The 144,179-nt window shown below is 38.1% G+C and overlaps 16 protein-coding genes across 16 annotated transcripts; 8 read left to right on the top strand and 8 right to left on the bottom strand.

Annotated features, from left to right (window-relative positions):
* Positions 1–24,073: 24,073 nt before the first annotated feature.
* Positions 24,074–25,091, bottom strand: L3040_004082 (uncharacterized protein; the record flags this gene model as incomplete). The annotated part of the gene is made up of 3 exons (XM_007297127.1): positions 24,074–24,627; positions 24,747–24,932; positions 25,001–25,091. The coding sequence occupies 3 exons, from the start codon at positions 25,089–25,091 to the stop codon at positions 24,074–24,076; spliced, it is 831 nt and encodes a 276-aa protein (XP_007297189.1).
* Positions 25,092–27,932: 2,841 nt separating this feature from the next.
* Positions 27,933–28,562, bottom strand: L3040_004081 (uncharacterized protein; the record flags this gene model as incomplete). Its single annotated transcript, XM_007297128.2, has 1 exon — positions 27,933–28,562. One exon carries the CDS (start codon positions 28,560–28,562, stop codon positions 27,933–27,935), a length of 630 nt encoding a protein of 209 aa, XP_007297190.2.
* An 8,870-nt stretch (positions 28,563–37,432) lies between these two features.
* L3040_004080 (uncharacterized protein) lies at positions 37,433–38,843 on the bottom strand (the record flags this gene model as incomplete). Its single annotated transcript, XM_066154108.1, has 4 exons — positions 37,433–37,690; positions 37,745–38,067; positions 38,139–38,529; positions 38,619–38,843. 4 exons carry the CDS (start codon positions 38,841–38,843, stop codon positions 37,433–37,435), a joined length of 1,197 nt encoding a protein of 398 aa, XP_066011852.1.
* Positions 38,844–40,974: 2,131 nt separating this feature from the next.
* L3040_004079 (uncharacterized protein) lies at positions 40,975–41,631 on the top strand (the record flags this gene model as incomplete). Its single annotated transcript, XM_007297131.1, has 1 exon — positions 40,975–41,631. The coding sequence occupies one exon, from the start codon at positions 40,975–40,977 to the stop codon at positions 41,629–41,631; it is 657 nt and encodes a 218-aa protein (XP_007297193.1).
* Positions 41,632–43,260: 1,629 nt separating this feature from the next.
* L3040_004078 (uncharacterized protein) lies at positions 43,261–44,359 on the top strand (the record flags this gene model as incomplete). Its single annotated transcript, XM_007297132.1, has 3 exons — positions 43,261–43,351; positions 43,474–43,888; positions 43,942–44,359. 3 exons carry the CDS (start codon positions 43,261–43,263, stop codon positions 44,357–44,359), a joined length of 924 nt encoding a protein of 307 aa, XP_007297194.1.
* A 4,817-nt stretch (positions 44,360–49,176) lies between these two features.
* On the bottom strand, positions 49,177–50,363 carry L3040_004077 (uncharacterized protein; the record flags this gene model as incomplete). The annotated part of the gene is made up of 3 exons (XM_066153969.1): positions 49,177–49,221; positions 49,276–49,907; positions 50,237–50,363. The coding sequence occupies 3 exons, from the start codon at positions 50,361–50,363 to the stop codon at positions 49,177–49,179; spliced, it is 804 nt and encodes a 267-aa protein (XP_066011851.1).
* A 3,647-nt stretch (positions 50,364–54,010) lies between these two features.
* On the top strand, positions 54,011–55,828 carry L3040_004076 (uncharacterized protein; the record flags this gene model as incomplete). Its single annotated transcript, XM_007297134.2, has 1 exon — positions 54,011–55,828. One exon carries the CDS (start codon positions 54,011–54,013, stop codon positions 55,826–55,828), a length of 1,818 nt encoding a protein of 605 aa, XP_007297196.2.
* Positions 55,829–57,088: 1,260 nt separating this feature from the next.
* L3040_004075 (uncharacterized protein) lies at positions 57,089–63,364 on the bottom strand (the record flags this gene model as incomplete). Its single annotated transcript, XM_007297135.2, has 2 exons — positions 57,089–59,562; positions 59,671–63,364. The coding sequence occupies 2 exons, from the start codon at positions 63,362–63,364 to the stop codon at positions 57,089–57,091; spliced, it is 6,168 nt and encodes a 2,055-aa protein (XP_007297197.1).
* A 3,257-nt stretch (positions 63,365–66,621) lies between these two features.
* L3040_004074 (uncharacterized protein) lies at positions 66,622–67,044 on the top strand (the record flags this gene model as incomplete). The annotated part of the gene is made up of 2 exons (XM_007297137.1): positions 66,622–66,725; positions 66,849–67,044. The coding sequence occupies 2 exons, from the start codon at positions 66,622–66,624 to the stop codon at positions 67,042–67,044; spliced, it is 300 nt and encodes a 99-aa protein (XP_007297199.1).
* A 1,796-nt stretch (positions 67,045–68,840) lies between these two features.
* On the top strand, positions 68,841–69,353 carry L3040_004073 (uncharacterized protein; the record flags this gene model as incomplete). The annotated part of the gene is made up of 1 exon (XM_007297138.1): positions 68,841–69,353. One exon carries the CDS (start codon positions 68,841–68,843, stop codon positions 69,351–69,353), a length of 513 nt encoding a protein of 170 aa, XP_007297200.1.
* Positions 69,354–70,336: 983 nt separating this feature from the next.
* L3040_004072 (uncharacterized protein) lies at positions 70,337–72,220 on the bottom strand (the record flags this gene model as incomplete). The annotated part of the gene is made up of 1 exon (XM_007297139.1): positions 70,337–72,220. One exon carries the CDS (start codon positions 72,218–72,220, stop codon positions 70,337–70,339), a length of 1,884 nt encoding a protein of 627 aa, XP_007297201.1.
* A 485-nt stretch (positions 72,221–72,705) lies between these two features.
* On the bottom strand, positions 72,706–73,325 carry L3040_004071 (uncharacterized protein; the record flags this gene model as incomplete). Its single annotated transcript, XM_007297140.1, has 2 exons — positions 72,706–73,134; positions 73,188–73,325. The coding sequence occupies 2 exons, from the start codon at positions 73,323–73,325 to the stop codon at positions 72,706–72,708; spliced, it is 567 nt and encodes a 188-aa protein (XP_007297202.1).
* Positions 73,326–73,528: 203 nt separating this feature from the next.
* On the top strand, positions 73,529–75,541 carry L3040_004070 (uncharacterized protein; the record flags this gene model as incomplete). The annotated part of the gene is made up of 1 exon (XM_007297141.1): positions 73,529–75,541. The coding sequence occupies one exon, from the start codon at positions 73,529–73,531 to the stop codon at positions 75,539–75,541; it is 2,013 nt and encodes a 670-aa protein (XP_007297203.1).
* Positions 75,542–76,665: 1,124 nt separating this feature from the next.
* On the top strand, positions 76,666–78,014 carry L3040_004069 (uncharacterized protein; the record flags this gene model as incomplete). The annotated part of the gene is made up of 3 exons (XM_007297142.2): positions 76,666–77,398; positions 77,460–77,602; positions 77,652–78,014. The coding sequence occupies 3 exons, from the start codon at positions 76,666–76,668 to the stop codon at positions 78,012–78,014; spliced, it is 1,239 nt and encodes a 412-aa protein (XP_007297204.2).
* A 267-nt stretch (positions 78,015–78,281) lies between these two features.
* Positions 78,282–79,596, bottom strand: L3040_004068 (uncharacterized protein; the record flags this gene model as incomplete). The annotated part of the gene is made up of 3 exons (XM_007297143.1): positions 78,282–79,142; positions 79,197–79,292; positions 79,357–79,596. 3 exons carry the CDS (start codon positions 79,594–79,596, stop codon positions 78,282–78,284), a joined length of 1,197 nt encoding a protein of 398 aa, XP_007297205.1.
* Positions 79,597–80,385: 789 nt separating this feature from the next.
* On the top strand, positions 80,386–83,097 carry L3040_004067 (uncharacterized protein; the record flags this gene model as incomplete). Its single annotated transcript, XM_066153916.1, has 6 exons — positions 80,386–80,667; positions 80,720–81,468; positions 81,584–82,127; positions 82,177–82,211; positions 82,268–82,863; positions 82,925–83,097. The coding sequence occupies 6 exons, from the start codon at positions 80,386–80,388 to the stop codon at positions 83,095–83,097; spliced, it is 2,379 nt and encodes a 792-aa protein (XP_066011850.1).
* Positions 83,098–144,179: the final 61,082 nt, after the last annotated feature.

The raw sequence follows: 144,179 nt of genomic DNA, 5'->3' as shown, positions 1-144,179 counted from the left end.
CTCTTATTCTCCGCTTTTGACTTATGAACTATAGTTTACGAGTCTTTAGCGCTCTTACTTTCGTATATATAGACCTTAACTACTTTCGACCTTTATACTCGGTAGTTGTTGATTTTAAGTCATTACTTTAAGATTCTTTTAAGCTCTTATGTAAACCTTTGCGCTCTTATGAGTTTTTTTAAGTAATCGCTTAAGGTCGTTATATTATTAACAACTATTTTACTCCGCCGAGAACGGCTTTAATAATATTCTTCTTCTTTAGAATTCCTTAATAGTTAAACGTTAAAAAACACTCAGACGACTTTAACGGTTACGAGAAAGCTTATTTTAAGTATAACTTAAAGGATAGCACTTATACAATACAACAACCTTCGCTCCGCGAGTAAAATCCTTCGCACACTTCTTAAAGCTGCTTTAGTAGCTCTTTCTTTTTCTTTTACGGTTTAACTAGCAGTTCCTTTTACTTAAAAAGAAGCTATTAATAAGCAAGACGATAAAGATGATCCTTCGGCTTTTATTAACCTCGAGGAAGCTTTAGCCTAATATTAAGCTTTCTTTTAGTCTTAACGAGAAGCCGCTAAGCTTAAGAAGCTTTTCGCAAACATGAAAACCCGTAACGAAGAGCTCGATAAAAGCGCTAACGAATAAAAAACCTTCGTTGAAAAGGCTGAAAAAGAGGCTCGTCGAGCTCGAAAAGAACTAGACCAGCTCTAAGCGGTCTTGCTAATTACGGAACGCTCGTTAGAGCTTCTTTAAATGTCTTTCGAAGATAACTTTAAAAGCAAAGAGCTATACAAGCTCTCGGTCTCTTAAACTACTCTTTCTACTTATAAAACCGTTAACTTTCGCCGCTTTTTCGCCGACGACGATAAACCACTTTCTTTTTATAAGCTAACCAACTTTCGCACTTTAGCTAAGTTCAATACTTTTAAAGCCTTTTCTTTAGCTTTTTAAGGTCGAGCTCGTATCAAGCGAATCCTTAACCTTAAACAAAAGCTCTTAAACGGTATAAGCTATTGAGCACGCTACTAGCAAGCTTGCGTTTTCGATAACTTAAAAGCTTTCGATAAATACTTTTTTACAAAACGCTAGCGTAAAAACTACGTTTTTAACTAAACCGAAAGAATAGCTCACTTGTTTTTAGCCTTTTTAATTATAGATCGTAATAACCTCGTAACCGCCTCGGAACTCGTCTAGATCGCTTTCGAGTTTTTAAACGACTTCGTTAAAAAAGCTAAAGCGTTAATTAAGTTCGAAAAACTTTATATAAAACTTAATTAGCAATTCTAAAACTTTTATTTTGTTTTCTTAGAGCTTGCCGCTACCGCCGAAATCAAAGACGAAGACCGATTACGTAAAGCCTTACGTTTTAAGATTATTAAAACGCTGCGCGACTAGCTCTATTTAAAATTTGTTAAGACTACAACTTTCAAAGACTTTTAAACCGCTGTCTAATAATTAGCTACTAGTTAATACGCGTTTGCAAAGCTTTACGACGCTTTACAAGTTAAGTATAACATTTAATTCGCGAAGAGCTCTTATAATAGAGCTCGTAACGAATCCCGCTTAGCTTAAAGAGCAGCGGTTAAGCAAATCACTTATTACGAAAACCGTTAAAGTAGCTTAGCTTTCGTCTCTTTCTTTACTTTTTAGCGCTAAACTTTTAATAGCTTTAGCGCTAATGCAAATCGATCTAATCGATTTAATAAATTCTCTTTTTTCAGAAACGCTTTTAAGTTAGCGATTAAGACTTTTAAATCGTTTCGCAAAGACTCGAATACGCTGAAGCTCTTTCGCTATTACTTAATCAACGAGATAAAATATAGCGCTAGATTCGAATACGGCTTTTATTCGGATAACTCGGACGATAAGCTTTACTCCGACGCTCTTAAAGATCATTAAAAGCTTCTTTTTGCTAATTCCGACGCTCTCGATAATAAAAGAAACGTCGAAGCTTAAATAAAGCTTCTTTCTTAAGCTAGCTTCGAAATATACGATACTTCGACCTTACGAAGCTCTTTAGCGGTAAAGCTATAATTATACCTGTTACTTTTATTAAGAATAGCTTTTCGTACAAAGTATCTGCTTTGCTCGACTTAAGAGCTAATAAGTACGCGCTAATTAACTTAACGTTATTTAAATCACTTTTTTTTTTTTTAAACCTTTGATTTAACTCTTCTCGGCTTTATTTTTTATTAAATTATATAATAAAGCTCGTAAAGCTATTATCTTATATTTTGCACTTCTTAACTTTACGATTGATAAGCGCGTTTAATCTTTTACTTTTTTTATTATTATTAACTTTAAAAATTATAGCGTGATCTTCGGATAAGCATAACTAGTTAAGCATTAGATTCTCTTTGATTACGCTTGCTGCAAGCTCTATTAGCTTTATTTTAACTTTTCGACCGCTATTTACGTTAAACTTATTAAGATTATATACTTTAATTAACGTAAAGTAAACGCTCGTTATTAACACGACGCTAACAAGCGTGATCGAGCTTTAAACCGCTTTTAAAAAGCTTATAACGTTAATTCACTTATGAATTATAATTCACGAGTAGATTAAGCAGTAACGATAATCGCAAAAATTTTTTTTTTTTTTTAGAATCGTCTTCCTTTCGCTTCTTCTTTTAAGATCGTTGAACCCTTTTCTTTTATTTACTTTCTCGTAAAGCCGTCACTCTTTCGCTTTACGAAAAACACTTTTTTTAAAGACTATGTTAAATCAATATCTTAAATAAACCGTAAGCTTATGTTAACCGATATCGCTTTCGTAAAACTTCTTTTACTCGTTAAACGCTTTTGCTAAACATTTAAATACAAAATTAATAAAAATCTTAAAATCAACGGCGTTTTCGAATACTGTCGGTATCTCTATATCGACCTTAGCTAGCTAGTAGTAGTAGTTGGGGAACTCACCCGTGAACCATAGTTCACGGGCCACTTGGCATGTCTCGCTTAGCATGTCAGCAGTCAAGGGACCCTTAACTTGACAAGTAAACCTATTAGTTAGCTAGTGCACGTGATTCTTTCTAATCGTATAGAAGGAGTCAGCTCCCTTGAGCCTTGGAGAGCAGACAGAATTCAGATACCTTATCAACCGAGTGTTTTGCAATTGCAAGTACTTTGACGACCGTTACGACCTTACGAATATATTCCCAATCGCTTGGAAGCAATCCAACAAATACGCTTTTTATATAATCGCTCGCTAAAAAAACGTAAAACTGTTTTTTACGTCTTTTTATAAGCTCGATTGCTTAATCTCCGAGCGTTAAACGATTGCTTTTATTCAAGCTAACTATTAAGCAGCGTTAACACGCTTTATTAACGGCTTTATCTTTGCTATTGATTTTGTAACGGAACTGTTAAAGCTTATTAACGACTTTTTTATTTTTCTCGAATACTCCGATTACGTATACGTGTTTTTTAAAGCCGCTAGCAACGTGCTAATATTATATAAGCTTTACGATCACAAAATCGAGCTTCTTAAAAGAAAAGAAAAAGCGCTTCGATACTTATTATTATATAAGATATCGATCTTTAAGCTAAAGCTTATTAAAGCTTACTTTATCGACAATCTTAATAAAGTTTTTATCGAACTTTTAATAGCGCTATTTGCAGCTTTAGTCTTGTTTGCTAAGAAGCAAGACGGTTTTTTCCGCTTTTATATTAATTTCCGCGCGCTAAACAATTTTATTCGTAAAGATCGATACTTTTTTTTTTTAATCGATAAGACTTTCGTACGTCTCTTAAGAGCTAAAATCTTTACGAAACTCGATATTCGGCAAGCTTTTTATAAAATACGGATAGACTTAGCTTTAAAAGAGCTTATAATATTTAAAACACGCTACGATGCTTATAAGTGCAAGGTCTTTTTATTCGAACTGATTAATAGACCTGCTATTTATTAACGCTATATAAATGACTTTTTCTTCGACTTTTTAAATATTTTTTGCACGGTATATTTAAACGATATTTTAATTTACTCTTCCGACCTTTTAAAGCACGCTTATTACGTTCGCTAAGTTCTTTAACGACTCGACGACGCTAGCTTTTAAGTTGATATTAAAAAATACGAATTTAATACTATTAAAGTGAAATACTTAAGCTTTATTATTTTTATCGAAAGCTTAAAAATAGATTCGAACAAAACGTCGATAATAAAGCATTAAGCGCTTTTTACAACCGTTAAAAGCGTTTAAAGCTTTTTTAGATTTTATAACTTTTACCGCCGATTCATTCGAGATTACAGCGTGATCGCAAAGCTTTTAATGCACTTGATTAAGGCTAACGTTCTTTTTTTATTCAATTCTTAATATTAAAAGAGCTTCGACCTTTTAAAGCTCGCTTTGATTATTACGCTAATCTTATAGCATTACAACTAAAACCTTTTTTATATGCTAAAGATTAACGCTTTAAACGGCGTAATCGCTTCGGTCTTTTTTTAAAAGCATAATTCCGATTAGCTACTAATCGCTTATTATTTTAAAACTATAGCTTTCGCTAAGCTTAATTACGTCGTTTATAATAAAGAGATGCTAATTATTATACGCTTTTTTAATAACTTCCGCGCTAAACTCGCCGGTTTTTTTTATTAAGTTTAAGTAATCACCGATTATAAAGCTTTAAAGTACTTTATGACTTTTAAGACCTTCAACGCTCGTTAAGCACGCTAAGTAAAGCTTTTCTTCGATTATAACTTTATTATTACGTATAGACCAAGTAAAGACAACTTTTTAGCTAACGCGCTAATACGTCGCATCGAAGAGCTTTTTTTTTAAAATAGCTTTAAGCGCACTTAGCGCTTGCAAACGCTGCTTTGCGCCGATAACGTTGACTTACGACTCTTAATCGAAAAGTTACGCTAACTTATACTTTCGAAAACCGCCGTTACTATCGAAAAGATCGTAAAGCTCTTATTAATATTCCGGATTATTAATTAAGTCTTAAAAGCTAATCGGACCGCTTTTAGTTTCATAGCACTTCGAATTTAAGCTTTTAAAGCTAAGTCTTTATTCGTAAACTACGGTTTACGAGCTAAACTTATTATAAAAGACGACTTGCTGCTTTATAACGGCCGCTTATTAGTTCTTAACGTTTAAAACTTACGCTCGTTATTCGTTCGAGAAGTCTACGACTAAGTATTTACAATATACTTTAGCTCTCGCAAAACTTATAAGCTTTTTACAACATAGTACTATTAGCATAGTATAGCTAGATTCGTTAATTAGTACTATCGCAATTGCTACGCTTGCAAACGAGCTTTAATGCTTCGCGATAAAAAACTTAATTTGCTTTAACTTTTCCCGATCTTTTCGCGTTTTTAAAAGCACGTTACTATAAACTTTTGTAGCTTTAATAAAGATAAACACAGCTATAATAACGTCTTTATAATAATCGACCGCTTTTTTAAGCAAGCAATCTCGATCTTTTATTATAAGTTTATCGATGCTAAAAGCTTCGCTAAGCTTTATATTTACTATATCTATAAGTATTTTAAAGCTCTTTTAATATTAACTTTTAATAAAAGACCTTAATACTAGTCCGAGTTTTAAAAAGAATTTAATAAGATCTTCGGCATTAAACTGACTTTTAATACCGCCGCACACTTTAAAATTAATAATCAAATCGAAATTTATAACTAGTACTTGCAAAAGCGCTTTCGTCCTTTCGTAAGCTACTATTAAGACGATTAGAATGAGTTCCTTTTTATAATAGACTTCGCTTAATTAACGCTTTTTTACGACTCTTTTAGCGATCTTTTCTTTTTTAAAGTAATTTACGGCTACGCTCTCCGGACTATTTAAAATTAAAGCTTAAAACGATTTAACGATTAAACCTTTTCTCGCAAGCTTAACTAAGACTAAGCTCGCGCTTACGCTAACCGCTACTTCGAAGCTTAAAACTTTGTTAAAGAGCACTTCTAGCGCGCTTAAGACCGTATAGCTAAACAAGCTAATAAATTAAAGCGCTCGGTTAACTTCGACGTTAATAATAAAGTTTGATTAAACATGCGCTCGTTCTTTACTTTTCGACTGTTAAAGAAGCTCGATAACTCGACGAACAGACCGTTCGAGGTTATCGATAACGTTTATAACAGCTTTAAATTTAAGCTCTTCGAGTTAATGAAAGTTCATTTAGTCTTTTATTTTAAACGGCTACGAAAAGCTCTTAATGACTTTACTTTCGAGCAAATCATTCTTAAACTTAACTCGATTAATATTATTAACGAACTTAAGTACGAAGTGAAAAACATTTTAGCTATACGCTAAACTAAAAAGCACTTTAAGTACTGCGCTTCTTAGCTCGGCTGCGATATTGACTTTACTTAGTACTTCGCTTCCGATTTTATGTACGCTCTTTTTAAAATACGTGACTTTTGTTTAAAACACAAAGAGCTCTTCGGCCTTTTCGCAAAGCTTTTCGAATAGATCAAAGCTTATTCAAACGGTATTGATGATTACGATTACTTAAGTAGTGATAAAGCAATAGATAAACGCTCGAGAACGAGCTTTTTTCGGACGAGAAGGTAGTGTAACGATACGCTAAGTCTTTTAGACGCACTTTACATGCGCTAAGCTACTTCCTTTTTTTTTTCTTTCGTATTCTTTTATTCTCCGCTTTTGACTTATAAACTATAGTTCACGAGTCTTTAGCGCTTTTACTTTCGTATATATAAACCTTAGCTACCTTCGACTTTTATACTCGGTAATTATTGATTCTAAGTTATTACTTTAAGATTCTCTTAAGCTTTCATATAAACCTTTGCGCTCCCGTGAGTTCCTTTAAGTAATCGCTTAAGGTCGTCACATATTGCGCTTCGAGTACGTTAACGATATCTGCTTGTATCGCGTTAATCGCACTTTCGACCGGAATATCGTTATGCTTTAAAACGATATCAATTTTATTATTAAATAAAGTAATATTTATAAGATCGCTTTCGCTTTAAAAAAGATCGAGATAATACACTTTTTTCGTAAGAAAAGTACGTATGCTTTTTCTTTTATAATCGATATTATAATTATTTCGTATATTATTACGAGTTTAAAAGACGAAGATATATTTGCGATACGATAGCTTAAAGTTTAGTTTAATCGTAAGCTAAAGTTCCGCCGATACGTTTAAAAACGAGCGGCTAAAGCTAAAAAAGTCGCTTAATATATTCGCAATCTCGTTAAAATAGTTTACGATTTATTTGCGGTTTTATTACGCAAAGCAATTATTATTTGCGTATTGCTTTTAATATTATACGATACGAAAGCGTAATACGTAAAGCGCTATCGCTTAATTTGCAAGTCCGAAAGATTAAAAGTTATTAGCGCTCGAATCGAAAAGATAATTGATTTTATTAATAAAACGATAATCTTCGCGGCGCGCGAAGTGCTCTCGATTTAAAAAACGATATTAACGGCAACGCTTTTTCGAGATGCCGAGCTTTCTTTCGGCGCTATAGCTTTAAAAAAAGCTAAAATTAAATTTGCAATAAAACTAAAAACGGTAGACGATAAGCACTTATTAGTTAACCGAATACTTTTACGAATCCGATAACGCAATCGCAGCGCAAAGACTATTAAGATCTTCGAGATTAAGATTTAAAGATTAAAAACTTTTTTTTTAAACGTTTTTCGCTTTCGCTTCGTTTTTTCGCATTTTATATCGAAAAGCAAACGGGATTCGGCGGATAGCAAAACGAAAAAGAAAGCTATTGCCGCGTTCGAAGCATAATAGCAATAGCTTTCGCTAAAAGATATTACGATCTTTTCGAACGGATCAAAACAATACGATTAAAGCAATCGATTAATAAGCTACGAGTACGTAATCTATTAAAGACGTTAAAAGACAAGCTACGAGTACGGCTTTATTAACGATTGCTTTTACGTTTTTAATACGAAAGCGATAAAAGTATAAAAAAGCTTCGAACGAGTAATATACGTTTATCCGACGGCGAAACGGATTTAGCTTTATATCGATAGCATATTAATTATTTGATATCTTCGTAAAAATGCTTTTTTATTATCGCAATAAGCGTTTTTAAACGTTTAAAAAGTAATAGAGATTCGAAACGTATAAATACGATAATCTTTAAAGCATATAAGCATTAAAAAGAACGAACGAGCGGATAAGCTTGCAAACTTAAAAGCAAAGAAACCGAATTAAAATATTAGTTTAATATCGCAACTTACGATTAGCGGCATTCGCATACTCTTTCGCGATATATAAAATAAAGCACGAAAAGCTTAATAAAGCGCAAGCTCTTTTAAGCTTTTACGCTCGTATCGAAAATAAAGCTTTTTATACTTAATTAAGCCTTTTTCGAAGCTAGAACTTTTACGATATATTTTATATAAATTACTTGCGATCCGAATTACGCACGAAGACTTTATTTAATATTATATTAAGTTTTAATATTACGATATTAACTTAAAGTATGCTTACGATAAACGCAAGTCTTTTTTGCATTTAACTTTTTGCTAATTTATATAATAACGCTTTTTTTCTTAGCTTTATAAAACTCGACCGCGGACTTTTTCGAGCACGATTTCGAAAGCTTACGACTTTTTTAAAAGTCTTTTTAATAATCCGGCCGATTTTCAAGCTTTTTTGATTATCACGGAGTTTTACTTTAAGTATTATACTTAATAAAAGTATTACTTTAGCTAATTAATATTGCTTCGATAAAAAGAACGGAATACGCTCCGCTTTACTTAAGCTGTAAAAGCTCGTTAGATTAACCGCGTTACGAGACTAAGACTTTAAGATAGCGTAATACGCTTTCGAAAGAATTCTTTTTAATATTAATATATTATATTAAGTTTTCTTTTAAAGTTTAAGCTTTTATATTTACTTTTTCTTTTCTTTTTTTTTATACCCGGCTAACTTCGGTCCGGCTTTGATTTTTATCGCTACGCGACGTAAACAATTCGCTTTTAATTAACTATAGCAATCTATACTTGCTTAACTTTTTCTTTTATAGTTTTCTTTTAATAAAAGGTTTCTTTTTTATATAATTTATTTTATTTATAAAAGAAAGGCGCATGCGATAATAGCTTTCGCTATAGCACTTTAAATTACTTTCTAAGGCTTTCTTATATATAATTCTTTAGCTTAACACGTCGCCGTACCTTATAAGAGGTCCTAGGGCGGCAAGCTTCGCTTGCTACCCGCCCGACGTTAATAAATATAATAATAATAATAATTTTAAGTGCTTAATTAAAAAGGACTTTAACGTATAGCACGATATATTCGAATTAAAAGTTGAGCTTAAAAGCCGAAAAGAAAACCTTACGGCTTAGTCCAATGCTAATAAAATAAATTATATTAGATTTTCGAGCGACTTTATTTATAAAGTTAATTACGTTTTAAACTTAAATTTTTTAAATATCTTATTTGCTTAAATGATAATTCGCTTCGATCTTTATTCGAGCTTAAATTACGAGATTTAAATCACGATTATCTTTAGCCGAGAAATCGTTTTTTTAAAGCGCTTTTAATACTAAATATCGAATTAAAACTTCGAGAAATTCGCTTCGCTTATAACGTTAAGCGTAAATCAATTTTCCGATTCGTAAACGATACATTTTATTAAAGAATTCGATCAGCTTACGATTAACTTAGCTATTGCTTTTAATTTTATTTTAAAAGTTGCAAAACAATTTATTCGAAAAGGGCTAACGGCTATATTATAATAAACGGCAAATTGCTAGATAGCGTATAAGAAATACTTAATAGCGCGCTTTATAATATACGACGGAAAACCGATTTAAAAAACGCGAGATTAATTCGCTATAATTAAGAAAACTAAAAAAGCTTATTAAACTTACGTAATCGATAAAATGAAATCGGATTAAGATTTATATAAAGTTATAAGCTAACATAAGCTTATTTCGAACTTAAAATCGCCTTTTTTAATTATCAACGACGAAGCTATCGAAGATATTAAAAAAAAAGCGGACGCGCTACGAAAAAGCATTTTTAAACGATTTAGCGCCGCCGACGACCTCGATTACGATTTATTCGTTAATTAAAAAGGCATTAGCCGGCTCTTTTAAAATATTACGGTATTATTAAAAAAAGTAAAGTCTTATATAATCGAAGTAATAAGCATTTTACTTAAGATAAATAAGATTATCGTACGATTGCTTAAAGCATGCTAGCAATACGTTTATTATTTCTTTTATAGCTTTTTTAATAAATGCTTAGCTTTTTATTATTTTTCGAATGCGTAAAAGCTTGCTAAAGTTTTAATAATCTTTAAAGTAAAGAAAAAAAATAAAACTTTTATCCGCTTTTAACGATCGATTGCTTTGCTTTCGTGCATTTTTAAAAGATTAAAGCGCATCGTTACGAAAAGAATTGCGTAAATTGCTTTTATTAACGACGTTTTTAACTTATAATACGCGAAAGCTTTTTTACGGCGCTTTACATTAGACTTCGCTTCGTGTTTAATATACGATATCGAATTTGCATTTGCAATTAAATATTAAGTTATTATAATTATTATAAACGTTTAAAAAGCTTTCGATGCGATTTTAATTCGTCGCTTTTTTAAACGCATAATAAAGCAAAGCTAACCGTACTTATTACTTAAGTTAATAAAATCTTTTTTGATAAACCGTAAAATTAAAGTCCGATTAAAAAAAGAAATTACGAATATTTATAATATAAAATGCAGCATTTCGTAAAGATCTCCGTTATTATCGATGCTTTATATGCTTTACTTAACCGAGCTATTATGGAAAGGAAGAGCTTCGATATATACTTAACGTCAAATCAAAAGATATATATGAATATAGCTATAGTAGAATCGTAAATGAATAAAGAGGGAAAAGGAGGACGATCGAAGGACACTCGAATGTATACTATAAGTACGTGTATTATATTATGTAATGATGTAATGCTAATTTAAAAAAGAACCAACTACTCGTTTATATAAGAGCTTGCACGTAACTTAATTACGTGCTTAACAAAGCTAGAGCATGCAGCGCACTTACGTAACAAAAGTGCTTAGCATTAGTATTATATATATAAACAAAACAAATACAAAGCCGCAACTTTATTATATACGTCTTTTTTTCGAATTAAACTCGCTTTCGAATCACTTCTTATTAAAGTAATAAAGTTGTGCTTACAAGACGAGCATATAGCCGAATTGCACGATCGCAATATAATCTTAAAGTACTACTTAATAATGCATCGCCGGATCGGTGTTGATACAAAGCGTATATAATATAATAAAGAAAATAAAAATAGCAACGAAAATGCAAGATAATCTTTTAAGTCTAACTCTTTTTTATATCTTTTATAATACTTTTATTCAATTACAAGAATAATATCAATTCGAGCGTTAGTATTATCGTTAAGATAAGCGTGCGCCGGTTTAAGCGGTTAAGTAGTAACGCACTACTGAATCGATAATAACGCAGAGCTTAAAGCGATAACGTAATAAAGAAAACAAAAGCGGTATTATATACTTAAAGTCTTGCTATAAATAATCAATTTTCTTTTTATATTAATCTTATACTTTTTTATCTTTCTTTTAACATTACTACTTAACAACTTTATCTTTTATTATTATGTTTTCGATCTGCTTTCGATACGTAAGCTACGTAAGCAAAACTATCGATAATACCGCGAGTCGGTGCATCTTCTCTTTTAACAAATCTATTAAATGCAAGCGTTGCTATGCTATTAAGTCAACTTGCATCTTCGTAAGTTATTTTATCTTCCGTCTTACACTCGTTTTAACTCCGATTCGATAGCTTTTCGTAAAAGTCGTTAATACTAGTATAGTCTTGATAAATGCGATAACGGCTATAAATAATAGAATTAAAACGGCCGACGACGTTTTTCGTAAAAGCATAATTGCAAATAACTTTTTTATAAAAACTCGCCGTGCTCTTGCTTTTCGAGTTAATAATGCTTCTTTTTCTCTTCGAGCTCGTATCGCTATTGCTTCTTTTGCCGCCGCTAATGCTAAAGGTCTTTTAGCTAGCTTAAGTCTCGTCTTAGCGTTACGCTTATTTGCCGCCGCTGCTACCGTTAATCTAGCTTCGCTAGATCTATTGCGTTAAATCTTAGCTGCAATAAATCGAAACAATACTTTATTAAGTAACTTTTTTAGTTGCGTAAATATATATTGCGAACTTTTTATAATTCCTTTTCGATTTAATTAAAATAGATTGCCGAAAAGTCTTCGTTTTTTTTATCTTTATCTTTAGAATCGCTAGCACTTTTTATTGCGAAAAGGCTCCGCCGAAATGTTCGCTAAGCTTTTAATCGCGGTAATACCGATAGTTTTTCGAAAAGTTCGAGTCGTAGCAATATTAATAAGACTTCGAAAAATAAAAGCAATGCTTAAAGTGCTACGAAAAGCTCTCGCATTATTCTACTTAGTCTTAAGTTATAAAGTCGAAAAGGTTTTTATCGCGTATTAATAGCTTATTAAGTAATTAATGTAATAGATTTTTCGTATGCTTTTTTTAATCAGCTTCCGAGTAAAGTCCGCTTTGTATATATGACATGCTTATATATAATAAATCGAAAGCATATAAGTATAATAACGTAAAGCTTTTTAATATAAAGAAGAAAATAAAAAAAGTATAAAAAGAAAGAAAACAAGAAAAACTAAACTTAAATAAAGAAAAAATTAAAAATCAAATTTAAACTCGTCTTTTTTTTACGTATAATCATGCTTTTATAACTTAATCACTTTCTATTGCTTCTTTATCACTGCTTATAAAGACTCTTGCGTATTAGCTTCGTTGGTTTTTCGTAAAGCTAAATAATCGAATGACAAATCTATTTAAGCGCTTAATTTAAAAGCTGGACTCGGCTATTTCATTTAATAAAAGCTATTTTAAAGATCTTTTTATTTAAAACTTAAAGCGAAGTGATAACGCTTTGAAAGTATATCGTACGTAAAACTTCTTTAATCGATTGCCGGCAAATGTCTTATCTAGCAAAGCCTTATCTTCTTTTAGCTTTTTTAATTTATAATATCTTTTTGTATTTACCGACGAAATTTAATAAAAGCTAAGCTACCGAAAATCCAGCTTCTTAACGTTGAATATATTTATTTTACGTATCGAATCGTACTTAAAAACTAAGTCACTTACTTTTAAAAGTCTGATTCGAAAGTTCTTTTTACTATTAAAAGTATCTTTTCTTTTTTAATAGCAACGGGTTTTCTTAAGTGTAGCTTTCGTAGCATCTTCGTCTCGTATCCGGAACTAGCGTGCTCTTAACTCGATAAGCTTAGCACGATTAATTATTAGTTTTTAAAATAACGTAGCTTAAGACTAGATTCGAGTCTTAATCGAAAGCATTGCTTTTTTATTATATATTATATAAAAAAAAGTGAATCCGATAAGAGTATATATCGAAGTGCGGTCGGCGAATAAGACGGCTAGCAATTGCGCAATCTAGTCGATGCTTTTAAGCTTACTTAATGCGTTTTTAATTAACTCGTAGCCGCGTTTTATTATTCTATTCGCTTAAAAGTAATATACTAAGACTACGACTCGATTGATTTTTTAATTGTTAAATAAGTCGATTACTTTTTTTTTAAACTCCGAACCTCCGTCGATTATTAATTAAAAGAAAATCTTATAACAGCAGATAATGTCTTTTTAAATAAATTTAATTATCGAAAGCGAGTCTCGAGTCCGAATCGCTTTCGCTTCGACTTATTTACTTATATTATCTTTAATAATAATTAAATAGCTTTTGCTATTGCGCGCAAGTAGATAAATGATATCGATAGCTTAACGTTTTATTAAGCTATTAAATCGGGTAGAATGCAATAGCTTTTCGAGCTTATTAATTGTTCGATGCTAGCATTCTTTATAAGTCTTAACGAATTGTTTAACGTTCGTATAGCATTTATTTTAAAAGTAGCGTTAAGAAACACGATAATAAGTTAATTTACGGCTTTTATAATTATTTTTATCGTAACAAGCCGTAATAATATCCGTTTTAATCGAAAGCTTATTAATTATTAATCGAAAAGAAAGACCTTTCGTCGAGAGTCTTTAAAGTTTCTTATCGTTCACTTTGTATTTAATAGCTTCTTTTTTGAACTTATAGCATTTTACTTTATTTAAGTTTTTAAGTCTTCGCAAAATCGTTAAAAAAGTAGTTATTCGAATTAATTTCGAAAAGTATTTAATTAAGTTTAAAAGACTTTCGTTATCGTAATCGTCGTTAAACTCGTTTAAGTTTGCATTCTCCGCTTCTTTCGAGCGTTAAAACATGTCTTTGAAAATAGATTAGCGAATATTTATTAAAAGGTTTGTCGAAAGTTCTTTAAAGCCGTTTTAAGCTTTAATAAGTCTTAAGTCGGCTAGCAAGCTATTATCGAATTCATTTTTATTTTTTTCGCTTAAATCATCGGAGTGCCGTAGCCGTTTTGATAATGCATCGATAACGGTGTAATTTTTATCGAAAACATATCGGACTTTAAAGTCGAAAAGATTAATCTAAGCTAGCTAGCGTATAATTAAAGCCGAAAGTATATCGATAGCTTTTCGTCGAAACTAAATAACAAGCACTTTAGCATTAGTTTCGAAGATAAAGTGCACTTTAATAATTTATAGCTTAAGTTTTTTAAAAACCTTAAGTATTTCGCAGCATTTCCGTTTAATAGCGTCGTAGTTTTATTTTACTTCCGTTTAAGCTTCGGACTCGTACCGAGCCGGCTGCACTTTGCTAAAAGTAATCTCGCGTTAGCTAATATATCTTTTTTATCTTTTTAAGTTAGCGTCCGTTTTTATTACTATTTCTTTATTTTAATCTTTGTAATCGATTTTAATTAAAACTAAAGCCGTCGTTAAAGTATTTTATAATATTCGCATAGCTTTCGAATGCGCTTCGGTTTATTATTAATTTATATCTTTTTTTATAAAGTTGTAAAAAAGGTTAATAATATATACGAATCTTTTAATTTAAATGCGGAAGTAAAAGCAAAAGCTTAAAAATCTTTTAACTTTAATAACGTTTTTAAAAATTTTTTAATTATTAATTTTAATAACTTTATCCGTAGCGGGTTTTCGACCTTTCGAATTGCATATAAATCTTATTATATTTATTTTATCTCGGCAGAATTGTAATTTTTCTTCGATTATAGCACTAACGCGCTCAATCCGTTTTAAAGTCTTATCGATGTTTTAAATATATTCAAGCACGAATCGGCGTATACTCGAAAGTGCTTTTTCGTTAGAATAATCCGTTTGTAATCTTTTTATCTTAATATCGTCGATAAATAACATAAAGACTTTAAGTTGCAAAAGCTTTAAAATAAGATTAATTATTCGAACGAATTAAGCTATCGAGTTTATAATACTTTGCGAAAAAGTAATGCATCGGAAAAGACTTAATAGTGTAAAGAAAGCGGTAAAGTCTTTACTTGACTAATAAAGTGTTTATTAATTATAGCTCGAATAAAAGTCGATTAAGCTAGCTATTTAACAACTAAAAAACTTTTCGGCAAACTTATTTATAATTAAAGGTAGATTAGCGTCCTTCCGTATAATTGCATTGAATAGAATTGCTAAGTTGATGAGTCGGTATTAGCCCGGTTACTTTTTAGCTATTAAAAACTATTGATTTTAATACGGTCTTTCGCAATACTTTAAAACTCTTTTATTAAGCTTATCTTAAAGCATTTTAATAATAATAAGCTATAAGGTTTTCGGACACGAGTAATTAAGAGCTTGTTAAGCTATATATAAGATAGTTTTAAGCTTAATCGGTAGTGATACGTCGTTATAAAACTTACCGCATTTTTATTAAGCGAATGCGATTGATTTTTCTTTGCTTAATATCATCTCTTTAAACAAATCTTTTTTTTTAAGCCGTAGTATATTACCGATATTTAAGTTCGTTATGCGTTTAAGTATGATTCGAAAGCTTTTCGATATATCGGCAATGCGCAAAAAAAAGTATTGCTTATATTCTTTTACTTGTTCTTATAGCGTATCTTTAGCTTTCGATAGCTCGTACTAATTAACTTTGCTATTTAATACTGCTTTTACGCCGTTTGCTTCGTTAATTAGCTTGATTTTTTTATTTTTAATTTTATATATATCGAATACTTTAGCCGAATCCGAAAAGATTTTTTTTCGAGTCCGATAAAGTGTCGAATTCTAATAGTCGATATGATCGTAGCAGCGAGTTATAAAGTTATCGGTGCTAACGGCATTTATTTAATAAGTTATTAAAAAATCGTATTTCGTAAAAGCAAAAACATCGATAAACTGCTTTTAAATAATAAAGTCGTTTTTTTTTCGATGCTATAACGTTTCGCTTTCGAAACTAAGCGAAAAGCAAAAAGCTTTTAATATACCGACTTCGGCGCTTTTAACGAAGCCGATTATTAGTTTTTCGAATCGCTACCGCTGCTATTCGAAGATTCATCGTAATAAATAAAGCTTATACTTTGCTTTTTTAAGCGATCGATAGCTTCGTCGTATTAATTCGTTTTATCGCTTACTTTAATTTAAGTAACTTAGCTCGTAAACGAATTAATAACTATTGTAATAATAAAGCTACTTTTATAATCCGAAAAGTATCGAAGACCGATTCTTGCTTTGCGTATAAAAAAGTAGCCGAGTATAAGTCGAAACCTTAGCGAATCTATAACGTAGAATCGAGTACGGATCGTAGCACTCTCGATATTAACAAACATATTATCAGCGTATTCGATAAAGCGCGATAATAAACCGATAATTATTCGAAAGCTTATCTTTTAATCGTAAGCTATAAAGACTTCGAATTTAATTGCGGCGTCGTAAGTGATAACGCGAATTTTCGCACTTGTATCGAGTATAGCTCGCGTATTAATAATTAAAAATTAGCTGAGTATATTAATAATAACTTTAAGAGTTAGCGAATAATAATAAAAGTATTTAAAGAATAATTAATTAAACGTCGAAGCAAAGCCGATTTCCGTTAAAAAAAATTTTGTATTATTTTCGATTGTAATCCGTAAAGTACGCTAATCTTTACGAATAAACTAATCGAAAAAGAGATATTAAAATTAAAAAACATTATAAAACACGATTATAAAAAGAATCGAAATAAAGCCGATAATAAAAATAAAGCAGAAACGTCTTTAAATCGAAAGCGCTTCGAATGCGAAAAGCGTATTGCGTCGGCGGTGCTTAATTTAATTGCTACGGATATTCTTTTGTAATTAAAGCTTAATTATTTAAAAGAATTCGAATAAGCGTTTAAGCTAAGACCGTTAAGCAATAGCATTTTTATATAAGATCCGTTTTAATCGAATAAAGACTTATATAAAGTCTGCTTTACCGATGATTCGGCTGTAAGTCGAAGTAGCAAAAGAAAAAAGAAAAAGTAAATTCTTGCGATAAAGCGTTTTACCGATAAAGCGACTTATTACTTTGCAAAATAAATCGCTATTAGATAAAAAGATATTACTTTTTTTTTAAATAAGTCGCTAAAGCTTTAAAGTAAGTCCGTCTTTTACCGGATTATCCGTCGCTTTCGGTATAAGCTTATTACTTATAATCAAGCAATCTTTTAAAGCTTTCGCAACGCTAATCGTAGCTTAAAAGCAATTAATAACGCTTTCGCTAGTAAAAGTTTATTAAATTATCTTATCGATTATACTTTCGGAAAAAGATTGTTTAAAAATAAAAAAAGCAGCGAAGAACGTAATAGTTTTATTAAAAGTTAAGTTCTTAAGCAAATCGCGCTTTTTTAAAAGCTTAATACGAGTCGCTTCGTAATCTATTCTTAAAAAAGAGATTACTTTGCTAAGCTTTTCGTATGATTTAATAGTTTTAAAAAGCTTAGCTTTAAGCTTAAGTGCAGCTTTAAAAGCTTTTAACAATATAACGAGCAGATTTCGTAAGTCTTTCGATCGTAAAGCGTTTCGATTAAGAATCGCGGTATAAGCGGGCTCGAGTTTATTTATTTCTATTAGTTTAACGAAAGTAATTTTAAATTAGCTATAAATAAACTAGACTTTTGCTTTTGCTAAAAGAGCGTCTTTTAACGAGTATAACGTAACTCGAGAAGTTGCGTTACGCGCTCGAGTCTTTACCGGTGCAATAATAGCTTTTGTATTAAACACTTAAGCATATAAATCCGCTAATATAATACATCGTTAGCGAATTATATCCGAAGTATTAAAGTCGTTAATACGAAAAGCTTTCGCATTGCCGCTGTTAGTTATTCGAATAAGCGCTTTAATACGTTCTCGTACAGCTTCTTTAATAAATTTTCGTTATGCTTTTAAAGCTTTATAACGACGCTTAAGATTAAGATCATTTATTATCTTACGAACCTTTTTTAAAACTTGCTTATACTTAAAAGTATCGTTTCGAAATTAAAACGAAATCGATAGTATTTCTTTTCGATATAATCTTATATATATTAAGTCCGCTTCGTTAAAGTAAAAAGCAAGTCTATATTAAAGCATAAATAAATAATATTGATTTTAATATTTATAAAGCTTTTATTAATAGCTAAGTAGATTAAAAGTTTGCTAGCACTAATAGAAAATGCACGTAAAATCGTTTGAAGACCGTTTCTTTTTCGATATAACGTAACTTCGGTTCGAATAAGTGTCGGCCGTATTAATCTCGTAGACTCGGTGTAAAGCGATTTTTTAAGTCTTTTCGTATTAAGCTGCTTTTAATAAGTTTATATAAGCTTTTTTTAATACGAAAGCGAAGCTGTCGATAAGTTTTAAATAAATATTAACTTTCGCTAGCTATTTTATAAGAGCTTCGATCTTTAAGTCAAGATCGATAAACGAAATAATCGAATTTATAACGGTGATGCTTGCGCGATAAAAAAGAAAAATATAAGTACTATCGGAGTAAATGTTATAAAAGAGCGAAACGTATAAGTTTCGCTTGCTTTCGAAAATAACAAACGGTACTTAAAGACAAGAGTTTTCGTTTTAATAAAAGTTATAACGAGAAAAAGCTTTAAAGATTTCGGCGTAGCCGTATTTTTTAATCCGTTCCGTAATAATCTATTTTTACTTAATTAAATCGCTAATTATAATATATATTATATTATACGTTTACAAGTGATCTTCTTTAAGTTTAACGTTCTTTTAAGTCCGATTTTATATCGATAATAATAAGCAATCGAAGAACTTTTACTTTAATTGCTTATCGGTAATATCTTTATTAGCGAAGCAAATAAAGCTTGTAAGATTAAATTAACGAGTGAATTATAAAAGCTTTGCTTTAAAAGCTTTTTTTTTTACTATTTACTTATTGCTTAAGTCGTTTAAGAAGCTAATATTATCTTTTCATTTAGCTAAATCGAAAGCTTTATACTTTTCTTTAATTACTAATTTGAAGTCGTTTTAAGTTACTTTCGAGTCCGAAAAGCCGCCGAAGCTCTCGATATTATAACGTATATTATAATCGAAAAGGCTAAAGATATTATACTTAGCAAAGCATTGCTTTTTCTTCGAATCGATAACGATATCGTAATCTTTAAACGCTCGTTCGAGCTAGCGAATATAATCCGTAATATTAGCTTTGTCGAAAGCAAGCATTTTAAAAGCTTTAAGTTTAAAAAGAAGTTTACGAATACTTACGTAATTTAAAGCATTTACGAAAAGTAAAAAGGCTTAAATCTTCTTTACTTCGTCGTCGGTTAACTTGCGAGTAGCATTTTTATTAAGTCCGAAATCCTTTTAAATCGAAGAAGTTATAGTTTTTTTTAATTTCCGAAAGCTTTAACGTAAGCTCGCTAAGTTGAATTAATAAATATCGATTAAAGTGTAAAAGTGTTTCGAAACGGATGCGAAAAAAGAACGAGAATAATATAAATGTAAATATAAATGAATAATAAAAATAAAATAAGTACAATTTATAATAAATATTAAATACATAAAGAAATGTTATAAAAATATAAGATCTCGATGCGTCGAAAGTGATTTATTAAAAAGTCGAATATCGATCGCGTCGAGTTAAATAATCGAAATTAAATCGATATAATAAATGATATTAATAATACATTTAACTTTTAAACGTAAGATCCGAATAAACGGAAAAGTAATTATTAAGATTAAGTGTATCGAAATAAAAACGAAGTCGAGTAATAGCCGAGCTTTTATATAAGCATATAGCTTGCTTTTAATATAATGCGATATCGAAACGGTTTTGAATTGCATAACACTTATTTCCGCTCGCTATATTTTTTATTTATTAAAGCGAAAGATATTCGAAAGCAATTCGAAGTCTTTATGCGTAATCTTTATTGCGAAGTAAGTGTTGAATTTTCAACTTTTTAAGCTTAACGTAGTATTTTCGATACTTAGCTATTACTTATCTTTTTAAAAAAAGAAAAGCAGCAAACTCGTATTAAAAGCGATATTGAATCGAAAGAAATAAAGTATATTAAACGAATAATATTTCGAGCGTATCGCCGTACAAAGTAGCTTAAATGAATAGAACTTTATAAATACCGAATTGAACTTTAGCTAGCTCGATCTTCGAATTAAAGTAACGACTTTTTAAATAGTATCTATCGAGTATATCGAATAGCATGCTCGACGGATATAAATCGAAGAAAGATCGCTTTTAAAACAATAGCTTCGAAGCTTATATGCAAAAGCACTTGATTATTAGCTTAGCGTATATCGAATACTTTTCGAAAGAGTACCGCAAAAGCATATAGTTAATAGCTTAGCGTATGACGTAAACTCCGAATATATAGCTTCTCGCAAAAGAAGCAAGTTTAAAGAAGGTATAAAAACTAACTTTTAATTCGATTCTTTACGTAAGTTATTAAATATATATAAAGAAAAAGAGCTCCGACATATACTTAACGTTAAATCAAGAGATATATATGAATATAGTTATAATAAAATCGTAAGTGAATAAAAAGAGAAAAGGAAGACGATCGAAAGACACTCGAATGTGTGTTGTGAGTACGTGTATTATATTATATAATAATATGATGCTAGTTTAAAGAAGAACCAATTACTCGTCTATATAAGAGCCTGCACGTGACTTAATTACGTGCTTAGTAGAGCTAAAGCATGCAGCGCACCTACGTGACAAAGGTGCTTAGCATCAGTATTATATACATGGACAAAACAAATATAAAGCCGCAACTCCACCACACTATTTAATTAAGATCGGATATTGCGCTTCGAGTACGCTAACGATATTTATTTATATCGCGTTAATTGTATTTTCGATCGGAATATCGTTATGCTTTAAAACGATATTAATTTTATTATTAAGTAAAATAATATTTATAAAATCGCTTTCGCTTTAAAAAAGATCAAGATAATGCATTTCTTTTATAAAAAAGGTACGTATGCTTTTTTTTTTTTGTAATTGATATTATAATTATTTCGTGCATTATTATAAGTTCGAAAAACAGAAATATATTTACGATACGATAGCTTAAAGTTTAGTTTAATCGCAAGCTAAAGTTTCGCCGATACGTTCGAAAACGAGCGGCTAAAATTAAAAAATTCGCTTAATATATTTGCAATCTTATTAAAATAATTTATAATTTATTTATAGTTTTATTGCGCAAAGCAATTATTACTTGCGTGCTGCTTTCGATACTATACGGCATAAAAGCGTAATACGTAAAGCGCTATCGCTTAATCTGCAAGTCCGAAAAATTAAAAATTATTAACGCTCGAGTCGAAAAGATAATTAACTTTATTAATAAAATGATAATTTTCGCGGCGAGCAAAATGCTTTCGATTTAAAAAACGATATTAACGGCAACGCTTTTTCGAAATGCCGAGCTTTTTTTCGGCGTTACGACTTTAAAAAAAGCTAAAGTTAAGTTTGCAATAAAATTAAAAACGGTAAACGATAAGCACTTATTAATTAGCCGGATACTTTTGCGAATCCGATAACGCGATCGCAGCGCGAAAATTATTAAAATCCTCGAAATTAAAATTTAAAAATTAAAAACTTTTTTTTTAAACGTTTTTCGCTTTCGCTTCGTCTCTTCGCACTTTATATTAAAGAGCAAACGGGACTTAGCGAATAATAAAACGAAGAAAAAAGCTATTGCTGCGTTCGAAATATAATAGCAATAGCTTTCGCTAAAAGATATTACGATTTTTTCGAACGAGTTAAAATAATACGATTAAAGCAATCGATTAATAAGCTACGAATACGTAATTTATTAAAAACGTTAAAAGATAAACTACGAATATAATTTTATTAATAATTGCTTTTACGTTTTTAATACGAAAGCGATAAAAGCATAAAAAAGCTTCGAACGAGTAGTACACGCTTATTTAATAGCAAAACGGATCTAGCTTTGCATCGATAGCATATTAATTATTTAATATTTTTACGAAAATGCTTTTTTATTATTATAATAAGCGTTTTTAAACGTTTAAAAAGTAATAAAGACTCGAGACGTACGAATACGATAATCTTTAAAGCATATAAATATTAAAAAAAACGAACGAGCGGATAAGCTTATAAATTTAAAAGCAAAGAAACCGAATTAAAATATTAATTTAGCATCGCAACTTACAATTAGCGGCATCCGTACACTTTTTTATAATATATAAAATAAAATACGAAAAGCTTAATAAAGCGCAAGTTTTCTTAAGCTTTTACGCTCGTATCGAAAATAAAGCTTTTTATATTTAATTAAGCTTTTTTCGAAGCTAAAACTTTTACGATATATTTTATATAAATTACTTGCGATCCGAATTACGCACGAAAACTTTACTTAATATTATATTAAGTTTTAATATTACGATGCTAACTTAAAGTATGCTTATAGCAAACGCAAGTCTTTTTTGCACTTAGCTTTTTGCCGATTTACGCAGCGACGCTTTTTTTTTTAATTTTATAAGACTCGATCGCGAACCTTTTCGAGCACGATTTCGAAAGCTTACGACTTTTTTAAAAGTCTTTTTAATAATTCGGCCGACTTTCAAGCTTTTTTAATTATTACGGAGTTCTACTTTAAGCATTGCATTTAATAAAAGTGCTATTTTAATTAATTGATATTGCTTCGTGATGTGCAAAAGCAGACCTGCAATGCACATTGCAGTAACCAGTCTTATAACCTTAATATTCCCGCACGACACTTCGGTAAAGAGAACAAAGTACGCTCCGCTTTATTTAAATTATAAAAGCTCGTTAAATTAATCGCGTTACGAGATTAAGACTTTAAAATAGCGTAATACGCTTTCGAAAGAATTCTTTTTAATATTAATATATTATATTAAGTTTTCTTTTAAAGTTTAAGCTTTTATATTCACTTTTTCTTTTCCTTTTCTTTTATATTCGGCTAACTTTAGTCCGGCTTTGATTCTTATCGCTACGCGACGTAAATAGCTCGCTTTTAGCTAGCTATAGCAGTTTATACTTGCTTAACTCTTTTTTTTATAATTTTCCTTTAATAAAAGGTTTCTTTTCTATATAATCCATCTTATTTATAAAAAAAGAGCGCATGCGATAATAGCCTTCGCTATAGCACTTTGAATTGCTTTCTAAGGCTTTCTTGTATATAACTCCTTAGCTTAATACGTCGCCGTACCTTATAAGAGGTCCCAGGGCGGCAAGCTTCGCCTGCTACCCGCCCGACGTTAATAAATACAACAACAATAACAAATTTACCTTCCCTCCCTTTGCCGTCATATTGAAAAATGGTAAACTACTAAGATATATATATATATTTGCGTTAAGTCTTAGTGCTAGTCGCCAATCTCGTACCATAAGTATTTTACCGTGTATACGTACATATATATAGAAAGAGAGAACACATTGTCCGTATTTCCAATAGACATCATATATGGTAAAGACAGAAAAGAGCTATTCATTACTATTTAAAGAACGGGGGGTGCGATCTCCAGAAATCCAACCCCCCCCCCCTCTCACTTTCACCTTCCCAGATCCTCCTTTCCTGCGATTAGATCGGGTTGCATGTATCTCCCGTGCCCCCTCTACCTCTCTCTCTCTCTCTCTCTCTCTCTTCTCTCTTCTCTACTCTATATATATTATATGTATACCTGCCAGATTGTAGCGAATGCAACATGTCACGCCCTACTCAACTCCGCTCCTCTCCACGCGACGCGACTCTACTCCTCCGAACGGCGCGCCAGCTGGGCACTGCGGCGCATCTTCATGTTGTACTCGATCGCGCGCTTCTTCGCCGCCGAGCTCTGCGTGAAGGCGATGCTCCCGCCGAAGAACTGGGGCGGGCCGTTGCTCATCTTCGCCACGCAGACATTGGTCGCGTCCCCGATCGTGCCGGAGCAGGTCATGCCGGCCGGCATCTGCATCTTGGCAGGGAAGTCCATGACGGCCGCGGTAGAGATACCGGCGATCCCGATACCGGGCACGTTCTGGGGCATGGTGGCGGGCTTGAAGGCCGCCGCGTCGGTGCCGCCCGAGGTGGGGTCGACCATGGCGGAGAAGGGCCCGGCCCCGTCTTGGTTGACTTGGTGGATGGTCATGGAGATCATGCCGTTGTCGTCGGTGGTGGGGAGACCCATCATGGCGCCCACGCCGGCCGCGGCGGCGACACCGCCCTCGACGGTGCCCTTGGGGGTGGCGACGCCCTTGGGGTTGGTGACGGCGGCGCGGCGGTAGAGGCTGCTCGCTTCGTGGATGGCGCGGGCGGTCACGTTGACTGGAGCAGAGGAAGACGAGATTAGCATTTTGCGTTCCCACCGGGGGAGATGGCAAATCCATCCATCAATCAATCGAGCAGAAAGGGAGATCGCAGTCGGAAAGAAGGAGAAAGCTCACCTGGTCCGCTCATGAAGGCAGCCATCACGTTCTTGGCATCGACGGCGCCCTTGGAGGTCTTTCCCAGAGGCATGGCAGCGGCCTGGGCAGGGTTGAGGATCGAAGTGTCGGCCTCGGCCCCGGAGAATGGACTCGGGGAGTCACGAGGAGTACCGTCAATCACGGACAGCGCGGGCATGTTGACATCTGTTTACTCAATGTTTAGCGAAGCGTTGAGGGGATGGAGGGGATGGACGGGATGGAAGGAGACTGACTGTTGGCTCCCTGCACCTCAGTAACGACACCGTGGGAGTAGACGGAAGTGACAGCGAAGGCCACGTAGAGAAGAGCGGAAGAGTATTGCATTTTGAAGGACCGGCCTACGATTTAAATGAAAACGGATAAACAAGATGGGTAATTATTAAAGAAGTAAGGATGTACGGAAGAAGTTAGGATGTACTGAAGGAAATGAAGTAGATTGCAATGAAATGAAGAACTGATGATTTCGAAAGAGGGAGGGCGCCGCCCGCAATATATATATCTTTCCAGTCCTACCAGCGGGTTTCAAGAGGCGGTGTCGAGGATAGCTCAAACGCCACCTGAAGACGCCGCCTTGAAGCCCACTGACTTGCTTCAAACGTGACACCCATCAGATGCCATGGTGAACGAGCCTCAAACCACTCGGAGCATGAGTGGCAAGCTAGGTCAGTGCTCTTGCTGCATCCAAATAGGGTTTCAAACGAACTAATGGCATTCTGATAGGGCAAAGATGAGGCTCCTCCTGGAAACACGTCCAGCAGCAGGGGGACTCGGCTTCCATGCTTAACGCACATCCCTAAGAAGAGACTTGTATGGAAGCTGGATGTGCAAGGCAACCCTGAGTTGTTACAGTAGCAGGCTGGAGTGTAAACTGAATGGCGCTCGGATATGGATGAACGAAATGTTAGCTCCGCACAGACGGGAGATCCCAAACGGGACCTGTAGACAAAGTACAGCTCGGTTTTGAAAGTCAGCCGCAGTCTGAAGCGTCTCAGCGGAGTCCCCGGTATCATCTCAAGATCAGAGTTTCCCAAACAGAGGCAGTATGATCAATGTATAATCTACAAAACACCAGTGACAACGACAACGCATTGCACCCAGCAGCATCATGCAGGGCTTAGCCACCAAAGGGAACTGTCCCAGGCTCAGGATTGTACTTATGCCCTACCCAAGCGCGTGAAAAGATCAGAGCAACGTACGGAGTCATGCAAAGCCGAGAATTCAAATAGTGCATAGATAATAGAGGAAGTGGACAGACGTGACGAAGGGACGTGTTTGTTGTGGTCAGAGCGCCGCACCAAGCCTTCTGTCACCTGTCTACCTCGTGATGCGAGATGTCTGCTCGAATACAGACACATAGGATTGAAAAGCGCGATGATGCGAGATGAACCTCGAAAATCTGCCAATTCGAAATGATGAGATGCCGAGGAGTGAAATGATGTATCCATGATCGAGGAAGTTGACAGACGTGACGGAAGGGCGCGTTTATGATCAGAGCGCAGCACTAAGCCTTCTATCACTTTTCTGCCTCCTGATGCGATATATCCTCTTGGAAACAAATATAAAAGAAATAGAATCGCTGGCATGAAACACGCCTTTGAATTTGGCCATTTCGAAATGGTGCGCAGCCTGCGGAGCATAGTGTTCGGCTGGACGGGAAGCACGAGTCACAATCATTCTTCCCGAAAAGAAGTAGGAGCAGAGATGATAGCTTCTTCCCAGAGGGAAGGAAAGAATACAAATTCCTCTGAGACTTGGTGCGTGCTAAGGCGCACTGCACTAACACGCCTTATTCCTTCCGTACATCGACTGACTGTCACCCTTTGCGTTCGGCTAGGCCTTGGCATGTAAACATCTAGATGAGAATGGAATATCCCAAGCTATGCTGAGACATGGTAAACCAGAGGAGAGAAGTAATCTAACCGCCGGCTGGCCATGAAAAAACTAAGAAAAGAAAAAGGTAGGGAGACGGTATTTGAGAAGCGGGAGCAAAGTCTCCAGACCGCGGTAGAACGAGGCAAGTTCAAGTGCCGAGTACAGTATATACTAGAGAATGACATCCCACGGCTGCGGGGATCTGATTTCAATGTAACAGATATGAAAAATAATATTAAGATGTAATGATACTTACGGAGTAGATGTTGCGCGGAATATCTATAAAGCAAATCCCGCTGTCCTCCCTCGGAATAAGCTTTGCGGGACTAGCGCGCGATCAACTTCAAGACCCTACACGCCAGGTGTCGCTCGGGTGCAGGAACTATGGACCAGAGAGCAAAACATAAATGAAATGCCGACTGGGATGAATAACAGGCTGGTGGATTTATACGAACGTAACATGGATACATCAATACCTCGGAAGACTTAATCCGGGACTCGCTATCACGTGAAAGATGGTTTGATTTGGTATCGCGAAGCAAGGCAGTGAGTGCCCCCTAGGGACTGAGGCTGAAGGTTTCAAGAGCACCGAAAAAGAAAAAAAAGTGGCTCTGAAAATCCTTCTTAGTTGATCGGATAGGGGATGTGATATTGTGGAGGGGAAGAGCTCCGACATATACCCAACGTCAAATCAAGAGATATATATATATATAATCATGGTAGAATCGTAGGTGAAAAGGAGGGGAGAAGAAGGACGTTCGAGGACACTCGATTGTGTTCTGTATGTATGTGTATTGTGTTGTATTGATGGTGGTTCAGGGAGGAACCAACTACTCGTCTATATAGGAGTATGCACGTGACCTAACCACGTGCCTGGCAGAGCAAGAGCATGCGATGCACCCACGTAACAAAGGTGCCTAGCATCAATACTATATACATGGACAAAACAGATACAGACCCCCAAATCCACCACAATATGCATGCGTTCAGTTCACAGTTAAGCAATTAAGTAGGAGAAGAAAGACTTATAAAAAGAGCGGCCTTGGGTTTCTAATGCAGACCAGACACTCCACTTCATGTCACTTGGGCCATGGAGAGCAGTGCAAAGGGAAGTGTCTCTTACGAATCCGCACCCGAGGAATGATCCAGAGATAACAACCATGAAAGTAGTTCGTCAAGGAGTTGGCTTTGTATTGAGGTACCAACTGCCACGTCTCCTGGAAGATGAGTTGCAAAGCTATGTACACCCTATGCACCCCTATCCCTTATCCAGCACCTAACAAAAACTCGCTATCACCTCTGATGTAGCAACGTCGTCTTCGCAGTATCCTTCATTGCAGTAGTATCCCTGGCTCGCTCTCCCGACCTGAATGGGCATTCCACACCCTCCCCATGTGCGTGAAACGTGCAGAACGGCATCTCCCGCGGATCCTGAGCAATGGCTCCTCGAGGCTGAGTCCGCAAAAACTCGACATATTCCAAGGTCAGAGCCGGGTCGTCGGACAGAATCTTGCCCATAGCAGCAGTCGGCCATTGTTCGATGGTTCTTTCAGAAAGTACGAGCCCATTCAAGAGGAAATGATAGGAATACAAGAAGCATTTGCGGAAGTTGCAATGCTCGGGTAGCTGCGACAATGCCGCGGTAAGATGCTCGAGACCAGGGAAGTGTTCCGACTTTATCCATGAGTACATGAGAACGCTGATCATTTCGTCACCGAGCTCTCTGATGCACAGTTTGTCGAGGAAGAGGTACATCAGAATGGTCTGGGAGGTTTTGAAATCGACATCATCTTCCCTCTCCTCATCCCACATCCGGAATTCGTCGGTATAGATCCATCGACAAAGAACGTCGAACATATCAGGATCGTCTTCTGGTAAGTGGGCTTTCCCCGAAGACGCTTCGGCGAACCCGCCGTTGAACATTTTGTCAAAGAACGGGATTTTGCTGCAGAGGAAGTCCTTGTGGATGTAGTAGCGTTTAGATGTGTGACCTTCGCCAACCTCGATCTTAATAATTGTTGTTCCCAGTTCCCTTCACCTAGTAAGTACAACAGACGAATAGACATCTTCGAACATCTTAATTATTTAATACGAAATTTTCAACTTGCTTACAACGACTTGATTTTCATTGTATTCGATTTTTAAGATACGGTTTCCTTAAGAATCCGCTAGAACCAAATCAATAGCTCGTTGCGCTCGCCGCATAGCTCGAGAAATAGTTCTTATCACTTTATCGCGGTCTTTCGCGGACAATAACAATATTAATAACGCCGATTATACACGGCCTTAAGACGTTGCATCGCCGTTTAACTTTACTTAGCACTTTAAGAAAAGAAAAAAGAACGCTGCTATTAATTTGCAGCCTTTTCTTTTCGTATTAAAACGAAGAGCACCGATTATTAATACAGCGACGAAAGCTATCGAAAGCTATTTCGACGATATCGACCGCGCGGCTGCTATTAAACGACGAGTTTAGCAATAATACGCTTCCGCTTCAAATTAAATTATAAACGACCAACCGGACTTCGAATTTCGATATTATACGTAAGAGTTCTTTAAAAGTCTTTTTACGTTTATACGTACTTATTTATACGCAATTACCGAAGCAGCTACTCTTCTTTTTCTTTCGACCTTTCTTTATAGCAGCGAGCAAACGGCTTTTTTTAAGTCTGTTTTATAAGCAGATTCCGCGAGGCTTTCGAAGATTTTAAAAAACTTAAAAGCTATCGCTTAATTAACAATCGTTAAGCTGTTTCGATCCTCTTCCGTTATAAAAATAAGACTTGCAAAGACCCGCAAACTTACGAGCTTTTAAGCTACTCGCAAGTCTTTTAGCGAACAACTTAAAATACGCTAAAACAAGCGAGTCTTGATTCAAGTACTTTCCGCCGCACTTTTAACTCGTTTCGATAGCTACGCCGCTCGTAAAGCTATTACCGATAAATTAAACGGCGTCGATATAATTATTATCTTTCGTTTTAAAGCTATTCGCATTAATTAAGCACTTACTTCGATCAACTTTAAAGCGAAAGACCTTTTTATTATAGATAAAGCTAAAAAAGTATATTAAAAGGTTCTTAAAGCTACGAAAGCGATTATTTCGATTAAATAATATACGTACGCTATTTAAAAGGTTTTTGCTAAAATCAAAAGCTTTTTTAACGAGATTTTTAAGACGGCGGAGTATATCGACGAAAAGATCTTAGCTTAAGTTAAAAGAACTCCGGTAAGCGTTCGCATTTTTTAGCACGGAGCTAACTTAGCGATCGGCTTAACTTGCTAGATAGTTTCTTTTTTAAAAGAAGTCCGCAACTTTAAATTGTTCGGTTGTAACAACTACTTTCGATTAATCGATAAAAAGCAACTTATTAAAAAGTACGACTTTAGTTGCTTCAGCTAATATAACTCGGCTAAATGCATTCGGTACGCACGTTGCTTTTATTATAGCGAGCGAAAAGATTAGCACGACGGGCTCGACGGCAAAGATTATATAGCACTTTTTCGTTATATAAACTATTACGGCTCGTACGAAGCTAATTATAAGAACTGCTTTACGGCTTTTAAGCGAATTAACGGCAAAGTAATCACTTTTATTAAAAAAGAGCTAAGCGCCGTTCGACGATTAAAAGCTTAAGCTTACGTTATTGCTATTGCTTTTATAACGAAAAAGAACGAACCGATTTCGACTTTTTAATTAAAGACTTTTGCTATCGGTATTAACGCGGCTCTTTTTCGAAAAAGACGCGCTTTTACGATGCAAAAGCACGAGCGAGCGACTTCTTTTTAAGCCGTTTTTTTATAATCTTCTTTTTAATCTTTTACGCAAGCTACGAGACTTTTACGTAATATAGCTACGCGCAAAAACCTTAACGAAAAGACTTTAATAAACAGCGCTTTCTTTATTATAAACGAAAAAAAAGACACGTTAATAACGATATCGGACTATTACGTAAACAATACTATTAGCTTATCCTTTTCGTTTATAAAAAGCTCGAGCATTACTATTAGCTAAAATGCTTAAAACAACTTTATATATTAAGTACGCCGATACGGCATTGCGGCACTCGTTATAATCGATAGCTTTTTAAAGAAATCTAAGTCTATTAAGCGAACGTAAGCAAAAGGCAGCTATATTATATTGCTTTATTTTACTTTTGTTATTCGGTAAACATTAACGTTATTTGTATTTAAAAGCTGTATACGCACTCGAGCATTAAAACTTAAAACTATTCGTTTTATAAATGTTATGCTTCGATAAAATCGTAAGATAATTAAAACGATGCTTAATACTTCGTTAAGCGATTACGAATAATAACTTACGTACGTAAAAGCGTAAGTCTTCGCATTTAATAACGCCGTTTTATTCGTAATAAAGATCTTTTATAAGTCGATATAAACGGCTTCGTTACTTTAAACGTTTATTAACAACTTTTAATAGATTCGATTATAAATTATATTATTTACTTCGTCTTTTTTTTTAAATGCTTAATTAAAAAAGACTTTAATATATAATACGATATATTCGAATTAAAAGTTAAGCTTAAAAGCCGAAGAAAAGACTTTGCGGCTTAATTTAATGCTAATAAAATAGATTATATTAAACTTTCGAGCGACTTTACTTATAAAGCTAATTACGTTTTAAACTTAACTTTTTTAAATATCTCGTTTGCTTAAACGATAATTCGCTTCGATCTTTATTTAAGCTTAGACTACGAGACTTAAATTACGATTATCTTTAACCGAAAAGTCGTTCTTTTAAAGCGCTTTTAATACCGAGTACTAAATTAAAACTTCGAGAAATTCGCTTCGCTTATAACGTTAAGCGTAAACTAACTTTTCGATTCGTAAACGATACATTTTATCGAAGAACTCGATCAGCTTGCGATTAGCTTAATTATTGCTTTCAACTTTACTTTAAAAGTTGCGAAATAGCTCGCTTAAAAAGAGCTAACGGCTGCATTATAATAAACGGCAAATTGCTAAACAGCGTATAAGAAACACTTAATAACGCGCTTCGTAATATACAACGGAAAACCGATTTAAAAAACGCAAGACTAGCTCGTTATAATTAAAAAAGTTAAAAAGGCTTATTAAACTTACGTAATCGACGAAGTGAAATCGAATTAAAATTTATATAAAGTTATAAGCTAGTATAAGCTTACTTCGAACTTGAAATCGCTTTTTTTAATAATTAACGACGAAGCTATCGAAGATATTAAAAAGAAAGCGGACGCGTTACGAAAAAGCATTTTTAAACGGTTTAGCGCCGCTAACGACTTCGATTACGATTTACTCGCTAGTTAAAAAAGCATTAGCCGGCTTTTTTAAGATATTACGGTATTATTAAAAAAAGTAAAGTCTTACGTAATTAAAATAATAAGCACTTTACTTAAAACGAATAAGATCACCGTACAATTACTTAAAGCATATTAATAATACGTTTATTACTTCTTTTATAGCTTTTTTAATAAGTGTTTAGCTTTTTATTATTTTTCGAATACGTAAAAGCTCGTTAAAATCTCGATGATCTTTAAAGTAAAAAAAAAAAATAAGACTTTTATCCGCTTTTAACGATCGATTGCTTTGCTTTCGTATATCTTTAAAAGATTAAAGCGCATCGTTACGAAAAGAATTGCGTAAATTGCTTTTATTAACGACGTCTTTAGCTTATAATACGCGAAAGCTTTTTTACAACGCTTTGTATTAAACTTCGCTTTATGCTTAATATACGATATCGAGTCCGTACTTATAGTTAAATACTAAATCATTATAATTATTATAAACGTTTAAAAAGCTTTCGATACGATCTTAACTCGTCGCTTTTTTAAACGTATAACGGAGCAAAGCTAATCGTACTTATTACTTAAGCTAATAAAATCTTTTCTTTTAAATTATAAAGTTAAAGTCCGATTAAAAAAAGAAATTACGAATATTTACGACGTAAAGTGCGGCATTTCGTAAAGATCTCCGCTATTACTAATGCTTTATATGCTTTACTTAATTAAGCTATTTAATTAAGATCGGATATTACGCTTCGAGTACGCTAACGATATCTGCTTATATCGCGTTAATCGCACTTTCGACCGGAATATCGTTATGCTTCGAAACGATATTAATTTTATTATTAAGTAAAGTAACACTTATAAAATCGCTTTCGCTTTAAAAAAGATCGAAATAATGTATTTCTTTTATAAGAAAAGTACGTATGTTTTTCTTTTCGTAATCGATATTATAATTATTTTGTATATTATTATAAATCCGAAAGATAAAAATACATTTGCGATACGATAGTTTAAAGTTTAATTTAATCGTAAGCTAAAGTTTCGTCGACACGTTTAAGAACGAGCAGTTAAAGTTAAAAAAGTCGCTTAGCATATCCGTAATCTCGTTAAGATAATTTACGGCTTTTTTATAGCTTTATTACGCAAAGCAATTATTACTTACGTATTACTTTCGATGCTTTACGGCACGGAAGCGTAGTACGCAAAGCGCTATCGCTTAATCTGCAAGTCCGAAAAACTAAAAGCTATTAGCGCTCGAGTCGAAAAGATAATTGACTTTATTAATAAAACGATAACTTTTATAGCGCGCGAAGTACTTTCGGTTTAAAAAACGATATTAACGATAACGCTCTTTCGAAATGCCGAGCTCTTTTCCGGCGCTACGGCTTTAAAAGAAGCTAAAGCTAAGTTTGCAATAAGATTAAAGACGGTAGACGATAAGCACTTATTAATTAGCCGGATACTTTTGCGAATTCGATAACGCAATCGTAGCGTAAAGATTATTAAGATCTTCGAGATTAAGATTTAAAAATTAAGAACTTTCTTTTTAAACGTTCTTTGCTTTCGCTTCGTCTTTTTGCATTTTATATCGAAAAGCAAACGAAACTCGGCGAACGGTAAAACGAAAAAAAAAGCTGCTATTGCATTCGAAGCATAATAGCAATAGCTTTCGTTAAAAGATATTACGATCTTTTTAAACGAGTTAAAATAATATAATTAAAGCAATCGATTAATAAGCTACGAGTACGTAGTTTATTAAAGACGATAAAAAATAAGCTACGAGTACGGCTTTATCAACGACTGCTTTTACGTCTTTAACGCAAAAGCGATAAAAGCATAGAAAAGCTTCGAACGAATAGTATACGCTTATCCGACGGCGAAACGGATCTAGCTTTGCATCGATAGCATATCAATTATTTAATATTTTCGTAAAAATGCTTTTTTATTATCGTAATAAGCGTTCTTAAACGTTTAAAAAATAATAAAGACTCGAAACGTGCGAATACGATAGTTTTTAAAGCATATAAGCATTAAAAAGAACGAACGAGCGGATAAGCTTGCAGACTTAAAAGTAAAAAAACCGGATTAAGATATTAGTTTAGCATCGTAACTTACGATTAATAGCATCCGCACACTTTTCCGCGATATACAAAATAAAGTACGAAAAGCTTAATAAAGCGCAAGCTTTTTTAAGCTTTTACGCTTGTATCGGAAATAAAGCTTTTTATACTTAATCAAGCTTTTTTCGAAACTAAAACTCTTACGATATGTTTTATATAAACTACTTGCGATCCGAACTACGCACGAAGACTTTACTTAATATTATATTAAGTTCTAGCATTACGACGCTAACTTAAAGTGTGCTTGCGGTAAACGCAAGTCTTTTTTGCATATAGCTTTTTGCCGATTCACGCAACGACGCTTTTTCTTTTAGCTTTATAAGACTCGACCGCGGACTTTTTTAAGCACGATCTCGAAAGCTTACGACTTCTTTAAAAGTCTTTTTAATAATCCGGCCGATTTTCAAGCTTTTTTAATTATTACGGAGTTTTATTTTAAGCATTGCACTCGATAAAAGTGCTATTCTAACTAACTGATATTGCTTTAATAAAGAAAACGAAATACGCTTCGCTTTACTTAAGCTATAAAAGCTCGTTAAATCAACCGCGTTATAAAACTAAGACTTTAAAATAGCGTAATGCGCTTTCGAAAGAATTCTTTTTAGCATTAATGTATTATATTAAGTTTTCTTTTAAAGTTTATGCTTTCGTATTCACTTTTTCTTTTGTACTCGGCTAACTTCGATCCGGCCTTGATTCTTATCGCTTTACGACGTAAACAGCTCGCTTTTAACTAGCTATAGCAGTTTATATATGCTTAACTCTTTTTTTTGTAATTCTCTTTTAATAAAAGGTTTCTTTTTATATGATTTATCTTATTTGTAAAAGAAGAGCGCATGCGATAATAGCCTTCGCTATAACACTTTAAATTGCTTTCTAAGGCCTTCTTATATGTAACTCTTTAACTTAGCACGTCGCCGTACCTTATAAAAGGTCTTAGGGCGGCAGGCTTTGCCTGCTACCCGCCCGACGTAAATAAATACAACAACAACAACAACAATTCACCTAGTAAGTACATTTTGAGGAAGACAAAAGAGTAGGCTATGTTTGAGAACTTACTTAAGGTATGATCCCGTCTGGAGTCCCTTATTCCTTGGTGTATCTATAGCACGCTTCTTCGAAGCCTCCCAAGATTCTATTGAAGCCACGGTTGAATTTGAAATCCGGGTGAGGCGGGTGCGGATTAGACGCGGGATTGCCTTACAACTGAAGATCAAAGACTGGTTTGGACAAACAGTGGTCAGCTTTCTCGCAAGTGGCAGGACGAGGTGAAGTCGGCTTACCAGCGCATCGAGTGCGTACTTGCGTTTCGCCATTATGGACGTTGTAGATGTTGCGGACGTTGCGCTCGGACTTGGAATTTCGATCTGTCGGACTTTTGTAAACAGACGAGACTGGAAAGGCCGGGTCGCGCGAGTGTAAAAGTCTCGTGACCTTCTTTGAGCGACTGTGCCTTGGACTACCATAGAACTCCTTCTTTGTCACAATTCAAAAATAAATCTAACGTGAAATATATATCCTTGAGCTTCCGATCGGGGCCAGGCCAAGAGTATACTATAAATAAGGATGGTATAGAAGGAAAGCCAAGCTCCCTGTTCCGGCCTCTGATACCCAGCTGTGGGTTAACTAGTCTCCATCCCCAAGAAAAACAACAACAACAGTAATCCTCAAGCCTAATATATACCCGATCTTCTTCCCAAGCATTTGACAAAGACAGGTAACCCCCATTGACCAAAGCAAGCAGCTAGATCGATCCCATTTTGGAACTCACAACAAGGACCTCCTCCCTCCTCTCCTGATCCCGACATCCATATTCAGCAGACACTTACAGCCCTTTCGGACCGACCATATCATATACCTGCCACCCACTCCCATCCGTCCAGTCCGCCACTCCTCCAAATTCTCCTACATGCCCAACCCGGCCCTGAACTGACACCAATATCCTGCCTCTCTCCCACTTCCTCGAAGCCCTCTCCCTCTACACCTGCCACGTTGCCCGAACAAAAACGATACCCGTACTTTTCCAAGGATCCAAGTAGCGGAGCACAGCTTCTGCGAAGAACCAGCTGCAAGCCAGGACCACGACGAGGATCTCCTCTGGATACAACCGGACTCGGTAGAGCTCAGGTCTGAAGAGCACTTTTCTTCTCTGCTCGGTTTAATATTCGTATTCCCTCTCACCTCTCATTCCTATTCCCATCCCCTCTCTTGAAATCCAGAAACAAAAAAGACCACCATCACTGTGTGCGTAAACCGAACTGAACCGAACCGAACTGAACTTAGTCAAAAACACTTCTTTCTGATAGAATCAAGAGTGTAGAAGGTTTTGATTCTAGTATGAGAGAGTGCTGAGAGCTGTCCACGTGGGAGTAGCGAAGAGGCTCGTCCGTACAGAGGAATCGGTGAAACCCTATATTCCAATACTTTCTTCGCTATATTGGCTTTCGTTGGGGATGGTGTGAGGGGGGAGGGAGGGTCTGCGGGCTGCCTGTCTGTTGGTTTTTGGTTGGCTGTTGGTTAGCTATTGGCTGTTGGTTTTTGAATTTTGGATTTAAAGCAGAAAGAAGTACGGCGTTGAGGTAGGGATGTGATGCGCTGTGTATGATTTGACTTGATATGACTTGACTTAACCTAACTCAAATCGACTTTCCCTAAGTTAGATCATACACGCTCAGACGAGGAAGAGAATAAACAGGGAGAGATTAAGGTGTCGAAATAAGAAGACGCTTTAATTCGTGTTTATTATACATCAGAAAGGCCGATGGATCCTCGAAGTGAGGTTATATCAGTGTTATTCAGCGGAATTCAAGGGAAGTGGGGGGAAGGTAGGTTGTTTTCGGATTGCTGATGTACGTATGAGGTGTGGTGGAAAGCCATGATGAGTTGCGTTGACAGAAAGATAAATATCCTACTTGAGCTTCTGTTATGCAAAAGCAGATCTGCAATCGCGTTGCAGTATTTCGGTCTTGTACCCCTTTCCTACCTTCCCACAGCTTCTCAGCTGGGAATCGAGACTCTGGGGCTGGGGGAGAGGGGGTTCATATACTGTAGAGGTTTGGTTGAAAGTATGTTGGAAACATCATGTCCTGATATCACATCAAGCACAGCGTTGTGGGAAACCTTCACAAGCAGCAAGAAGAGCATGAGACGACGTCAGATGACACGAAGAAATATTCATCATTCAGTACCAGCAAGCTGCCATGACCTTGTTCCGTCAACATGCAGCCCAGGTCATCAGATCATAGTATCCTCAGTGTACAAATGCCTAGAGACGCCCTTGTGACCATAACCCGCAGGAGAAAAACTCAAGTCGCAGGTGCAACCAGAAATAAAAAGAACTCTGCCACCGGCTAGGCTTTAGAAGCAAAAGTCAGAGGAACCAGAAAACCATTTACCAGTCATAGCTGACAATATTGGCAGCAGCAGAAGCATTGGCATCGTCTGCCCAGCTCTTGCCACCCTCGCCACCAGCAGGAGCAGCAGAAACAGTGTCCCAGTCGGCAGAGGTAGCAGGAACGGACTCCCAGTCACCCGAGGCTTGAATTACAGTGTGGTTTCCTCCGCCACCGTTGCCACCCTCGTCACCCCATCCAGGCGCAGCGGCGTACATGCTAGCACCACCATCACGCTGAGGGCGAGGCGCATTCTTCTGCACATGAATATTAGCATTTGCTCAAAAGCTCTCAGACCGGAGAAAACTTGCCCACTCATCGACCACAACCTGGATAGCCTTCTTGGCCTTATTGATAGTGAACTGGGTACCGATGATATTAACCATAACGATATCACGAGCCCGAGGGCGGTTATACTCGTCCTTCTGCGGCATCTTGATATCCTTGACACCGGTCTCCGCCTTGATCTTTTGGATCTTGGAGCCCTTGGGACCAATGATCTGACCACTGGAACCAGAGAAGATACCGTATTCCTCCTCGATCTCAATGCTGTTGTCCTCATTGCCGCCCTCAGCAGCATCAAAGAACTTTGGCTCAGGGAGCTCTGCAACTTTGGTACCGAACTTGTCATACGCTATAGATGAGGGTTAGTACAGTCGCCAACGATGGAATGGACGTAATAGGCGGAAAGGGAGTGCTGCTTACCATTCATGCGCTTGTGGAGGGAGTTGACCACATACTTCCAGCGAGGAACCCAGTAGAAGACGCCCATGGTTGCAAGCTCAGAGACAATCTTGGTTGCCTTGTCCTTCTCGGCTTCCTCGGTGTTTGCGGCGTATTCTCCCCAGATGGTACCATCAATTCCGTCGCCTTCAATATCAGCATCAGCGAGTTTGACGAAGGCCTGCATGGTTTCGACCTGGTTCTCGTGGCGGTAGGCGTGAACACCGACATCAAGGATGACATTCTTGTAAGCGGTACGGTGCATGATCTCGGTGTTCTTGCTTGGCTCAAGGTCACCAGGAACCAATCGAGCCATGTCCCGAGTAAGGTGGTGGTTGATATAGTTCAGGATCAGAACTCGGCTCTCAGCATCCTACTACAATTCAGCACAGTGCTTGACCATGTAATATACCCAGGAAAAAGAAGAGGCGAGAAGCTGTATATTAGAAGTTGAATATATACCTTTCGGTCATCATCGGCGACGTCCGGATCAAGGTGGAAGAACACTTCCCCATCATCGCGAGGACCCTTCATGAACTCGGCAGCGGTCGAGGGGTTGCCGTCCTTGTCCTCCAGCGCCGCGAAGAGGTTGCCTCTCGTGATGGACTGGGCTCCAGACTTAATGCCAGCAGCCTTCCCAGCAACGGGTTGGCCGTTTTCCTTGCCTGCGAGTGCCTTTTTTGCCATCTTGACGAGCTTTGGAGGGGCGTTGAGGTGATGTCGGGGGATGGTTGCTGAGGTGGATAGAATGGATGGAAGTCGAGATTCTCAGGTTCTTAAGTACAAATTCGTGGCTGCCGAACCAGGACGCACTAAATCGGAAGCACTAATTTTAGTGGGAACCTCACGTGAGAGGCATGAAGGACTCGTACCTGCGACTTGCAACCTGCAACAACAACAACAACGACAACAACAGCAGCAGCAGCAGCAGCAGAATTTAGATTGACATTCGACAACTTGGAAAAAGAACTTCGATGGGTTGAGTGCGAAGGACGAATCTTCTTCTCCGGCCAGGCAGCAAACGGATTCAGATTCGGATTCGGACGGCTGCCTGCATATATGTATGTATGCAAGCACTTCGCCCTTCACCTTCACCTTCACCTTCACCTTCACCTTCACAATGCAAACGGATGCCGAGCCCGTATATCCATCGCTTTAGTTGTTGCATCCTATTACCATGATGCAGCTCTGAAATCATTTGCTGCAGCTCAATAGAGGATGGAGCAGCGAAAAGATATCGTTCAGTCGACTGTAGCCCACATCGTTGCCTACTGCGTCCCTTTTCAACACATTGTCTTATCCTGGGCACGAAGATTCCTACAGCCTTTGTCAGTTCTGTACTTGGCCTGGCATATTCAACAGAGCCAGGGTCTCTGATCTTACACTGGAGAGGCTCTCTGCTAGATGCGAGTGTCCCCCTTTTAGTTCACAAGAGGGAGAGACATGTCTCGTGGAACATGCGATGAGAAAATTTTTGCTGAAATATTTTTTGACGAGTCCCGTATCTTCATATTTTGGCTTCCTTAGGGGATATAGAGGAATTAAAGGGAGTGTGGTAGATTATATGAAGAGTTGTTGCTCCCGTTGGTCTTGTATCTATTATCATTCGCCTGCTTTAAAATATAAAGCCGTTGGATTGACATGTCAAGCGAAAGAGCAAGGTTCTTTTTTTTTCTACCAAACCCTTAGATTTGCGGTACGGTTTCAATATAGTTAAAAAGTCGCAACATAGTAAGTGAGAGAGCGAGCGAAAGCGTTTGCCAGATTCTGCGGGGAACACTGCGGAAAGACATTATCTTCGGCAAATTTTAAACTGAAACTCAGGGCAATGTCAGCGACATCGTTGCACTCCCTGCGTTTCTTATTGTTATTATCGTATTTATTGTCGTCGGGCGGGTAGCAAGCGGAGCTTGCCGCCCTAGGACCTCCTACAAGGTACTGGGACGTGCTAAGCTAAGGAGTTGTATACAAGACGTCTCTAGAAAGCAATTGTAAAGTAGTAGATCAAAGGCTGCTATCATCTGCGCCCTTTTTTTTACACATAGAATAAATCATAAGTGACAGAGAGAGCTTTCGTCAAGGACAGAAAACCAAAGAAGCAAGCAAGGCAGAGACTGCCGCAGGTAGCTCGAAAGCGTAGCTATGTCAGAGTCGCAGAGCGACCAGCACTGCGTCTGTGAGGATCCTGGCAGAGTTGCTTTTCGAGGCCGATGGTAAATAAGCTGACTTGTTCTGCTCTTCTTGTGCTCCTCGGGATATAGGGGCTGCGTATGTACTTGCAAGGTGGGCTTATGCTTCGGAAGAGGATTGTAACTCTTTGGTCATTCCGAGTCGATCAGCTGGAGGCGTCTTCTTTTTGCTCCTGCTACTTCTGTGAGATCTTCTTTGCTATATGTATTATTGCGAGAAGGCAAACCGGTAAGCTACTCTCGTGAGATGTTGTCTGATTCATGTCTTATCACGTTTATACCTATTAAGTTGGGTCAGACACTCTGACTCTGATTCTTCGCTAATGCTATATATGGATGAGTTTATTTTCTGTACCTTGTGATTCAAGCAGCACTTCAAGCATATAGCCGTGCACTCCCGTAAATTGGCTAGAATACGATGATTAACTGAAGCTACCCCTCAACTATAAAAAGAAAGCCAGCCGTCGCAGATTCGCATTCTTTCCAATCAGATATCAACATCGCAAAGCAGTTCCTCGAAACCTCCACAGCCAAATCCGACTTCCTCGTCTCGACCAAGTATCGCTATCCTCAACCAACAACTTACCCAACAAACCTATCAACGCCCGTTTGCCACCCCACTCGATATCATGGTCTCGCATCCTGATTTCAAGCATTGCGCCGAGCGACTAATCCGAACCAGATTGGTAATCGGCCAACTGCTCACCGTCGTCGGAAGCGAATACCACGGCTACCTCGGCGTCATCTGCTCCGGATTCTGGGGCGCGACCCCCGTCCTCGACAGCGACGGCCAAATAATGCACAGGTCAGACGGCCGGCCCATCTTCCAGAACAACATCACCGTCTCGCTCTACGCCAAGTGCACCACGCGCGAGGGTCCCACGACAAAGCTTATCCAGGACCCGCTGATACGCAGGCTGCTCCGGCTCGCGGACGATCCGACCTTCTCGGCTCAAGAGCTGGGACTGAGAGCATTTGAGGGTATCAAGTTCAAGTGGGTTTGTGTGCAGACGGCAGTTACGGAAGAGTGGATAGTGGAATCGGATGCGTCGTCGTCGGAAGAGTCTTTGGGGTATCATTCAGAGGCGTCTTCTAGGCCCCAGGAGAACTCGCCGGTGGGGTCCCCGCCGTATTTAACTTCCTCGCCTAGCAGTGGGCCTTCCACGGGCGGTCCTCCAAGCTTACACGAAGCGGACGATGAGATTCCAGTAGGCGATCAAGTTGCAGTGGGCGATCAAAGTCCAGCAGGAGATCAAAGCCCGGCTTCAGAGTCTGGAGGAGACTGATGTCAGGACTTGGGAATGCTTGTGGAGCCACAATGTATCCTTCGCTGGGGATTCGGTTGGCATGGTCTTTCTTCCGAATGGCTAGACCACTGGAGAGCTGTTTTGTGCCTATTGCAATGCATTACTGGGTTTGGTAGACTGGGGATCGAAAATAGCTACATCATTCGAAGTCCATATGTAAGAGCATGCTTTCTTGAGATTTTGCGGATCGAACGTGATATTCATGGGGTTGAGATAGTTAAGTCTGAGAAAGGGGAAAGTGAGGCCCATTTCCTGACGTGGGACACTGTTGAGAACTGCCTGCAGGCTGTGATTAAAGAAAGGAAAAAAAGTAAGTGATGGTGGTGATCCGTATTGTAATCAACACCAAAAGAGAACTGCGATTGTCACCTGATGATAGATCGTTCTCTCCGGCCTTAGTGGAAGCCTTAGACTAGCGGACCTCTTAAAATATTTTTTACCTGTGTTATATAGCGTAGCAATGCTGGGCTTCACATCACCACCAGAGCACGGCTCTGGTGGTGTAGCGGGGTCACACCTGCTTCATTTGCTAATCTGATTAAAATCCTTTCCTTCGGGTTAAAGGGTTTTCAAGGCGCATGTCTTCCCCGGGACGCCGGAGAGGATATGTGACCGGAGTTTTGCTACTTTTTTCATTGGGGGTTATGTACTAGCGTGTTGGTCACGCGAGTTGCAGTCGTTGATGAGGCTCTGCTTGCTCGGGCGATACCAATCGTAAAATGAAAGCCAGGGATTTAGGAGCTGCGGTGCCGCAAGTTTTTTTTTTTTTTTTTTTTTCATTTTTTTTGGTGGGGGGGGGGGGGAGGCGGAAGTGAACAATGTTCTCAGGGGAGATAGAAGGTAGCAACCGTCTTAAGAGCTTTAGACTTCAACGGGGGAAGAGATCATTGGGATGCAGAATCCAGAATACAAGATATTCAAGCATGTCTCTAAAGCAGGAGAAGTGAAAGGCATGCAGCGAATTGACCGTCCGGAACAAGAAATCTCGTGACTTGGCCAGCTTCCCTATAGGGAAAGAGCAGTGTGTTCCCTCCACGTGCTAATTTGATCACGCGACATACAAATTTCTTGAAAGCAGAACTTCGAAAACATTGCAAATGATACCGTATCTAACACTAAGTCGCTACCACCGGGCCCAGCACCGGACCGATGATAGCGAGCTGTCAAATGAATTGAAATGCAGTGAGGTCACGAGAAGTAAGCTTGATGTTCAGGTAGATTATCGGATGTATACCGGTACCTACTGTAGTCAGCAATCAGCCAAGCCACAGGCCCCACTAATGACGTCGCAGAGAGCTACCCTTGCCCCGCAGTCCGAGAGGGCCGGGCGGGATTCAGGAAAGAGCGGCAGGACCAGACTTGACCAGTAGGTAAATACATAAACATTGAGACGCCTCGACTCCGCTCTCTTTTCCCGTCATTCTCTTTTCAATCTCTCTCCTCGCCCCTTGAGTCTCTTCTGTATAGCTTCAATTGCGTCATTCGCTTCACAAAGGGCTCTTTGTTGACAAACAAGAGTTTGGGTTAAAGCTTGAATTCCCGGATCGCGCAACAAGCTTCCCCCCAAGCAAGGGTCCTACTTGTTGGTTGCAATTCAATATCGCGACAATGTCAACAATCGAGAAAGCCCTCCCGAAGCCAGGCATCGAGCTATACAGTGGGAAATACTTTGCTGCATGCGGACTGGGCGGGATAGTCGGTTCGTGAATGCCCTCCCCTCCTCATTGGCCTACACCAACGACGACGACAACAGCAATCATATTTGACCTCTCTCCCCCGTCCAAAACAAAGAATATATGCTAAGAATTGCTTCCGCCCCAGCCTGTGGCCCAACACATGCAGCAGTTTGCCCCCTCGATCTCGTAAAATGCCGTCGCCAGGTCGACTCCAAGCTCTACTCCTCCAACCTGCAAGCCTGGTCTAAAATCTACAAAGGCGAGGGGCTCCGTGGGGTGTTCTTTGGGTGGTCCCCCACGTTCGTCGGATACTGTATGCAGGGCGGAGGTAAGTACGGGTTCTACGAGGTATTCAAGTACACATACGGGGAGCAATTGTTCCCAAACATGAACCAGACTGCCGTGTTTCTGGCGGCGAGTGCCAGCGCGGAGTTTATCGCGGATCTCGCGTTGTGTCCGTTCGAAGCTGTGAAGGTCAGGATGCAGACGACCTTGCCGCCGTTTGCCCATACTCTGAGAGAGGGCATGGGAAAGGTGATTAAGGAGGAGGGGTATGCTGGGTATGTTCTCTTCCCCAAGTCAGCAGATATTATTGCTTGCTAATAGAGAGCAGCCTCTATAAAGGCCTCTACCCCCTCTGGGCTCGCCAGATCCCCTACACTATGGTCAAATTCGCAACCTTCGAAACCACGGTCAATGCCATCTACAGATCCCTGGGCAAGCCCAAGTCTTCGTACAGCGGCTTGCAGCAAACCGGTGTCTCTTTTCTGGGAGGATATATCGCAGGTATCGGGTGTGCAGTCGTCTCGCATCCTGCCGATGTCATGGTCTCCAAGCTTAACTCAGATCGCAAGCCCGGAGAGGGTGCTGGCAAGGCCATGAGTCGTATATACGGCAACATCGGGTTCAAGGGGCTGTGGAATGGACTACCGGTTCGAATCCTGATGATTGGAACTCTGACCGCGTTCCAGTGGTTGATTTATGATAGTTTCAAGGTGGGCCTGGGCTTGCCTACCACGGGTGGCCATTGAGGGGTCGGTTTTAGCAGGAGTGGGGAGAGATTTGGATGTATCTCGTTTATGCAAATACAATTTGTTGGAAAACAGCCTGTAGCATTCATTGTGCGATGTTCTAAGTTCATGTCCTTGAGCTCGATCTATTTACGAGTTTCATCAGATAACATAAGAAGCGACGGGCTCTCCACACCTTGGATCAAGTGAGGACGGTACATCATCTTCATCTTCTTTGAGCCTGCCTGAAGCTATGAGCATAGAGATGCTAAGTCGGCAGGGGGGTTTTTTTTCTTTCTCGTAGCTGCCAGTGATCAGGGGGTAAGTTGATGAATGAATGAATGAATGGACGAGTGAATGAATGAATGAATAAAATTATAGTCTCTTTTCCCTTAAGCTCATTACTGTCTTTGAGTTACATATCATATCGAGAGAATCGTTGGACTGAGAGAGGCCTGGTCAATGGTGCTCTAGGTATCGTGGAAGATTTTAATTGGCTTCCTAGAGCTGATTGTGATCAGGATATTCCTATTATGCTGGTCGCCTTCGATAAGTACGATGGACCTTACCTTTGTAAAAACGCTAAAGGTTAATAAGTCGTGCCGATTACTCTTTCAAAGAGAGAGTTTATGTTAGGGAATGTGGCTTGCACTCGGATATAGCTCCCTTTTACTATTGCTTTCGCTATTACTGTTTACAAATCCTAAGGGATTATAGCCGATAGGATAGTTACGAATTTGACTGTGAGAGATCACGTTATTGGATTGAGTTACGTCGCTGTATCTTGGGTCAAGACCTTAAGAGGTCTTCTTATTGAGGAGCTATTCGATTACTTTCGTTTTCAGGTTACGAAGGTTTCGAAGACTGAGACTATGAGACTCGCTGATGTAGCACGTCGCCTCTTTTAGCATGTTCCTCTCTCTATCTTAGAATTGGATTAGGTCACGTTATTAAGGATTCGCGGTTGTGGATGTATAAAGGTCACGTTTTGGTGATGGAGCTAGAGGTATTGACCATTGACGACTAGAGATATACTATTATTTCGAACTTCAAATCATTTAAACAAACACCCCTTTTCAAATTCTGTAAACTCTTAATTGCGCGTATATACCTTGGTAGGTGCACTCCCAAGCTCGCTTTGATGTTACGTAAGCTGCTTGCCATTTACGTCAACTTACTTGATATCGGTCTACATTTATACTTCTTCTCTCGGTAGTTACTGCGAAACTCATTACGCGATCCCTTTGTGATATTCTGGGTGAGCAATGCGCTCTTGGAGTGGAAAGCGTCATCTCCTCTTCTTTTCTTTTTGATAGTCTGTCGGGGTCGGGGATTGAGAAATGAGTGTTTGTGTGTGTGTGTAAACCGCCGCTCCTGAACTCTGGGAGATCCGCTCTTGGGATTTGAATTGTTTGAGCAGGGCGTAGGTAGGTAGGTGGTAGGTATATGACAGCAGCATGAGCATGGCAGGAGTTTGCTCATTGACAGCAGCAACTCTATCTATCGATTTTGTAAATACCTATTCAAATTCAAACCCAGTCTGAGGGGTTGAATTCCCCCCTTTCTTTTTTAACATCTTGGTGGAAAGGTCATGGATGGGTACAGTACGTAGCTGAAGTGCTGGAGAATCCTTGACTGGGATTCTCTGCTCTCTTCATGGCTGCTGGATCTCCGGGCTTGTCGAGCATTTCATGAAGTACTCGCACCTACTGGGGTCTTTGATTTTCGAGGAGTACGCTGCGGATAGGGATGGGTGGGTGTGTGTGTCTGGTGTATTTATGCGCTGCCTGACCTGATCAGACAAGACTCATCCCATGTCCGAAGCTGTGAAATTGAATTGTTGCATTGGGGCTGATCTCACAGATGTGATTAAACTGTCAAATACAGTACCTCTTTCCAAAGAGCTCATCTCGAATTCACAGCGATAGAGCTAACCTCGAATTCACAGCGAATATCTCCAAGTGATTATCGCATCAGCTTGACCGGACATATAACACCATGCTTTTTCCCTTGCGAACGGGTTTCTAGAATCACGCTATCCAAGCCAGCTCCATCAGCAGATGGGCAGTGACATCTGCTAGCGGAGCTCAGACTATATAGTCTTTCGGCTTTCTATAAACGAGTAATCGTCCTCTCTCCTCCTCCTCCTATAATGAATCGCATCTCTCTTCGCGATGCATCTAAGCCAGCTCCACCTAGGACATCGGAGCCAAGAAGAGGCTTCCCGTCGCTATCTTGAATGTATGTAAAGTACCCGACCCCGATCCCGCTCCTGCTGTCACTCCGCTTTCTATCCCGCTGCTCTCGCATGCGCGCCTTTTCGGAATTCCGCATGCGTCTCTCTCTCGTGCTAGAGAGAGGCTGCCTGCCACAATGGATGTTCTCAGCCGCTAAGCGGTGAATGAATTGGGGAAATTTCTTAGCTGGTTAACAGATGACATTCGGTCGACTACCGGATGCAATGTATAATAGTGAGAGAGCTGGTACCTGGCAATCAGGGGAGACATGCGCGCTGCGACGTCATCCTAGACGAACCCATATAGGCTCCGCGGAAGAAACAGAATCGACCGAGTGCTTGACGACCTGTTCGAAGTTGTTTACAGCCCAACGATCGTCAGTCTTGGAAAGCGCCTTTCGCGAACGAGGCTTGGAGTTTGGCGTCTCACGAATCGTCTAGGGTAACGTCCACGCCGGTGGATCGAATGGCTTGCGCAGATGGAAGATGCTCGGGAGGAGGTATAGAGGAAGGGTCTATTTGTACAACTGTTCCAAGGCATGAATGAGAGCTTGCAATGATTTCTGAAGCTCGTTTTATCAGTGGGTGCGTGCCTGAGTACAGGACCGTGGTACTGCATGGCCTGGTTGCATAGCTAGCATCATTTGCATTATATTCACTTCCGCCCTTAGAAAAGCTATAAGAAAATATCTTCAGCTCCTTTTTTTTTTTTTTTTTTTTTTTTCAGCTTCTAACCAGAAAATAGCACAGGCAGTAGATTGAAAGCCAAAGGCTTCGCCGATCAACCAGAGCGCGCCTCAATCGCACTCAAAGCCCTTCCCAAGCTATCAACCAAGGGCCGAAACAGGAAGAAACTCGATCCAAGACCTGAAAGTCAATTTTGGAACCTATTGATGCGGTGTGGAAAAGTGGCGCATGTTCACTTGCTTGAAAACATTATAGAGATTTAAAATAGCAGCAATTATACCTTTGTAATCTTTCACTTCTCATCTTCGCATGCTTCCAAAATTGAGAAATTCAGATGCCCTAAAGGAGATTGGGTAATTTCGTGCGTAGTCGCAATATTATCGCTAGGTATATTTATTAAGCCGTTTCTTGTGCCTCGTCCTAGAGATGTATAATACCTCTTCTGTACATTCGCAGCCAAGAGTATCGCAACGTTCAAGAATTAGCACAGAGCTTATTTTCTTTTTTAATAGCCAAGCAAATCCCCTCTTCCCTTCTTTCCAAAAAAAAAAAAAAAAAAAAAAAAAAAAAAAAAAAAAAAACCTTTCAGAATCGGAATCCTACACATCAGCCATAGCCCGCCAGTCCCCAACACATCCAACCACCCCTCTCATCAATTTCCAAAACCGAAAACCAAGCAAGCAATTTTTTCCCCTTTTTCCTCTTCTTTTCTTCTCCTCCTTTCACAATTCCATAATTCAGTCTTCATCTATAAAAACAAACACTCACCTTCATCATCATCTTTACCCTCCACCCTCCACCCTCCACCTTTCCAAAACCCCCAATATACCAACCAGCCCCTCAACAACCCAACCAGCCTCACTCAGCACATCTATATACCCATATATCCACATAACCATCCATCCTAACCAAACCTCGCAAGCAAAAAGTTCAAAACCGCTAACTCGTACCTGTATCCCCCCAGCCCCAGCCCTAGCCCCTGCGCCACGCTCCGAGTTCTCCGAATCCAAGGACTATATATATATACATATACATACATATACATACATACATATATATATACATACATATACATACATACATAAATACACATATATATATATTTCAACAAGCTAAAGCCCATCCACTCAAACTATCTCTTAGATCATAGACACCTAGCTTTCTAAACATGTTCAAAGCTGTCCTGTCTCGGTATAGGTATAGGTACGGCTATAAGTACACCTATAAGTACACCTACAAGTACCTATAAGTACCTATAAGTACCTAGAAGTACCTAGAAGTACCTAGAAGTACCTAGAAGTACCTAGAAGTATAACTATAAATAAGCACAAGTAATACCAATCCTTCCAAGTACGTACCAAAAAAAAGCATTCCTCGATCCTTATCTTGGAGAGCAGCTTTTTTTTTTTTCACTTTGTTGCATCACGGCAAGCATTTGATATGACCCGGTATATGAAAAAAAAAAAAAGAAAGAAAGAAAGGATTTGAGTAGAAGGCAGATCAGAGGACCGTGATTTTGGTAGATATATCTAAGTAGGTAGGAGTTTGAAGAATATTTAATTTAATATTTCATAGGCATAAAGTGGAATCCGGCATCCTATGCGAGCGTGCTTCCTGGCGCTGGAAGGGATAGCATGCCAGGCACTTGCCATAGCTAGAACGTGTGGCAACTTCAGCAAACCTACTTGGCGAGAAAATCCATTGGGCGAGGCCGTGCGAGTGCAGATACTTGGTCAGAAGTTGAGATTTCATATCAGAACAAAAGCAAAGCTACCCGAGCTACCTACAGCCAGATATCCATATCCCAATCATCAGTCGCGATCCTATCACGCTGTATAAAACATCCGTCCGGTCCCGCAGCAGAAACTCACGCCCAACGCACAGCATGGCTCTGGCTTTTGCAACGCCGTACGCCTTAGATATCAATTCCATCAACCACAATGCCCTTCTTCCATTCATACTGCATGATACGCTCAACCTCCGTTGCCGCCTCTTCGCTCACCATAATACTCACCAGATACAGGCTTGCATCCAAACCAGTTGTGATGCCACCCGATGTCAGGACGCGCAACCCACCCAGGCGGAGCGCAGCACGACGCGCGTTGCTCTCGCGGCGGGCGTTGCTCTCCTTCCACGCATTGCTGCCCTTGCGGCCTACGGAGGTTCGGCGAGCGTCGGACTTGCGACGGATATATGGGTTCTCGTTCTCGTCACCAATATCAAAGCGGAGGTTGTTGACCACATATCGTTCCTCGACAACATCGCATCGCTCGGCCAGATCGCGCTGCGAGATCTCGGAGCAGATCTTCTCGAACTTGGCGTAGGAGTCGGGGTGTGTGGTGGCCGAGAGACCGGAGAGGATGCCAGCTTGGGCGAGCAGCAGGGAGCCCGTACAGACGGAGAAGACGGTACGCTCCTTCTCGGGGTGCTTCTTCTGGAGGTCGGCGAAGGCTTTGATGAGGCCGATGGGTTCGGACTTGGATTTCAGGAGCGAATCGACGGAGCCGCCGGGGACGACGAGGATGTCGAATTCGGAGAGGCGGCCGTAGGCTTCCTTGAAGCCCATGTGGGCTTGAAAGGAGACGCCCTGGGCGGAGACGGTGAGCTCGTCGGCGGCGACGAAGGTGGCCGAGAAAGCTTTGGTGGCTGTAGGGGTAGGGTCGGTAGCGTTAGCTTCTTTCACACTTGTTTAGATGGTGGTTTTGGACTCGCAGATGCTGAAAACGAGGATTGAAGATAGACATCGGCAGGATGTTATGAAGAAATTGATGGCATTGGTATTGGAGGTGGCTCTGGATATATAGCAGCAAATCAGTAGCTCGCTCGAGTCCACCGCCGCTTGGTGATGATCGTGCCATGCTAATGCGGGGGGTAAGTGGATTTGCGGGGTAGCTCAAGTTGAGCTCGCCGCCGGGGCCGGGGAATTGAAAGCTGCGGAATTGAGATTGGGATTGAAGATATACATCTTGACTTACTCTCATCATTGGGACTGTGCCTGGCCTGGGTCAAGACTTCGAGAGGGCCGATGAAGTCCATGGCGTCCATGCCAGCATGCAGTGTGAATAACACCTTGATGATCGGGACGGGGTCGGTGGCTGCCATGATTGCGATGGATGGCTTGGTTGCTGTTTGTTTGGAAGGGGAAGATGAATTGATGGTATTGATGTTTCTGGGTTGTATGGGGGATAAGCTGACGGAGGAGGAGGAGGAGGAGGAGGAGAAGGAGAAGTAAAAGAAGAAGAAGAATTCGAAGGACCAGAGCTGGATCGAGCTGACTGAAGTGAAATGCTCACGTGGTTTTCTGGATTGATCGTACCACCAAATCGAGCTGTGTCTGTGTCTGTGCGCCCCTGAGAATGCGGGGTAAGTGGATGGATAAGTGGATACGGTAGCGTCACTTTAGTGGGGTCGCTAGTCCCTGGTCACGTTCAGAATAGCGGGTCTTACCGTTGAGATGGAGATACTTCGTATAAAGGTCACGAGAGCAGCTCCACTCGCCCCTTTTCAAGCTCGCCATTCGTCGTTCATCGTCTTCACTTTGCGTGCAACAGGGAGGGGATTCGCTTGGGATTCCTAGTCGACGAATTCGGCTTCGATTTATGCACTGCGAGAGAGATGTTTCGCTGTATTCGGTACCACTACCGGACTACCTTACTTCCGCATTGCGTTGCGCCCGCCCTAAGCCCCATATTTACAATCAAGTTAACCAAGCGAGGACACGCAACTTAATTCACGGTGGCAATTTACAACGTAGCTGGCTGGCATAAGAGCCGAGAATGTGCTGGAGAATATCGCTATCGTCTTTGGAAGGTGCGCCCGAGGAGTAGCTAGGGTATATAAGCAGAGCTTCGTCTCTCACTTCGATCCAAATGCTGAGCGCATCGATACAAACCACCACACCAGAAAACTGCTCGGACACCGAATTCTTGACTCCTTATAGTGCAACACTCACTTCTTCCACGACCGATGATCCCATTCAAGCAGCCTTGAGTGGGAATATGGCTCAGGCAAACCAAAGGGGTCAACCAGTGGTCCAGAAAAGAAAATAGGATAGAGAGGACCATGAGGAATCTGACCCTGGTCCAAGGAAGAAGAAGACCGAGAAAGCGAATCACACAACCCAAAATAACAAGGTAGCATCGAGTGTGGCTAAGAAATCGAAGCCAATCCAGAAGAAGCAAACAATTCCCACAGTATCCGATCCACAAATACCGAGACTCGGTGCAGCCTGGCCCTTTGAGGGCGGACATTCCACCTTGGGCGAGCGACGTAGTATCCCCGTCCCCAAACCTCGTCATGCACTTGGAAAGTGGCATTGGTATGCCGCGGCGTGGGTACGTTGATTGCCCAATGGTGCGGGTCGCGAGGGTCTGTCGGGTGGTAGGTATATCACAAGATTGAGAGTACGTCTCGAAGTTCACGAAGTTGTAGGCGGGAATCTGGGTGTCGGGGGAGAGAAGCCTCGTCGGCGTGACACCCGCAGTGTCGTCGGGTGCTGGACTCGTCAAGGCATTGCGAGAGGGTGTGCCGCGAAAAACAGAATTTTATTTATCTATCAAGTAACTGATAGCCAAGAAGAATGCTTGTTATTCGATCATCAGAATGATATTGATTCTTCGACAAAAGAAAGAGTGGCAAGCAAGAAGCAAGTCTCTGTTTGGGATAGCTATCTGCCCCCGAGCATTTTCTGACTTTGGCTATCCAAAACGGACAAAAGAGAGGCAAGTGCCCCCCCGGCGACATTCTCTATCCTTCAAATGCAAGGGACAGTTTATTGTCGAACATATTTGATTCTTTCTTCGTAATCTAAGAAGCCGACGTCGCTAATCTCTAGGTAGATTCGGTAAAATAACAACCTTCTTCAATTGCAATCTATACTCTTACATACTCGTTGATCAGCCTGAATACTCGCTTCATCTGGTTCGCATCTCACCCTCTCTTGACTTGAGAGTAATACTGTTGCTCCATCCGTGTGGTTACAATAGACGTCGTCGATACATGCAGATAGTACTTCGGTACTTTTACTTCGTCGAATAGGCGACGGCAGCTTTCCTGCCATTTGATCTCAGTATATATACGTATATTTGCTTCTCCCGCTTCGTCTGAGAAATAAGTAAGTCGTAAGTAAGTAAGTCGTAAGTCATAAGTCGTAAGTCGTATTAAACCTTGCTGCACGTCGCGGAGGGAACCGACGAGCAGAGCCCCGAGTACCCCAGTCCAAGCCAGCACCTTTTCTACTTTACTTACTGTGTTAGAGATCACAAGTTTTCCCTACTCATGATTAGAGACTCATTGCATATCTACGTTCAGGTAGGATACGTCTTTTTTTTTTTCAGAGCCCGGCGCAGATCTTGCGTTGCTTTTGAGAGCACGTTGGCTTTTACGAATCTCGAAATATGGATCGCTGTGCTTGTGATTGGCGCAGTTCTGAACTGGGCAGACGGAGATATAAGTAAATGTACAGCGAAGGTATTGGGTGCTTGATATGCCCGTCGGTACCTGCTTGTCGAGCAATGGCGATGTTGATATTGATGTTGATGTTGATGAGGATGTGGATGTGGATGTGGATGTGAATGTGAATATGAATGTGGATGTGGATGTGGCTCTTCCCACGTGATAGAGTGGTGGCTGCTAATCATGTGACCCTTCTCTTGGTAAGCCTCTGAGCTGGGTGATGATCAGATTAGATAAGATTAATTACCCCTTTTTTTGATCGGAGATTTGACCGACCGGCCGACCGGCCGCCCGACCGACGGGTGCAATATCCGTACGGACTGTATACTAATCGGGCCGACTTCTTGCCGTGTATTGTGCGAATATACTTGAGAAAGCGGGCCGTCCGTATCGCTTGCACCGGCTGTGTCAGTTAAGTTGGTCAAAGTCTTCTCTTTCTTCTCCTTCACTCTTCCCTTTGATTCTCTGACCGCCCATGTCACATCTTATCCCGCCAGGCAAATCAAGTCACGACAAGCCACGCTTTGCACCGAGAAGCAGAGGGGGGACGCGGTGGGTGGTCGAGCACTGGTGGAAAGGCGATCTGATAAGATCTTGGTAGATCTTGGGCATCCGAGATCGGCCCTTGGCATTGGCAGGTGCCCCGCATGCGACGAGCTTTGCGGGTTGAGGTGCACTCCGGAAGCAGGAACTTGCCATTTTCCATGACGTCGACCCGTAATTCGATAGTTGATTGGTAGGGTATTACTTAATCAATCGTCTTTTCAACATTCTTTCCCCAACGCTACTGTATCGGGTACCTGTTTCAGCCGAGGTGGAGGGAAGGTGCCCCTGCTTATCTGATCTGATGTGATCCGCTGTACTCGCACCCCACCCCCCACCCGGCCAGTTCTCGGATCATGGACCCCACATCAAATCCGCCACCCCTTCCCACCCAAATATGCCCGGGCAAGAAGGAGATCTTTTACCCTTCGACCCTTCTACCTACGCATCTTCCATCTCTTGCTGACGACTTCCTACTTCCTACTCCGGTCAAGGTCCCTCGCCAAATAAACCCCGGCCGAGCCCAATCCAGCCCAACTCCTTTTTATAAGCACACACCTCTCTCCTACCTTTCTGTTCTTTTCTTTCTTTTCCCTTTCTTCTTCCTCCTCTTCCTCTTCATCCTCGACTACACCACACACCTCTTTTCCTTCTTGACACCACTACTACCATCCGTCACCGTCACCAGTTCCTACTTCGACGCTGCATCCTCCTCCTTTCAACCCCCTATCAACCTCCGATCAACCATCACCATGACGCGCCCGATAGCCCTCCGTACTATGACCACCTCCCACTGCATCCCGAAAGAACCCGTCACGTCTGAATCTGCCGTCCCAGCCCTGAGCTACTCCTCCTCTTCTTCCGCCGACGAGATCGAAGAGCCTCCCCGCCCCCGTCGCGCCTCCACCAAGCTCATCTCCCAGAATGCCGCCGACCTGCAGAGACTTATCGGGGAGCCGGGCACTCGGCTAGTGGAGAAGTGCTGTGGTGGCGGATGCTGCATGGCGGTTCAGAAGACGGATGGCCTGAGCTTCGAGCGCGTTCCGGTCCCCGATAATGACGCCTTTAAAGCGCTGGGCTTGAAAATTGGTCCTATCCCGGCGACCCTGTCTGGCATTCCTGATCTGCCTCCTCAGCATGTCCATATTGAGAGCATCAAGAAGGGTGCGGCGATCCAACCACCGGCGGACTCGGGTACCTCTTCGCCAGAGCTTTCTACGGCCATTGACTTCACCCCCCATCCATCCAACGAGCCCGTCAAGATCGATACCCGAGTCCACCCTCCCAGCTTCGTCCAGCCGCACCCCCCTTATGATGTCTACTCAGCCAAGATCCATTCCGCCCGCGAGCTGACGAAACCCGGCGCCGAGAAGAGAACATACCATTTTGACCTCGATGTGACAGACTACCCCGAGGAGTCGGGCGTGGACTTCAAGGTGGGAGGAGCCATCGGAGTGATGGCACCCAACGAGAGCTCTGTTGTGGATGATCTGTTCGACCTCCTCCTCGTACCCCGTTATCTGCGCGATCGTGACATCCTCCTCAAGACCGACAGCGGCAGATGGCCTACCGTGTGGGGTGAGGACCAGGCCCGCGAGATAACGACCACCCGCCGCGTACTCCTCACCTGGTGCAGCGACGTCCAGTCCTACCCTCCAACCAAGCCTCTGCTGCGCGTCCTCGCCGAATACGCCTCCGATCCCAACGAGAAGAAGATACTGCTGTTCCTCTGCTCAGCCGAAGGCCAGGGCGCTTTCTGCGACTTGAGAACCGGCTCCCACATCACCGTCAACCAACTCCTGCACGCCTTCCCCTCTTCGAAGCCACCCCTCGATACCCTGCTCTCACACCTTCAGCAGCTGATGATGCGCTTATACAGCTTGTCCAACGACCCACAAGAGAACTGCGTGTACAAGGACGGTTGCCGTCGCTTGATTGAGTTTGCCGTGACCGTCCACGAGACTCCCGACTGGCGTGGTGGTCCCCGCACCGGGGTTGGATCGGGCTTTTTTGAGCGTCAGGCGAAGGAGTTCATCGAGGCCGAGAAGAGAGGGGAGAAGATTGATCTGCGGGTGCCCATGTTCAAGGGCTTGATGGCCAATCCGCTCGCGAAAGAATTCGTGTCGGACGGCCCCATGCTGCTGATTGGTGCTGGTGTCGGTATCGCTCCGTTTCGCGGTTTTGTGCAACGCCGGCTCAAGAACGCCAACTGCGCGAATAAAGTCTGGGTCCTGCAGGGTGTTCGAGATTCTCTCCTCGACGAGCTATACTCGGGCGAGTGGGGGATGCACGAGAAGGAGGTGAAGAAGGTGGTGCAGTCGCGAAAGCACACGGGCAAGGGCAAGTATGTCCAGGACGAGGTTCGGGCCCAGGCCGACCTGGTGTGGTTCATCATCAACGCTCTGGATGGCCGCGTATTTGTCTGCGGCAGCAGTAAAGGCATGGGAGAGGGCGTCGAGGAGGCCCTGATCGATGCTGTCATGCTGAAGGGCAACCTTGTGCGCGAGGAGGCGGAGAACTTCTGGAAGCTGAAAAGGGAGGCTGGGCAGTACATTTCCGAAACGTGGTAGATTGGATCGCACTTTGGGGGTGGGGATTTGGACGTATCGGATGGGTAGTCCACATTGTATATATGGGGCTTGGGATGGATTCTGTGTGGGAGGCAAGGCGAATGGCGTTTGGGGGGTTGCATTGGATCGGAACGGATCTCGGGCGGTATTTTGGCATGGCAGACCAGATGCATGGCCAACCTGGATCTGGGTGGGGTAAGACTTGAGGTCGTCGGTGGCTAGGGCACGAGAATGGATGGGTGTATGATAGGAAACGAAACGAAACGAAGTGATATGATTGGCGGGCGGGCGGTACATGAATGCATAAAGATACACACATAGAACAGAACAGCAAATGGTAGCGCGAGCGATCAATTGCATCCATCCATTTTTACCTCGAGCGAGCAATTGCTTAGGGTAATTCAGTTCTGCAAACTCAAGAGAGATAATTAATTCATTGGTCTTGAAATTCCTTTTTGGAGGGGTGGTTTTTTTTCTTTTCTTCTTCATAAAAAGCATCTCCAAATATCTACCTGTATGTAGGTATAGCAGCTATTATACCGTACCACTGAAATTGAGATGTATATAAAAAGTATCTATAAAATGTATGTATAAAATGTATATATAAAACGTAATCAAAAAGACGCCATCACCCATTCGTCCGTCTACCTATCTATACATCTATACATCTATACATCTATCCATCTATTATGCATCGGTCTCGTCGCCATGAACGCGACAGCGGCAGCGAAATCCTATCTACATGGTTTATAGGTATAGATGATAAAAGAAAATTAGAGAAAGGAAAAAGAAAAGGAAAATGAAAATGGAATGGAAATGGATGACGAGAGAAAAGAGAGGAGAAGAGAAGAGAAGAGAAGAGAAGAGAAGAGAAGAGAAGAGAAGAGAAAGAACGAACGAACGATCCCCAACGCCACCACTAGTCCTATCTCGGTATGTTAATATAGTATAGTAGGTAAGTAGGTAAGTAAGTAAATCCACGCATGTATGTATGTATGTATATATATATAGATATAGGTTAACAGATCTGAGAGTGTGCATCGCTGGCAACTTTCGCGAGAGATGGAGATAGAGAGAGAGAGAGAGAGAGAGAGAGAGAGAGAGAGAGAGAGAGAGAGAGAGAAATGAACAAAGGAAAAAGAAAACCACCAGCAACCAACCAACCACCAACCACCGGCCAATCATTCCCCCAAACCAAGCCATGCCTATAAGAAAAAGAAACAAAAGAAATAAAAATCCCACTTCGCAGTCTGCTCTCCTCTAAGACCGCCCCGTCTCAATAGCCGCCATCCTATAATGCGCACTATCCTTACTCCTCGACGAGGTACTGGCATTACTACCCTTCCGAAGCCGTCCGCTCGCGCTCGCACTCATCAAAAACATCTCGCTCCGGTCCAGCAGCAGCGCGTTGCTGTTATTATTAGGCTGATGTTTCTGGCCGTGGTGCGCAACCATCTCGTCGAACTTCTTGGTCGTGCCGATAACGCGCCCGCCAATGACTTCGACCGCGTCGCGGGACTTCCTGGCGATGGCTTCAAGGCGGGGGATCTCGAACTCGGCCATGGCGCGCACGCGGCGGCTCGTCGCGTGCAATTCCTCGTCGAGGGAGGCGAGCAGCTCGCGATTGCTGTGGTCCAGGACGACGTTCTTGACCTGCGACGAGGACTCGAGAACGGCCTTGTCGACGCGGGCGATGGCAGCGCTGTTGACGCGCACGGCGGCGTCGATCGTCTTCATGTTGTCCGTGATGCTGTCGAGTTCGGTCTGGAAAGAGATGGTCATCTGGTCGATGGTGCCGGACAAGGCGTTCGTGCGCGCCTCGCCTGAAGCCTCGAGACGAGCGAAGCGTTCCTGTGTCTTGCCGTCGAGAGACCTGATCTCGTCCCCGAGACCCGCAATCGCACTATTCTGACTGCTTGACATTTGCTCCGCGTGTAGCTTGAGCCCTCCCAAGCTGTGCTTCAGATCGAAATTCGTCTTCTTCACTTCCGCTGTGATGCCCTGATGCAAGGCTTCAACGGCGTCACTCGTCGTCTTTGCTCCGCCAAGAATGGACTCTGATAATGTCGCGAAATGACAAGCTTGTGCCTTTCTTGACTCGGTCGACTCGATGGTAGCGCTTTCGAACCCCTTTTGGGTAGCGCCCAACAACGTGTCCGCGCTCTGCTGTGACCTCTGGGCGAAGGATTCCAAAGATCGGTGGGACTTTTCCATCTCGGCCTGGAGATCTTTGTGCGTAGCTTCCATGGCCGAAGTCGTGCTTTCCATCTCCTGCTTGAGAGATGCGGAAACCGTGGTCAGGTTGGCGCTGAGTGTTTCCTTCGCCTCGCTCCTCTGTGTACTGGCTTCCGCGAATCCTCTGCTAATGTCGCCAGAGAGTTTATCAGTCCGCTGCTCCAGTGATTTACCGATGGTATCCAGAAATGCACTCACGCTGGTGACATCGGAAACAACTCGGTCCTGTGTCGATCCCAGGGCGATTCGGGTGGTTTCGGCCTCCTGTGTGATAAGTCCCGAAAGCGTAACCATACTGGCCTCGCAAGACTTTTCGGCCGCGGTTCTGTGTACGATGGCGTCTGAGAATCCCATGTTGATGCTGTCCGACAAAGTGCTGGTGCGATCCTCTAGGGTTTGGTGGATGGTCTCCGTGGATTTCTGGATGTCACTTACTCCGGAAAGAATTTCTTGCTGTCTGGACTCCAGGGCCGCACGAGCCGTGGTCTCTTGCTGGGCCAGGTCTGTCTGGCCTGCCAATATGCCTTGACTTTCCCGGACAACAATCTCGGAGAGAGATTTATACTTAGAATCTGTAGATGCGCCAACAACCCTGACTTCAGAAAGAAGGTCGTGCTGGCCAGATTGAATATCCGCGATGGCCGTCGTTTGCTGCTGGACCAAGTTTCTTACGCTGACCAAATGGTCACCCGCAATCTCTCCGGCATCCTTCCTCTCAATCGCAGCAGCCTTGAACTCTCTGTCCAGATCTTCAGAAATCTTTCCCAGAGATGCGCGAAGAGTCTCCAGCCATTGATTCGTGTTGTCCGTCCTAGAAGAAAAAGCTTCCCTGACTGTCTCGATCAAGTCGTTCACCTTGCCAGTCTCGCGTACCACGATATCCGAGGAGGACTTGCTTCCTGTTTCGATTGCTGCGAGGGTGGCCTCATGCAATTTCATCGCATTTCCAGATGCCTCCTGGGAGATGGAATCGAGCTTCTGAGATGTGCTGCTGAGATTCTGCTGGTTCGACTCTAGGAGCTTGCTTTCCAAGTAACTTTTCGTCTGCTGTATCTCCGCTACCGCAGCCCCAGATGTACCTCGAGCTTCACTGACAATGATCTCGGACAGATCGGAGCACAGAATCTTCCTCAAATTTCCGACTTCCCGGATGATCGATGCCTGAGCAGCCTCCAAATTCGACGTCACAGACATTTCAGACTTCTCGGCGTGGCTAACCACTGCCTCACGTGTTGTCATAACCTCACACTTGATTACCCGGGTTTCGTCTTGTGACTTTGCAGTCTCCACTGCCAATCTCTCCAGATCAGCATGGATGTCTTGAACGCGAGTGGTGACATGTGACTTGAGGTCTTCAAAGCTGGACAGCATCATTGTCGTTGAGCCGTCACGAAGGGATGATTCTTTCAGACTTGAGACATCCAGGATGATTGTTTCCAAAGCCTTGTTAGTCCCGCTGGATGTCTTTTCCAATCTGGTGTCAATTTCTTGACCCATATCTAATCGGTAATGTCAGTGTTTGGTCCCCGCTGAATGTGCCAGGAAGTAAAGGAGATGACAACCAATGAAATTATCGCCCCCCGAGTCTCGCGGTGAAATTTACTGACCTGTAATTTGAGACTTGACGACATCCAACCCTGCCACCACTGTGGACGTCAAATCGGTATTGTTGCGTTTAGCCGATTCGGCGAGGCCTGAGATGTCCAGCTTCATAGATTCAAAACACTTGCTGGTGTCACTAGAAGCCTTCTCAAAGACCTTCTCAATATCACCGCGTAATCTTGCCACTTGCTCCTCACCGGAGTTGCGTAACTCTTGAACGCCTGTGAACCCAGCGTCTACTGCTGCCATTGTCCTTGATCCAGATGTATCAATTGCTGTCTGCAAGTCGCTGGATAACGAATCGAGCTGCGTGCGTGTGGTGAGGGCTGACTCTTGAATGGCTGCAAGGCTTGCGGCGTTGACCTTCGCAGTCTGATCCAGATCCCTGGTAATTTGTCGCAGCTCCGAAATGTCTCTGTTACCGGCTTCCACGGCCACTAGAGTCTTCGATCCAGATGTGTCAATCGCGTTCTGCAAATTGTCTGATACGTTATCGAGTTGACTACGTGTAGTAAGGACCGATTCCTGAATGGTTTTCAGGATTGCTGCATTGGCTTTGGCATTTTGGTCTAGGTCCCCGCTGACTTGTCGTAGCTCTGAAATACTGGTGTTCCTCGCTTCTACTGCCGTCAATGTCTCTGACCCAGAGGAGTTGATACTGGCCTTCAATTCGCTCGATACGGCATCGAGCTGTGATTGTGTGGCAAGAATAGAGTCGTTGATACTCGTCAAGCTTTTTGTGTTGGACTTCAAGTCGTCGGATACTGCATCGAGTCGAGTACTTGTAGAGAGCACCGATTTCTCAACTGTCATTAGCTTTGCCGTGTTGGACTCTGACGTCTGGTCGAGCTTCTCAACCGCAGCAAGGAGGAGAGCAATATCCTCGGTAACCTCAGAGACCGGTCCGACGGCCTTTTGGATGCTAGCCAAGTCTGATGCAAGCGAATTCGCATTAGTCTTGGCAGCCTCCTCAATATGCAGCAGCACTGCACCGTTTTGCTGTAGCTCGCGACTGTGGACATTCCCAAAGTCCCGGACGTCGGTCACGAGAGTATCGATCGCAGTAGAAACGCTTGACTTGATACCATCCGCGATCAAAACTCTATCGCTATGTGCAGCCTGAAGAGATGATGAGATTTCATCTTTGAGGGCTTCTACAGCAGTCGTTGTCGGGGATAGGTCGATTGACTTGAAATCCGCTCTCAGGACATTGGTTGATATGGAGATCTTCGAGCCCAGCTCTGCCTTAAGTTCGGCAAAAACGTCGCTGTTTGACGAGTTTATGCTTGCAGCGGCATCCAGGAGATTTTTGGCCAACGCCGTTTGAACTTCTCGAATAGCCAACTGAATTTTTTCTTCACCGGACCTGACCTCCTTGTCAAGAGCGAGGACTGCCTCGTGTGAATTTGCCATGGAAATTCCGTTCTGCAGGACCAACTCCTCGATTTTGCTCCATGTAGTACTATCCTTGATCTGTTCAATGCCAGCCTGGAGCGACTGAAGCACAAGTTCCGTATTACTGTCAGTTTCCTTCGACCGTATGGCCCCGTTTTCCAGCATAGACTTGAGAACCGCCAGCTCCCTGGTCGTACTTGACGACTCAAAGTTCCCAGATCGAAGGATTTCGGATATCTCAGAGCTCTTTTCGCCAATCTCAGTGATCGATTTGTGCCATGTCTCTCCACGCTCACGTGATGAATGTAGCAACTCCTTGACCGAGGCAACTTCCGCCGCTTGCTTGGAAATGCACGTCTGAGTCCAAGATTCGATCTGCAGGAGAATCTCATCTTCTTTGCTTGCCTCCTGTACCTCTTGGAGCATCCGTATCGTCGCCTTGGCGTCATTCGCGTGTGCCGCCTGGCTTGCCTTGATCAATTCCCTGGTGGAACGAAACTGCTCACTGCGATCGGCATTTTCGGTTTTCAGGAATGCTTTCGTCGACCGGACTTCCTCGAGAACTTCGACAGTCGAGGCATCGATCTTCTCGGCGCGAAGCTTGGCATCCTCTGCAATCGACTTGAGTTTAGCTTGCAGATTCAGATCCATTGCCCCGAGTTGCGAATTAATCTGCTCCACCGTACATTTGGAGCTCGATTCCAGTGACGAGGCAAGTTTTCGCTCAATACTCGCTTTAACTTCCGACAGACTGGACGTCAGCTGATCCAAGGAAGAGGTGTCGTACACTTTTTGCTGAATGGTATCGAGTGACTCTGTGTGGGAAGCGAAGGCGGAATCGACGTTTGATCGTAGTTCTGAAAGTGTTGAGGCCAAGTCATCGAGGAGTCCTCTGTGAGGCTTCACATCTCTCACCACCCCCGCCATGTTCGTTTGTAGGTTGTCCAGCTTGGCCGTGTGAGCGGATAGAGGCTTTAGGCCATCTTCGACTCTGCTGATGGTAGACTCCAAATCTTCCAGCTTGCTGATCGTATTCGCATTCGACCCCGTCAGAGCCGTTTCCACTCTTGTGAACATTGACGAAGTCTCACTGAGTCTCTTCGCATGGGTCACAGCGAGGTTGTCGAGAGAGCGGACATGCATCCGGACCGCCTCGACATCCTCCTTGATGGATTCCGCGTTCTGTTCCTGGAACTCGGAGACCACGTGGCACGTCTCATTCGTCGATTCGACCGTGATCTGCATCTTTCCCACCGCGGCCGCGATCGTGTCCAGCTTGGACGTATTGGCAGACAAGAACTTGGAGCTGATGGATGCCAGATTTTTCGCGGCTTCGGCTTCCTTCCTGAAGTCCGAGACGCCTCTCTCTATCGCCTCCAACCTCGCAGTCTGGGTCGAGATGGCCGACGTGTCTAGGGCCGAGACCTTATCGTGGATGGCTGTGATGCTTCGTCGGAATGCCTTCTCGGAAAATTCAGCTCTTGAATTCGCCTTGGTGACCGCGGCGAGGACGTCGTCCTCTTCCAACTTGGCGCGCATCGTCTCCACTACCTCGTGGTTGTTCCTCACCAGCCTGCCCACGTCCTCGCAGGCAGCCACGACCTTCCGTTGCAGAGCATCGACTTTCTTGCCCAGCTCTCGCTCCACGCCCCAGACTCGGTCGCCCAGAGTCGTATTCCGGTCCTGGAGCTCATTGGAGATCTCGCCAAACCTGATGGCCGTCCGCAAGTCGGCATTGACCGCGGCCTCGTTGATCTCCCCAAGCCTCCGGTCGAGGTCATCCATACGGCTGCCCAGGCTCTCGAAGCGACTTTCCATCGTCGTCAGCAGCTGGGACTGCGTGGACGCAATCTCGTTCAATTCCTTGCCGTGATCCGGGATGACAAGGTCGTTCACTTGGGCTTCCAGCCTCTTCTGACCTCCTCCCAGCGCCTCCAGATCCTGGGCATAATCCGGTATCACCAGACTGGTCAGGTGATCCTGGATGGGATGCAGCAGCGTCGGGACATCCTCGATATGGGCCTGCAGTGCGGATTCTAGATTGAGGTTGGCGGTTCTGATCTGGCCGAGCTTCTCCTGGGTTTTGGCAAAGGCCGGGTCAATGTGCGACGCGACGGCGATCTTGAAGGCATCGCTCTCAAAGGCGGCCAGCACGGCACGCTCGACCAGCTTGGAGATGTCGCGATCGTCGGCCCAGGGAAAGGCGCCGGCTGCCGTCGCGGGTCTCTTTGCAGCGGGGATGCCGGAATGGGAGGATTGACGCTTCTCTTTGAACCAGCCGATGGGAGATCCTCTCAAGGACATGTTGGGGGGGGAGGATGGATGATGTCGAGAGGGGAAGGGTGGGTAGAGAGAGGATGAGGCTGAGGATGAGGCTGAGGATGAGGATGAGGATGAGATTGAGGAAAAGGATAAGGATGCGGATGCGGATGCGGATGAGGATAGATCATGATATGAAATCCCAAGGTCGAGTCTCGAGGAGTGAATCTAGGTACCGGTAGTATCCAGACGGTGGAGGAGGGAGGTGAGTTGGCGCATGTCGTCAGGGTCCGCGACATCTTTTTTTTTCCGTTTTCCCCGGCGAGTGGAGCCAACCCATCCCAGCGGGCCAAGTGCCAAGTGCCAAGTGCCAGCGCCACCAGCACCACCAGCACCAGCCCGCCCCTCCGCCCCTCCGCCCCTGTTGTTCGGCTCATTTGTTCATGCAATGCAAATGCAATGCAATATGATAGGTAATCGGAGTATATACTACGGTATACTGTATATTATGTGGTATGTATACGGAGTATATACGATATAATACGACCCGTGATCCCGTGATCCCGTAATCTGGAGACGCTTCTTCGCCTCGCGCGACACGTGTCAAGCAGGTCGATCGTGCAACACCAACACCCGAGTGAAGTGGCCGTCTGTCAGCGGGAGACGACGACGCCAGCATTCTGCTGCCTGCCAGCATCAATTTAGTCATCGGGTGGAAAGCCTGACTGGCCTATCAATAGATATCAAAATCACGGGATGCGGACTTCATGGGAGCTCGTTTCGACCGGTCCTACGTGGGGACGCAATACCGATATCGATGGTGGTTCCGTATATTATCCTGATATAATCTCGATAGAATTGGCAACAGCAGGTTTGACAGACGCAGGAATCAAGACTGCTGACATGCCATCTCGAATCCCTGACAAAGAACTGAACGAACGAAGCACTTCCGCCGAAGCCAGCCAACCTGCAAGTCGAAAAAGAGAAGAAGAAAAATCTAAGCCGAACCATGACAAGCATCCCCTTCTTTAGCCATGCTTGCAAACTTGAGATCCAGAGATCTATCAGAACATCCGAGGCGAAAGTTGGTCTAGAAGTGCCGGATCTCGACATCCCAGTGGCGAATCAACAAATCTCGCTAGGGCCCCCTATTTATGCGAGCAGTGGAGCTCGGCCTGCGCTTACAGCCATGGCGGCGTCGACGACATCAACCACCTGCGAACCAAAGCCTCTTGCGTTGCCGCCCGGAAAACTTACAGAAGCCATGTCGACTGAATGTAGCATTCGCTTCGGAACGTGTCAGGAATTGAAAAGGAACGTGGTAATTCATTATGGTGAGGGAAGGCAGTGAGTGCATTGAAGAAGTGCCGCATGATTCATGAATTACTGGGTAAAAGTATGCGGCGAGCATGAACAGCTATGCCGAGTATAGGATGGTTTTCAGTTTGCCATGTATGGCAAGTCTGAATTGGCGCAGACAGATATGAGCGTACTTGTCTGTCATATCTCATCTCTCCGAGGTGGCTTCTGTTGAAGAGATTCAATGCAGTTCTCGTGCTGCAGTCCTGACAGAATTCTGTAGACTTGAATTTACCTACACCTTACACTGAAACATGACGCTTATGTCTTTATGCCATTTTTCGTTTGCTTGCCAGGATATTGCAAAATGATTCGTATTCTTGCGTTCTGTGCTTCCATCAGTTGTTTTTCTTTCCTTTCCACCCTGCAACCCCCCCCCCCCCTTTCCTCTCCTCTCATGTTTTTTTTGAGTCGTATATTTTTCATGCAAATCTGCAAAACAGTCCTATCTCTGTTCCTGCCTAGCAATCGCTTGCATGTTTCAAATGTCTCTGTGTCCGCCGAAGTCATCAAATCATGAGACGTACAGCACACTCCCCAAGCTTCTAGGGGAATCTTGTGGTATAACAGTCTGCAAAGACTTGATGCTCTTTAAATCTCTACTCCAGCAAACGTAATCGTCCAAATTACAGAGAAATTATTCCGAGTCTTTTTCTGATTAGAAAGATCTACGTTGTGTGGAAGTCATATGTCGCCGGAGGGAACATCCGGAATTCTCTCTCGGCCGGTTGGAAGTTAGTGCTTTCTACCGTTGTTGTGCTCTAGTATTTCAGCACTGATTTAGCACCCCACTATTTATTTCTTGTACATATAAACTTTTCAATATAATTTAGAGTCGATATCTATGGTTAAGATTCGTCTCCGCCTGAACTATTGTTTATGGTTGTTGCTCAATCAAGAATCAACATGACTGAAAAAGGGCTTCAGAGCTCGAGGATGAACCAGAATCAAACGCTGTCCATTTTAAGAATTCGCTATCAGGAAAACTGGAAAGTCCCTCCTAGAGCCATATCGGCTGGTAAATGTTCGTTACCGTCTCATTTACTATGGGCCCGTATCTGGCTGACCTCGGTTCGGCCTCGACTCATGTCGTTCTACGACTCGCAGTCGCTGAGATTCTAAGCCTGCGATGGCATACTTTGACCTGCCTCTTCGGTTTTCTACCTTGCCAGAGTCTTCTCTTTCTGTGATCCATCTTATCCGCAAGGGAAGGGCGCAGTTGATGGCAGCCGTGCTGCTCCACCTTGAAATGCTTTCTAGGGCTGTCTTGTATGTAACTCCTTAGCTTAGCAGGTCACCGTACGAGATCCCAGGGAGGCAGGCGAACGCCCGACGCAAATCAATACTACTACTACTACTACTACTACTGTGGGCCCATTCAACGTCAAGGCTTGGAAGGTCAATCCGCGTCGATCTAGTACTATTCAATTCAAAAAACCTATTACTGCGTGATATGAAACAAGTGGGATTTCACTTGTCTAAAGTCTGGATTTGAGGCCTTTGATAGAACTTGAAGTATGACTCAGATCATCTCGAACTATCGTGAATACCACAGAAGGACTAGATTCTATTCGGCGAATCAAGTGTTGAGGCCGCTTAGAGCCAGCTTGCTTTCGTCTCTTGTATGAATGGGAGGTGAATTCACTTTTTATCCGTAGTTTCCTGTCGGTAGGAAGGCGCGCTACCGACTAGCGCCAGGTGTAGTTAGACCGAGCTTCACCCACTTCTTTCAATCAAAATATCAACTCTTCCACCGCCATCCATCTCTGCCTTGGAACGCGCCTCAAGCTGCAAGAAATTTCCACCATCCACCTGCTCGAGTGGAAAGAAACAAGATATCATCCTCACGATCGGTCTTTCAAATCCAACGCCTGCTCGCCAACACCGCACTTATCCTCCGTCGAAGCGCAAACTTCCCACCCTTAACTATCTTCTTTCCAAACATGTGCTCGGAAGTCGTCGTCGTCTACGCGTGTGGCTGCCAAGAGCTGAAGGAGCTTAAGATGTGCGAATGGGCCATCATGCCATCAATTCAAAACAAAGCTCAGTAAGTAAGCCCGGCCTCCGCCCCTTCGCCATCTTCTATTTCAACGCTTCGTTGTCTCCTCATCTTATACCTGTGAACCTTCTTGAAGAATGAATGTCTGCTGACTATCCCGTGTCTTTCAAGTCCTTTCCCTGGACTGTTCATGCCAACTGTAAACCACATAATGGAGCGCTTCTACTGCCGTGAATGCGCCGAGGAGAAGATCAAAAAGGCAAAGAAAGCAGCGCCCAAGTTTGCAATTCCACCACCCCAGCTCGAAGCAGGAACCGGCTCCCCAAAAACCGTTTTTCAAAAGCGGAAGAACTTCGCCGACGCATAAGGCTGCCGCTCCCCCTGCCGACAAACCTTCACCCGAATAGGAGAAGATGTACGATACTGGGATTTCTCGCCGTGTACCGTGCGTATGTGGTGACAATACCCTGCCAGTCAGATTTCGGAGACGATACAGCATGGACAGATGGAGAGTGGTAGTCACGGGTTTGGACACGACTCCAGGAAAACAGTTTTGAGACTTTCTTAAAGGGCTTGGGATTAAAGGCATCAACAACCGAATGTTTCCTGGGTGCTGTGTTCTTTGGAAGTGCCTCTGGGCTCGGGGCCTACTTCCACTGCTTCTCCTGAGTTGTAAGCTGGTAGGGCGCGTCTAATGAAATCACGATTGCATCCGAACTGGAAGATATCTGTGAATTTGATACTGTCCCTGCATAAGTGACTCTTTTTGTGTTCTGCCGTGCCAGGTAAATAGATACATGCCACACCCGGAGTTAACTTATAGCAGCAACCGCCGGACGTTCCAGCGCAGGCACTGTCCGCCTCCAGCCTTCCCTCTCCGGGCTGGCTGTACAATATTCTCCTCCTCCTCCCGGGATCGTAAAAGACATACTGATTATCCAACTTAATCCTTGATCGTACCCACGAAACATATTTCCAGAAGATAGGCCATACAACCAGCGAATCCTCTCACTCGATATCGGCCGAGACCCAGACATCGACGTGGATGCTTGGGATGGGAAACCAAATATCCTTGAGCTGAATTTGTGACTCGGGAGTAGAGTAGATACCACCCAGCTTTGATTTGTTACTTTCATATCTTTTCAAAAAGGCCTTCTGGCATGTAGAGTAGCAGGGGAGTTGGTTGCGGAAGAAATTTGTTTGATTCCTTGGATTAGATAATGTAAACAAGAAGGGGAGTAAACAGAAGCAGTAGTAGGAGCCGTAGTTCAGTCTTGGGACGAGAGAGATAGAGAGAGATAGAGAGAGATAGAGAGAGAGGAGGGGGGGGGGGGGGGGGGAGATGGTCGGCTACTGCTTAAAAACTTTTGCTTGAGATATATAACTCAATGTGAACGCCATTATTGTCAACAGGTGGACGAACGCGATGGCTCAGTGGCTTAATAGCTTCATGGCTATCCGAACTCCACCGGTTGACACCACCCCCATAAAACCTATTCAATTAGGTTTGTAGATGGAAACCTTGTAACAACAATTCGTTGTAATGAGCTTTCCATTCGAGTTTTGCACTTTTTTCCAATTTTTCTTTTTCGGATTTTTGGGGGGGGTAATGTTTACATTGTCTTGCGGAGGGGAGAAGCTTTTATGCATAAGTAGATATCCACACCGATTCCCTCCTATCAGGAAGAGATGGATGGCAATATTTCTGAAATTCATGACGGGCTTCGCTATTACTGGAAAAAAAATGCATTATAGAGATACCGAGAGATGACCGCATGAAGACTTGCTGCTTGCAGCCGATCGATCGTTGCTTACTCAGCGGCGAAACAAGGAAGTGACATCCGAAAGCGAAATCCTGTAATACGGACACGAGACGGACAAAGAGCCTCGACTCGATTCCCAAAGCGGGCTTTACAGTACGAAACGAAAACGGGAAACGGATGAAAGATAGATAAAGCGACGAATTCGAGTGACTTGCTTCTTCTCACCTTGCGAAAGACTTGCATTTCAGAATCGACTAGTTGCAAGGGATATTTCTACAGAGTCACTACAGCATTTCATACCAACGGAGGCATCGATATTGTGAACGGAAGCTCAATTAGCTTCCCGTCATCTCATCTCCATTACCCTGTGGCCTCATCAACACCAAAAACACCATTCAAAATGGGTTTTGCATTCAACCCCCACGACCCAAATCCTGACCCGTTCAACCTGGAGCGGTTCGTCACGGCACAAAACAAAGACAACAGCTACAACGCCGCCCTGTCCGAGATCAGATCGGGACGCAAGGCCACGCACTGGATCTGGTACATCTTCCCGCAGCTTAAAGGCCTGTCGACCTCAATCCGGGGCCAGCGCTACGGCATCACCGGCTTGGCCGAAGCCCAGGCGTACTTGGAGCATCCGGTCTTGCGAGCCAGACTGGTAGAGATATCGAGAGCGGTCCTCCAGGCGAATCAGAAGCGTGCTTGGGCGCTGATGGGGAGCGGGATCGACGAGGAGAAGCTCTGGGCTTGTATGACGCTTTTCCAGCGGGCGGACGGCCCGGGGGAAGAGGTGTTCAAGTGGAGCGAGGTGTTGAAGAAGTATTTCAAGGGGGAGGGACATCAGACGACGGAGGAAATGCTATTCTCGGAGGGTGCAGATGAGGCTGAGGCAGGTGGCGGCGCATATTAGGGAACGTGTGATGGAAACGTGCCAGAGAGATGTTGAGCGAGGGGTCGATAATGAATTGACTTTGAACTATTGCCGTCCAGTGTCTGTGTCCTTATGCGATCTCTCATAATATGAGGGGAAACTACTCACCAGAGAAATGATTTTCGAGAGATATTGACCCTCGCACGGCTCCCTGGCAGCAGCAGACTTGAGCTCAGCGTTTGGAAAAACAAGTCCGTCTGGCCCACACTCGATCAATCCCCAACATATCCAGCCTAGCTTGACAGCCTTCGAAATGATATACCAAAAAGTTACGAAGATAGGACCAAGGGCTTTGACACGGTATGCTTCCACACTTACCCGGCGACGGGATTAGTCGAAAGGAACAGCCCCAGGGATACTAATATCAATGGAAATGCAGTTGCAAAGGACCGGAAGTTCGATTTTCTCGGAAAGGCACCGGCCACGAGAACATTATCAAGATCGGTGATCTGCGCAGTACTTCCGAGGAGAACAACAACTTAACCACGTCCCCTCGTACTTGAACCACCCCCACGGATCTCTTGCGAGACGGAGGTCTACGACACGATGCTCAAAGAGGGCACCGGTCCGGCGGCTCGGTCTATAGCTTCCACTTCGAGATTCTGTAAGGAAAGAGTGCTGGAATGAAGATGCTATCTGGTACGCAAAGCTAAATGAAGGGATTGCTCAAGGAAATCCTTTACCAGAAGGTAGAGAGGTACCAGACGACGATCAACATAACGAACAACGCGATGGAAAGAGCAGAAGAAGGGCGTGGCGGATACAGACTACACTTGATGGTAGCAAGCAAAACATCGATATGTACCATGTCGATTTATGTCAACAAGAGGGAGGGAGATAAGCGCAGAACACGAGAACGAGAAAAGATCCTGAAATGAACATGGGAAATCGCTCAGACCCGTGTGGCAACACAGTTTTGTACATTTTTTACAACCCAAACGCCATAGTTGAGATCTGCCTTTCTAGATCAGCGCCTGTCCCTTGAACATACCGTCCTTGACCTCAGCCACGACATCCCTCCTGTCATTCTTTCCAACAAGTACAATACCTCTGCCTCTCCTACCCATTCGCCCGGTCCTTCCGAGTCTATGGATGAAGTCTATAGTAGAGTGCGGTACATCATACAAGATAACGTGCCGAACAGCCAGAGTGTCAATACCCCGAGACCCCAAATCAGTCGTGACTACGACTTTGACATTATTTAACTTGCGCTTCACAGGTGGAGCCACTTGCCCAATGGGAACGAAGTTGGGCTGGTTCTCGGCGAAAGAACCTGGATGCTCTGCCTTAGGCGCGTTGAGAGGTTCTGCAGAGGTGAAGGAAGCAAGCATCTCGGATTGTCTATGGTCGGGGGTATCACGACTGAGCGCAATGGCATCGATACCCTTGGAGACAAGATAATCAGCAACTTCTTGAGTTTTCTCCCGCTCGTTGACGAACACGAGGATTCGTTTTACGTCAATCATGCCTTTGACCGGTCCATCGTGATCTGCGGCTGCCTTGCCGATAGACCAGATGGTGTCTGCTGCTGCAAGGTTTTTGTTTCCCTGGTAAGGAGTTCGCTCAACATCAACAACACCGAGCTGGACACGACGAGGAATAGCATGCAGATTGGGGGTGACGAGACGCTGGATGTCCGGGAATCGTTTTCGCAGGTAGCCGTCCAAACTCCGTGGGATAGTAGCAGAGCAGAGGATGAGTTGCTTGAGGGAGGGGGTCGCTCGGTCGATGATTGCCGATGTGAGAGGGGCAAAACCGCGGTCCATTAGGGAGTCGGCCTCGTCGACTATCAGATGCGTGACCCGGGAGAGGATGTTAGGATCTGAGTCGGCGATAGAGGAGAGAAGATGAGGAGTTGAAACCAGGATATCGATTCCCTTGGGCGAGAAGAGACGGTTGCGAATGACTGTTCCACTGAACGAGGACGAGATCATTGCCGAGCGAAATTTGACAGTATGCGACAACGACTTGACAAGATTCCCGACTTGAGTAACAAGCTCCGCCGTAGGTACCAAGATAATGGCCCGTGGCCTTCCAGTAGTCGGATGCGGCATATTGGACAGAGGTGGAGATACCAAGGTCAAGTCATTTTGCTTCAGACGTTCCTCGTCGAGAGCCTTCTGATGGGCCTCAATATCGGCATCCTCCTTCTCAGCAAGCTTGACAGCGTTGATCATCGGCAGAACGTATGCCAAAGTCTTCCCCGAGCCAGTCTCCGCAGCAACCAAGAATTCTTGTCGCTCTGTATCTGTCTTGCGCCTCCTTGCATTCTTCTCTCCAAGTAGCATTGGGATGGCAATCTTTTGTACTGGCGTAGGAGCCAAACCAACCATGCCCGGCAGAGCCTGCGTGGCTATCGAGTTTTTCACGGATTCAAGAAGAGAAAAGTTCTCGAACGAGTCTACATCCGCGATCCGTGATTTGATCCTCGTCCGCTGGTCGTATGAGACGGGTGCAAGAGACCTCTGCATCTTCAATGCCTTAAATCCGCGGTCCTTTCTGTCCTTCGAGCCTCGCCCAGCTGGCCCCTTCTCCACAGGGCCCTTCGTTTCCATGCTTCTTGCTGGGCCTCTTTCGGGAACCCCTCTGATGCCAGCCGTCTTCAAGTTCATGCCTCCAAATGGTCCATCTTGTGGTCGTCTCCCAGGCTTTGCGCCGCGCTTTGCTGGGCCTGTTGATCGCACAACTGTCGCCTTTGCCAGACCCATTCGATTTGGTCTCGCACTCCCTTTGGATTGGTATTTCGTGCTCAGAGACGCTGTTTGTTGGGGGGTCCATTGCTGGGAGGCATTTCGCGCCGCTCTGAATGAACAGAGCAGGCAGACGGGTGGTTTTGGTCGCAGCATGGCAAGATATTTATCGACGTTATCGCATCATGAGTGGAGGCCCAGTATCAAGCAGCTCCGGTATCTCCGTTTGGTATTGCTTTCTCTCATCGAGTATGATCGTTGTGAGTTGATTGCTAGGAAGCAATGAAATATTTGGACGGTGCGGGAAAACCCTATTCCGGCGAGCGCTCGAGATTTGGGCATTTGGGTTGAAGCTGCGCTGCATTAGGCAGACTCGCATTGAGATTAGAACGAGTCACTTGACGCAGATGGTCAATAAATGCCAGCAATCACTACGATTCATATGTGTATGCAATCTTGTTGTATGTAATGCTTCGAAGACCTTACAAGTTATTTGTGTATCAAATTCCAAGCCAGAACCACAATCACTTTTGGCCAGACCAGACAATATTTCTATAATATCTAGACGCCGAGGAACTCCGCCATACCCAGTCCAACGCCTGAAGAGCCACTTCTAGTGCCAGTGCTTTCCTTCCATCTCATCAGCTGGTCGCAAACAAGCTATCCTCATCTCTCAGGTATTCTCCACAGTCCGCCTGTCGGAAACAAGTGATACCGGTAGGGTCCAATCTTCTCGCTTCCTGTGTACTTCTCGCCGTCACTCCAAATCCCAACGGTGTGTCGTTCATCGAGTACACTATCACACCCTGATGCTCCGGGCAATCCTCCGACCATCTGCCAACATGTGCCTTGACGATGTGTCCCCCATACAAGAACGGCATCTCTCCGTTCGCCTTAACCCAGACTTTATACCGTGCGTGCTCCGAGAGAATGGGCAGGGCGGTGATGTGAAGTCTGAATTTGCCCGTCTTCGTGAACTTTCCCAGACAAGTTCCTAGCGACAGCAGCTTGTCTCTTGAAACCGAGACGGCAAGATTGGCTAGAGATAGACGCACATAGTAGCATCGCGACTTTTCAATCCATCAGTCAGTTTTCATCATTCCTGGAAGCTAGAGGGTCGAACCTGGTGCAGGCGGAAGACGAATCGATCGGCATTGGGGCCATTGTCCAGCGGCGCAATGAGGTTCTTGAGAGAGTTGCCGGTGTAGTTGGCTAATTTTGCGAACAGGGTCTGCGTCTCGGTCTCTGTGAGAGGGCGCATCGTGAAGTCGTCGGTGGGGAGGGATGATGTTGCAGCTCAAAATCGTTGTAAGATGCTTTGACCTTTGGCTACATTTTTTTTGTGGACCTGGAGAGATATTTTTCCGGCTCCGGATGAGCTTTTTCCGTATCTTCAAAATTTGGAGCCACAGTGCTTGAATTCTAATTTTCTCTCCACCCACGGAGTCTCACATACGACGAAATATGGCTCGAGTTCCAGCAATAAAAAGGCGCAAGCTTACTCCTCCTCCCACTGATGGCGAGGATTCATCCCCATCCACCCTCGACAATGTGCCCCAGACCAGCGACTTCTTCAAGCAGGCGTCGAGCTGGAATCTAGAGCAGGACTACGAGGCGAGACCGCGGATCGGCAAGAAGAAGGACAAGGAGAGCACACGGCTGCCAATCAAAACATCAGATGGTTTGATCCAGGAGCTCGAGGTTCCAGAGGAAACCAAGGATGCCGACAGCGAAAAGGAATGGCTGGGCGCGGAGGAGTCTGAGGAAGATGAGCCCGAAGTCGAGAAAAAACCCATCGTTCCGATGCGACAGCAGATTCTCGAGGCACAGGAGGAAATGGCCCGGATAGCATTGATGGTCACCCAAGAGGATCCGGAAGAGCACGTGGGGGCCTTCAAGGCTTTAGCGCAATTTGGGCAGCATCACAACACGACGATCAAAAAGCTGGCTCTGAAGGTCCAACTTTCGGTTTACAAAGATGTCATTCCAGGCTACAGGATACGACCGTTGTCAGAGGTGGACATGGAGACCAAGGTGTCCAAGGAGGTGCGGAAGCTAAGAGCCTATGAGCAGGCTCTTGTCGGCGGATACCAAGGGTACGTTCGTGAGTTGGGGAAGCTGGCACAGTCTGGGAGATCCGGGAATTCGAGGGACGGAGGGGCGAGCTTAGGAAGTGTCGCGGTGTCCTGTGTCTGTTCTCTGCTAACTGAGGTGCCGCACTTCAATTTCCGTGGAGATTTGTTGAAAATTCTGGCGAAGAAGCTCAGCGTGAGGATCAAGGACGAGGACTTTGTCAAATGTCGAGAAACAATCGAGACTGTATTCCGGGATGACGAAGATGGCACTCCGTCTCTGGACGCCGTGGCCATTTTGACGAGGATGATGAAGGAGCGGTCGTACCGTGTGGACGAGAGCGTCTTGAATACGTTTTTGCATCTGCGGCTGCTGACCGAATTCTCATGGAGAGCATCGACAAACCATATCGACAAACCCGAGAACAAATTCGAGAGAAAAATCAAGGAGAAGAGGGTGTTCCGGACCAAGAAGGAGAGGAAGATGATGAAGGAGCGGAAGGCGGTTGAGAAGGAGATGGAACAGGCTGATGCTACTGTGAGCCATGAGGACCGGGACCGAATGCAGTCCGAGACCTTGAAGCTGGTATTCGTCACGTACTTGCGGATTCTGAAAATGCGATCCGCCCACCTCATGGGTGCTGTATTGGAAGGGTTGGCTCGCTACGCACATCTCATCAACCAGGACCTGTTCGGGGACCTTCTCGAGGCTTTGAAGGATCTCATCGGCCATGCCGAGACAGGTGACGATGTTGATGAGGACCCTGAGGACATAGAAACATCGAGGAATCTTACCCGCGAAGCACTCCTCTGCATCATCACAGCATTCGCTCTGCTCGAGGGTCAAGACGCCGCCAAAGCCCAAGCAAGCCTCAGTCTTGATCTTACTTTCTTTATCACCCACCTCTACCGAACCCTGCACGCCCTCTCCCTGAACCCCGACATCGAACTGAGCGCCAAGTCCCTGCATCTTCCAGATCCTAACATGCCGACATGGTCTCACGAAAACAAAGTCAACATCCAAACCACGACTGTTCTCCTCCTCCGCTCTCTCTCGTCGATCCTCACCCCCAACCTGGCTGCTCGTGCCGTTCCACCTCTCCGCATCGCCGCCTTCACGAAGCAACTTGCTACAACATCGCTCCATCTACCGGAGAAGTCATGCACTGCGATGGTCACGTTCCTTGGCAAAGTCACCAAAATTCAGGAGAAGAAGGTCGCTTCGTTGTGGAATACGGAAGAGCGACGTGGAGATGGCGTCTTCGACGCGTTGACTGGAGAGGTTGAAGGCAGCAACCCCTTTGCTGCCACCATTTGGGAAGGAGAGCTGCTGAGGAAACATTTCTCGCCCAACGTCAGAGATGGTGTGAAGGCAATGGAAAAGAACATCTTAGGTTTAAGATAGGAATCAATAGATCCCGGCATACTATCCTGTTCTTCTATTCTGTTTCGCTATGCTGCAGTCTTTTCTTTCTCTTCGTCATCGTGCTTGCTGCATGATACACACTCCGATACTCCGCTTTTCGGCGTAATACTTTGGACTTTAGTTTAAGGTTTAAGGCGTGTGTATATACTACGTAGTAGTACCGGTACCATTTCCACCTCCTCTTCATATTCAGAACCTAGTGTAAGCGGCACACTTAGGGGCCATTTGGTCCAACTAAACTGGCTTAAAACTTGGGTCTGTACAAACTCTAGTTTGTATAGTACGGTTTCTAGAACTGATAATTTGGAACGACGTTTGATTATGAATTGCTTTAGAAGGGGCTATTGCTAAGAATGAAATGCTGGAAAAACCGTTGCTTGCATCGCTCTTAAGAAGACTATTACTAAGAATGAATGCAAGACCTACGGCAGAAACTCTTTGCAAAGACGAATGGTTAAATCAAAAAAACCGTTGGGATTCGTTCAGGGCTGAGCTGATTTCTGATAATATGTAAAATATCTACTGTTGCTAAAGCTTAAACGCGGCAATAAAAAGGGTAAGGAGAAAGCTAACATCTCGCGGCTCATTAAGCGAGCCCCTAAATCCAAAAACAAAACAAATATACTTTCGCAGGAAAAGCGACCGGCCAACTTGCGACTGGAGTGAGTGGATCCCATCACCATGTCTTGAGGACTTTCAAAGCCGATCATCACGTGGATGATCAGATCAACTCTTCTTTTGTATGTGAAGGATAATGATAACCGCGCTTGCCGGAGGCTTAGTCGGATTTTAAGAGTTCCTGTTATCGTATATGCTTTCCCTTACGCAGTACCTACTGCCTCCTGGATAGCTACCAGGGCGTCATCACGTGTGTAGGCATTCATCGTCCGTCCCCACCAGTCCAGGCCCTGAGGAATGCACGATAGACTTTCCGAACTCAATCACTAGCTTAAGATGATGCTTGTCACTTAAGATCCATGACTTTGCTCAATTGCTTTGATAGGTGAGTTCTTGGATCATCAGAGATCTGACGGACCAAGACCCTTTATCGACTTGCTTCAAAAGAAAAAAAAAAAACAATGCCTCCTCCAATCTACAAATCAATGTCCCTCCTCCTCCACAACCGCAAATCCAACTCGGCCTTTCGCGCCCTCACCACCGCCCCCCCAGACGCCATCGACTTCTCCTCCAACGACTTCCTTTCGCTCTCCAGCTCCCCGCTCTTCAAAGCCGCCTACCTGGAAGAGCTCACCACGTCCCCCCTCTTCCACCTCGGCAGCGGGGGTTCACGTCTCCTCGACGGCAACTCCGCCTACGCCGAAGGCATCGAGGCCGACATCGCACGTTTCCATCACGCGGAGGCGGCGCTGCTGTTCAATTCCGGCTTCGATGCCAACGCGGGCTTCTTCGCGTGCGTGCCGCAGCGCGGCGACGTGGTTCTGTTTGACGAGTTTGTGCACGCGAGTGTGCACGAGGGCATGCGATTGTCGCGCGCGGGCGCGCGCAAGTCCTTCGCTCACAATGACGTGAGCGACCTGAGGCTGAAGATTGAGGAGGTGCGGCGAGGTGATGAGAGAGTAAGGCGTGGGGAAGGGAATGTGTTTGTGGCCGTGGAGAGTCTGTACTCGATGGATGGAGACCTGGCGCCGCTGGAGGAGATCCTGGGTCTGGTGGAGGAGATGCTGCCGAATGGGAATGGGCTGGTCGTCGTGGACGAGGCCCATTCGAACGGGGTCTATGGGTCGCAGGGGAGGGGAATCGTGTGCAGCCTAGGACTTGAGAGCAGGTTTTTCGCCAGGTTGCATACCTTTGGCAAGGGATTAGCTTGCAATGGAGGTGATGTCGCCCATTTTTATTTTTCTTTTCTAAGTCGTGGATCTACATCTAACTTCACTAGCTGCGATTCTTTGCTCGCCTTTAACTAGAGAGTACCTGATCAACTATGCGCGGCCGTTAATCTACAGCACCTCGATGTCTTTCCCTGGTCTGGCTGCCATAAAAGTCATGTATTCTCTTATGAAACAAGGAGTCACAGAACCGGTACGCTTTCAAGCCGGCCAGAATCCTCGCGTCACTGACGGTTTCGCAGCTTATTGTCCACCTAAATGACCTCGTTGGGCACTTTTTCCATCAGTTGTCTATTCTCCAGCCCCGGAGTGGACGCGGAATTGCGCTGCTGGAGCTCCCCAAAGAAGTCCCCCGATCACCAATCTTTGCGCTGTTGAGTCCGGAACCCCGGAGTTTAGCGAAGTACTGTCAAGATGCTGGCTTCGTTGTCCGGCCCATCTTTCCTCCCACTGTCCCTGAGGGTACGCAGAGGGTTCGCGTGTGTTTGCACGCTGGCAACACCTACGAGGACGTGAACAGGCTCGTTGCGAGAATTGGAAGCTGGCTGGAAATGAAAAGGGAGGCTGAATCAAGTAAAGCCACATTGATCAAGGCTGTGCTATGAAGGAGCTAGAATTCAACTTGGATACTGGCGGGTGAGAGCATCAATCGGTGTTGAATTACCCGAAGCTCAAAATGATAAGTTGGGTACTTATTGCGATTTGAAAGTCATTTCTAATGTCCCCCCATCTGCGGTGAACGGAAAAGGAGAGCCTCGCTTACGACGTTTACGTTAACGGCCCGTGAGCGACGGCGTCAAAACCAAAGACTCAAGACACTGAAGAGTTGGACGAGGTGCGAAAACGCAAATGGTAATCATCTATCAAAAACATCATGCCGCTGCAATAACAGGCCTCTCTTCCTGCATCTCCAGCGGTGCAGAAGTTGAAACCAGCTCTCTCAGCGCCTCCACCTCAAAGCTCTCCATCGGTCTCAAACCCCACTTGTCGAAGATTATCCGATCCTCATCCCACCCATTACAAGCCGTCGTAAGCATCTTCTCCCCGGTGAAGACAGCATTGGCACCCGCCATGAAGCAGAGAATCTGCTGTTCTTCCGACAGCGTGGTGCGTCCCGCGGCGAGACGGATGATGGTCCTCGGCATGACCATGCGGGCCGTCGCAATCGTCCTCAGAGTTGCATCGAAGGGAGATGGCTCATTGTCTCCGAGGGGTGTCCCTTTTATGGGAACCAGAGTGTTGACGGGAAAGCTTTCGGGATGAGAAGGAAGTGTTGCCACCGTGTGGATCAGCCCGACGTGGTCGCTTGGCTTCTCCCCCAGCCCCAAAATTCCTCCCGTGCAGACATTGAGCCCTGCATCTCGCACGTTCTGAATGGTCTGGAGCCGCTCGTCATAAGTCCGAGTCGAGATGACGGAAGGGTAGAAATCCCTTGAGGTGTCGACGTTGTGGTTGTATGCTGTCAAACCCGCTTCCTTTAACTCCTTGGCCTGTTCAAGATCAATCATGCCCAGCGTAACGCAGACTTCCATACCCATTCCTCGGATCCCATTGACCATCGCTTTGATATTTTTCAAGCCGCTCTTGCGCCCTCGCATGTCTCTCCAGGCGGCTCCCATGCAGAATCGAGTGCTTCCGTTGTCCTTGGCAATCCGAGCTGCGTCGAGGACCGATTCGACATTTACCATCTTGGATGCCTTGAGGCCGGTTGAGTATCGAGAAGACTGTGCACACTGCGTACGAGTTAACTCGGCATCTGGAGTAGTTCTTCGAGAACCAAAACTTACGTATGAGCAATCCTCGGTACAGCCCCCCGTTTTGATGTTCATGAGGGTACACATCTGAATCGCTGCGGGGTTATGAAACTTTCTGTGAATCGTTCCCTGAGATTCGAACATTAGCTAGGAGACATGACTTCTGAAGCATATGTATGTATCTGTAACTTACAGCTGCAAACGCCAGATTCATCAACGGAGTATCATACACCTCCTTGATTTCCTCCTTCGTCCAGTCATTGCGAGGAGCGGTCGCTGCCAGGGCCTTATCAAAAGTCGATGAGGGATTCAGGACTTGCGCAGTCACTGCTGAGACCGTTCCATACCTCCGGACCAGAGATGTTGACTTGCCTTCCCCGAGCAGAGCTCTACAGTTGGTGACGAGGAACCGAGATGCTGGAGTTCCACGCATGTTTTTTTTTTTTTTTTTTTTTTTTTTTTTTTTTCTTTCGATTCTCCTTTTCTTTCGGATCCGTCGATGCAACTGGCTTACTACCGGGGATGATTCCAGAGTATGATCGTCTGATCATAACCGCGGAAAACACCCACCCCACATAGCTCAGAGTGTGTGGACATACTTTAGAGTTTAGGCCGAGAAGGGGCTTCGATGGGTTTGATGCCCTTGCTTCGATGGTTGGAGCGATCGGCGTAAGGTTTGGCCCAGTCTGGGAGCCTGTCAGAGCTGTCAGAGACCTGGATGACAATTGTTGAACCACTTATTGCTTGTTGTTGGGGGCGTGGTGCTTGGTACAGTACAGTAACTTTCCCTTGCGTTGGCATCAGTTAAACCCAATCGATCGGCTCAACACCAGGCCCGGTTGATCGGGGGCCTGGATATTGACTGGAAGGAATATCTACAACCATTCGACCGAGTGGTGCATTTGAACATCATTAACAACCACACAATACAATCAAAGAATTGGAGATAAATATTGCCGGGCGCTTGTCAACTTTCAAGACCTCTCGGCTCGGCGCGAGCGATCATTACCGGATCTTCTGGTTTAGCGAAGGGGCCATACCTCGCACTCGCTACCGCAAATACGACGAATGAATACGGGCGGGGAGAACAACGGAGAGTTGAGCAAAAATCGTAAAGGGACCAGGACCGAAACTTGCAAGACCTCAATGTATTTGAGTATGCAAGTAATTGATTGTCCCAGGAACATTAGCTGATCGATCTCGATGTAGAACTTTGGCAAGAATGGCCCTCCGAAACGCCTCTCTATGGAGGACTTTGAGATCCTACCAGATCTACGGAGCGAATACCAATGTCGGCAAAACCATCTTGTCCACAGTCCTCTGCAAGGCCTTCGCCCGGAAGTATCCAAGTGAAGCAATGTGGTACCTGAAGCCCGTATCAACCGGACCCCTAGACGAAGCCGACGACCGGCATCTGGCTCGCTTCTCCCCCGAGACCAGAACCCACTGTCTCTTCCAATTCGACGAAGCCGTCAGCCCTCATATTGCAGCGCGCTCAGCCAAGGTGAATGAATCCCCATCCGTATATGAAAAGACGGGTCTAATCACGTAAGAAGCCACTCCCAGACTCGGAGATCCAAGAGCAAGTACTGAAGCATCTTACATCGTGTGCACAGTCGGGACCAGGCACAATCCTGGTGGAGACAGCCGGAGGTGTTCATTCTCCTACACCGAGCGGAAGCTCTCAAGCAGACCTTTTCAGACCGCTGAGGCTGCCTGTGTGCTTGGTGGCCGACCATCGACTGGGTGGCATCTCCGCATCCATCTCGGCCTTCGAGTCGCTGCACATCAGAGGCTATGACTTAGTCCTCGTGCTGCAATTCGAGGAGTCCAAGTACCAAAACCATGACTACCTCACATCTTATTTTGAAAAGAAAGGGGTGTTGTCGCTAGCACTGCCCTTACCGCCCCCACAGGGGAAAACGCAACAAGAAGACGTCGAGCGCATGTTGGAGTATTACCTCAGAACCAGCGAGCTCCCCATCGTCGACGAGACCATCGACCTCCTCGCCGAAAAGCATACCTCGCGTATCCAATCTCTCGAGACGATGTCACGCCAGGCTCATCAGAACATATGGTACCCCTTCACCCAGCACACAGACGTGTCCCCGAACACTATCACAACCATCGACTCTGCCTCCGGCGACTTCTTCCAAACACACGTGGCCTCCTCCTCCTCCACAGACCGGGAGACCATCCTAGCACCCACCTTTGACGGGAGCGCAAGCTGGTGGACTCAGGGTCTCGGGCACGGCATTCCAGATCTCTCCCTGGCGGCAGCTTACGCAGCAGGTCGCTTCGGACAGTAGGTCACGGGGAGCCCGTCTTTTCCTTGTCCAGGACATCTGATCCATCTCAAACCCTCTCCTCTCGAAAGCTTCTGGAATTAACCAAAGACTAACTCTCCCGTGTCCTCCCAGCGTCATGTTTGCCGGCACCGTCCACGAGCCGGCCCTCAAGCTCACCCAGACCCTCCTCCAGAACCTCCACAACCCCCGACTCGCCAAAGTCTTCTTCTCCGACAACGGCAGCACGGGCATGGAGGTCGCCACGAAGATGGCCCTGACGGCCTCCTGCGCTCGCTACGGGTGGTCCGCGCCCGAGACGCAGTCCGCTGTGGGCGTGCTCGGCTTGAAAGGGAGCTACCACGGTGACACGATTGGCGCCATGGACTGCTCGGAGCCGAGTCTATATAACGAGAAAGTGCACTGGTATCAGGGGCGCGGGTACTGGTTTGACTTTCCGCAGGTGAAGATGGTGAAGGGGGTGTGGCGTGTGGAGCCGCCGAAGGGCATGGAGAAGGAATTTGGCGAACTCGAGACGTTTGGTGAACTCGCTGAGATCTTTGATGTTGAGGCTCGCTTAAAGACGAGCCCGGGTCGCAAGTATCAAACGTTTATCGAAGAGAAGCTGAAGAAGCTTGTGAATGAGGAGGGAATGAGATTTGGTGCTTTGATTATGGAAGTAAGAAGCATATGCCAGGATGTAGATGCCGATACTGACAGCATTGCAGCCCGTGATCCTCGGAGCCGGTGGGATGCTCTTCGCGTAAGTCCAAACAACGACCCCGTTGTTTATTCATGGCGCTCGCTAAACATGATCAGCGACCCCCTATTCCAACACACCCTCGTGGAAGTAGTCCGCGCCAGCACCAACCTCTTTGGCACCACGGCACCCCTTACCCAAGCCGCCAACACTTGGACCGGCCTCCCCGTGATCTTTGACGAAGTCTTCACGGGCCTATATCGCCTCGGCCGCTTCAGCTCCGCCTCCTTCCTCCAGGTCCAGCCCGACATATCCACACATGCGAAACTGCTTACCGGCGGCCTCGTACCACTATGTACGACGCTTGCGAGTGAAGCCATCTACGAGGCATTTCTTGGAAGCGAGAAGAGGGATGCATTGTTGCATGGGCATAGCTATACTGCCCATCCGGTGGGCTGTCATGTTGCGAACACGAGTCTGGATATGATGCTTAAGATGGAGAAGGGGGAGAATTGGAAGCCGTTCAGGGATGATTGGCAGGGTCCTGCTCTTGAAGCGGAGAGGACGGGAAGCCAGTCGCCGAGATATGGGAAGACTGATGTGTGGAGCTCGTGGTCGAAAGAGTTTGTTGAGAAAGTCTCACATCGGAAGGAGGTCGGGAGTGTTATTGCTTTGGGATCTGTGCTTGCTATCAGCTTGCAGGATGCCAATGCTGGTAAGCTGACTCAACAACGAGGTTCGATGACGAATATGTGACTGACTTATATGATGATTAGGCTACAGTTCAACTGCCGCCACAGGTCTTCAGAAGAAGCTGTTTCAAGGGTCCGCAGATTTTGATGTCCATGTAAGAGTACTTGGCAATGTGCTTTATCTGATGGCAAGCCAGACTTCGAAGCTCGAGATACTGCGAACTATTGAGAAAAAAATTCTAGCTGAGTTGATATAAATAATGCAGATAAATTGTGCAGAGGCAAAAGTGACGGTGAACAAACAAAAACAAAACACGAAGTCCAACGTGATACAAAATAATGCTTTCGTTCCGGTATTGTAAACACTCTGCCTTATCTTAATCATTTAATACGATATTTTTAACTTATTTATAACGATTTGATTTTCATTGTATTCGATTCTTAAGATACGGTTTCTTTAAAAATCCGCTAGAACTAGATCAATAGCTCGTTGCGCTCGCCGCATAGCTCGAGAAATAGTTCTCGTCATTTTATTTCGATCTTCCGCGGATAATAATAATTGTCACTAACGGTGACCCAAGATAAATTCCAAGGGTTATGGTGGTGATTAGTTATTCAATCACGTGAGATTATTTATACCGATCTGACAGGATTTCTAAGCAATGCTAAGAGAAATGTCGGCAGATAATTCTAGATTTCGGAAAGGGTCGGCTCGAATTAAATATGTCTTATAGCTAAGCTTAATTCAGTCACCGCTATTAATTCTGCTATACGTAACGCACGTCGCTGCTACACGTAACGTACGTAAAGCTGCTATACGTAACTTACGTAAGGCTGCTATACGTAACTTACGTAAGGCTGCTATACGTAACGTACGTAAAGCTGCTATACGTAACTTACGTAAGGCTGCTACACGTAACTTACGTAAGGCTGCTATACGTAACGCACGTCGCTGCCTTACGTAACGCACGTCGCTGCTACACGTAACGTACGTAAGGCTGCTATACGTAACGTACGTAAAGCTGCTACACGTAACTTACGTAAGGTTGCTACACGTAACTTACGTAAGGCTGCCACACTTAACTTACGTAAGGCTGCCACACCTAACTTACGTAAGGCTGTCACACTTAACTTACGTAAGGCTACCACACGTAACCTACGTAAGGCTGCTAGTGTGCCACACGTAACGCACGTCGCTGCTTTACGTAACGCACGTCGTTGCCTTACGTAACGCACGTCGCTGGCACTGCTTTACGTAATACGTAAAGCACTGCAGCTAGGCTGCTATACGTAGCCTACGTAAGGCTTCCACACGTAACTTACGTAAGGCTGCTATACGTAACGCACGTCGCTGCCTTACGTAACGCACGCTGCTGCCTTAAATATAAGTAATTCGCAAAAGGGTATAGGATTTCTTAATAAAAAGAGGGGTTTAAAAGGGTCCCCCTTTTATATAAAATTATCAAATATAAGCAATTCGCAAAGTGGTCTAGAGTTTCTTTAGAAAAAAAAAGTTTAAACGGATTCCCTTTTTATAATAAATTATTAAATATAATTAATTCGCAAAAGGGTATAAGATTTCTTAGTAAAAAGAAGGGTTTAAGAGGGTCCTCCTTTTATATTAAATTATCAAATATAAGTAATTTGCAAATAGGTCTGAGGTTTCCTTAATAAAAAGGGGGGTTTAAAGGGGTCCCTTTTTATATTAAATTATTAAGTATAAATAATTCGCAAAAGGAGCTGAGGTTTCCTTAGTAAAAAAGGGGGGTTTAAGGGGGTCTCCCCCTTATATTAAATTATTAAATATAAGCAATTTGCAAAAGAGTCTAAGGTTTCCTTAATAAAAACGGAGGTTTAAAAGGGTCCTCCTTTTATAATAAATTATTAAATATAAGTAATTCGCAAAAGGGTCTTAGGTTTTCTTAGTAAAAAAAGGGGTTTAAAGGGGTCCTCGTCTTATATTAAATTATTAAAATATAAGTAATTCGTAAAAGGGTTTAAGGTCTCTTTTATAAAAAGAAGTATTCAAAGAGGTTTCTTTTTTATAATAAATAATTAGATAAATTATTTCTTGCGCCAATTACTTTTAGATTTATTCAGTTTCTATTATTATTTATTTTATAATTTACTTTAATATATAAAGATTTTTATAAATCGAATAATTAGCTCGTTGGTGACACTACAAAGAACTTGGTCCTTTGCCCTGGTATTAATAACGCTAATTATATATAGCTTTAAGACGTTGCATCGCTGTTTAACTTTACTTAGCACTTTAAAAAGAGAAAAAAGAATGCTATTATTAATTTATAGCTTTTTCTTTTCGTATTAAAACGAAGAACATCGATTATTAATACGGCGACGAAAGCTATCGAAAGCTACTTTAACGACATCGACCGCGCAGTTGCTATTAAACGACGAGTTTAATAGCAATACGCTTCCGCTTCGAACTAGATTATAAACGATCAACTCGACTTCGAATTTCGATATTATACGCAAGAGTTTTTTAAAAGTCTTTTTACGTTTATGCGTACTTATTTATACGCAACTATTAAAGCGGCTATTCTTTCTTTTCTTTCGACTGCTTTTTATAATAGCGAGCAAACGGTTTTTTTTAAGTTTATTTTATAAATAAATTCCGCGAAGCTTTTGAAAACTTTAAAAAACTTAAAAGCTATTATTTAATCGGCAATCGCTAAGCTATTTCGATCTTTTTTCGTTATAAAAATAAGATTTGTAAAGACTCGTAAACTTACGAGCTTTTAAGCTATTCGCAAGTCTTTTAACGAACAATTTAAGATACGTTAAGATAAGCGAGTCTTGATTCTAGTACTTTCCGTCGTACTTTTAGCTCGTCTTGATAGCTACGCCGCTTATAAAGCTATTATTAATAAACTAAACGGCGTCGATATAATTATTATTTTTCGTTTTAAAGCTATTCGTATTAATTAAACACTTACTTCGATCAACTTTAAAGCGAAAAATCTTTTTATTATAAATAAAATTAAAAAAGTATATTAAAAGGTTCTTAAAGTTACGAAAGCGATTATTTCGATTAAATAATATACGTACGCTATTTAAAAGGTTTTTATTAAAATCAAAAGCTTTTTCAACGAGATTTTTAAAATAGCGAAGCATATTAACGAAAAGATCTTAGCTTAAGCTAAGAAAGCTTCGATAAGCGTTCGCATTATAAACACCCTGCCTGATAGGGTACCTGCCATGGCCATTAAGGCCATACTAGACGGACCCAGCTTTTATAAAACGGCACACATTGTAAACACCTTGCCTGATAGGGTACCTGCTATGGCCACTAAGGCTACACTAGACGGACCTATCTTTTATAAAAGGGCACATATCTTTTAGCTAGAATAATCAACGAGCTTTCCACTTATCTTTTTTAGCACTTCTTTATAAGACTATAAGGTCTAGCCTTAGTATTAAGCTTTTGTATAACACGTCTTTTTAAATGCTTTTATATTAGTGACTTACGTAAGGATTCAAACTTTTAGTCTTTATCTTTATACAGCTTATTATAATCGCTTGATTCGCAATTAAGTTGACTTTCGTTTATTATTCAGCTTTTTTTACACTTTATAATTATAACTTTAAAACAATTAAAACCTTATTCTCGATAAGTTCGGACACCGAGACGCTGTAATAGCCGAAATGCAATATTTCGGCTCTTTAGCAAAAACTTTTTTTTATTATTAATAAAAAAGAATTTTCATTTATTAATAAAAATATTCTTTTATACTTTAGCTTTCGTTTTAAATTAAAGCAATTAATATAATCCGGAGTTATTAGCGAAGCTAATCAATTGATTCTTAAGTTTTTTATAATTTTAATTTTAATTATTAGTTTACTTTTGCAAAAAGTCTATTCTTTTTAATTTCGGATCGAGAATACTTTGCGAAAATCGCTTATTTTGCTCGTAAACCCGGTTTACGAGTCAAAATTAAATAATTTAAAAACCTTTTATTAACCCGATCATTTTCAATATATATATATATTTAGTTTTTAAAATACCGAAAACTTTCTTAAGATTCTTAATATCGAAGTCGGCGCCGAATCACTTTTCTTTTCGTTAAAATCTTTTAAATTTATTAAATCTTTTAATCGTGTTCTTATAAGCTTCGGACTATTTTTATTTTACTTCGACTTTCAATTAGAACTTTTACTTTTATCGGAAACACTTGCTTCGGAAATGCTTTTTAAAATCAATATCGGTCTTAAGATCTATATTAATTTTCTTTTTTTTGCTTTTTTACTAAGTTTTGCGTTAATTATAATCGATCTTGCTATCTTTTACGCTTTTATGATTACTCGTATGCTATTGTTAAGTGCTTTAAGAGCTTTTTGCTTTAATAATACTAATGTCACCGATTTTATCGAAAAGTACGAAGAGACTTATAATAATTTTAATATCTTTAAAAACGATCGGTTCGTTAAGCTCTTTCGTTATTACGATAACTTTCGCAAAGAGGTTATTAAAAGCTTGCTCGAATAAAAAGCTAAGAAAGATTAAGCTGCTTTCGTTAAAGCTTTAAAAGCCGAGTTTCGTAAAAACGATACTTAATAAATTAAAGACTCGGTCGCTTTTTTACGAGAATTTGCTATATAAAAACGAGATGTTAATAACTTGAAAAACTATTATCGCATTTTCTTTTAAGTCTTCGAAAAGCTTATTTCAATGCACTTCTTAAGCAAGACCGAATAAAGCCGCTTGTTCTTTTTCGAATTGCTTATCGAAATCCGAAATAAAACGATTAAGTATTGCAAAATCGACGAGTTCGACTTAAACTTTTATATTGCTTTCGACGACTTCGCTATATTCGCTTTTAAAACCGATTAAAATGCTAAGACTATCGAAGCTATAAATTAAAAAAAGTCTTTTTTAATTAATTTTATTAAAGATATACGGACTTTAATTAAAGAGTACACTAAGTTAGCTAGCGTTCTTAAGTATATTAAGAAAGCTTTAATAGTAGTACCGTTTACTCGTAAACTACGGTTTACGAATAAAAAAAAAGAAATTAATAAAGTAAGTTTTATAATTAAAAAGTTTTTTAAATTATAAATCGATGCGATTTATAATCAAATTGATTACTTCGAAGATTAAGTCGCTAACTTAACTTTTCGACGCGTTATTTAATCTTAGCTTTAAGTTCGATTCGAAGACTACGACGAAGCTCTTATTAAGTATACCGCTTAAGATACTCGAAGTAGAGTTAGCTTTGGAAATAAAGTTTATATTGCTGCTATCGATTACGAATTATAAAAACAAAAAAAAAGAAAAAATAAAAGATACGAGAATTAAATGCAAGACTATAGCTTTTGCGAGAACTTTAAAGATATAACTTAAGCTTTTTATTAATATCGAGATGAATATAAAGCTTTTAAAAATATAGTTAATAAAAGATATATTTATATTAGTAATTACGAACGCTTTTGCTTATGACTTAAAAAGATCGATGCTTTTATTATTTAAAAAAAGCAAAGAAAGACTTAGTTTAAATCTATCGTATTAAACGTTCGTAAGACGGAATACGATAACATCTTAGAAAATCGACTTACTAGCAGACTTAAGACTTATAAACACTTACTTTCTTATTAACAATTAATCTAACAGTTAACTTAGTATTAGCTAGATCAAAATCCTTAGCGACTAATTAATTAGCTAAGTGAACTTATTATTACCTTTAAAAGACTAGTCGATATTAAAAATATTAATATTATAAAATAGATCAACACGCTTAGCTATTTATCTAGCATAAAAGTTGCTTCGGTCGAGATCAACGCTATTGCAAAAGACAAAGCTAAAAAGCTTCTTTCGCTTTCGAAAAGATTTAAGCTTATTAAGGTTAAAAAGAATATTCAATAACAAAAGGAAAAGAATTACGGCACTTTTAAAGCTCGTGCTTTTTAAGAATCGGATACTATTATAAAGATAGATTTAAAAGATAAGTTATTCGATAATATAATTAAAGAAAAGTCTTTTAAACAAGCTAAAGCCGACGAAGCTATAAAAGATATAAAAAGAAAAGTTAAAATCACTTAGCGAGTATCAAAAAGAAAGAAAAAAAAGACTTATAAACGAAAGAAGTTTATTAACTTTTACGTTATTATTAAAGCTTAAGAAAAAGCAGTGGCGGCGATTATGAAATCGAAAATCAAGGTTTAAATTAAAGACTTGTTCAGACTTAGCTTTCGCTTCGACAAGCTATTAAGCTATTATATTTTAATAATTCTCGATGCTAAAGAAAACGTAAAAGTCTTTCAAAGTAAGCTTATTCTTGTAAACGCTTTAACTATTAAACGTTTAAGTCGAAATAAAAAAAGCAAGCTAGACTTTTTAGCGACGCAAATTCGTAAACAACTTATCGCTTGCAATTGCTTCGAAGTAGCGATAAAGATCTTAAAAGTTTTTATTAATATCGACGGTATAATTAAAAGTAGATCTTTCTTCGATAATAGATTTAAAGTCAATGTAATAAACAAAGAAGTAGCTAAAATAGCTAAACTACTTATTATAACAGATCGAACTTTAGTTTATATTATTGTGTTCGAAGATCTTTATAACTTCGATAAATAGATAAACGACGTCGAAATTATTATTAATAAGATTATTAACTACGCCGATTTCTTTATTATTAATAATAGCAGTTACGAAGTCATCTTAAGCATTCTTTTCTTTTTAAAGTCTTAATTCTCTTTTTCTTACTTCGATAATAGCACGATAAAAGCTTTTTTTTAAAACTACGATCGATCTACTTAAAGATAAATTACTATTGCAAAAAATAAATCGGATTTAATCGAAGACTCGAAAAACTAATAGCTAGCATGCAAGCTAAAATAGATACTAAGCTAAAGAGAAGCTTAAAAGAAAATTCTGCTCGTAAATTATAGTTTACGAATAAATCGGCATAAAAATAATAAAATTATAAAAAAACAATTCAACTTAATATTAAGCAAAGCTTATTAAAATCAAAAACATTAAAAATATTTATAATTAAACTCGATAAATCGGAAAATTTTATGTTTATTATCGATAATTATAATGCTTACCAGCACTAAGATCAAGAAGAGATTCTGTGGATTGAATGAAGCTTGGTATTTTTTATTTAAGAAGCTCGTCAAGATCTATGTATATGTACTTAAGAGCTTTAATATGCTAAGGGCGCTATTAAACGAGGTCATATGATATGTTATATATAGCTTAAGTAGAACTATGCTTGTTCCGCATAACACACTTTTTAAGTCAGCAAAGTAGCTATTGAGCTGCAAGCAAACAAAAAAGAAAAAAAAAATAATTAAGCTTTTTAAACTCGATATAAACAAAAGAGATTGTTATCGCAATTTAAAATAAATAAATAGCGGTTATTATTATTAATTAAGTATTAATCAAAAATGCAATTCTTTCTTAAATCGGTCTTATCACGTAGCGAAGGTCTTTAGCGCCGTCTTTATCGCGTTATTATATAAGTAAAAGCGCGTTCGTTTTTATTATAATAAATACTTAATTTTTATTTATTTACATAATGCTTTTTAAGCAAATAATTTGTAGTGCTTACTAGCACTAAGATCAGGAGGAGATTTTGTGGATTAAATAAAGCTTGGTATATTTTATTTAAGAAGCTCGTCAAGATCTATGTACATGTACTTGAAAGCTTTAGTGTGCTAAAGGCGCTATTAAGCGAAGTCACATAATATATCACATGTAGCTTAAGTAAAACTATGCTTGTTCCGCACAATACACCTTTTAAGTTAATAGCGTAGCTGCTAAGCTGCAAGCAAATAGAAAAGAAAAAAAATAAGTGATTAAGCTTTTTAAATTCGATATAAATAAAAGAGATTGTTATCGCAGTTTAAACAAATAAATAACGGTTGTTATTATTAATTAAGTATTAATCAAGAATGCAATTCTTTCTTAAGTCGGTCTTATTACGTAGCGGAAGTCTTTAGCGCCGTTTTTATCGCGTTGTTATATAAGTAGAAGCGCGTTCTTTTCTATTATAACAAACACTTAACTTTTATCTATTTATATAATGCTTTTTAAGCAAGTAACTCAATTTAATAGAATCGTTAAGCGCGGCCGAGGCTGTTTAAGAGTAAGTGCTTTTAATAAATTAATATATTTATGTTAATTATTAAAAGAATCCTTTTTTTGCTTTAGCTATTGCTGCTGCTACAATTGCGGCGATTGCGGCGATTATATTACGCACTCTTACTCTCGAAGCTTCGCCCTTTCTTTTAGACCTTTTTATTAAGCGCTTGCTTATGTTAACGATCGTTAAAGCTTTAAAGTGTATAAAGTGTATTAATAGTAAAATTATATCGAAGTCTAATAGAGATTATTATAATTGCGATACGAGCGTCATTCGCTGTCTCCGGTGTGCTAAAGGTAGCTATAGCAATTGCACCGCTGCTTTTACCGCTGCTAATATCGCTTTCGATAACTTTATAAGCGTTAAAGATAATAGTATTATATAAAGAGTTCGCCGAGGTCTTCGAGATGTTATACGATAATAGCTCGCTTTAAATGCTGCTCTTTTAAAAGGTGCTATTAATAGTCCGGGCGGTCTAGCGAATAAAAGTAGAGGTTTTAGAAATAGTCTCGATAGCTTTATAAGTTTTGCTTTTGCTCTTAAGACTTTCAATTTAAATGTAGCTTTTATTAAATTAAATAGTTTTATAATAGCGAACCGTAGTCCGGTGACGCGAAGCGCTTCGAGCATATTACCTTTTCGTAAGTCAAGCTTTTTAACTTACGAAATGATTTAATTTAAGCAGCTCCTTTTAATTAAAACTTTCTTTCGGACTTTATACAAAGGCTTTAATCTGCTGCTATAGCAGCTTTTGCGCTTGCGCTAGCCGCCTTTATTGCTTCCGTCGCTTTCGCTGCTTTCGTCGCTTTTATTATATTTATTATCGTTGCTCTTTTTGCGCTAGTCGTTGCGCTTACCGCTTTCGCGGCGGCGCTCGCCGTTGCTATGACTCTTACGGAGCGCCGAGCTAAAGTAAAAAGATTGCTAAAAGCTTTAATCGATCTTTTATTATAAAAAGCGAAAGGTAAAAGCGTATAAAATAAAATAAAATAACGGTTAAGATTGTTAAATAAATGTTTTCTTTTAAATTACGTGCAAAAAAAAAAAAAAGAAATGTAATAAGTAAATAGCATATACGTGCTATTAAAGCTTCTCGATTAACGCGCGAGCGTCTTATAAATTTAAAAGCTTGATAAAGCTTTTAAACTTTTATCGAGTCAGGTTTTTTATAAGACCGTTAACGTATATTTTTTTAATAAAAAGATATTAAACTTAAAAGCTCTTTTTAAAGTGCTCTTAGCGCAGCTATATATTATGAATATCAACGTAGCGAAACTTAATAAAGATACGCTCCTTTTCATTAGCTATAAGCTTAATTGTTTATTAATTATTATAATAGACTATTTAAAGCGCTGCAAAACGAAAGTGCAACTCTTTAAAAAACCGTTAAAGCGCTATAATCTCTTTTATTATAAAAGCCATGCTAAAAAGCTCCGCTTTAATAAATGATATAGTAATTGTATCTTGCTTTAAAGCTTTCTAAAAGATCGCACTTTCGAACAAAAACATAATGTACTTTTAAGAAAATCGCTTTGTCTTTTCGTTATCGGCGTAAGAAGCGTTAAAAGCTATCATTAGCTTTGATTTATTAAACTAGTTATATTGAATACTTTTAAAGCGCGAGTTAAATAAATATCGCAAACACTAGTTTATAGCTTAAAAGTGCTTCGCGCTTAAATTAATGCTAAAGTAAAAGAGTTAAAAAGCTGCAAAAGCTATATTTAAGCGTAATATAATCGCTATATATAATACGGATTTAATCTTCTTTTAATACTTTTTCACTTGCTTCCGCGAAGCTATCTTTTTATTCTTAATTAAGTTATAAAATAATAATAAAATTGCTAAGCAGCGTCCGTCCGTAAGTTCGAATTTCTTAGCTATTTTTTTAATATAAGCGTCGTGCATAAGCGTTAGCGTTTTTCGCTAACGGTTTCGAGCGACTCTTATATTAAAAAACTATTTAATATCTTTTATCGCTTCGATCTTATACGCTTTATTAAAACCGTTAATAATCTTTTGCGCTTTAAAAAGATTAAAGTAATAATATATAAGTTGAATATCGTTTACGTAAAACGTTATAAAAACCGTTTTGTTTAGATTCGTGAAAATACACGGTTTTTTATCGAATAGTATAAGCTTTAATTTATCGAGTATGCTTATGAAATCGAAATACTATAAAACTAGCGAGTCTTTAAGTTTATATAAAGCTTTATCGACTTTTACGAACATACTTTTTTACTTAAAACCGTTAAAAAGATAATACGTAATTAAAACGCTGTTCGTATATCTTATAGCGTTGATAAAAGCGTTAACGACGTCGAATTGTTTTACTTTTAAATCAAATTCGGCTGCTATAGCTATTATTATTTTAAACGATCTAGTTGCTAGCGTAACAGCGTAAGTTAAATAAATAATAGATTCGTCTTAAAAGTCGCTTTTAATTATAATCTTCGATCTAAACCTTACGATTTTTCCGAACGAGCTAATCTTGTATATAAACACTTACTTAAAAGGTATAAGTTTTAATTTAGCTTCGCTTTCGAAAATAACTTTTTAGCAATTCTTTTTCTTTAGATTATTTAGCTTTATAAAAGCTCCGTCTTTAAACTCTTTATTATATAAGTGTCGTTATAGCTCTTTTTAATAAGTAAAAGGTTTTAAATGTTTTCGTTTTTACGAGTTAAGCTGTTTTAATAATAGCTTAAACGAAGTAGCAGTTGCTATAACAACGTGCAATGTTTCGTAATCTTTATTATCTTCGCGCACGAGTTCGCTATTAGCTTAAAAAGTCGATACAAAATCTAAAACGCGCAAATAGCGGTTCGAATTAACGCGAAAGTTATTTAAGAGAATCTTATTAACACTTACGTATATCTTCGCGCGTTTTTTAATACGGCTATTAATAAGTGAGTACTCTTTATTAAAGTCGGAATTTTATTTAAAGTGTTTATAATTTAATTTTTTATTATTAATACTCGCTTTAAAAAAGTCTAAAAGCTTTTTTTTAATTGTTCGATTTAAATCTCCGGCGCCGATTATTAACGTAAAAGCTTTCGTTAATCGGCTTATAACTTAGCCTTTCGAGCTTCGGCTTTAAATAATAACTTAAAAGTATAATTTGCGCGCTCTTTTATTAAAGCTAGGTTTTTATTCGTTTACGGTGCTCTTTTTTACTTTTAATAGTCTTAAAGCACTTTCGCTTTTGCTTTTAATTAAAAAGCTAACGAGACGTTTAACGGTGTAGTTCGAATCGTTAAGGTTTATTAAATCGTTTCGTAAAGCAATTGCTTTTAATATAAACGTATTTATAAAGTCTTTAATTAGAATTAAAGCTCTTAACGTTTATGCATCGCTCGGATTAAATAAAGTCGCATCTTTTAAGCTTTAACTAAATCTTTTTAAGTTAACTTTTATAAAATCTAACGGCTGCTCACTTTTTACATCAATTGCATTCGTCTTTTTTAAGCGATCTTTTGCAACGTTCTTTATATTAAACAAAGCGTCTTTTGTTTGATTAGAGTCTTTAATATCTTTTAATTTAATAACGATGCTTTTAATCTCGCTAATCGATTAGCTGATCGATTTTTTCTCGTTTTTAAAATAAAATTAAGTTTCATCGAACGTTACGTTGCGTATAACAATCATTTTATAAAGCGCAAAAACATAAACCTTATATATATTAAAAGCTATATATTTAATTAAATAGCTTATATGTTTTTTTAGTTTAACTTTAAACGCTCTTTTATTGCAAAGAGCTTCTCGGTCTTTATTTATTAAGTACGCACGAACGCTATACGTAACCAAACCGCTATAATTTAGTCTCAAGTCGGTATCGATCCGTATAAAGATCGCCGAATCGTATTACTTAAAATATTACTTGAACTAAAGCTATAGCACTTCATTCGGACTTTTTATAAAGCTCTTAGCTTTCGATATTATATTATAAAAGTAGATAGCGGCTAGTATAGTTTCAAGCTAAAGCTTTTTTAAAAGCTTTACTTTTATTTTTATTTTAATAAACCGTTCTATCACCTTTCTTTTAACCTTTTCAGTTCTTTTATTAAGTTCGTAATTAAAAGATAATAAAAGCTTTAACTCGATCTTAACCTTTTTCGCTTATTTTTAATATTTAATAAAGCTAATAACATTAATTACGATTATCGAAGAATCGTTATTATAGCGTATAATAGCTATTAAAAGACCGTATTTGCGTCTCGTCTATGCTTTAAATTCCTTTAGCACTTTTATAATCGTTAATTGCAACTTGTCCTTTAGTATAAAGCCGAATAGCTTTTTATTATATTTATTTTTAATTATTAATAATTATTTGCTTTCGTTAAAACCGTTAAGAAAGTCGAATAGATTTTAAGCGATCTTATAAAATAGCTTAATTGCTTTATTATTTAACGTACGGCGAGATATAACTTGTTAAGCGTGCGTAATAGCATATGCTTTATATTCAACTTTAATAATTCTTTTGAGTTTTATTTTTTTAATATTGTAAGCTAGCGCTTCGAGCGCTTTTTTGCTTAAATGATCTATTCGTAAATGCTAAAGTACCGATAAATCTTTTTTTAAAGCTCGGAAGATATTGCTTTTTTAGAATTTATAACGTGTTTACAAGCGCTTTTAAGTTATAAAGAACATCATTAAGCAAAGAGAGCTACGAATCAATTAAAGCAAAAAATAATTAAATAGCTTGTATTTAAAAAACGTAAAATTAAACTTCTTTTTTAACTTTTTTAATACGACGCTTTCTTTGATCTTTTCGTAATAAAGAGTTGCGTTATATCTTAAGTATTACACGCTAGCTTTGCTTAAAAGAGCTTTCGAGATAATATTAATATTAAACTTTTTAACGATAATAACGTTTTTTAACTTTAAATCTTTTGTTTTAGCTTTATTTAATCCGTTTAAAGCTCTTTTAAAAACTTTAATACTTCGCTCGACGATTAAAAAGCTATTCGTTTCAGCTTCGATGAAGTCGATTAAGCGAAAGCGTTAAATTAACTTTAGCTTTAAAAGATTCTTATCGTTAATAAAGTAAATAGCGCCGCAATTATCGAAAAGAGTGCTATTAAATAGCTAATGCTTATTATTAGCCGTGCTATAAAAACCGTTAAAAATAAAATTATCGAACGTATTAAAGAGCTTAAGATCGATCATAGCTATTAACACTTTTTTAAAGTATTTTAACTTATCGCTATTATTCGATTGCTTTTCTTTGCTTTTTAAAACGATCTTATCGATTTGAATCTATGCTTAACTTTTTTTCGTAATCTCTTTTTAAAGCGCTTTAAACTTAAGCTCTTAAAGCCTTTTCTTTATAACGACGATATCATTTCGGTTCGGCTTTACGAATCTACTTTCGTTAAGACCGTTAAAGCAATAGCGAAAGATTTTACATTTGATTGCGTCTTAATAATAGTTTCTCTTTTTAAAGCACGAGCACTTAAAACCTTTAGCAAGTCTTTTAAAGCTATCGGAGCGTTTACCGGATTGCTTAAAAGCAATGTCGTTAGCTTTATTACTTTCGAAAGTATTACGAGTAGTTTAATCTTCGAAAGTAGCGAATACGCTAAAAAAGTTAAAGTTCGAATTGCTAGTCTTTTCTTCGACTTAGCTTTCGTACTAATTAAAGTAATCGTAAAAGGTGTGCTTTTAAAGCAATAATAGCTCGTCGTTTCGAATGACTTTTACGAGCTTTAGCGACGCTTAAATTAATGATTATTTTTCGCTAATAACTTTTAAGAATACTTTCGTCGCGAATATACTCGTCGTTTCGTAAAAGTTGTTTATTTTCGCTAATTTATAAATAGCTCGGTGTTTTTTAATTTATACTGCTAAAAAGACGCTCTTTTGCTTAATTGCTTGCAAAGATTTATTATAATCTCGTGCTATCGATAGCTTAAAGCTCGAATCGAATAAACGATATATTTTTTAAAGCTTTTTTATTAAGAATTAAATAAAAGTATTATTTTCTTTTAAAGCCGTTAAGATCGCTTTTTCGAGAATAAAGCTTTTAATCGTCTTTTTAATTTAGTCTATGATTTAATTGCTTTTATTACTTAAGACCTTTTAGTTATTTATAGCGAAGTTGTATTCTTTTATATTGTCGTTATACGCTTTTCGAACGTCTTCGAATTTAGCGTCTTTTAGCTTTAAAAGTTTATTAAGATCGTTTGCAAGAGCTTTTAAGTGCAGTTCTTTTTAAGCTTTTCGTTAGCGGTCTTATTCTTAAAACTATTCGTTATTAAGCTTCGTTATTATCTTTATAGCAGACTTCGTTTTTAATTTGATTTGCTCGATAAAAAAAGTAAGTTCTTTTACGCTAATACGAAGAAATGCGTATTGTTTTATACTAAAGCGCTTAATAAAGTATTTATAATTTATAATCTATTTTAAAAAGTCGCTACAACTTATAAAGTTCGTTTTATTAATTAAAAGAACCTTTTTTACTTTGTCGTTTATTATTATAGCAATTGATTTTATAATTAAAGCTTTTAAAAATTAATTAAAGTTCTTAAAAGTAGTAAGTATTAATTGTAAAGAATAAATATAATTAAAAAAAGACAGATTGCAAAAATGAAAGTTATAATAAAATAACGTTAAAGTAACTTGCAAAATCCGCTCTCGATTAATTCGAAAGTTATTAAAAACTAACTGAATAGCTCGTAAGTGCGAATGTAGCTCTTAACTATAGTGCTTATTAGCATTAAGATCAAGAAAAGATTTTATAAATTAAATAAAGCTTAGTATATTTTATTTAAAAAGCTCGTTAAGATCTATGTATATATACTTAAGAGCTCTAGTATGCTAAGAGCGCTATTAAGCGAGGTCACATGACATGTCACATATAGCTTGGGTGGAACTATGCCTATTCCGCACAACATAATTTAATTTAATAGAATCGTTAAGCGCGGCTAAGGCCGTTTAAGAGTAAGTGCTTTTAATAGATTAATATTTTTATGCTAACTATTAAGAGAATCTTTTATCCGCTTTAGCTATCGCTGCTGCTATAATTGCGGCGGCGGCGGCGGTTATACTTCGCACTTTTATCTTCGAACTTTCGCTTTTTTTTTTAAACCTTTTTATTAAGCGTTTGCTTATGCCGACGACCGTTAAAGCTTTAAAGTGTATTAAGTGCATTAATAATAAGATCACATCGAGGTTTAATAAAGACTGCTATAATTGCGATACAAGCGTTATACGCTATCTTCGGTATGCTAAAAGTAGCTATAGCAACTGCACTATTGCTTTTACCGCTGCTAATATCGCTTTCGATAACTTCGTAAGCGCTAAAGACAATAATGCTATATAAAAAGTTCGCCGAGGTCTCCGAGATGCTATACGATAATAGCTCGCTTTAGATATTGCTTTTTTAAAAAGTATTGTTAATAGTCCGGGCGGTTTAGCGAGTAAAAGTAAAAGTTTTAAAAGTAATTTCGATAGCTTTGCAAGTTTTGCTTTTACTCTTAAGACTTTCAATTTAAATATAGCTTTTATTAAATTAAATAGTCTTATAGCAGCGAACCGTAATCCGATAACGCGAAGCGCTTCGAGCATATCACTTCTTCGTAAGTCAAGCTTTTTAACTTACGAAATAATCTAATTCAAGCAGCTCTTTTTAATTAAAACTTTTTTTCGGACTTTATGCAAAAGCTTTAATCTGCTATTATAACAGCTTTTGCGCTTGCCGCCTTTATTACTTTCGTCGCTTCCGCAACTCTCGTCGCTTTCGTCGTACTTATTATCGTCGCTTTTCTTGCGTTAATTATTACGCTTGCTGCTTTCGCGGCGGCGCTCGCCGTTGCTATAACTCTTGCAAAGCGCCGAGCTAAAGTAAAAAGATTGCTAAGAGCTTTGGTCGATCTTTTATTATAAAAAGCGAAAAGTAAAAGCGTATAAGATAAGATAAAATAACGATTAAGATTGCTAAATAAATGTTTTCTTTTAAATTACGTGCAAATAAAATAAAATAAAATATAATAAGTAAATAGTATATACGTGCTATTAAAGCTTCTCGACGGACGCGCGAGCGTTTTATAAATTTAAAAGCTTAATAAAGCTTTTAAACTTTTATCGAGTCAGGTTTTTAATAAGACTATTAACGTGTATCTCGTTAATAAAAAGATATTGAACTTGAAAGCTCTTTTTAAAGTGCTTTTAACGCAGTTATATATTATAAATATTGTAGAAAGGAAGAGCTCCGATATATACCCAACGTTAAATTAAGAGATATATATAAATATAGCTATAATAGAATCGTAAGTGAATAAAAGAAGAAAAAGAAAACGATCGAAAAACACTCGAATATGTGCTATAAGTACGTATATTATATTATATAATAATGTGATAATAGTTCAAAAAGGAATCAACTACTCGTTTATATAAAAGCTTGCACGTAACTTAACTACGTAACTTAATTACGTGCTTAGCAAGGCTAAAGCATGCAGCGCACCCACGTAACAAAAGTGCTTAGCATCAGTACTATATATATAAACAAAACAAATACAAAGCCTTAACTCTATTATATACGTCCTTCTTTCGAATCAGACTCGCTTTCGAGTCACCTCTTATTAAAGTAATAAGGTTAGGTTTGCAAAACGAGCATATAGCCGAATAGCACGGTCGCAATATAATCTTAAAGTACTATTCAATAATACATCGCTAGATCGGTGTTAATACGAAGCGTATATAATATAATAAAAAAAATAAAAATAGCAACGAAAATGCAAGATAATCTTTCGAGTCTAACTCTTTCTTATATCTTTTATAATACTCTTATTTAATTACAAAAAACAATATCAACTCGAGCGTTAATATTATTATTAAGATAAGCGTGCGCCGGTTTAAGCGGTCAAGTAATGACGCACTACCGAATCGATAATAGCGCAAGGCTTAAAGCGATAACGTAATAAAGAAAACAAAAGCGGTAATATACACTCGAAGTCTTATTATAAACAATCAACTTTTTTCTTATATTAACCTTATACCTTTTTATCTTCTTTTTAGCATTATCACTTATCAACTTTATTTTTATTATTATATTATCGATCTGTTTTCGATGCGTAAGCTACGCAAGCAAAACTATCGATAATATTACGAGTCGATGCATCTTCTCCGCTGATAAATCTATTAAATGCAAGCGTTACCGTGTTATTAAGTCAACTTACATCTTTATAAGTTATTTTACTTTCCGTCTTATACTCGTTCTGATTCCGATTCGATAGCTTTTCGCAGAAGTCGTTAATGCCGGTATAATCTTAATAAATGCGATAACGGCTATAAATAATAAAACTAAAACGGCCGACGACGTTTTTCGTAAAAGCACGATTGCAAATAACCTCTTTATAAAGACCCGCCGTGCTCTTGCCTTTTATATTAGCGATGCTTCTTTTTTTCTTCGAGCTCGTATCGCCGCTGCTTCTCTTGCCGCCGCTAATGCTAAAGGTCTTTTAGCTAGCTTAAATCCCGTCTCGGCGTTACGTTTACTTGCCGCCGCTACTACCGCCGATCTAGCTTCGCTAGACCTGCTGCGTTAAATCTTAATTGTAATAGATCGAAATAATACCTTGCTAAGTAACTTTCTTAGCCGCGTAAATATATATTACGAACCTTTTATAATTCCTTTTCGATCTAATTACGATAGATTGCCGAAAAATCTTTATCTCTTTTATCTTTATCTTCGAAATCGCTAGCACTTCTTTAAGCAAAGAAGCTCCGCTAAAGTGCTCGCTAAGCTTTTAATCGCGGCAATACCGATAGTTCTTTTTCGCGAGGTTCTAGCCGTAGCAATACTCGTAGTTTTACGAAAGGTTCGAATCGTAGCAACATCGGTAAGACTTTAAAAAGTAAAAGCAATGCTTAAAGTGCTGCGAAAGGCTCTCGCACTATTCTACTTAACCTTAAGTTATAAGATCGAAAGAGTTTTTATCGCGTATCAGCAGCTTATTAAGTAATTAATGCAATAAATTTTTCGTATGCTCTTTTTAATCAACCTTCGAATAAGATCCGCTTTATATGTATAACATGCTCGTATATAATAAATCGAAGGCATATAAGTGTAATAACGTAAGGCTTTTCAATATAAAAAAGGAAATAAAAAAAGTATAAAAAAAAAGAAAACAAAAAAAACTAAACTTAAACAAAAAAAAAATCAAAAATCAAATCTAAACTCGACCTTTCTTTTACGTATAATCATGCTCTTATAACTTAATCACTTTCTATTGCCTTTTTATCATTACTTATAAAGACTCTTGCGTATTAGCTCCGTTGCTCTTTCGTAAAGCTAAATAATCGAATAACAAATCTATTTAAACGCTTGATCTAAAAGCCGGACTCGGCCACTTCATCTAGTAAAAGCTATTTTAAAGATCTCTTTATATAAAGCTTAAAGCGAGGTGGTAACGCTTCGAAAATGTATCGCACGTAAAACTTCTTTAATCAATTGCCAGCAAATATTCCGTTTAATAAAGCTTCGTCTTCTTTTAACTTTTTCAACTTATAATATCCTTTTATATTTACTAACGAAATTTAATAAAAGCTAAGCTACCGAAAATCTAGCTTCTTAACGTTAAATATATCTACTTTACGTACCGAATCGTGCTTAAAAACTAAATCACTTACTTTTAAAAGTCTGATTCGAAGGTTCTTTTTACTATTAAAAGCATCTTTTCTCTTTTAACGGCAACGGGTTTTCTTAAGTATAGCCTCCGTAACGTCTTCGTCTCGCATCCGAAACTAGCGTGCCTTTAATTCGATAAGCTTAGCACGATTAGTTACTAACTTTTAAAATAACGTAGCTTAAAACTAAATTCGGATCTTAATCGAAAGCATTGCTTCTTTGCTATATATTATATAAAAAAAGGTGAATCCGGTAAGAATATGCACCGAAGTACGGTCGGCGAATAAAACGATTAGCAATTGCGCAATCTAATCGATGCTTTTAAGTTTATTTAATGCGTCTTTAATTAATCCGTGGCCGCGTTCTACTATTTTATTCGCTTAAAAATAGTATATTAAGATTACGACTCGATTGATTCTTTAATTATTAAGTAAATCGATTACTTTTTTTTTAAACTTCGAACTTCCGTCGATTATTAATTAAAAGAAAATCTTATAGCGGTAAATGATATCTTTTTAAATAAACTTAGCTACCGAAAGCGAGTCTCGAATCCGAATCGCTTTCGCTTCGACTTATTTACTTATATCGTCTTTAGCAATAACTAAATAGCTCTTGCTATTGCGTGCAAGTAAATAAATAATATCGATAGCCTAACGTTTCATTAAGCTATTAAATCGAATAAAATATAATAGCTCTTCGAGCTTATTAATTACTCGATGCTAGCATTCTTTACAAGTCTTAACGAATCGTTTGACGTCCGTATAACATCTATTTTAAAAGTAGCGCTAAGATATACGATAGTAAGTTGATTCACGGCTTTTATAACTACTTTTATCGTAATAAGCCGTAATAATATCCGTCTTAATCGAAGGCTTATCGACTACTAATCGGAAAGAAAAAAGACCTTTCGTCGAGAGTCTCTAAAGTTTCTTATCGTTCACTTCGTATTTAATAGCCTTTTTTTTAAACTTATAACATTCTACTTTATTTAAGTCCTTAAGTCTTCGCAAAATCGTTAAAAAGATAGCTATCCGAATTGATTTTAAAAAGTATTCGATTAAGTTTAAAAAACTTTCGTAATCGTAATCGTCGTTAAACTCGTTTAAGTTTGCATTTTTCGTTTCTTTCGAGCGTTAAAATATATCTTTAAAAATAAATTAACGAATATCTATTAAAAAGTCCGTCGAAAGTCTTTCGAAGCCGTCTCGAGCTTTAATAAGTCTTAAGTCGGCTAGCAAGCTATTATCGAACTTATTCTTATCCTTTTCGCTTAAATCATCGAAGTGCCGTAGCCGTTTCGATAATGCATCGGCAGCGATATAATCCTTATCGAAAATATATCGGACTTTAAAGTCGAAAAAATTAATTTAAATTAACTAGCGTATAATTAAAGCCGAAGGTATATCGATAGCTCTTCGTTAAAGCTAAGCAACGAGCACTTTAGCGTTAGTCTCGAAAATAAAATGCACTTCGATAATCTATAGCTTAAGTTTTTTAAAAACCTTAAGTATTTCGCGGCACTTTCGTTTAATAACGTCGTAATTCCGTTTTGCTTTCGTTTAAGCTTTAGATTCGTATCGAGCCGATTGCATTTTACTAAAAGTAGTTTCGCGTTAGCTAATATATCTTTTTTATCTTTTTAAGCTAGCGTCCGTTCTTATTACTATTTCTTTATTTTAATCTTCGTAATCGATCTTAATTAAAACCGAAGCCGTTGTTAAAGCATCTTATAGCATTCGCATAGCTTTCGAATGCGCTTCGATCTATTATTAATCTATATCTTTTTTTATAAAGTTGTAAAAAAGGTCAGCAATATATACGAATCCTTTAACTTAAATGCGAAAGTAAAAGCAAAAGCTTAAAAATCCTTTAACTTTAATAACGTTTTCAAAAGTTTTCTAGTTATTAATTTTAATAACTTTATCCGCAACGGGTTCTCGACTTCTCGAATTGCATACGAATCTTATCACATTTATCTTATCTCGGCAAAACTATGACTTTTCTTTAATTATAACACTAGCGCGCTTAATCCGTTTTAAAGTCTTATCGATATTTTAAATGTATTCGAGCACGAATCGGCGTATACTCGAGAATACTTTTTCGTCGAAATAATCCGTTTGTAATCTTTTCACTTTAATATCGTCGATAAATAATATAAAGACTTTAAATTATAAAAGCTTTAAGATAAGATTAACTATTCGAACGAATTGAGCTACCGAGTTTATAACACTTTACGAAAAAGTAATGTATCGAAGAAAACTTAGCGGTATAAAAAAAGCGATAAAGTCTTTACTCGATTAATAAAGTATTTGCTAATCATAGCTCGAATAAAAGTCGATTAAGCTAGCTATCTAGCAACTAAAAAACTTTTTAATAAACTCATTTACAATTAAAAGTAGATTAGCGTTTCTTCGTATAATTGTATTAAATAAAGTTGTTAAATTAATAAGTCGATACTAGCCCGGCTGCTTTTTAGCTATTAAAAACCACTGATTCCGATACGATCTTTCGCAATACTTTAAAACTCCTTTATCTAGCTTGTCTTAAAGCATTTTAATAATAATAAGCTATAAAGCTTTCGAATACGAGTAGTTAAAAGCTTATTAAGCCGTATATAAGATAATTTTAAGCTTAATCGATGATAATACGTCGTCGTAAAACTTACCGCACTCTTACTAAGCGAATACGATTGATTTTTCTTTGCTTAATATTATTTTTTTAAATAAATCCTTTTCTTTAAGCCGTAGTATATTACCGATATCTAAGTTCGCTATGCGTTCGAGTATAATTCGAAAGCCTTTCGGTATATTAGCAATACGCGGAAAAAAGTATTGCTTATATTCTTTTACTTGCTCTTATAACGTATCTTTAACCTTCGATAGCTCGTATTAATCAACTTTGCTACTTAATATTGCTCTTACGCCGTTTGCTTCGTTAATTAGCTTAATCTTTTTATCTTTAATCTTATATATGCCGAACACTTTAATCGAGTCCGAAAAGATCTTTTTTCGAGTCCGATAAAGTATCGAATTCTAATAGTCGATATAATCGTAATAGCGGATTATAAAGTTATCGATGCTAACGACATTTATCTAGCAAGTTATTAAAAGATCGTATAAATCGCATTCCGTAAAAGCAAAAACATCGATAAACTGCTTTTAAATAATAAAGTCGTCTTTCTTTCGATGCTGCAACGTTTCGCTCTCGAAACTAAGCGAAAAGCAAGAAGCTTTTAATATACCGACTTCAGCGCTTTTAACGAGGCCGATTATTAGTTTTTCGAGTCGCTACCGCTATTACTCGAAGACTTATCGTAATAAATAAAGCTTATACTTTATTCTTTTAAGCAATCGACGGCTTCGTCGTATTAATTCGTTTTATCGCTCACTTTAGCTTAAGTAACTTAGCTCGTAAACGGATCAATAACTATAGCAATAACAAAGCTACTTTTATAATCCGAAAAGTATCGAAGACCGATTCTTGCTTTACGTATAAAAAGGTAACCGAGTATAAGTCGAAACCTTAACGAATCTATAACGTAAAATCGAGTACGAATCGTAGCACTTCTGATATTAATAAATACATTATTAACGTATTTAATAAAACGCGATAATAAACCGATAATTATTCAAAAGCTTATCTTTTAATCGTAAGCTATAAAGACTTCGAATTTAACCGCGGCGTCGTAAATAATAACGCTAACCTCCGCACTTGTATCGAGTATAGCTCGCGTATTAATAATAAAAGACTATCCGAGAATATTAACGATAACTTTAAAAGTTAGCGAATAATAATAAAAGTATTTAAAGAATAACTAGCCGAACGTCGAAGCAAAGCCGATTTTCGTCGAAAAAAGTTCCGTATCACTCTCGTTTACGGTTCGCAAAGTACGCTAATCTTTACGAGTAAACTAATCGAAAAAAAAATATTAAAACTAAAAAACATCGTAGAATATAATTATAAAAAGAGTCGGAATAAAGCTAATAATAAAAATAAAGCAAAACCGTCTTTAAATCGAAAGAGATTCGAGCGCGAAAAGCGTATTGCATCGGCGGTGCTTAATTTAATTGCTACGGATATTCTTTTGCAATTAAAGCTTAATTATTTAAAAGAATTCGAATAAGCGTTTAAGCTAAGACCGCTAAGCAATAGCATCTCGATATAAGATCCGTCTTAACTAAGTAAAGACTTATATAAGGTCTGCTTCTTTAATAATTCGATCGTAAGTCGAAGTAATAAAAGAAAAAAGAAAAGGTAAATTTTTACGATAAAGCGCTTCACCGATAAAGCGACTCGTTACTTTGCAAAATAGATCGCTATTAAATAAAAAGATATTATCTTCTTTTTAAATAAGTCTTTAAAGCTTCGAAGCAGATCCGTCTTTTATCGGATCATCCGTCGCTTTCGATATAAGCTTGCTACTTATAATCAAGCAATCTTCCGAAGCTTTTATAACGCTAACCGTAGCTTAAAAGCAATTAATAGCGCTCTCGCTAATAAAAGTTTATTAAATCATCTTATCGATCATACCTTCGAAAAAAAATCGTTTAAAAATAAAAAAAGCAACGAAGAACGCAATAGTCTTATTAAAAGTTAAGTTCTTTAGCAAATCGCGCTTTTTTAAAAGCTTAATACGAATCGCTTCGTAATCTATTTTTAAAAAAAAGATCACTTTGCTAAGCCTTTCGTATGATTTAACAATCTTAAAAAGCTTAGCTTTAAGCTTAAGTGCAGCTTTAAAAGCTTTTAACAATATAACGGGCAAATTCCGTAAGTCCTTCGGTCGTAAAGCGTTTCGATTAAGAATCGCGGTGTAAACGAGCTTAAGTTTATTTATTTTCATTAGCTTAGCGAAAGTAACCTTAAGCTAGCTATAAATAAATTAAACTTTTGCTTTTACCGAAAAAGCGTCTTTTAGCAAGTATAGCGTAACTCGAAAAGCCGCGTTACGCGCTCGAGTTTTTACTAATGCAATAATAGCTTTCGTATTAAACACGCAAGCATATAAATCCGCTAATATAATGCATCGTTAGCGAATCATATCCGAAGTATTAAAATCGTTAATACGAAAAGCCTTCGCATTACCGCCGTTAGCTGCTCGAATAAGCGCTTTAATACGTTCTCGTACAGCTTTCTTAATAGATTCTCGTTATGCTTTTAAAGCTTTATAACGACGCTTAAGATTAAGATCATTTATTATTTTACGAACTCTTTTTAAAACTTGCTCGTACTTAAAAGTATCGTTTCGAAATTAAAACAAAATCGATAATATTTCCTTTCGATACGGTCTTATATACATCAAGTCCGCTTCGTTAAAGTAAAAGGCTAGTCCGTACTAAAGCATAAACAAATAGCATTGATTCTAGTATTTATAAAGCTTTTATTAATAGTTAAATAAGTCAAAAGTTTGCTAGCACTAATAGAAAATGCAATTAAAATCGTTTAAAAACCGTTTCCTTTTCGATATAGCGTAACCTCGGTTCGAATAAGTGTCGGCCGTATTAATCTCGTAGACCCGATGCAAAGCGATCTCTTAAGTCTTTTTATATTAAGCAGCTTTTAATAAGTTTACATAAGCTTCTTTCGGTACGAAAGCGAAGCTATCGGTAAGTCTTAAATAAATACTAACTTTCGCTAGCTGTTCCGTAAAAGCCTCGATCTTTAGATTAAGATCGATAAACGAAATAATCGAACTCGCAGCGGTAATGCTTACGCGGTAAAAAAAAAAAGTATAAGTACTATTAAAGTAAGTGCTATAAAAAAGCGAAACGTATAAGTTTCGCTTGCTTTCGAAGATAATAAACGGTACTTAAAGACAAGAGTTTTCGTTTTAATAAAAGTTATAACGAAAAAAAGCTTTAAAGATCTCGACGTAGCTATATTCTTTAATCCGTTTCGCAATGATCTGTTCTTGCTTAATTAAGTCGCTAATTATAATATATATTATATTATACGTTTGCAAGTGATCTTTTTTAAGTTTAATATTCTTTTAAATTCGATTTTGCATTAATAATAATAAGTAATCGAAAAACTTCTACTTTAATTGCTTATCGGTAATATCTTTATTAGCGAAGCAAGCAAAGCTCGTAAAGTTAAATTAGCGGATGAATTATAAAAGCTTTGCTTTAAAAGCTCTTTCTTTTACTATCTACTTATTGCTTAAGTCGTTTAAAAAGCTAATACTATCCTTTTACTTAGCTAAGTCGAAAGCCTTATACTCCTTTTTGACTATCGATTTAAAGTCGTCTTAAGTCACTTTCGAGTCCGAAAAGCCGCCGAAGCTCTCGATATTACAACGGATATTATAATCGAAAAGGCTAAAGATATTATACTTAATAAAGCATTGCTTCTTCTCCGAATCGATAACGATACCGTAGTCTTTAAACGCTCGTTCGAGCTAGCGAATATAATCTGTAATATTAGCTTTATCGAAAGCAAGCATTCTAAAAGCTTTAAATCTAAAAAAAGGTCTACGGATACTCACGTAATTCGAAGCATTTACAAAAGGTAAAAGGGCTTGAATCCTTTTCATTTCGTCCTCGATTAGCTTGCGAGTAGCATTTTTGCTAAGTCCGAAGTCCTTTTAAATCGAAAAAGTCATAGTTCTTTTTGATTTCTAAGAGTTTTAACGTAAAGCCGCTAAGTTAAGTAAATAAATATCGATTAAGATGTAAAAGTATCTTAAAACGAATGCGAAAAGAAAACGAAAATAATGTAAATAATATAAATGTAAATATAAATGAATAACAAAAATAAAATAAATACAATTTATAATAAATATTAAATACATAAAGAAATATTATAAAGATATAAAATCTCGATGCGTTAAAAGTGATTTATTAAAGAGTCGAGTATCGATCGCTTCGAGCTAAATAATCGAAATTAAATCGATATAATAAATAATATTAATAATACGTTTAATTCTTAAACGTAAGATCCGAATAAGCGGAAAAGTAATTGTTAAGATTAAATGTATCGAAATAAAAACGAAGTCGGTTATTAGCCGAGCTTCCGTGCAAGCATATAGCTTACTTTTAATATAATGCGACACCGAAACGGTTTTAAATTGCATAACACTTATTTCCGCTCGTCGTATCTTTCATTTGCCGAAGCGAAAGATATTCGAAAGCAAATCGAAATCTTTATGCGTAATCTCCGTTGCGAAATAAGTGTTAAATTTTCAATTTCTTAAGCTTAGCGTAATATTTCCGATACTTAGCTACTGCTCACTTTCTTAAAGAAAAAAGAATAGCAAACTCGTATTAAAATCGATATTAAATCGAAAAAGATGAAGTATACTAAACGAATAGTACTTCGAGCGTATCGCCGTACAAAATAGCTTAAATAAATAAAACTTTATAAATATCGAATTAAACTTTAGCTAGCTCGATCCTTAAACTAGAATAACGACTTTTTAAGTAATACTTATCGAGTATACCGAATAGCATGCTTAACGAACACAAATCGAAAGAAGATCGCTTTTAAAGCAATAGCTTCGAAGCTTATATACAAAAGCACTTGATTATTAGCTTAGCGTATATCGAATACTCTTCGAAAAAATACCGCAAAAGCATATAGTTAATAGCTTAGCGTATAACGTAGACTCCGAATATATAGCTTTTCGCAAAGGAAGCAAGTCTAAAGAAAGTATAAAGACCAACCTTTAATTCGATTCTTTGCGTAAGTTATTAAATATATATAAAAAAGAAAAGCTCCGATATATACTCAACGTCAAATCAAAAGATATATATAAATATAGCTATAATAGAATCGTAAGTAAATAAAAAAGGAAAAGAAAGACGATCGAAAGACACTCGAATGTGTGCTATAAGTACGTATATTATATTATATAATAATATAATAATAATTCAAAAAAGAACCAACTACTTATTTATATAAAAGCTTGCACGTGACTTAACTACGTAACTTAACTACGTGCTTAGCAAGGCCAAAGCATGCAGCGCACCCACGTAACAAAGGTGCTTAGCATTAGTACTATATACATGGACAAAACAAATACAAAGCCCCAACTCTACCACAATATCGACGTAGCGAAGCTTAATAAAAATACGTTCCTTTTTCTTAGCTATAAGCTTAATTATTTATTAATTATTATAATAAACTACCTAAAGCGCCGCAAATCGAAAGCGCAGCTTTTTAAAAAATCGTTAAAGCGCTATAATCTCTTTTATTATAAAGGCCATGCTAAAAAGCTCCGCTTTAATAGATAATATAATAATTGTATCTTGCTTTAAAGCTTTTTAAAAGATCGCACCTTCGAATAAAAACACAATATACTTTTAAGAAGATCGCTTTATCTCTTCGTTATCGGCGTAAGAAGCGTTAAAAGCTATTATTAGCTTCGACTTGCTAAACTAGCTGTATTAAATACTTTTAAAGCGCGAGCTAAATAAATATCGCAGATACTAATTTACAACTCGGAAATGCTCCGCGCTTAAATTAATATTAAAATAAAAGAATTAAAAGGCTGCAAAAGCTATATTTAAGCGTAGCATAATCGCTATATATAGCACGGATCTAACCTTCTCTTAGTATTCTTTTACTTGCTTTCGCGAAGCTATCTTTTTATTTTTAATTAAATTATAAAACGATAATAAAATTACTAAATAGCGTCCGTCCGTAAGTTCGAATTTCTTAGTTATTTTTTTAATATAAGCGTCGTGCATAAGCGTTAACGTTCTTCGCTAATAATCGCGAGCGACTTTTATATTAAGAAACTATTTAATATCTTTTATCGCTTCGATCTTATACGCTTTATTAAAACCGTCAATGATCTTTTGCGCTTTAAAAAGATTAAAATAATAATATATAACTTAAATATCGTTTACGTAAAACGTTATAAAAACCGTTTTGTTTAAATTCGTGAAAATATATAGTTCTTTATCGAATAGTATAAGCTTTAATTTATCGAATATGCTTATGAAATCGAAATATTATAAAGCTAGCGAATCTTTAAGTTTATATAAAGCTTTATCGACTTTTACGAGCATACCTTTTTGCTTAAAACCGTTAAAGAAATAATACGTAATTAAAACGCTATCCGTATGTCTTATAGCGTTGATAAAAGCGTTAACGACGTCGAATTATTTTACTTTTAAATTAAATTCGGCTATTATAGCTATTATAATCTTAAAAAATCTAGCTGCTAGCGTAGCAGCGTAAGTTGAATAAATAATAAATTCGTCTTAAAAGTCACTTTTAATAATAATCTTCGATCTGAACTTTACGATCTCTTCGGACGAGCTAGTTTTGTATATAAACACTTATTTAAAAAGTATAAGTTTTAATTTAGCTTCGCTTTCGAGAATCACTTTTTAATAATTCTTTTTCTTTAGATTATTCAGCTTTATAAAAGCTCCGTTTATAGACTCTTTATTATATAAGTGCCGTTATAGCTCTTTTTAATAAATAAAAAGTTTTAAATGTTTTCGTTCTTACGAATTAAGCTATTTTAATAACAACTTAAACGAAGTAGCAACTGTTATAATAGCGTGCAATGTTTCGTAATCTTTATTATTTTCGCGCACGGGTTCGCTATTAGCTTAAAAAGTCGATATAAAATTTAAAACGCGCGAATAATAATTCGAATCGGCGCGAGAGTTATTTAAAAAAAGCTTACTAACACTTACGTATATCTTCGCGCGTTTTTTAATACAGCTATTAATAAGTGAGTGCTTTTTATTAAAGTCGGAATTTTGTTTAAAATGTTTATAATTTAATTTTTTATTATTAATGCTCGCTTTAAGAAGGTCTAAAAGCTTTTCTTTAATTATTCGGTTTAAATCTCCGCCGGTTATTAACGTAAAAGCTTTCGTTAATCAGCTTATAGCTTAGCCTTCCGAGCTTCGGCTTTAAATAATAATTTAAAAGTATAATTTGCGCGCTTTTTTATTAAGGCCAGGTTTTTGCCCGCTTACGGTGCTTTTTCTTGCTTTTAATAATCTTAAAGCACCTTCGCCTTTGCTCTTAACTAAAAAGCTAACGAAACGTTTAACGGTGTAGTTCGAATCGTCAAAGTCTATTAGATCGTCTTATAAAGCAATTGCTTTTAATATAAACGTATTTATAAGGTCTTCAATTAAAGTTAAAGCTTTTAACGTTTATACATCGCTCGAATTAAATAGAGTCGCATTCTTTAAGCTTTAATTAAATCCTTTTAAGTCAATCTTTATAAAGTCTGACGGCTGCTTACCTTTTATATTAGCTGCATTCGTCTTTTTTAAGCGATCTTTTACAACGTTTTTTATATTAAACAAAGCGTCTTTTGTTTAATTAAAGTCTTTAATATTTTTTAATTTAATAACGATGCTTTTAATCTCGTTAATCGATTAGCCGACCGATTTTTCTTCGTTTTTAAGATAGAATTAAGTCTTATCGAACGTTACGTTGCGTATAACAATTATTTTATAAAGCATAAGAACATAGACTTTATATATATTAAAAGCTATATATTTAACTAAATAGCTTATATATCTTTTCGATTTAACCTTAAAAGCTCTTTTATTACGAAAAGCTTCTCGGTCTTTAATTATTAAGTACGTACGAGCGCTATACGCAATTAAACCGCTATAATTTAGTCTTAAGTCGGTGTCGATCCGTATAAAGATCGCCGGATCGTATTATTTAAAATATTACTTAAATTAAAGCTATAGCACTTTATTCGGACTCTTTATAAAGCTTTTCGCTTTCGGTATTATATTATAAAAATAAATAGCGGCTAATATAATCTTAGGCCAGAACTTCTTTAAAAGCTTTGCTTTTACTTTTATTTTAATAAACCGTTTTATCACTTCTCTCTTAGCTCTTTTAACTTCTTTATTAAGTTCGTAATTAAAAGATAATAAAAGCTTTAACTCGATTTTAACTTCTTTCGCTTATCTTTGATATTCGATAAAGCCGATAACGTTGATTACGATTACCGAAGAATCGTTATTATAACGCATAACAGCTATTAAAAAACCGTATTTGCGTCTCGTCTATGCTTTAAATTCCTTTAACACTTTTATAACCGTTAATTGCAACTTGTCTTTTAATATAAAGCCGAATAGCTTTTTATTATATTTATCTTTAATTATTAATAATTATTTGCTTTCGTTGAAACTATTAAAGAAATCAAATAAATCTTAAGCGATCTTATAAAATAGCTTAGCTGCTTTATTATTTAACGTACGGCGAAATATAACTTGTTAAGCGTGCGTAATAGCATATGCTTTATATTCAACTTTAATAATTATTTTAAGTCTTATTCTTTTAGCGTTGTAAGCTAGCGCTTCGAGCGCTTTTTTATTTAAATAACTTATTCGTAAATGCTAAAATATCGATAAATCTTTTTTTAAAGCTCGAAAGACATTGCTCTTTTAAAATTTATAGCGTATTTGCAAGCGCTTTTAAGTTATAAAAAACATTATTAAGCAAAAGGAGCTACGAATCATTTAAGATAAAGAATAATTAAATAGCTTATATTTAAAAAACGTAAAGTTAAACTTTTTTTTTAATTTTTTTAATACGACGCTTTTTTTAACTTTTTTATAACGGAAAGTTGCGTTATATCTCGAGTATTATACGCTAGCTTTGCTTAAAAGAGCTTTCGAAATGATATTAATATTAAACTTCTTAACGATAGCGACGTTTTTTAATTTTAAATCCTTTATCTTAGCTTTATTTAATTCGTTTAAAGCTCTTTTAAAAACTTTGGTCTTTCGCTCGACGATTAAAAGATTATTCGTTTTAGCTTCGATAAAGTCGGTTAAGCGAAAGCGTTGAATTAACTTTAATATTAAAAAATTCTTATCGTTAATAAAGTGAATAGCGCCGCAATTATCGAAAAGAATGCTATTAAATAGCTAGTGCTTATTATTAGCCGTGCTATAAAGACCGTTAAAAACAAGATTATCGAGCGTATTAAAAAGCTTAAGATCGATAATAATTATTAATACTTTTTTAAAGTATTTTAACTTATCGCTATCGTTCGATTGCTTCTCTTTGCTTTTTAAAACGATCTTATCGACTTGAATTTATACTTAATATAGAAGCACCCAAAAAGATGTGCTGTATAGAAGCCTGGCTCTGAGGCTAGACTTCATAGTCTTACAAAAGAAGTGTCAAAAAAGGTGGGTGGAAAGCTCGTTGATTGTTCTAGCTAAAAGATATATGCCCTTTTATAAAAGATAGGTCCGTTTAATATAGCTTTAATAGTTATAATAAGTACTTTATTAAGCAAAGTGTTTATATCCGTCCTTTTATAGAATAAGTAAGCGCTTCCGCTTATTATTAAGCAAAAAAGAAAAAAAGAAAAGTGTAAAAGAAAGAAAAATCTAGTATATAAAAAAGAGAAAAGTATCTTGTTTTTAAACTCTAAACGTTTAAACATCTAAACTACGCTTTAACAGCTTTTTTATAGTCTCTTTCCGTGCTTACGTCTTTAATTCTTTCGTTTTTCTTAAGCTGAGAAAGTCTTTTTCTTTTAGCAAAGCTAGCATTAAACGATAACGTACTAGCAATAGCATTTTTAAAAGTAAAAGAGCGCATATCGTTTTTGCGCTTGTTAATAATATCGTTAATAAATATGAACTTGGCCGACGAAAGGTTAGCGAAGTTAAAATAAAGTCTAAAGCTATTAATTAAATCGTCTTCGTCTTTAAGCAAGTTAGCTAAAGCTTTTATAGCTTTATCGAATGCGCAATTTAAAGATTCCGATTAAAAGATAATGCTTTAAGATCGTCGATTTAGCTCGTAAACTGTAATTTACAAGTAGATTTCGCACTTTTTAAAGTGATCTTTATACTTAAATCGAAGTCGTCGAAGAACAACTTAATCGGTCGCAAGCTCTTTTTAAAATCCTTTAACTTATCGGCGTTTATAAAGTCGTTAGCTCGGCGGCTCTTGCTTTTAGAAAAGGACTTAGCTTCGTAAGTTTTAGTTTTAACATTTAAGATAATAGCAAATCTTTTTTTAAATATCGAAAACAACTTTTTCTTATGCTTAATAAAGTGTTTTTAAAATTAAGTTCGAGATATAGCAAAGATAATAATCAATTCTTTTATTACTCGAAGTTCGTTTTAATTTATTCTTTCGATTAAAGCTTTTAATACGAAATTAACGTAGTCTAGCTAAATTATAGCAGCGAAAAGCTAGCTTAATTTATTAATAACTTTTTACCGAAAGGTTAACGGCATGCGTCTTAAAACGATCGTATAAGCGTGCTTTGCAAAGCTGATTTTATTTTCTAAAATATTATCGTTTAGTAAAGCGGTATAGTTATTAAAGAAGATTGCTTATTCGTAAAAAGAATTTTAAAAAGCGTTTATATTTAAGAAAACACTTTGTTTCGTAATAACGGATATAAAAGTAGCGAGATTATTGATTATAGCGAAAAGTTAGCGTAGCGTAATGTTTTTAAAAGCATTTAAAGTCTTCGACTTAAGTTTAAAAGCTTTTTATTTAACGGTCTTTTTAAAAGTAGTATCGTAAGTATAGCTTTTAAGTTAAATAGCTAAGCTTTCGATCTGATTCTTTACGTCGTAAAGCATTAAATAATAGTTTAAAACTCTGTTTTTTATTCGTGAACTACGATTTACGAATCGTTTAATATTAGCGTCGTATTTAGTCGCAATCATTCGAGCATTATTGTTGCATTTAAAAAGCTAAAAGGGTTCCGGGTAAACGATAAGCTTATAATTCTCGTCTCGGCGATTAAGCAAAGCAGCAAAGTATAATTTATAATAGCTTCGAAGGACTTATTAAGTTAAAGAGTGCATTATATTAAAGAGTGTATTAATCGAGGCTCTTCTTGAATTATTAATTCGAAAGTGATGCAAGTACATCTAGATCTTTTTATTTATAATAATAAAAAAGGTTTAATTGCCGTGCTTATCGTTTAAGAAAGAAGCTCTTAATATAAGCTAAACTTTCGTATAACTACTTGCATTTATAATATTGAAAAGGCTGTTTTTTTAAGCAGTGCTTATTAAGCTAATGCTTTAGTTCAGCTTATTAAAAGATATCGGCTTAGCTTTAAACTTAAAAGAGCTTAAGCTAGATATTCTCTTAATTAAAATACTGCTTTTAGTCTTAATGACGAATATCGATTAATTGCTCGAGTAAAGCATAAAGTTGTTAAAAGCGTTAGTTTAAAAAGCTTCGATAAATCGATATAAATTAAAACGGATTATTACTATTATAAAGCTTTTCGTAGCTAACTTAAGATATTTAGCGTATTCGAAAATGTAAACTTCGCAAAAGACTTTATTTAATAAGTCGATAACGGACGATAAGACTTTGCGGCTAAAGTAAAGCTTCGTTTAAACGTTTAAATTAAAGAGTTTTTTAAATCTATTTTTAAATTCTAATACGTTTTTTACTTCTTAAAAGACTTTTATGTAATCGCAATCGTCGTTATTAAAGCTTAAATTAAAGATTTCGGATAGCAAAAAGTAATTTACTACTTTGCTTTTTTCTTTATTTACTTTTATTTAACTACGACGGTCGAAGAGTCGTAAGATCGCGTTATTAAAAAATTCGTCTTTTAAAAGCTTGCGGATTTAATTAATAGCTTTCTTAATTGATTTCGCGGCAACTTAAAAAGCATTATCGATATTCTCGTTTAAGTTTAAGCGGTTAAAAGCTAATTAATAAAAGTCTTAATAAAAGTTGATAAAAGCTACGTTTATACTTATAAAGTCTTTAATCTCGATAAGTCTTAAGCAGCGGTTTGATATAGCTTTAATTAATTCGTACTCGAAGCTATTTCTTTTTTTAACGAATAGTGTTAATAATAACTAGTTCTCGAGAAAGTCGCGTTGCACTTTAAGTCTAAAAGCTAGAAAAGAGCTCGCGTCGATAGACTTGCGTAAAGTAGACATGATCGAAGCAATTAGTTTAGCGTTCGAAAGCTTATTAGCAAAAAATAACGTCGATCTTTAAAATAAAGTTAATAATAGCGAAAAGCGCGCAATAGATAATCTAAGTAAAAAGGTCTTAAACGCAAAAGGTTAACTTAGTCTCGCTTCGATTATTAAGTTATCTTTTACTTATAAACTATAATTTACGAATAGAATTTTAGATTCGGGTTTTTTTTATAAAACGAAATTTTAAATTTGATTCTCGTCGGCAAACTCTATACGTTTTTTAAGCTCGTCGTATTCGCTTTTAATATTATCGAAAGCTAAAATCAATAAGCTATATAATAAAACCTTTAGTTTTAGCTTTTTCAAAAGTCTTTCGTTAAAAATAACGATCTTATTTTTTTATTTAATATTATTCTTATCTTTTACGGCTTAGCAAGTAAGATTAACTACCGTAGTATTAAGTTTAATAAACTTGCGTCTTCGAGCTATATTAGTTATAATCTTTTAAAAAGCGACGTAAGCAATAATATAATAGTTGATGACCTAGATAGCGTAAGCGTTAAAAGTATAGTTCTTTAAAATAACGCTTAGTTAACGAGCGCTACGAATTAAAGTGCATACAACTTTAAAGTGGTCGTTATATAGCAATTACTTTCGAGCGCTATCGAGAGCTTTCTTGATTCGTTTATATCTTTTAGCGTTCTTATTGCGTAAGAAGTAAATAGCGGTGACTTTAATAATAAACTAATCGTAAGCTGAAAAAAAGTTTTCGGCGTTTATATTCTTTTTTGCGCATTCGATTCGTAAAAACTAATCGTATTATAAGATCAAGTCATCTTTTTTACTTAATTTATTATTAAAATCGGAAGTTGCTACTTTAAGCATAGCTAATTGATTAAAGTTGCTTATTTAACGGTAAGTTTAAAAGAACTCATCGAAGGTCTTAATGACTTGTCTTTCGAACTTTAATTCGAAACTTGATTATCGAGTTAAAACAGCTTACTTTTCGCTTATTAATAAATTAAAAAGTGCATTACGGATAAAAGCTTTTCTTTTAACGGCGGCTGACTTAAAAAGCATATCTGACTCGTAAATTACGGTTTACGAGCTAAACATAAAATAGCGGAATAAAAAGCTAATAATAATAATGATTAATTAAGTAATAATTAAAAGTCGTTAATATTAATATAATATTATATAATTAAGAAAAAGAAGTAATAGTGTTATTATAATTGTTGTTATATAAAAAGAGAAAATGTTAAGAAAAAAGAAAAAAAAGCTTTCTTATATAAGTATATTTATAAAAAGGACCTATTCTTTCTAATAACAGTTTACTTTCGAATACACGTAGTTAAACACGCTTAAAACAAAAGAACAGTTTTAAATAAAAAATAAGAAATAGCCGTATAAGCTTAAAACAAATAAAAAAAACAATTAAATAATAAAAACAATTTGTATAAGACAAGTAAATAACTAATAAAGTAAAAAGAATAAAGAAAGAATAGAGAATATAATAAAAAGCAAGCCTAAAAGTAAAAGAATAAACGTAAGAAATACCTTTCTTTACTAAAACAAAGAAAGTGATTATTAAAAGCACGTCTTTTTATAAAATAAGTATAAAACAAAAAAAAGATAAGAAAGTAAAAAAAACAAAGTAAAAGAATAGATTAAGAAACAGTTTTATAAGCTAATTTTTATTCTTTCGAAAGTATTAAAAGAATGATTTGAAAGTTAATAGACTTAAGTCTCGAGATCACTTTTAAGTTAAGTAGTTTACTTTTGCCGTCGTCGGGAAGCTCGTATTCGCTAAGGTCCGAATTATCTAAAAAGTCCGAATCTTTTTCTTTTTCTTCTTCGTCGTCTTTATTAAAAAAAAAGAAGGTTTAATCGCGGCAGTAGAATCGTTTAAAGCGGTTAGCTGCAAAAGTGCTTTTAAGCTTAGTCTTATCGGTTTTTTAAAGTTTATAATATCTTTTGTCGTAAGCCTTAAAAACGATATAAAGTCTTAACTATTTGTAGTTTAATTTAATATCCGCGGACATATCGATGCTGCGTTTAACGTCGTAAAGCAATATTAAATCTTTTTTTTTAATAAGTTCCGACTTTAAAACCTTAACTCGTTTTTAAATAGCTTTAACGGCAAGCCGATAGCGCTTTTTCTTTAAAATAATCTCGTCGATATCTTCGTTTCGGAGTTTTAATTATTTAAACTTTATAATAAGCAAATCAGCGCGAGATCGAACTTCTTATTATAACAATAGCTTTTAAACTAGCTATCGTAACTTTAAAAGCAGCTCAGCTTTTCGTCCGTAGTTTAAGAAAAAAAGAATAACTTTAATAAGTGCGTGTATCGATATCCGAACCGTAAAAAGCATCTTATTAAATTTGCGAACTTAATCTTTAAATTTTTTATTTATGACTTTCGATAAGCTATTTAAGATGTTTTTATATTTTTTTTCGATTATTCTATTTGCTTTTAAATTATAGCTCGAGATCTAGACCCTTTTGATCTCGTATTTAATAACGAAAGCCTTAGCAATAGCTTTGTTTTCGAGTCTTTTATCGATAGTTAATCTTTCGAATAATCCGTAATAACAAACGATATTTTTTTAAAGAAACTTAATAATAAATTCGGCGTTAACCGATCGAAGTAGTCGCTTTTCTAGCTATTTAAATAGATCTTCTTTAGCTAATACGAAGCAAGTCATCCTTTTATTAGTAGTAAGTATTCGTAATACGTTTAAGCTAACTTTTAACTATATTTGAATAAGTTAAATCGAGTATAAAAGGTTTTCTATTCGTTTAGCTTTACGTTTTTAATAAAGCTTATAGCTTTAAACGAAAGCCTTGCAGTTTTCGTAGCATTTATTTTAAAAGAAAAGTTTTAACGTGCGGTAATAAGTTGATTCAGCTCTTTTATATTCGGATTCTCGATAAGAATCGGAAATAACAATATAACGTTTTTAAGTTCCGTCGACAACTAATCTAATCGAGTAAGAATTGTTTGCTCGCTTGTAAAAGTAACTATTTTTAACTAAGTAATTAAGTGCTTTATTTTTAAACTTTTAAAAGTCGTAAATCTTAATCGAAAAAAAGCGTTTAAAAATAGTAAAGAATTAAATAATAAGCTTAAAGTCGAGCGAGTAATCGTGCTTTAAAACTCTTTTTTTAGCTCGTAAATTATAATTTACGAGTCGTTTAACCGAGAATATTAAAATAGTGCTTAGCTCGTTAGTAACTTAATCGTTAATATCTTTTTTCTTTTTTTCTTTAATATTTAAAAAATGCTTTTTTCTTTTCTTAAAAAGATCGTCCGTTATTGTGTTTTTAATCTTAAAAATATGCTTGACTTTAAAGTCTATTAATCTTATTTACGCAATCTAATTCGTAACGAAAGCTTTAAGCAAATCGCTCGCTAATCCGTTAAGTTAATCAACTAATACTTTAGCGTCGGTTTTTAAGATAAAGTGAACTTCGTATAATTCGCTTTTTATCTTTTTTATAACTTTTAAAGCATTGCGGCATTTTCGCTTAATCGCGTCGTACTTATTTTCCGCAAAGTTTTAAAGATTATTTTCGAACTTAATAAAGTATCGCTTTTTATCGGAATCCTTTTGCTATAATACTATTTTTTATCTTTTAAGACTAGCGTTTACCGTTAAGTAAATTTTCTTTCCGTTTTTATTATAATCGATCTTAATAAAAGCGAAAGCAAAAAGCAAGGCTTTTTTAAGCAGCTTTATCGCTTTTTGCTAAAGCTTTAACTACTCGAATTCGACTTTCTTTTTTATAATCGCGTAGATTAAAGCAGTAATCGTAAAGAAGTTTTTAATTTAAATTTTATAATAAACTACGATCTTAATAAAAGCTCGAGCTTCCGATACATCTTCGCATTTAATCTATTTTAATATCTTTTTAATTTTAGCGATTTAAAAGTAGCGTCTTTCGTTGTCCGTAACGAATCTAACGATATTAAAGTTAAGCATGCAATATTAAGACTTTGTTCCGACGGTCGTTTTAGCTCTTTTAAACTTTACAAGCATTTTATCGATATTTTAAATATGTTTTAAAACGAATCGTCGTATTTCGAGTAAAACTTTTTCGTAATTATAAAAAGATCGCGATCTTTTAACTTTTACGTTATTTATATAAAGTAAGCAAACGTTAAAAATGCAGTTTATAAAGATCTTATAAATAACTTTAATGAATTAAGCGATCGAATTAATAGCTTTTATAAGTATTCGAGTTATTTAAAGCAGTTCGATAAACGTTTAAATAGCTATTATATCTTTAGATTCAACGTCGAAAAAGAATTGATTGTATTTAAAGAAAAAGTCTAAGAGTTTAGCTATCGTAAGACTAGCAAATTCGTTTAAGAATTAGTTTACGTTCGAAGCAATATTAACGTTTTTAACCGTTATACGGTTCATTTTAATTATAGCAATGATCAGCTTGTATTTTCTTTTATTTTTTTTTGCTATAATAAACTACTTATTCCGATAAAAGCTTTAATATAATTCGAAGACCTTTTGCTTTAATCGTTCTTTTAGTATAAAAATGATTATTTTTTGTAAAGCTTTCGATATAGTAAACGTTTTCTTTTATTAAGCTTCGTAAAGCACCGTTTTGATCTTTTAAAATAATATGACTTTCTTTCGGACTTAATTAAAATAAGTAAAATCTTAAGCTATCGCTTCTTTTCGATTTAAAAAGCATTAATAAAGCAGCTTTTTCTCTTTCGAAATGACTTAAAAGCTAATCGTAAATGCTTCGAATCGTTTTTTCGTTAATCTTGATCTAACTTTTAAGTTTAAAAACCTATTAATAAAGTATTTCGAAAAAGGTCTTTTAAGCTTAAAAAGTCTCGCTTTTTTATTTTGCTTAAACTAATCGTCGATTCTTTTAAGTATCTTTTTATTCGATACTTTTAAATCTATCGGTCTAACTTTCTCCGCTTTCCTTTTATATATCGTATTAACTTTTATTATATTCTTTTTTAAAAAGTCTTTATTGTTATCGATAATAAATATAAAATTTTCCGATTTATCGAGTTTAATTGCAAATATTTTTAATGTTTTTAATTTTAATAAGCTTTGCTTAATATTAAGTTGAATTATTTTTTTATGATTTTATTATTTTTGTATCGATTTATTCGTAAACTATAGTTCACGAGCGGAACTTCTTTTTAAGCTTCTTTTTAGCTTAGCATCTATCTTAACTTATATATTAGTTATTAGTTTCTCGAGTCTTCGATTAAATCCGATTTGTCTTTTATAATAATAATCTGTCCTTAAGTAAATCGATCGTAGTTTTAAAAAAAAGCTTTTATCGTATTATTATCGAAATAAAAAAAAAAGAATTAAGATTTTAAAAAGAAAAGCATACTTAAAATGACCTCGTAACTACTATTATTAATAATAAAGAAATCGGCGTAGTTAATGATTCCGCCGATAATAACTTCGACGTCGTTTATCTATTTATTAAAGTTGTAAAGATCTTTAAATATAATAATATAGATTAAAGCTCGATCCGTTATAATAAGTAGTTTAGTTATCTTAATTACTTCTTTATTTATTACGTTGACTTTAGATTTATTATCGAAAAAAGATCTGCTTTTAATTATACCGTCGATATTAATAAAAACTTTTAAAGTCTTTATCGCTACTTTAAAGCAATTGCGAGCGATAAGTTGTTTGCGGATTTGCGTCGTTAAAAGGTCTAGCTTGCTTTTTTTATTCCGACTTAAACGTTTAATAGTTAAGGCGTTTACAAAAATAAGCTTACTTTAAAAGACTTTTACGTTTTCTTTAGCATCGAAAACTATTAAGATATAGTAGCTTAATAGCTTGTCGAAGCAAGAGCTAAGTCCGAACAAGTCTTTAATTTAAACTTCGATTTTCGATTTTATAATCGCCGCTATTACTTTTTCTTAAGCTTTAATAGTAACGTAAAAGTCAATAAACTTCTTTCGTTTATAAGTCCTTTTCTTCTTTCTTTTTAGCATTCGTTAAATGATCTTAACTTTTCTTTTTACATCTTTTATAACTTCGTCGGCTTTAATTAATCTAGAAAGTCTAAAAGACTTTTCTTTAATTATACTATCGAATAACTTATCTTTCGAGTCTATCTTTATAGCAGTACTCGATTCTTGAAAAGCACGGGCTTTAAAAGTGCCGTAGTTCTTCTTTCTTTATTATCGGATATTCTTTTTGATTTTAATAGGCTTAGATCTTTTCGAGAGTAAGAAAAGCTTTTTAGCTTTGTTTTTTACGGCAGCATTGATCTCGACCGAAGCAACCTTTATATTAAATAAGTAGTTAAGCGTATTGATCTATCTTATAGCATTAATATTCTTAATATCGACTAGTCTTTTAAAGATAATAATAAGCTTTTTTAATTAGTTAGTTAGTTGCTAAGCATTTTGTAGGAATGAGGGGATCGGAGTTAAGGACTCGATCGGGGATAAGGGTGGCCCGTGCTTGGCACGTGCACCTTTGGCATAGCAACCACCCACATGTAACTGCACCTCGCAGCTAGAATAGCTTCTTTCTTCTTTTAAGCTTAATAATACTACGAATGCAACCACTTGCTATTCGTATCAAGTCTTACGTGTGCACCTTATTGTGTAACCAACACTGATCAATGGTTAAATTTATACTTAACTATAGATGAGCTAGGTATAGAAAAGAAGAGGTAGTTTTTGCTTCCTTAAAGGTATTAACTACGCTATAAGCAACCGTTAGTTCTTAACAAGTCTAGCGGAAACCTAATACAATTGGCAGTACTATTACTAGTTGTAGCGTCTATTACGCAACTACCACCGCTAATATAGCGGACGACAGAAACAGAAACTTCTTTTTTTACGAATTCGAAGACCCTCCTTTTCCCTTTTTCTTAAAGAAATCTGTTCGACCTTTAGCAAATAGCTTCGAAGAACTCGAATAGACTTTCCGAGGCAAATTCAAAGTCGACCGAGAGATATAAGAAGCTGATGATTTTAACCTTTTCGATAAGATTAAATAGACTTAAAGTTGCGTTCACTCGTATATTATCCGAGCCTTCGATATATTCAAAGATGATTATCGCTACGTTATAAGTGATAATTTGTAAGAGATATATTAAAGCTTTTTCGAAGGATGGATTAAACTATTGTTTAAGCTAAGTTATATCACAATCCTAAGATACTTATATAATCACTTTTTCGTTTATTACGTATAGATAAAAGATCTAAGAAGTAGCGTAAGCTATGCTTTAGCTTTTGCTAAACTACTTTATAGATCGACATTTCTCGTATTTCTACTTTACGAAAAAGCAAGACGAAAAAAGCGACTTAGTTTAATAATATACAGACTTGCCGTCAAACCTTTATCTTCTCTTTTACTTCTTATACTTCTTACACCGATACAACTTATTATACGATTACCTTTCTTACCGATACACCTTCAACTGTATCGACCTTCACTTCCGAATAATATATAATTCGATATATTATTCGATAAGCAACTTTATTAATAGCAAAGACAATAAAAGTTCACCCTTGATCTTCGACTACCTTTTAACCTTCGATTACAACCTTTATTACCGATTCACTCGGCCTTATCTCGACTTCTACTTAACTTACTAGTTTATAAACAACTTTACGTATTACTTTTCGAACACCGCGAACATCAAAGACGAAAAGCAAATAAAAGTGAAAGCGGAAGTGATAATAGTAAAAGCAATTATACGAAGGACTTTTACCGCAAAGACAATTACAAAGGAAGTAGAAGAAGAGGTAAAGGAAAAGGTAAAAAAGAAGGTAGAAAAGGAAGTGGTAAAGAAAGAGGAAATGAAAGCGGTAATAGAAGAGACCTTGACCAATCAGCTGAAAGAGGCTAAAGATCAAGCCTAGCGCAATTGATTAGCGGACTTAATAAAATGTATAAATATAAAAAAAAGCTTAAATACAATAAAAGAATGTAAGATATACTTTTCGTAAAGCTAAAAAAGTTCTATAACTTATGCGAAACATACGATATCCTTTTTGCTTTATACGTTAAAGCTTTCTTTGTTATACTTACCGGAGCAGCAGACGCTTATTATATCGATCAAATAGCTAACAAAAGCTACAATTTCGAAGCTATAATATACTTTATAGCTTAATACTTCGAAACCGATAAAAACCGAAAGCATTATATAAGCTTATAAAGAACTATTACATTCGCTAGTGTTATTGCAAATAAAGAAAACATCGGAAAGACTCGATTAAAATGCTTAAAGATTACGATAAAGCTTTTAAAAAGCTGTTAGCAAAGCCTTATACTCGAATACTAAACCGATAACGTATTGCGCGATCAACTTATTAGCGCTTGTAATAAAGTCGAAGAATGCAGACTAGTAATGTTTAACTTAGCTAATACATACGAAAGAGTTGCTGCTCAATTACGATTAGCAATCGGTACTATTTAAAAAGAGCGCTAAGTACTCGAATACATAGCTCTTCTTATTATATACTATGCTTTTAACGATTATAATTACGATACTAATTGCAATCACGAGACTTATTACACCGATCGAAACTATAAAAGATCAAGTAAGAGCTATAATCGTAGCTTAAAAAGCTATAATCGCGGTAATAAAAGCAAAGGTAAGAATAAAGGTTTTACACGTAAAAGAGGAAATAAAAGCTTTTACGAAGGTAAAAAGCTTAAAGTATGCTTTATTTGCGGCAAGCCCGATTGCTGGTTTATAAAACACTTTTTCGAAAAGCGAAAACGCTTTTACGACGAGTATAAAAAAGGCGCTATATACTATACCACTCAACTAATAACCTTAGCTTATTTCGCAAGCTTCTTAGTAGATTACGAAAGAGTAAAAGGTATTTTAAACGAAGAAAATCATTAAGATCAAGCAATATACGTTATTAAAAACTATTAATACGACGAATACGATCGTGGTGACCGCAATTATTTTACTTAGACCTTTCTTATTAAAGCTAGAAAGGTGATAGGCGCCGAGACTATTGCAATTTTGCAAGAACGCTTAGCTTACTACGCTTTTATTACCTTGGACGTTATGAACTCCTTAATTAAAGAAGACAAGACCGTTCTATTAAAGACTTATATTTTATACTCTCGGTATTCAGCTTACCGATTCTAAAGGTTCTTTCTCGATTCGAGAGCTGCAAATAAGTCTTTTGCAAGAGAAGCATAAGTGAAAGCTTTTTAGCACTACTTACTTGAACTATAAGTGATTATTACTTAAAAAGGTATTATTAGCTTCGGCGAAACCCCGGCTACTATTAAAAGAACCGTAAAAGTACAAACACTAATTAGCAAAATTGTTTTTTATATAGTTAATACTAACACCTTTTTTTTAATCTGTTTAAAAGACATAGATTCTCTTAGCGTGTATTTTAACAATCTAAGAAACCTGCTTGTGCAAGGCTATAATAGCGTGCTAGTTGTTAGAAAATAAGGCTACTTATTTTTATTGCTTAGTCAGCAAGAAACTATTACATACTACCTTACCGAAAGAGAATTGCGTTAAATTTATCGCCGCTAAAGACACCTTTTAATATAGCGTTTTGCTATTACTTTTAAAGCTGCAAGTGAAGAATTTGAAACCGATATCTTCGAGAAGATTATTAAATATTATACGCAATGTTAACTACATAAGCAAGCCTTTCGTAGATTCAAAATCTCTTTAAAAAATAAGTATAAATTTAATTATTCGATTATTATTAATATTATGTATATTAACGAAGACTTCGTACTATATATCGTAGACTTAGTTATAAGCTACGGTTTTAAAGGATTCCTTAAGAATATAATTGCAAAACACGTATAAGATATAATACGTTATTATTAAATCGATATATACTTAAGCTTTTTAGATATGATCGTAATAAACGCTAGAATTAACTTAAGCTTTTAAGAGTTTAAATAATAAGCAAAATCGATGAATATTAAGATTAAAGTAGTCTTAATAGAAGCTTATAATAGCGTCGGAAAAGTAGAGCGCTATTATGGCCTTCTCCGAAGAATATATAATATTTTGAAAGAGGAACTAGCAAGTAAAGGAGTTGATAAGCATATAATACTTTAAATGGCTTTTAAAGTTATTAACGATACAGCCGGCCCCGGAAGTATTGTTTTTATATTGCTCGTATACGGCGCATACTTACGCTTTTTTAAGACAGATTCTTTAGCACTATCTATAATAAAGAGACGAAAAGCCTTTCGAGTTGCAACCAAAGAGATTCGTCGATTATAAGTTAAGAGAAAAGTCAAAGACGCTTTAGCAATGCGAAATGGACCAAATACTTTAGAAACCTTTAACCTTTTTTTGCAATCAAACGTTAAAGTCTATAAAGAAGTAAAAAGTAAACTAAGCAAAAGCGAATAGACTGGACCGCATAAGCTAATTGCACGTGAAAACGAGACTTACAAAGTACTCGTAAACGACCGAATTAGCGAATTCCGCTTAATAGTTATTAAACTATATTATAATACACTCTTAAATACGCTAAACTTCGAATTCTTGCTATCGAACCGATCACTTAAAGCTGAACTACTACCGGTCCAGCTTACAAAACAACCTACCACTTTAGCTATTAGAATTAGATTACGCTCGCGCAAACCGAAAAGCAGTTTAACAGTTCGCTATAGCCCTTATCACTTTTTTGCAAGTATAAAAGAATTTAAAGATTTTGACGAGCAATTTTTTAATTACGAAAGTGATATTATTATAATATTTTTTACTTATAAAAAAAAGGCTGATGTTGCGCTTTCTACGAAGCTTAAAAACGAAAGAGTTATCATTACGCCCGGCGAGCAATTCGTAGAATCACGCTTTTAAGAGCTAAAAGGCTTAATAAAGAAAGAAGTATTTAAAGTTGTAGAATACAACTTTGCAGTCTACGGAACAAGCCGCATATTCAACTTTCGAATAGTCGATAAAGTTAAAAGCAAGAATACTTCCGAACCATACGAAAAATCACGCTTTATTATTCAAGCTTAAAGCGACGAAAGCAAATATAATATTCTTACTTAATCTTCGATTATTTAGCGCAATAGCTAGCGTTTAATAATTTCTTTAGCTTTATTCTTAAAATCTTTTAATTAAGCAATAGTGTCTTTGCGAAATATTACTTAAGCTTACGTATCGAGTTAGCGTTACTTCGAGCGTATGATCTTAACGTATTTGCCTAAGGACTTTTAATATTTATACCTTTCGAGCTACATCTTATTGATTCGTAAACCTTTATACGAGATTGCGGAAGCAAGTACTTATTAGTAAGACACTTATTACAAACACCATAAAGATAAGCTATTCATAGTCTTTTTTATATACGACCTTTATTTATTAATCTTTACAATTAGCAAATTCGTTATCATTAGAATGCAAACAGACGATACGCTAATAATAACTGACAAAGAGTTCAATAACTTAAAAAAGCAAGAGCTTAAGAAAGCTGATTTTAACGCTAAACTAAAAGAAACGCTTATAATAAAAAACAAAGTGACATTTAATAAAGGAACACTAAAGAAGTTCGCTAATAGCTCGATTCTACTTAAGCAAAAAGACTAAAAGAAGAAGCTAGAGCTAGTTATCGAAAATAAAGACAACTACTTAAAGCAGCGAGCACGTACAGCTTATATTGCAAGCTTGTATTAGCTCGAAGCTATTTTCGACTTATCTACCGCCGCGCAGATTCAGCAAAAAGACCTCACTTTAAACGACATTACTTTCTTAAATAAAAGAATTGCATAGATGATAGAAAACTAACAACGAAGTTTATTATACTTTAATATCGACTTACGTTTAACGAAGCTGTTCGTATTCGTAGACGAGAGCTTTGCTAATAACAAAGATTGCAGCTTACAAATTGGTTTTTTAATTATCTTAACAACCGAAAAGAAGTTTAACAGCTCTTTTCTTATCTAAGAAAACCTTATTGCTATTAGTTCGACAAAATGCAAGCGAGTGATACGCTTCGTATTTGCTTCGGAAATCTATAACATAGTCTTCGGTATAAATATTGCTATTTGCGTAGCTACTACTTTTAAAATGATTACTAACAAGCTAGAAATCTCCGAAGTTCTTATAATCGTTTATACCGACTTATATTCCTTTTACGAATGCCTTATCAAGCTCGGAACTATTAAAGAGAAGCGCTTAATAATCGACATTATAGCTTTTAGACAATCATACGAGCGCCGAGAGCTTATAAAAGTTAGATAGATTAAAAGAAAGGATAATTTAGCCGACTTTATAACGAAAATCAACTTAAATAAGTCGTTAGCGACCTTTATTGATACGAATAAAGCTAACGTACGTGTCGAAAGCTAAGTGGAGAAAGCATAAGAAAGTTAAGCCGAATTTAAAAAGAACGGCGATAATATTTTTTACCGACAACGTTAAGAATGAAAAAGCTATTTTTACTTGTATTAGAATTGCAATTGCAATTGCAACTACTATAATTGCAAAAGAGAAAATTACGAGTGTAAGAATAAAAAGATCGGAGTTAAAGATTCGATCGGAAATAAAAGTAGCCCGTGCTTAGCACGTGCACTCTTAGTATAGCAACCACTTATATGTAACTGCACCTCGCAGCTAGAATAGCTTCCTTCTTCCTTCAAGCTTAACAACACCACGAATGCAACCATTTGCCATTCGTATCAAGTCTTACGTGTGCACCCTATTGTGTAACCAACACATTTTAATCGAGCTAATATTAAGCTAGCTATTAGATTGGTTGTTAATAAGAAAGCAAGTGTCTATAAGTCTTAAGTCCGTTAATAAGTCGATTTTCTAAGATGTTATTATATTTCGTTTTACGAACGTTTAATACGATAAATTTAAATTAAGTCTTTTTTTACTTTTTTTAAATAATAAAAGCGCCGATCTTCTTAAGCTTTAAGCAAAAGCGTCCGTAATCACTAATATAAATATATCTTTTATTAATTATATTTTTAAAAGCTTTATATTTATCTCGATATTAATAAAAAGCTTGAGTTGTGTCTTTAAAGTTCTCGTAAAAGCTATAGTCTTGCATTTAGCTCTCGTATCTTTTACTTCCTTTTCTTCTTCGTCCTTATAGTCCGTAGCCGATAATAGCAATTTAAATTCTACTTCCGAAGCTAACCTTACTTTAAGCATCTTAAGCGGTATATTTAATAAGAGCTTCGTCGTAGTCTTCGAATCGAACTTAAAGCTAAAATTAAATAAAGCGTCGAGAAGTTAAGTTAACGACTTAGTCTTTAAAGTAATTAATTCGATTATAAATCGCATCGATCTATAAATTAAAAAACTTTTTAATTATAAAACTTATTTTATTAATTTCTTCTTTTTCATTCGTAAACCGTAGTTTACGAGTAAACGGTATTATTATTAAAGCTTTCTTAGCAGATTCAAGAACGCTAGCTAGCTCGGTATGCTTTTTGACCAAGGTCCGAATATCTTTAATAAAGTTAATTAAAAAAGACTTTTCTCGATTTATAGCTTCGATAATCTTAACACTTTAATCGGTTTTAAAAGCGAATATAGCGAAGTCGTCGAAAGCGGTATAAGAGTTTAAGTCGAGTTCGTCGACTTTATAATGCTTAATTGTTTTGTTTCGAATTTCGACAAGCAATCCGAAAAAGAACAAGCGGCTTTATTTAGTCTTGCTTAAAAAGTGCATAAAAGTAAGCCTTTCGAAGACTCGAGAAAAAGTGCGATAATAGTTTTTCAAGTCGTTAACATTTCGTTTTTACATAATAAATTCTCGTAAGAAAGCGATCGAGTTTTTAATCTATTAAATATCGTTCTTACGAAACTCGGCTCTTAAAGCTTTAACGAAAGCAGCTTAATCTTTCTTAGCTTTTTATTCGAGCAAGCTTTTAATAACTTTTTTGCGAAAGTTATCGCAATAACGAAAGAGCTTAATAAACCGATCGTTTTTAAAGATATTAAAATCATTATAAGTCTCTTCGTACTTTTCGATAAAATCGATAATGTTAATACTATTAAAGCAAAGAGCTTTTAAAGCACTTAGCAATAGTATGCGAGTAGTTATAAAAGCGTGAAAGATAGCAAAGTCGATTATAATTAGCGCAAAGCTTAATAGAAAAGCAAAAAGAATAAAAGGAAGAAGAGTAGTATAGATCTTAAAACCGGTGTTCATTTTAAAAAGCATTTTCGAAGCAAGTGTTTCCGATAAAAGTAAAGGTTTTAATTAAAAGTCGAAGTAAGATAAAGATAGTCCGAAACCTATAAGAATACGATTAAAAGATTTAATAAATTTAAAGGATTTTAACGAAAGAAAAAGTGATTTTGCGCCGACTTCGATATTAAAAATCTTAAAAAGGTTTTTAGTATTTTAAAAATCAGATATGTGTGTGTGTTAAGAATAATCGAGTTGATAAAAGGTTTTTAAATTGTTTAATTTTAATTCGTAAACCGAGTTCACGAGTAAAATAAGCGATTTTCGCAAAGTATTCTCGATCCGAGATTAAAAAAAGTAGATCTTTTATAAAAGTAAATTAATAATCAAGATCAAAACTATAAAAAACTTAAGAATCAATTGATTAGCTTCGCTAATAACTCCGGATTATATCAATTGCTTTAATTCAAGATAAAAGTTAAAATACGAAAAGATATTTTTATTAATAAATGAAAATTCTTTTTTATTAATAATAAAAAAGAGTTTTTATTAAAGAACCGAAATATTGCATTTCAGCTATTTTAGCGTTTTAATATCCGAACTTATCGAGAATAAAGTTTTGATTGTTTTGATATTGTAGTTGTAAAGTAAAGTGCTAAATGATCAACGAAGATCAACTTGACTGCGAATTAAGCGATTGTAATAAGCTATATAAAGATAAAGACTAAAGGTTTGAATCCTTGCGTAAGTCATTAATATAAAAGCACTTAAAAAGATATGCTATATAAAAGCTTAGTTTTAAGGCTAGACTTTATAGTCTTACAAAAAAAGTGTCAGAAAAGGTAAGTAGAAAGCTCGTTGATTATTCTAGCTAAAAGATATATGCCCTTTTATAAAAGATGGGTCCGTCTAATGTGGCCCTAATGGCCATAGCAGGTACCCCATCAGGCAGGGTGTTTACATTAACCTTTCTTCGTAATCTCTTTTCGAAGCGCTTTAAACTTAAGCTTTTAAAGCCTTTTTTTTATAACGACGATATTATTTCGATTCGGCTTTACGAATCCACTTTCGTTAAAACCGTTAAAGCAATAGCGAAAGATCTTATACTTAATTGCATTTTAATAATATATTTTCTTTTTAAAGCACGAGCACTTAAAACCTTTAGCAAGTCTTTTAAAATTATTAAAGCGTTTACCGGACTGCTTAAGAGCAGTATCGTTAGCTTTATTACTTCCGGAGGTGCTGCGAGTAATTTAATCTCCGAAAGTAACGAATACGCTAAAAAGATTAAAGTTTAAATTGCTAGTCTTTTCGTTAACTTAGCTTTCGTATTAATTAAAGTAATCGTAAAAGGTGCGCTTTTAAAATAATAATAGCTCGTCGTTTTAAATAACTTTTACGAGCTTTAGCGACGCTTAAGTTAATAACTATTTCTCGCTAATAGCTTTTAAAAATGCTTTTATCGCGAATGTTTTCGTGGTTTCGTAAAGCTCGTTTATCTTCGCTAATTTATAAATAGCTCGGTGTTCTTTAATCTAGACCGCTAGAAAGACGCTCTTTTGCTTAACTACTTGTAAAGATTTGTTATAATCTCGCGCTATCGATAATTTAAAGCTCGAATCGGATAGACGGCATATTTCTTAAAGCTTTTTTATTAAAAATTAAATAAAGGTATTATCCTTTTTTATAGCCGCCAAGATCGCTTCTTCGAAAATAAAGCTCTTAACCGTCTCTTTGATTTAATCTATAATTTGATTGCTTTTATTATTTAAGATCTTTTAGTTGTTTATAGCGAAGTTGTATTCTTTTATATTGTCGTTATACACCTTTCGGACGTCTTCGAATTTAGCTTCGCGTGGTCGTAAAAGTCTAGTAAAATCGTTTGTAAAAGCTTTTAAATGCTATTCATCTTAAGCTTTTCGTTAGCGGTTTTAAGTCTAAAACTATTCGTTATTAAGCTCCGTTATTATCTTTATAATAGACTTCGTTTTTAGTCTAATCTGCTCGATCGAAAAAGCAAGTTCCTTTACGCTAATACGAGAAGCTGCGTATTATTTTATATTAAAGCGCTTGATAAAGTATTTATAGTTCGTAATCCATCTTAAAAAGTCGCTACAACTTATAAAGTTCGTTTTATTAATTAAAAGAACCTCTTTTACTTTATCGTTTATTATTGTAATAATTGATTTTATGACTAAAGCTTTTGAAAATTAATTAGAGTTCTTAAAGGTAGTAGGTTTTGGTTATAAAGAATAAATATAATTGAAAAAGATAGATTGTGTGACGAACTGATGAATTCTGACCTTAGAATACAAAGTGAGGAGAGGAAACAGGAAGCTCGGGGAGCTCAGGAAGGTCTATATACATGGCCACAGGCGCTAGGCCTGGATGGGTGATCAGCTGACTGCAAGTAACAAGGCAGGCTGTCACACTACCCCTTTAGAGAGCGGTCCCAGCTCTCTCAAAAAGTACTTGACAGAGGAAGGGAAAAAAAATTCAGTCGTGAACTATGGTTCACGAGTGGAATTGCTGAAAAAAAACCAAAAAATACGCCGAAGCTACCGATCGTAGCTTCTAGAAGCGTTCCAAATCCGCTAAAATATCCTCCTTTTCGTTTGAATCAAACCCTCTTAGACCTTTGTTCTCTCGAAAAGAACTCGTCTTTTTGTTCAAGGCTTAGCTAAAAGGAAGGAGCACCCAGCAATCCAAATTGATTGCACCACAACGGGTAGATTGATAAGCTTGCTGATCGAGGGAGCTGTGAGGAGCATGCTGGAGGGTGGGATTTCGATCTTCTAAAAAGCTAAGTCTTTGTTTGATTGTCGAAAGAGTTCTATTGCGCCGAAGGAACCGAAAGCGTATTGCAAGTGCTCAAGCTGCTAAGTGACGTGCAAATACTTGAGTACCGAGAGGTCGGTTAAGTCGCTAGAAGAGAAGGGGGCCCGTGGCCGTGCGAGGGCGGTTTTGAGGAACCGAAAGGGGCCGAAAGGGACGAAGAGAATCCGTAGGACGGGCCGGGAGAAAAACCAAAAGGACCGGAAGAACCGAAGAGCCGAAAAAGCCGAAAAACCGAAGGCCGGAAAGAAGGAAAAAGGAACCCGTAAAAACGAACCGAAAAGCTAGGAAGGCCGAGAGAGCCGGAAAAGCGTTCAGGTTGCTGAATGACGTGCGCGTACTCGATATACGTTAAAGAGTATCAATTTGGCTGTTTGAGCGAGTCCGTATAGTTGAGTTCAAATTGATTGAATGAGGACCGGGAGCCGTATCGGAGTAAACGTAATTGAGTTGAGTAGTGGGTCCGCCAAGAGCTTTACCGCCGATAAGGAGCTGGGCCGTGAGAGAGGGGAGCTTAGCATCCTATCGCTGAACCGTACCGTAAGCGAAAGCTAGCTGGTCCGAGAATACCGATATTGTAATTGAATTCCGAACTTCCGAAGTCTTGAGCTGAAGCGTTGAAAAAAGGGACTGTATTATTGAACTTATCGGGATCCGAAAAGAGAACGCATTGCGCTGGCGAAAGGGCTATTCGTAATTGCTCTACGAGAGACTCCAATTGAGCGATTCTCGTAAGAGGGGAAGGGCCGTCGTCTTCGTAGGAGGACATGGTGGTGGAATGAGGGGGGGGCGTTTGAGTGTCGGAAACGCCAGGAAAAAGAGTGGGGAAGAGAGTTCGTCTTGCAACCGAAGTGCAAAAATTGAGAGAGGAGCTCTTTTAGGTCGGAAGAGCTGAGGAAGAGGTGAGGTCGTAAAAGAGACAATAATCTGTAAGCAATAAAAGAAGACCGTGGAGCACCCAACAAGTAACTCACTCCGTTCTTGACAATAATCAATAAGCCGTAATCTGTAACAATAAGCAATAATCAATAAGCTGTAATACGACGACCTAATCGAAGGACTTTGTATAATGTGACGAACTGATGAATTCTGACCTTAGAATACAAAGTGAGGAGAGGAAACAGGAAGCTCGGGGAGCTCAGGAAGGTCTATATACATGGCCACAGGCGCTAGGCCTGGATGGGTGATCAGCTGACTGCAAGTAACAAGGCAGGCTGTCACAGATTGCAAAGAAAAAATGAAAGTTATAGCGAAGTAGCGTTAAAGTGATTTACAGAATCCGCTCTCGATTAATTCGAAGGTTATTAAAGACTAACTGAATAGCTCGTGAGTGCGAATATGGCTTTTAATTATAGTGCTTACTAGCACTAAGATTAAAAAGAGATTTTGTAGATTGAATAAAGCTTGGTATTTTCTATCTAAGAAGCTCGTCAAGATCTATATACATATACCTGAGAGCTCTAGTGTGCTAAGGGCGCTATTAAGCGAGGTCACATGACATGTTATATATAGCTTGGGTGGAACTATGCCTGTTCCGCATAACAATAATAACAAAGACCTTTTAAAAAAGAATATAATAAAGGTTAATACGATGTATAAAAAGAAAGCGAAGAAAGTTAAACCGATAGATTTAAAAGTATCGGATAAAGAGATACTTAAAAAAATCGACGATTAATTTAAGCAAGATAAGAAAGCGAGACTTTTTAAGCTTAAAAGACTTTTTTCGAAATACTTTACTAATAGGTTTTCAAACTTAAAAGTTAGATCAAGATTAACGAAAAAACGATTCGAAGCACTTACAATTAGCTTTTAAGTCATTTCGAAAGAAAGAGAGCTGTTTTATTAATGCTTTTTAAATCGAGAAAAAGCGATAGTTTAAGATTTTACTTGTTTTAATTAAGTCCGGAAAAAAGTTATATCACTTTAAAAGATTAAGACGATGCTTTACGAAGTCTAATAAAAGAAAACGTTTATAATACCGAAAGCTTTGCAAGAAATGATTATCATTATATTAAAAAAGCGATTAAAGCAAAGGGTTTTCGAATTATACTAAAGCTTTTACCGGAACAAATAGTTTATTATAGCAAAGAAAAAGAAAAGAAAATACAAGCTGATTATTATTATAATTAAGATGAATCGTATTACGGTTAAAAACGTTAATATTACTTCGAACGTAGATTAGTTTTCGAACGAATTTGCTAGTTTTACGATAGCTATACTCTTAGATTTCTTTTTTAAATACGATTAATTTTTCTTTAACGTTAAGTTTAAAAACATAATAGCTATTCAAACGCTTATCGGATTGCTTTAAATGACTTAAATACTTATAAAAGCTATTAATTCGATTGCTTAATTCGTTAAAGTTATCTATAAGATCTTTATAAATTGCATTCTTAACGTTTACTTGCTTTATATAAATAACGTAAGAGTTAAAAAGTCTCGATCTTTTTATAATTATAAAGAAGTTTTGCTCGAGATATAACGATTCGTTTTAAAACATATTTAAAACATCGATAAAGTGCTCGTAAGGTTTAAAAGAACTAAGATTACTATCGGAACGAAGTTTTAATATTATATGTTTAGCTTTAATATCGTTAGATTCGTTACAAATAGCGAAAGACGCTACTTTTAAACCGTTAAAATTAAGAAGATACTAAAATAAACTAAGTGCGAAGATGTATCGAAAGCTTAAGCTTTTATTAAGATCGTAGTTTATTATAAAATCTAAATTAAAAACTTCTTTACGATTGCTGCTTTAATTTACGCGATTATAAAAAAAGAAGTCGAATTCGAGTAGTTAAAACTTTAATAAAAAGCGATAAAGCTGCTTAAAGAAGCTTTGCTTTTTGCTTTCGCTCTTATTAAGATCGATTATAATAAAAAAAGAAAGAAAATCTATTTAACGGTAGACGCTAGTTTTAAAAAATAAAAAACGGTATTGCAATAAAAAGACCTCGATAAAAAGCGACATCTTGTTAAGTTCGAGAATAGTCTTTAAAACTTTGTTAAAAGCAAGTACGACGCGATTAAGCGAGAATGCTACGGTACTTTAAAAGCTATAAAAAAGATAAAAAGCGAATTATACGAAGTTCATTTCATTTTAAAAACCGACGCTAAAGTATTAATTGATTAACTTAACGAATCAACGAGCGATTTGCTTAAAGCTTTCGTTACGAATTAAATTGCGTAAATAAGATTAATAGACTTTGAAATCAAGTATATCTTTAAGACTAAAAACACAATAACGGACGGTCTTTTTAAAAAAGAAAAAGAGCACTTTTTAAATATTAAAAAAAAGAAAAAAAAAGATATTAACGATTAAGTCATTAACGAGCTAAGCATTATTTTAATATTCTCGGTTAAACGATTCGTGAATTATAATTTATAAGCTAAAAAGAGAGTTTTAAAGCACGATTACTCGGTCGACTTTAAGCTTATTGTTTAATTCTTTATTACTTTTAAGCGCTTTTTTTCGATTAAGACTTACGACTTTTAAAAGTTCAAGAACAAAGTATTCAACTACTTAATTAAAAATAGTTATCTTTATAAGCGACCGTACAATTCTTACTCGATTAAGTTAATTGTCGACGGAACTTAAAGACGCTACACGGTTATTTCCGACGCTTATCGAAAATCCGGATATAAAAGAGCTAAATCAATTTATTACCGCACGGCGCACGTTAAAACTTTTTTTTTAAAATAGATGTTACGAAAACTGTAAAGCTTTCGTTTAAAGCTATAAGCTTTATTAAAAACGTAAAGCTAGACGAATAGAAAACCTTTTATACTTGACTTAACTTACTTAAATATAATCAAAAGTCAGCTTAAACGTGTTACGAGTACTTACTATCGATAAAAAGATGACTTGTTTCGTATTATGTTGTGCGGAACAAGCATGGTTCCACCCAAGCTATATATGACATGTCATGTAACCTCGCTTAATAGCGCCTTTAGCACACTAGAGCTCTCAGGTACATGTATATAAATCTTAACGAGCTTCTTAAATAGAATATACTAAGCTTTATTCAATTTATAAAATCTCTTCTTGATTTTAATGCTAGTAAGCATTATAGTTAAAAGCCACATTTGCACTTACGAGCTATTCAGTTAGTCTTTAACAACTTTCGAATTAATCGAAAGCGAATTCTGCAAGTCACTTTAACGCTATCTCGTTATAATTTTCATTTTGCAATTTATTCTTTTTAATTATATTTATTTCTTATAACTAATACCTATTATTTTTAAGAACTCCAATCAATTTTTCAAAAGCTCTAATTATAAAATCAATTGCTACAATAATAAACGACAAAGTAGAAGAGGTTCTTTTAATTAATAAAACGAACTTTATAAATCGTAGCGACTTTTTAAAATAAATTACGAACTACAAATACTTTATTAAGCGCTTTAGCATAAAATAATACGCAGCTCTTTGTATTAGCGTAAAAGAACCTGCTCTTTTTATCGAGCAAATCAAACTAAAAACGAAATCTATTATAAAGATAATAACGGAGCTTAATAACGAATAGTTTTAAAACTAAAACCGTTAACGAAAGGCTTAAGATAAACAGCATTTAAGAGCTTTTGCAAACGATTTTAATAAACCTTTACGATTACGCGAAGCTGAATTCGAAGACGTTCGAAAGGTATATAACGATAATATAAAAGAATATAATTTTATTATAATCAATTAAAAGATCTTAAATAACAAAAGCAATTAAATCATAAATTAAATCAAACAAACGGTTAAAAGCTTTATTTTCGAAGAAGCGATCTTAACGGCTATAAAAAAAGATAATACTTTTATTTAATTCTTAATAAAAAAGCTTTAAGAAATATGCCGTTTATTTAACTCGAGCTTTAAGTTATCGATAGCACAAGATTATAATAAATCTTTACAAGTAATTAAGCAAAAGAGCGTCTTTTTAACGGTTTAAATCAAAGAACATCGAGCTATTTATAAGTTAGCGAAAATAAACGAGCTTTACGAAACGACGAGTATATTCGCGATAAAAGTATTTTTAAAAGCTATTAGCGAAAAATAGTTATTAACTTAAGCGTCGCTAAAGCTCGTAAAAGTTATTCGAAACGACGAGTTGTTATTGCTTTAAAAGCGAACTTTTTACGATTATTTTAATTAATACGAAAGCTAAGTCAACGAAAAGATTAATAATCCGAATTTTAACTTTTTTAATATATTCGTTACTTTCGAAAATCAAACGACTCGTAGCACTTTTAAAAGTAATAAAGCTAACGATATTGCTTTTAAGCAGTCCGGTAAACGCTTTAATAGTTTTAAAAGACTTGCTAAAAGTTTTAAGTGCTCGTACTTTAAAAAGAGAATATATTATTAAGATGTAATTAAATGCAAGATCTTTCGTTATTGCTTTAACGGTTTTAACGAAAGTAGATTCGCAAAGCCGAATCGAAATAATATCGTCGCTATAAAAAAAAAGCTTTAAAAGCTTAAATTTAAAGCGCTTCGAAAAGAGATTACGAAAGAAAGTTAAGTATAAATTCAAGTCGATAAGATCGTTTTAAAAAGCAAAGAAAAGCAATCGAATAATAACGATAAGTTAAAATACTTTAAAAAAGTATTAATAGCTATTATCGATCTTAAGCTTTTTAATACGATCGATAATCTTGTCTTTAACGGTCTTTATAATACGGTTAATAAATAAGCATTAGCTATTTAATAGCACTTTTTTTAATAATTACGGCGTTACTTATTTTATTAACGATAAGAATCTTTTAATGCTAAAGTCAATTTAGCGCTTCCGCTTAACCGATTTTATCGAAGCAAAAACGAGTAATCTTTTAGTCGTCGAGCGAAAAACTAAAGTCTTTAAAAAAGCGTTAAACGGATTAAATAAAGTTAAAACGAAAGATTTAAAATTAAACAACGTCGTTATTATTAAAAAGTTTAATATTAGGGTTAGGGTTAGGGTTAGGGAGTAGCTGGAAGGCAGATTGAAATCAAGAAGAGTAGGAGTCCGACAGTCAGTTGCAAAGAATCAAACTGTTTCGCCTGGCTCTTTAAGGACTCGTACGGCGGCTAGGTATTATATACCTAGGCTTCGGCGTAAGCTCGGTATAGGCCGAGTAAGTCATACAATCAATACCCTTGCTCACTCGTAAACCTTAGTCCTCGATCTAAAGGATTTATGCAAGTGTATCAATATCGAAGGATTCGAGTTATATTAATCGCGCAAACTTAGACTAGACGCGCGGCCTTCCAAGGTTTCGTATATTTAATACGACGATAAGCGTGTATATATGCGCGCATGCGCGCATATATGCGTGCATAAAGTCTATTAAATACCTCGCTAAGGTAAGCTGTGTACCTAGTTAGCAAAGTGCAAAACTTTAACTTTGACGTTCCGAGTAAACCTTGCGGCGTAGCCGGATACGATAAGCGAAAGTATATACGCGATGCTACTAAGTCTACGGTCTATATATATAACTCGATATCCTCTTCTATTGTATACTATAGCAGTATGCAAGAGGCGAGATTCTTGATTGTCGCTTCTTATTCCTTTCATCGAAGGCATTGCGCCGTTTTTATCGTGAGCTCCACTTCTTTTCCTAGGTCAGTTTTCCCCTTGTATTGAGTGACTCCACGGTTCTGCTTGGTAGTGCTTAGGGTTAGGGTTAGGGTTAGGGAGTAGCTGGAAGGCAGATTGAAATCAAGAAGAGTAGGAGTCCGACAGTCAGTTGCAAAGAATCAAACTGTTTCGCCTAGCTCTTCAGGGACTCGTACGGCGGCTAGGTATTATATACTTAGGCTTCGGCGTAAGCTCGGTATAAGCCGAGTAAGTTATACAATCAATACCCTTGCTTACCCGTAAACCTTAGTCCTCGATCTGAAGGATTTATACAAGTGTATCAATATCGAAAGATTCGAGTTATATTAATCGCGCAAACTTAAACTAAACGCGCGGCCTTCTAAGGTTTCGTATATTTAATACGACGATAAGCGTGCATATATGTGCGCATGCGCGCATATATGCGTGCATAAAGTCTATTAAATACCTCGCCAAGGTAAGCTATGCACCTAGTTAGCAAAGTGCAAAACTTTAACTTTGACGTTCCGAGTAAACCTTGCGGCGTAGCCGGATACGATAAGCGAAAGTATATACGCGATGCTACTAAGTCTACGGTCTATATATATAACCCGATATCCCTTTCTATTGTATATTATAGCAGTATGCAAAGGGCGAGATTCTTGATTGTCGCTTTTCATTCTTTTCATCGAAGGTATTGCGCCGTTTCTATCGTGAGCTCCACTTCTTTTCCTAGGTCAGTTTTCCCCTTGTATTAAGTGACTCCACGGTTCTGCTTGGTAGTGCTAACGGGACCCCTTAAAATAGGTTCTTTCCGAGGGTCTCCGAAGAAGTCCCGCTTAGGGTTAGGGTTAGGGTTAGGGTTAGGGAGTAGCTGGAAGGCAGATTGAAATCAAGAAGAGTAGGAGTCCGACAGTCAGTTGCAAAGAATCAAACTGTTTCGCCTGGCTCTTCAAGGACTCGTACGGCGGCTAGGTATTATATACCTAGGCTTCGGCGTAAGCTCGGTATAAGCCGAGTAAGTCATACAATCAATACCTTTGCTCACTCGTAAACCTTAGTCCTCGATCTAAGGGATTTATGCAAGTGTATTAATATCGAAGGATTCGAGTTATATTAATCGCGCAAACTTAAACTAGACGCGCGGCTTTCTAAGGTTTCGTATATTTAATACGACGATAAGCGTGTATATATGCGCGCATGCGCGCATATATGCGTGCATAAAGTTTATTAAATACCTCGTTAAAGTAAGCTGTGCACTTAGTTAGCAAAGTGCAAAACTTTAACTTTAACGTTTCGAGTAAACTTTACGGCGTAGTCGGATACGATAAGCGAAAGTATATACGCGATGCTACTAAGTCTACGGTCTATATATATGACCCGATATCCCCTTTTATTATATACTATAGCAGTATGCAAAGAGCGAGATTCTTGATTGTCGCTTTTCATTTTTTTCATCGAAGGTATTGCGCTGTTTTTATCGTAAGCTCCACTTCTTTTTCTAAGTCAGTTTTCCTTTTGTATTGAGTGACTCTACGGTTCTACTTAGTAGTGCTAACGGGACCCTTTAAAATAGGTTCTTTTCGAAGGTCTCCGAAGAAGTCCCGTAAATACCCCGAAAGGTATTCGCTTTTTCGTAAGTCCTTTTCTTTCAAAGTAGTCTCCGTAAGCAATGACCACGTAAAGTTTCTAAGGCTGATTAATGTAGTAAAGTAAGCTTAAACCAGGGTCCGGGTTAGGGTTTTGGTTAAGGTCAAGGTTGGGTTAGGTTTAAAGTTAAAGGTTAAGGTAAAGAAAAGGTTTGAACTTCTCACTTTCTTAAAGCCTTTTAACCTTTTTTGTTCTTATCTTGTATTCTTGTTTCGATAGATCGTATTAGAATCTATTAAAATATAATATAGCCGGCGTCTATTAGTTAGCGAGGGCGTTATCACTACCTTCGCTACTCGTCACCGACGTCACTGCATTAACGCTTTTCAGCGCTACGGGCGTCGAGCCGCTTGTTACTTAGGTAGTATACAAACGCGCTTCGCTTTTAATAAGAGTAGACAGCTCTCGTACTTCTTTTTAAAGGTTTAAACTGAAGTTTAATAATAAAAGAAATCGCTAAAAATACGGCGTTTCAAATATTATATTCCTTCTTTCGGCTTATACGCATTTAATAGCGTTAAATTATAAAGATTGAAAGAGTCGTATAAACTTCTCTTCCGCTTTAGCGAGGTTACGATGTTATTTAAATCATCGAAATCCTTAGTAGACATTTTTCGCAAGATGTCTTTTAGCGGATTAATACGTATATATTCTTATACTAGATTATATTCGAAGGGGAATATTAGCTTAAAGATAGGCCGCTCGATCACTTTAAGGGTCTCGCTAAACTATTTATTTAGCATCTTTTAAGGATAACCTCGTCTTAAAAGATTTAAATACAATTTGCGTTCGCACGCTTTCGCTTTTTCAGGTCGCGTGCAAATTATATTATATCTCATTCGCTCGGCCTTAACGAAGGCTCTCTTGGTTGCAAGAGGGTGAGCACTGGAAAAAGGAATATATATATAACGATTAAGTGCTTTCTCGTAGATTTTCGTAATTAATCGATCTTTTACGATTAATAGCTTAACGTTTAAAAAGTGAGCTGAATGTTTAGAATATTCTTACGTAATATTTAAGCTTGATAGCTTCCATTCGCTTAACCAAGTGTTCAGCTCGCTTTCTATGCTTTTATAAATAAGACAGACATCGTTAATAAAGCGACCGTAGAATTTAATTTTATTATTGCGATATTTAAAACGACTTTTTTCGTATAATCCGTAATAAAGGTTTGCTAAAATCAAAGCGCAAGCGACGCTTATAGCTAAACTATTGCGTTGTTAGTAGATCTTATCTTAGCATTTAAAGAAGTTATTTAATAAGACGAATTCCATCATCTTCGTTAAATCACTTTTTTGAATTCCTTTCGACGCTCGTCCGATTATTGTTTTAATCGAATCGATAGCCCGAAAAAGGTTTATATTAGTATACATAGCTGTAACGTCACTCGTTATAATCTAGCACCCGTCGAAAGAATCGATCTTTCTAATCTTTGTTAAGAAATCTTGTGTCGAAGTCAAAACGCTTAAAAAGTTAAAAAGTTCTAGTTATAAAGCGTAATCTATTACTTCCGCTACTCGCGACGTTATCTAGCTATAGCTTAAGATGATTGGTTTAAAGGCTCACGGGTGCTTGTATACTTTAAGTATCATATAGAACGTAAGCAAATCATTCGTGCTAGCGCGAATATACTTTTTAATAAAAGCAAGCAGATAAAGGGATTTATAGATTTCCTTTAGCTGTTTATTAAGTGATATAGGTATGAAATCTAATAGAGTATACGCTTTCGTATTACTTATGTGGATTGCAACTTGTTCTTTATATTAATTAAGCGAAATAACGTTTAAGCCCAGATTTTTATTAGTTATTTTAACGAGGTAATTCTTCTCGGTTAAATACTGCTTTAAATCTCGTAAATTAAAGTTATAGCGTAGAGTTAACTTCGGCAAAGCATTGATCTGTTTATATAATGCATGTTTGATTTCTATTAATCCACTTTTTAATTTATTAAAAGCTTTGGGTGGATCTTAATCGTCTTGCTTGATATAGAACTAAGGTATATAACTTAGGTTTACTAGTCGATCTTTAAAGTAGAATTTAGTTCTAATAGATCGTTAGAGCTTTAGCTAAGCTTCGCGTATTAGTTGTGGTTTTATTTTATCGTGTAAAATAAATTTCTTGTTTAATGATAGCGTTTGCTATATATTTTCTAAAAGAAATACGTTAAGCCCTTGAAATATATTTGATTAAGTACTTGAAATACTATTAAGATATTTAGGTTTATTATAAAGTAGTAACTATTAAGCTTTAATATCTACGGGTTTTTTAAACTACGTGCGAAGGTAAGAAGACAAATCATTTAACCGAAATTATTTTAATTAAGAAGCTAGCTGATTATTTAATCTCGTTAATTCTTCTTTAGTTTCTTTTTCTTACTCTTATTTCTTTTTCCTTCTTTCCTTGAGTTTGGTTAGGGTTTCTTTAGTTTGGGGCTATCCTTGGCTTTGTTCGGCTTGAGGTTGGACTTTTTAGCACTTATCTCTTGAATTAGTTAAGACCTTAATGCGGAGACTAAAAGACTTACCTTTCGGAGGTACGCTTTTCGCTTTATCAGACTTGTTTAAGGC

Source organism: Drepanopeziza brunnea (assembly GCF_022702325.1).
Source record: "Drepanopeziza brunnea f. sp. 'multigermtubi' strain 214-2 chromosome Unknown ctg6, whole genome shotgun sequence".
Lineage (NCBI taxonomy): Eukaryota > Fungi > Ascomycota > Leotiomycetes > Helotiales > Drepanopezizaceae > Drepanopeziza > Drepanopeziza brunnea.
Note: the sequence above shows the minus strand (reverse complement) of the source record. Positions and strands in the feature narration are given on the sequence as shown.